General features: G+C 31.5%; 6 protein-coding genes across 8 annotated transcripts in view; 2 read left to right on the forward strand and 4 right to left on the reverse strand.

Annotated features, from left to right (window-relative positions):
• Positions 1-10,167: 10,167 nt before the first annotated feature.
• Positions 10,168-25,548, reverse strand: LOC143047975 (T-box transcription factor T homolog 1-like). The gene is made up of 7 exons (XM_076221354.1): positions 25,181-25,548; positions 23,133-23,397; positions 20,192-20,329; positions 18,335-18,396; positions 17,715-17,773; positions 14,366-14,527; positions 10,168-11,758 (listed from the first exon to the last, which is right to left on the reverse strand). Exons 1-7 carry the CDS (start codon positions 25,441-25,443, stop codon positions 11,376-11,378), a joined length of 1,332 nt encoding a protein of 443 aa, XP_076077469.1. The 5' UTR covers positions 25,444-25,548; the 3' UTR covers positions 10,168-11,375.
• Positions 25,549-39,264: 13,716 nt separating this feature from the next.
• Positions 39,265-83,231, forward strand: LOC143047976 (exportin-4-like). 3 transcript variants are annotated; one of them, XM_076221355.1, is made up of 26 exons: positions 39,265-39,321; positions 43,634-43,739; positions 44,124-44,265; positions 44,785-44,926; positions 45,544-45,660; positions 46,007-46,163; positions 46,492-46,601; positions 47,117-47,274; positions 48,540-48,714; positions 49,281-49,457; positions 53,712-53,851; positions 54,537-54,679; positions 56,155-56,335; positions 59,758-59,917; positions 61,104-61,154; positions 64,145-64,314; positions 64,872-65,046; positions 65,635-65,839; positions 66,180-66,268; positions 66,956-67,022; positions 71,144-71,266; positions 72,185-72,285; positions 73,999-74,129; positions 74,722-74,839; positions 81,753-81,845; positions 82,234-83,231. In XM_076221355.1, exons 1-26 carry the CDS (start codon positions 39,271-39,273, stop codon positions 82,429-82,431), a joined length of 3,480 nt encoding a protein of 1,159 aa, XP_076077470.1. In that variant the 5' UTR covers positions 39,265-39,270; the 3' UTR covers positions 82,432-83,231. The 3 variants fall into 3 exon arrangements, with proteins under 3 accessions (XP_076077470.1, XP_076077472.1, XP_076077471.1); XM_076221356.1 differs by lacking the exon at positions 39,265-39,321 and adding an exon at positions 39,354-39,375; XM_076221357.1 differs by lacking the exon at positions 61,104-61,154.
• Positions 83,232-91,634: 8,403 nt separating this feature from the next.
• On the reverse strand, positions 91,635-94,728 carry LOC143049258 (high-affinity lysophosphatidic acid receptor-like). Its single transcript, XM_076222956.1, has 2 exons — positions 94,591-94,728; positions 91,635-92,977 (listed from the first exon to the last, which is right to left on the reverse strand). Exons 1-2 carry the CDS (start codon positions 94,597-94,599, stop codon positions 91,784-91,786), a joined length of 1,203 nt encoding a protein of 400 aa, XP_076079071.1. The 5' UTR covers positions 94,600-94,728; the 3' UTR covers positions 91,635-91,783.
• Positions 94,729-100,780: 6,052 nt separating this feature from the next.
• LOC143047978 (T-complex protein 1 subunit theta-like) lies at positions 100,781-118,558 on the reverse strand. Its single transcript, XM_076221358.1, has 16 exons — positions 118,431-118,558; positions 115,911-116,001; positions 115,370-115,581; positions 114,664-114,733; positions 113,671-113,799; positions 113,004-113,065; positions 110,541-110,678; positions 110,220-110,291; positions 109,531-109,704; positions 108,983-109,070; positions 105,360-105,475; positions 104,748-104,819; positions 103,498-103,590; positions 102,801-102,872; positions 102,272-102,391; positions 100,781-101,446 (listed from the first exon to the last, which is right to left on the reverse strand). Exons 1-16 carry the CDS (start codon positions 118,488-118,490, stop codon positions 101,381-101,383), a joined length of 1,635 nt encoding a protein of 544 aa, XP_076077473.1. The 5' UTR covers positions 118,491-118,558; the 3' UTR covers positions 100,781-101,380.
• A 3,105-nt stretch (positions 118,559-121,663) lies between these two features.
• On the forward strand, positions 121,664-135,479 carry LOC143047979 (macoilin-like). The gene is made up of 12 exons (XM_076221359.1): positions 121,664-121,882; positions 124,309-124,450; positions 125,399-125,525; positions 126,162-126,291; positions 127,413-127,479; positions 128,648-128,750; positions 129,699-130,044; positions 131,174-131,332; positions 132,593-132,775; positions 133,458-133,578; positions 134,070-134,244; positions 135,107-135,479. Exons 1-12 carry the CDS (start codon positions 121,797-121,799, stop codon positions 135,325-135,327), a joined length of 1,860 nt encoding a protein of 619 aa, XP_076077474.1. The 5' UTR covers positions 121,664-121,796; the 3' UTR covers positions 135,328-135,479.
• Positions 135,480-143,540: 8,061 nt separating this feature from the next.
• LOC143049539 (uncharacterized) overlaps positions 143,541-144,179 on the reverse strand; it is a 942-nt gene continuing 303 nt past the window's right edge. The window contains exon 1 of the mRNA XM_076223147.1: positions 143,541-144,179. This exon is cut by the window's right edge and continues 303 nt beyond it. Coding sequence (XP_076079262.1) covers positions 143,541-144,179 — 639 coding nt within the window.

Genomic DNA, 144,179 nt, shown 5'->3' on the forward strand with positions numbered 1-144,179 from the left:
TTAAAATGAGACTTAAAATGACACTTAGGGTGTGTTTGGATTTACGCCTGAGATGGCCTATGGTTACCCTATGGTTTGATATTTTGTGTATAAAATATCAAACCATAGGTACCTATGGGTAACCATAGGCCGCCTCAGGCGTATATCCAAACACCCCCCTAATGTTCGTACTATACGTAACACGAATGTTTTGACTACAGAGGAACATTTCCTGAAACTGATTAAGATGGTAGCTGCGACCTAATTTTCAGTTCTTTTATAATTTAATTCGAATTGAAATCGATTCGAATGCGAATCGAATTCGCTAATCGCGTACACACACTCTTCTTTTTTTTTTTAAATTAGAATCGAATTCGAATTAGTTAATGCGATTCGAATTCGAATTACGTGTGAACACAGCTATAAGAATGTAAGTTGTTTATTCACAAATGAACAAACCGTGTTACCTCCTCCTGCATCCTATCTACCACCTTTGGTCATAGTTTCAGATGGAATATTTTGGTTAGTACATTTAAAAAAATATTATTCTACCAATTAAAAATCTGGATTATTACAAAAAGCATCATATAAATTTGTATCCGATAAGAACATAACTACAAATTAATGGTACTCAAATCCTATCTAAAGGAGTCATTGCAGTCAGTCCGTGAGAAATATATACTGGCTATTTGGAGCATCTAGTTAATACGTACTATAGTATCTTTGAAATTGCTAACTCAAAAAGCATATATAGATTATTTATACAATGAATGACAAGAGAAGAAAAATCTTTCATTTTCTTTATTAAAAATGAAATGGAGATGTGCTCATTTAGACTAATATATTTATAACTGTGATTAATTTTGACAGCTATTTCAATATGTGCTAAGATCAAAGTGATTTTGTACAAATTATTATCAACTTTTAATCAATTTTTCTCGATGGGAATAACAATATTTGAATAAACTTAAGCCACAGAAAGTTTTTACTTGTTATGGAAGTCGCTTCTAATTCTTGTGAAGTGGTCTTTAATCTGTCAAAATATATTTATTTCTCTTAAGAAAAGTTACTGTTTACTTATTTAGATTTTAGGAAAACAAATTTTAAGTTTTTAAAATTCTTTTGCTCTCTGAACTAACGTCACAAAATATTCTCTGCTGTTTGATTACTCAGCCGTGACTGTGCTCATATCAAAGTCAAACAACCATTTTAACTATAAAGTGCCGCTGAAGACCAAACGCTTTGTAAGAAACCACAAAACATGTAAAACATAGCATTTTCTTTTGCTAATTGAATTGTTGGCCCATTGTCATTTTGTTTAACCAATAAATAACAAGCATTCTTGTATAGGTACAATAATCCACTTACATAAACATAGATGTTTATTCACAGTGTTGATTCAAGTGTTTTATTCTACTGAAGTATCGTCGTTTTCAACACCGTAAATCGATTCATAACATTGATATACCTTCCCGATTTTTAATTCTTTAGTTTAGTATATTGAAGACCACCCCAGACACACCATAGAAAAGTTTCATAGAGTGCAATTTTCAGAATGATCTTGACCTGAATAATGTATGAAAAATGCAACATATTGAAATCTTTTTAGGGGTTTCTTTTGATCAGCCATGTTACAATTACGCCATAAACATTATAGCCTTACCACTGGCGATGTTTTTGCGTGCCCGTTTTACAAAGCTGAGGTGGTTGTAAACCCTTGCCAGAAAATGAAATACAGATTAAAACCATAAAATTAATCTCAGTATTACGATGTTGATTAGTTGAAGATTTTAAAACAGAAACTTTATCCATTATTGTCACTTCAGTGGTGCTCCATGTCAAATTGTTTGAAAGCCATAAACGTGATTCAAACGTCGAAAAGATGAAAACACGACAAGCATCCTTCCGTGGAACCTTAGGAACCCCCCCCCCCCCTTCCCCCCAGTTTTGGGTGGTGTCTTTATTTTTTTATTTTTTTATGTTGTGTTTTGTGTACTATTATTGTCTGTTCTTCTTTTTCCTTTTTAGCCATGGGGTTGTCAGTTTATTCAAGGATTTGTATACTATACAAATCCTTGGTTTATTTGTGATTTATATGTTTTAATGTCGCTCTGCTATCTTTCGCCCCTCTTTTACATAACTGAATGAGGCAGCCGCACATAATATGTCCTTTTTCTACAGGCAATAGTTTGTGTGTGTTTGGACTATGATTTATCAGATTTTCACTAATAAATTTAGCTCACCTCTTTTCCTGTTCTGTGTTCAAGACATTGATAGTTTAAACAATATTTTATTCAAATAAATTGAATTGGATTGGGCAACAGGCATAGCCTATGTAAGCCCTCTCCACAAAACAAGGTACAATATATTACATTCAAACAAAGCAACACATACACAAACATAAAGACAAAACAGAATTAATTTTTCAAAAATACCTCTTAGCTGACTGGAATGATATTTCAAATAGTTACCTCAGATCAAAAGTATGACTATTTTAAAATGCTTCAAATGTTAACTCAGAAAAATTATGAATAAATAAATTAGTATTCTAGGTTATATACTCCAACATTGATTTAGAGGTCTCACATTAAATTAAATGGTCAACAGTCAGCTATCTAAAATAATAAATTTAATAACTCATTTTTAAAACAACATGTTTGATATCATGTACTTATTTTTACTAAATTATTGCACCTGAAGAAAAACGACAACGAGTAGTAACCATATTGATACATTAAAGCATTATAATAATATAAAAAGAATTTAGAATGTTAATAATAAAAGAAGAAAAAAAAAAGAAAATAGATTTAAGAAATTAAAGATATACAAACTGAATATATGAATGATATAGAAATAAAGGTGCATTTAATAGCTTTTTAGCTTTAATAATATTAATTTCAATGTACTGTCGTTTCATTATACTTTTGTTTCAATTTTAATTATTTTTCAGCTGGTTCGGGTCTAAGAGCTTAATATAATATAAAATACAGACATACAAAGTAAAAGTTAATTTGGTTTTGGACTATAAAATACATTTCATTATACAAATCTCTCTGAATTTTTTATATATTCATGAACAGCCTTAACTATCTGCACATTGTCTTCAATACTCATAGATTGATCACCAAATAGTATCAAGTTTAAATCAATATCAACTCCATAAGCAGACAGTTTATCAAGGAGTGTGATCCTGTTAATAGTGTAAGATGGACAATCAAAAAAATAATGTTGGTTGTCTTCACATTTATATAAACATTTAGGACAGGAAGGTTCTTCTGTCAAAAAATCATGAAACAAGTGAGAATTTAAATTACTTGCATCGTTTCGTAATTGACAATGAATAATATTAAATTTTCTTATACCTGAACAAAAATATTTAGGAGGAATTTCTGGTTTATATATTTTATCAAGTACAGATTTGAACTGGTTAATCGACAAAGCATTTTTAGCATTAGTATCTAACTCATTCCAGAGTTTAACAACAGATGGTATGAAACTTTTATAATATGAAACTGTTCTGCACAATGGGATGGTATAATTCTGAGAGTCTCTCCTAAGATTGTAATCATTCGATGTGAGAAAACAAGGTTCTAATAAATCTATCATGTAACTTGGAGAAAATCCATTTTTTATTTTATAAAATCTAGTAAGTTTATGCTTCTTCCTTCTGTCTGATAATTTTTCAAGACCTATTTCAGTGTATAATTTTTTAAGAGAAGTTGTACGTCGGAGACCAGTAATAATACGAGCAGCTTCAATTTGAACACTTTCTAATAAGTTAGCTTCTTGTAAAGTACAATTATCCCATATAATGTTTGCATATTCTAGAATAGGGCGAATAAATGCTGTATAAATTGTAATAAGTACATTTCGATCCAAACTATATTTTACTTGTCTTAATAAATGTAATCTAGAACATGCTTTTTTATAAATTGCATTTATATGTAATTTCCAATTAGCCTTACTCTCAAAGTTGAGACCTAGGTGACAGTGACTTTTAACTTCTTTTATTTGGTCCCCTCCAATGCCAAAGTATAAAGGGGGAGGATTGATATTTTTTCTAGAAAATAAAAGGGTTTCTGTTTTGGAGGGATTAAAGGTTACAGCCCAGTTATCAGCCCATGTTTTAATTCTCCCAAGATCATCAGTCAAAGACATAGAAACAGTATCATAGTCATCATCAATAATGGCATATAAAGAGGTGTCATCTGCAAATAATCTAATATGATTACTCATATTTTCCACTATATCATTAATATAAGTTAAAAAAAGGAATGGACCCAGTACCGAGCCTTGGGGTACCCCAGCACTGGTACCTTTTTGAGATGAATAAAACCCATCCAAAACAACTTTCTGGCATCTGTCACCTAGGTAATCTCCAATCCAATCAATTAAATTACTATGGATACCAAAAACTTTCAATTTATATAGTAAACCATCATGCCAAACTTTGTCAAAAGCTTTGGAAATATCGCAAAAAATAAAGCGAATATCTTTTCCTTGATCAAGATTGGAAATAATAGTATTATATATTTCTGCTAGTTGATTTACTGTACTATCACCTGGTTGAAAACCAGATTGAAATTTACATAATAAATTGTGATCTTTCATGTAATTAAACAAATGCTTGAATAAAATTTTCTCCATAATTTTGGATATGATACTTGTAAGCGAAATAGGTCGGTAATTAACTGGATCATGACAACTTCCCTTTCCCTTAAAAATAGGAGTGACATGAGAAAGTTTCCATGCACATGGAACCCTTTTGAGTTTCAGTGAAAGATTGAATAACAAAGTAAGTGGTTTTACAATACCAGATTTAATTTCTTTCAAAATTCTAGGTGAAACACCATCAGGACCAGAAGGTTTATTACAATTTAAGTTTTTTAATTGATCAAGAACTTCTTCTTCTGTAATAATTATTTCCTCCATTTTAAATGGTGGGTCTGGTACATTATTTGGAAGTTCAGGCTCAATATCAATTTTAGAAATATTTGAAAAATGAGAGTTTAAGAGTTCAGCTTTATTTACTGGATGTAAAAATATTTGACCTTCAGATTTCAGAAAAGGTGTAGGTTCACGAGACTTTGATAATTTAGAAATAGATTTTACAATCCTCCACCACTTTCCTGGTGGTATATTTTTGTCAGTAATTTCTTTTGTAAGTTTTTGTTTATATTGCTCTTTTGATTGTCTAACCAAATCAATCACCTCATTACGTAATTCTCTAAATTTTTGCCAATGAATACAATTATTAGTATTTTTAGCTTTGTAATGAATTCTATTTCTTTGTCTCATTTTCCTACGGATAGTGGAATTCATGAACGGTTTGTCAGCTGGACGTATAGTAACAACTTTAGTTGGTAAGACATTGATACCAGGCATCTTCAATGTAAATTTGTAATATTCTTACTGGTTATTTATACTGACCAGTGCATTGTGTATAGTTTAGATTTTGGTTCCTTAATTTTGAGTTAGAATAATTTACATTGGCATTGTAGGCGCACATAATTTGCTTCAGGTTATATGCTCCACTTAATTTCAGGTTGGAATTTTTTTTTTCGGAATCTTTGCTGATTAAACTGTGTAATACAATTATATCAAATTCTTACAATTTCACAATTCTCATGTTTCCATTTTTTGGTGAAATTTAACAAAGGTCTTTTGTTGCATCTGGTGTTTACTCGTGTTTTAGTTTCTTGTGATTGTATATACGTGATAGAATCCGAAGAGTTATACGCCACGCCTATTCAAATATTGATAAACTGTTTTGTTCAACTTGAGACGAACTTCAAGAACGAATTTCAATGGAAGTCGCGAAAATTAAAGGACAGTCGTGAAAAATTAAAAATTGTACAAAATTCTATTGATACTTCAATTATTTGATATTTAAGTCAAAGTATTAAAGAGCCTTTACATCCAAGTCAGGCTACAAGTGCTGAGTACAAGCAAATTATAACCCTTGACATTTAATTTCGGACCTGAAAGAAGACCTCACTGAATGGGATCAAAGGAGCATAGACCTACATCGGTAATGTGTGTAAAGTAAAACAACCATATCATTATATTTCTGAAATGATAAATCGTGTTGTCATATTTGTGATTTGTTACATTGTGGTATCTGTTTTATTGTGAAAACTTTAGAAATTACTTCACAAAAAGATATTTTTCAGAGTTTAATTCTGGGTCTGGAAATACCGGTTCTTCCTCGATTAGAAATCATTAGAAATCATTCTTATTTCTTACTCGTTGGAACAAATCGGCACTTTTCAACTTTCAGCATACTTGAAACTTCACATACAAACATTAAAGCTTTAAAATGGGGATACAAAAGTAAATTCTTTTAAAGTTTGATAATATGGTAAAATTCGTGGCATCATAAAAAATATAAAAAAAGATGTCGTATGAAAGCTTATGAGACAACTCTCCACAAGAGACCAAATGACACAGAAATTAACAACTATATGTCACCGTACGGCCTTCAACAATGAGCAAAGCCCATACCGCATAGTCAGCTATAAATAAACTCATCATAGAAACTAGGATTAAATTTCGTACTTACGCCAGACGCGCGTTTCGTCTACAAAAGTCTCATCAGTGACGCTCGAATCCAAAAAAAAGTTAGAAAGGCTATAAAATAAAGTATGAAGTTGAAGAACATTGAGGACCAAAATTCCTAAAAGGCCCCGAAATGACAATTCAAACGTGAAAACTAACGGCCTAATTTATGTACAAAGAAATAAATGAAAACCAAATATGTAACACATCAACAACGACAACTACTGAACTACAGGCTCCTCAGTGACTTGGGACAGGCACTTGCATACAGAGAAGTCGATATTTTAAGCATCAAATATAATAATAATAATAATAATAATAATATCTTTATTTAAAGAGAGTGACTCATTTGGATTAAACCAATTTTCAATAAGGCTCTCTACATGCATACAATGTTAACAATATGAATAAAAAATAAAAAATAATTAATCTACTGTTACACACATGTAAACAATAGACGTATATAAAGTAATATAACAACAACAACAAAAACAACTATGGTATACATTGTGGCTTAACTTATAAATTCAACACTTTTAAAAATAAAATGACTTGTAAGAGTTTTTGAATGCAGATATACTTTTTGATTTTTTAATTTCACTGGACAGTGAATTCCACACTTTTGGACCACTAAAAGAAAAACTTGATTTGTATAATTCTGTATTTGATTTAGGGACAATAAAATTATCCGATGATGAAAGTCGAGTATTGTACGATTGTTTACTACTTGTAGGCACAATAAGATTGGATAAATATTTTGGTGCCAGTTGGTGTTTTGATTTATACATTAATAATGATTTGTGGTAAAATATTCTCTTAGTAACAGGAATGATTCCAGATTTCTTAAATAGTTCAATAGATGGTTTTCGAATATCGTGTTCGTTTAAAATAATTCTAGCTGCCCTTTTTTGCAATTTTAGTAGACTGTCAACTAAAAACTTGTTACAGTTTCCCCATACTGAACAACAGTAATCCAAATGTGGAAGAATATACGCATTGTAAAATAGAATTCGTGCATTGTGATTCAAGTTTTTCTTGATTCTTTTTAATAAAGCTAATGAAGAATTAACTTTTTTGATTATATGATTAATTTGATCATACCAAGAAAGAGTTTTGTCAACAAAAATACCCAGGACTTTTTCACAGTGACTTTCATTAATCTTTTGGCCATTAATGGATACATTTAATGTGTCATTACACATTACAGACAGTTTTTGTTTTGAACCTATACACATTGTCTTAGTTTTTGACACATTAACTAAAATTTTGTTTTCATCAACCCATTGACAAATATTTTCTAATACAACATTGAGTGTCTGACTTATATACCTTTTGTCTTTTCCAATTACAGAAATAGTGCTATCATCAGCAAAAAGATCAAGATTATGATTAGGATTACACAAAGGCAAATCATTAATAAATATTAAAAATAATATAGGACCTAAAACTAAAAATATCACGAATCTGTAACTAAAAAAAATGTATATCAATGCAAAATTTGCACAAGCGTGTTTATTGTAATTCTTTCGGGTAACATTGAGGCATTGCAATATGTGTGAGTATATCAATTTTACGAGTCTAAATGTTGACCTCAGCACTAGCGATAAAACGGACACTGGAACGGCAAGGTGCTTTTAGAACTCTCTATTTGTGAATTTTAACATTATGTCTCGAGGTATTTGTATTGTATTGTCTTTGAATAAAGCAACAAAAAAATGTAGTTTAACCCTTCTTGTATGCTTTCAATGTTGCAAGAAAGAAAAAAACATCAGTTGTTTTTTTTTGTGTCCTATTTTGTATATATGGTTGTTTTTGTGTTGCCGTCTCATTGAACTATAACCCACGTCTTCATTTGTAGAACATTTTGAGGTGCAACACACTTAATATGATTAGATCGCATTAAAGCTTTCTGATTATTCTTGTTATAAACCCCTTTTTTATGGTGGTCGGTTAAGGCCATTTCACTTTTTCGCCTTTCATATTCTATAGAGCGAAAACGCGAAGTAGAAAATGCCCTATAGAATATGAAAGGCGAAAACGCGAAATGGCTTTAACCGGTCACCATACTTTTTACATAGGAGACCAGTGTGTATTTTGGTGTCAGTTTGTCCTCTCGTTCTATCGTTTTGTTTAAATCATCTCCGAAATTAGAGACTGGATTAAAAAGTTACATACAGAAAACACTGTATTATTTTTGGGTAAAGCCAGATAGTTGTGGCAGCAAGTTATTTAGCATTGTCATTCTTTTTGTCGATGTTATATCATCGTTGTTAAAAGATATTGTAAGACCATGTATTGTGTATGCTGATATGTCTATTATATTGTATTTCCAATCACCCCATAAATCGAGCATTCCCTTTGAACACCCTCTCTTGACTAATTAAAGAAAGGACGTTCATGAAAATGCATGAGTGCGACAAAAGTGATGGAAATGTTTGCTGAACATGGAAGCGAATCGACATCTCCTGGCAGTTAGTATGTGATTATGATACTGGTACAATTTCACATATAATGTTGGTTTTCCTTCGTTTTGAATACCACGCGGAAAAGATACCAATATAATTTATGATTATTTTCAACTCCATTTAATTTTGAGTGTTGGGTTCCTGAATGTCTATCAGTGTGGGAGTACGTTCGTAATCTTCCACATGGTATTATTAGGCAAAGTTGCATAAACAGCAAAGTTTATCAGATTAAAAGTCGGAAGTCACGCAATGGTAGCTATTAATTATCAATGACCAATCGATGTTCGGAATCATTTAACTGACTCAACATACACCTACACTTTGTCCCATTGATGAACTTTCATAAAAATCAATTAAAAGGAAATAGCTTTTAAATTTTTATTGCCTTTTTGACTTTTTCAAAAATACACATGACATGTTCACTTAATTGATAATTACACATGTATACAATAACAGTAATAGCACCTTATAGCTCTCACTATTCACTCTATATATCCAGTATTTATTTTACCATATACAATATAATACATTTATCATTATATACAAACAGCACTCTTACATCAGACAAAAACAAGAAGCGTTAGTCTATTAACACCATAAAACAGTGCATTATGGTGTGTTCGCTAATCTCCTTTAAACAAATGTGGGGTGGGGTGGGGTGGAGTTTCACAGAAACGACAACAAGAAACGTGATTAATCAGAGGTGCAACCCTTTGCTTATTTTTTTCGCTCCAGTTTTTGCATTTGGAGATGCTCGAAGATACTCGAATAAGATAACTGACCCGTACCCGATTTCACATTTTTTTTATTATTTATTATCTTATTTGTGATAATGAAAATATCGATTTGAATACTAAATACGAGTCGAATGTGGGATAATTGGATTATCTCATACATTGCCTTAAATATATATAGTAATAAAAACATTAACGGTACCAATTTGTCTACACCAGATGCGCTTTTCGACAAATAATGTCTCTTCAGTGATGCTCGTGGCCAAAATATGTAAAATCCAAAGCTAATATAAAAGATGTAGAGCTATAATCCAAAAGTTCCAAAAAGTATAGCCAAATCCGTGAAAGGGAATGCATGAGGGAGATACATTCCTTAATTTATAATATTTTTTATCAATAAAGATATTAGATAGAATTGGGATCGTGTAAAATTTTCAAAGTAAATTTAAATGAAGAATTTGACAGATACAAAGTTTATGTTTCACCTCTCCATATTATACTGTCACCTCTCTATATTCTACTGTCACCAACAGACTCCCACTAAAATGAATGGAGGTTTATAGAAAAAAAAAGTCAATTGGCATAAGCCTGGTAATCTTTGATCTGCTTCTCATTTTGAATTACAGATTTAGTTAAATAATTTAAATTCAGAAATCACATAAATTATAGGTTATCTAAAAAGTTTCACCTTTTCTAACAAGGTATTGCCAGCAATGGGCAGTAATAAAGACTGTATTGACCGTTATCAAGTGATTTACTGGGTATCTGACGAGTACAAGAAATTAATAAATAGGTGTTCATTGAAAACTTGTGAAAGGATCCAAGATTTGTGTATACTGTTTTTGCCAACATCTACCTGTAGATTTCGCTGATCTATTTACTTTCAACACCTGTTCAAACGATTCTTGTCAAATTCACTCATACATTTAATTTGTTTCCTTTTAATCACTGCTAACCATAGATTATTACACTGCACTGTATCTCGATATCCTTACATTAAACTTAAGCAACTAGTAAATTCTTGTTGCATTTTGGAAGTTTTAAAATAAAGTAGGATAGACCGCTTCTGGTTCTGTTGGGCATCAATAGATTTTAGGTATCACCAGGCATTGGGGTTATAAAACACATATCTTAATGGTACCATTGATTTTGATAAGTGTATATACTGAATCATAGGAATTTCGAGACAATTGAGAAACAGGTACACTTTCTGTGTACATCTTAGTATAACAGAACCACTGCAGCAATTCTCAATTGTCATATGTATTTGAAACTTGCGTACAAAAGAGCAGTTTTTCAGTTTATTAAGGTACATCTTTTGTGAACCAAACACTCACATCATTCAGAAACTCGTATTCTTTCTCATTTTCGCAGATCTCTCATTCATTTTCAATGTTCAATACTCCAACTCATATCAATCACAAATCTTTCATTCGTAACTCTAACAAACTTCACGTCTCCTTGTCCGTTATAATGCATTTCTTAAAACATACATACATATCAGCAATATTTTCTCACCATACGTAAATCTAACAAACTTGGCATCTAATTGCCCTTATTAAACCATGCATTTCATAAAACATATAAAACATGAAGCTCTTAATATTGTAATATCACATATTAAATTGGTTCAAATATTTTACATAGGTGGCGGCGTCAGTGGACTCCATGCATTGTTCCGTAAAGAGTCTCTCATTGGTGAGGAAAAAGACAGTTCACAAGAATCGAATGGTGACAGAGGTGACTGCGAGGTTAAAGAGTTTGGTACACTACAAGATGACACAGTTACATTAGGAACACTTGGTGCTACTCCTAGTGATGGATACGACGGGTTTGATCGAATGTATGGTACAGAACAGCTCTGGTTAGTTGGAATGTTACCCATGTGACCACTCATCCACATCCCGTATTGTGACTGGGGTGAGGTGTTAGAGGACAGGACGTTGTGAGAAGATGTTGCCATATGTGGCCAGCTATCCATGTTTAACATAGGTATATTTGGACTGACATCTCTAGAAAAGGCTGAAAATAGAAGAAAAAAGTTACTAAAAGTTGTGTATAGGATCATCTTTCCATGTGTATATAGTTCTCAAAAAGTAATAAATCCTTTGGCATTATTCATCCCCTCCTTGTTTTCGATTACAATTTCGAAGTTTTTAACTATCTTCTGGTCAGTGAAGCTTTTAAAGTGGCGGTAAATGAGAAAAGTCTGCAAATGTTGTTTTGTCAGAAAATGTCTGTCTTTCGCACTGCTGCATATCCAGTACTGTTACCACACTTTCTTTTCGAGTCAACATTTGATAAATTGGTTCAACTTGCATAAAATATTAATGGATTAAATGATGTGTATCATTTCTGGGATCTAGATGTGTATATTTTAAGATTTCTTTTTTAATTTGTGGTAAGCATAATGAAAATTGGCATATTGAGTGTGTAAAAAATTTCTAAGACTCGTCTTTATCCTTCGAAGTTCTGGCAAATGAACATAAGCGTTGTATTACAGAGGTCTCTCAGTGTATCAAGTAATAAAAATAATGAATTATTTACATTTAGAGTTACAAATTTGATTAGAAAACATAACAATGGAAAATAAAGTTTTATTGTAATGAAAAGTAAAAGGTTAGATAAACATGATAAATTAACGGACTATAATGTTTTATGTTGAACATTTTAATTAATTGAGAGACAAGCATTATGTTTCCTGGTTTGTCAGAACAATTTATATGCAAATATCCGGGTATTCTTTCATATTGATAGGAATTTACATATTTATGATACCCAACTGTAATATTTGGATATAATTAATTGTTATCTTTCAAATCTTGATGTGTTTTCCTATTTAGTAAAAAATATGTGTTTTTATTTATGAATTTTATAATATTTGCATAAATTGATAATTGTTTTCATTCTTCACAGTGCAATTATTATTTTTTTCGTGGAATCAATTAATTTTTTATTTTAATATAACAAAAATGGTCCTTTTTGGAGAATAATGATACCTCTCTGCTGAAGACCGTCGAACCAAAATTTTCCGAGACATTTTCTCACATGATTGTGTTTATACTAACTAAATACCTTTATTATCTGAGTGTTTAAAATCGGATTTTAGAGGCGAAAGAATCGTTTAACTCAAGCAAATAAGGATTGAAATAATTTCCATAGACCGTGAAATGATTTAAAACTAAACAATTTATTTCTTAATAAGAAATTGTAATAAAAATCCCCAAACATATCTTAAAATATTTAACAAAGGTAGAACTAAAGTTGTAATAGTTTTTGTCTAGGCTAATTGACAAATTAATGGCGAATTAAAAATTGTTATCAAAGATACCGTCCCACACAAAACCTGTTTTGTAGTATTTTGAAAATCTTGAGGGACGACTTAATACAAATAAACTTCCACAATAGAGGGGACGAAATAACACTTAGGTGAAAACTAGAAAAGTATTTCAAAACACATAAAAATAATAAGACTTTAGATCCCATAGACATATTTAATATGAATCTTTTCATGTCTCATTTATTGGAATCTCATATACGCCAAGAAAGCAATAAAATCTATTGTTATGGCGTGTTAATTGTTTTAAATTTACCGCACGCTTAAGTCCGTTGGGGACATCTCTATTTACTACATGTTTGGTCGTTTGTTTTGCATGTTTAACTACTTTATAAGTACTAAAATGGTCAACGCGATAAGATCTAAAGTGACCAGATCAGACAGTGATACATGTCTTCATTACAAGGGGTTCCAAGAGATATGATCTACAGTGACCAGTCGAAACAGGGATTCATCTCCTTATTAGGCAATTAGCGTTAAAATAGTATTAAGTAGGCGACATAAGATGTGACTTTATTACGTTCATGACTTTAATGTCTGACAGGAGTGCCAATAAGGTTGTCATCTCTGACCACATATATTTAATGTTAAAATTAAAAAAATAAATTCATGGGAACAAAACTTCAGCGATTAAAAAAATTGTATCAGGAAGTGTTATTAATAAATAGATTTTGATTCCATTCTCTCCTCATTTCGGGGTCTCGGTGACCGAGTGGCATAAGTTGTTTATTTGCTTTTAAAAATACAGAAATCTAAACCTTTTTATTGTATAAATGCATAATTCGGATTTTGGATTTTATATCAATAAAAGCTTTGACTTTGACTTTATTACATATATTTATTATTCTGTATTTATTCTGATAGTATTGTCTTTTTATTCTGATATCATTCTCGCTCTTTACTGATACCATTCTTTCTTTTTTCTTACTATTAATTCTATTTATAGCTATATCATATTAATTCTTTTTATAACTGTATCACTATCCAAAAAAAAAAAGATGTGGTATGATTGCCAATGAGACAAAAGACACAGAAATTAACAACTGTAGGTCACAGTGGTACAGCCTTTAACAATGAGCAAAGCCCATACCGCTAAGTCAGATTAAAAACAACCCGAAATGATTTTTCCTCATATCATTGTCTATTTATTATGATATTCGTTCTCTCTTCATTGTGATATCATTATTACCTTCAATCTGATTCCGAAGTCTTTTTTCAAACGAAAAAAGTGTTTAGTTAATTCAAAACAAAGAACTTTCCTATATAATCCAAATATTAAATAAAATACATACCATGAGGTGGAGATCGTCTTTGGTAAGGATGGTATGTTCGTGTATTCCTTAGACTCAGTCTGTCACAGTGGGTATTGGACAAGTTTAGGGCATTAGTGAATTGATGAGCGGGCGGTGGAACCAAGCCATGTCCTCCTGGTGGTAAATACCAAGCTCCTGCTACTGAAAAATAAAAACAATGTTAAAAATGGAACTTTTTAAAGTCTTAAATACATCTTCAAATTTTTGAGATTTTAGAATTTTTTACTATTTCAAATGATAAAATCTTGAAATTATTGCTATAAAGAAACAAAAGCAAAATCAAAACTGGGTGTCTTCGTAGACGTCCGCGTTTAAAAGAACTGCAGCTCTATTCACAAAAATTCGAACGTTTAAAAATGATCACAAGTAATACTGAATGTTCTGAACTTGTGAGTATTTTCAATCATATTATTAAGGGACAATAGTCGCCTAATGTGTATATACATATTGGCACTCATACCACATCTTCTTATATCTATATATACCAGTATGCATGTCTGTATATAAATTAACCTGACGATTCCAAGTCTTCAAAGGTGAAGTTATGACAAAGGAATGGCATAGCTTAGCTTTCCCTTTTGTACTTTAAAGTGATAATTACTTTTTCATCAAAGCAACGTAAGTGACCTGATGAAAGGTTAAATGACTCTTTTATTAAGCAATTGAGGAGGGTGTATCATCAGATCAAGCGATATGAAAATCATCCCATTTTGTATTGAAGACGCCAAATTAAATATTTCTCCAGCAAATTAGGGATATCAATATCAAAACTGTATATCATACAAAATCATATTTTGTTACGATCATGAGTCGGGGAGTAGAATAAAATTAAGATGTGTCGATATCGACGTAGGCGGTCGCCATTGTGAATGTAGGAGAAATGAGGTGATGACAGAATTTAACGGTTATAAAGTAATTGAATATCAACCACCCGTAAAAAACTGTGGAAGGGTGGTCTCATTCAGATATAGTATACAGATATATTTATAATCATGTTGCTTTTTCTGATAAAATCTGAATTGTAATTGGACATTACACGGGCGTTGACTCTACAAATATGAAATAGAGAAAATTGCGTATTTACTTAATAAATTTTGCAGGTGTCAATTTAACTTGTTTAATCAAAGTTTATTTTATTGTAATTAGTACAAAAATAGATCGACATTTTGGTTTGACGTTTATTTGCTTCGGAGGATGATTTCTTTACAAACTATCTAATGAGATACGATTTTTTATAATGAATTATAAACGTAATTTATCCTGGCTTTTTCAAGGTAAACTTTTTTCATCAAAAAATTGTTATCAATAGAAATATGGGAATAAGGTAATGCAATAAAACGCCTTTCTTGTTTATAATGTACTTATTTGTAGTTAATATTCAATTTTTATTGGAATGTGGCTTGTTATATTTATCATTTTAATATTGGTTAATGGAATCATAGAGCGAGTATTACTCGGATCTACCAGACCTTCTATATATATTTTTTTAACAATCATTAGTTTCAAGAATATGATTTTGTCATGAATGCAATACTTGTGTTAGAAAACTTTTTTCTTTTTTGTATATTTAATATATCTTTGTATCTTCATTTTATCCATCAAATGTAAATGTGCATACAAGAACTTCTTTATCTTTTTTAATCTCAACTTTATTAATTACCAAGATTATCTTGTAAATCGTAAAACTTTATTTGTAAATTAATTTTAAAATGTTGCCAGGAGGAGAAGCGAGTGTAGTTTCGGAAACTATAATTTTGTTTGTATTTACATTATCGCCGTCTTGTTATTTTGTAGTAAACTTTAACAATACTCAATAAAGGTAGATACTATCTTTTGGGTATATCTACCGTGAAACAAACAAAACGAAGTGTTTCCGTCATAATGGGAAGCGACGGCGAATGATCACAAAATAGAATAAGTATTTATTAAAAACAAGCAAAAGATGATTTTAAATATTTAATATAAATTTGCTTAATTGTTTATTTTGTCACATATCAGTGTTTATCTGTTTGTTATAAATAGTAGTGTCAAACATTGATCGAATGTTTATCTAGAAGTCGGTACCTTTGAAGGTGAATAGTACCTAAGTGGTATTAAGGGTACTCGAACTACTTCATGGTGACATTACGGAGGACATCGTCAAGGAGAAGTATTGCAGCTCCTGATTTTAACCATTAAAGTATGTACAACCATGGAAGTAATATTTAAATATTACTTTCATGGTACAACATAAAACAACCTATACACCATATGTCTGAGGACATATTTATGCCATTAAGACTTGACGAGAGAGGGTCATGATTGGTAACATATAAAGTTATGGGATGCATCTAGTGTATTTTCATCTTTCCTTTCTCAAAATCATGTCAATTGTTTTCCTGATTTGAAATAAAAAAAAACTCAATACCCAATTATTTTTTAGCATTCCACAATACTTTAACATATCTGCCGCTTTTATCGCACAAGCAAAACTGAATGAAAATATATCGGAGTATCATTGTATACGTGTAGCTATTGTATGAAAAGTTAACGTATCTTAATTCGTAGCAAGACAAGAATGCAATGTTTTGGTATTGATGTTTTGTCTCATAATCCATTGAATTCTGTCATTTTATTTACCATTAATAATTCATTGATAATTATCTGGTTACTTATCACATGTCTTTCACAATTACGTGACAAATTCGACCAAGTTCAGATTGATTGAACGAAAACTATCACTTTAATATCCAATACTTCATTTTAAATCTTTTTAACTCAATTGATAAGTCTGTGAAAAATTATTCTTAAGACAACTTTTACTGATTATGCCTTTGAAATGTCAAGCAACGTGTATGAATGGAAATTGTAAAAGGCCTGGAAATAAAAACAATCACTAAGATTTCTCCTAGGAATACTAGTGAACACCTGTGTAAAACTTTGTGGAATTTTTATTTGATGACCTAAACTTGACGTTGGCATTTTACTTGTTTTTTTAACTATGGAATAACATAAATAATATATTTAAGAAAAAGATGGAAAGGGCAGCAGAATTACTAATTTGTCAAATTTGTCATTTTACATAGGCTCATTTAACGTCTATCATTTCCGTTGAAATACAATGCTACACATGTTTGATAAATTAATACAAAAAATGTCCAATGTGTAGTCATATTGTGTTCCTTGGTATGGGTTATATACACGCATATGTGCTCACATCAATCCGAGATCTAACTAAGCATAATCATGCTGTTATGATATTGATACTTGCTGCAACTGAAAATGGTAAAAGTAAGTGACAAAAGTGCACCTCAAATTGATAAAACCTCTGAATTTCAATTAAACTTACAGTGAGACAGAGATCTTTGACCATCTATAACATCGTCTACAAAATCTTTCTGATCGGGTCTGAAATACAAAAAAAGCAACGTAAGAAAAATGCACAAGTTAACAGGTCCGACAGTACTACATTGAATATTAAAAAAAAATAATATATTCAATAAATAATTGAAAACAAAGAATCGTCATTCTTTTTTGTCTAACCAAGTTAGAAGTTATAGAGCTCATATATTTGGCAATGAAATTCAACCGTATAAAAAATACTTTTGCATGTTCGTATGAAATAATAAATCACTTCAATATTTACTGATACGTTGACACAAGTTATCAATTCAAACACTACATAAAGACTTTATACCAATCCAGTGCACCGTTTGTACAACTTTTCAAATAAACCACACTAGAAACACTCCTACCACTTTAAAATATACCACTGTTGTTTGAAACAATATAAAAATTATCTAATTTCGAGAGAACCATATCAAATTCAAGTTGGAAAACGTTAATTTATTTTCATTTCCTTTCTTTGAAGTCTTTAACTCAAATATATAACATCTCTTACTCCTGTCTGGAACAACGGACAGTGTTTGTCATTGAGAGACAATAAGAATAATCTGGGCGCCTTCTTACCTTTCTTTAGCGTCCAGAAAAGCTTTGGCAAACGGGTTATGCTTAATTTTGAGTGCTGTGATCTGCAAAGAGAGAAAAATATTACAAATTGTAAATATTTAAACATTTAAAAATCTATTTATTTTTCACGTACGGATTTATTGCACATGATTTTAAGCTATTTGATTCATATTTCAATGGTATACAATCAATTAATACGGTGTCATTTTCATAAGTCGTAACAATATAACTGTGTTTCAACGGAAATAAATGCATACAGAGTTTTCAAGGAAAAACCATCAAAATCAAGAAAAATGACTGTAGCTTTTGAATTAATTGTATTTTACAAATATGACAATTTTTCTTTGAATTTATTTGTATTTTTCCGAAACATAATTATATTATCAATATTATTATATCACGGTATTTCTTTTTAGCATGTTTTTATTCCCATGACTTTTGACAAACCACAGAAATTAAGTGTTAAATCGAAGCGGTTCATTAATTGAAATTGTCTGTGAAATATATCTGTAGGCCCTAAACGGAAAGGACAGGCGTTAATTTTGGAACATCATTTACAGGCGGTCAAATTATAGAAATCCTTACGTAGACCAAAAAGAACCATTACGAAGGACTTTCCCACGAAAACTTACTGTTCCCGAGACGGACGTTTGATTATTAACACTGTACAAATATATTCAGAATTCATTAAAGTTTTTGTGAGACATGGTCGGGGCAATATCGACTTTCACAAAGATGTGACAAAAACTAAAGAACTGTGCAAATCTTAAATTCTTTATCTTAAATGTTTGTGTTGAAACATATAACCAATTACCTAATATAATGCTTCACAAAATTAAATTACTATCAAATTGCATATTAAATGACTATTTGATTTCTTCAAACTTTCATAAGTAGGTACAAATCTTTTCTTTGAAGAGTTCGTGTCAATTTGATGATTAGATTGGAACGCAATTTTATAAATTTTTACTCTGTTTGAGAAATAATTGGAAAAAAATGAGAAATTATCAGCTTTTTGTCCACACAGATAGTCAGAAATACAAACAGACATTGCATGTATAAGTTCAAACACTGATTTAGAAGATATGTCAGATTTGTTTTACTAAAAAATTAAGTGAATTAAAAAAGCAACTATACCGAAAGGACAATTTTACTTGAAATCCTTTTCAACACATTCAGAGAAGTATGGAATATTCAATGGCGTTATTTGTAAACTTGATAAAAAGTAGTCCCATACTGAGGGTGCAATAGAGAATATTTATTGGAAAATGAGACAACGCTTTGACCAAAAGAAAAACAGACGAATATGGATCCCCAAAAACAACGTCAAAGCACTGCATCACTTTATATACATAGAAAACTGATGTTTGATTGAGAAACAGGATTCACCATATCCCCCACTCTCAAACGGGCAAAAGTGGTACCCCGGAAGAAAATAATCACAAACTGCAATCTCAAAATTGAAAAAAATCTCTTTGTCATGGTATTGTATTTTTCTTTATAATCATAAATGAAGAAAACGAAAATAAGAATACATGTTCGAAGATGAAATAGTGGCAATATGTATAGGCTACACATCTCAAGCGATCTTTTTAAATAGGTTATCCGAATAACAATAAACTGTTCATCCATTATAGACGAATAACAGGCCATTAACTGTCCAAGGAAAAACATAATTTTTTTTATTTAGATCGGTAGTAACGACTTTGGACCGTATCAGCAAACAGCAGTCAATTTTTTAAAATTGATTGGCATTAACATATTATATTTCTGACTCAGTAAAAATGCAGTAAATCTTAAAAAGCAGTTGCAGTATATACAAATATTTTAGCAAAAAAAAGATATAATAAAACTCACCTCTTCATTTTGGTAGGCAGTGACGGCGATAAACTGTGTCTCCGGGAAGTTAAAACTACTGATCTTCTTTTTCTGATTGTTTGTAACTTTAACTATGTGAAGTCTTGGTTCGTACTTGTGTAAGGAATTCAACATTATCTGTTAATGTAAATAAATGATTTGCATATTTTATATTAATTTGATTATTGCATTATGTCGCTTCAGCTCAAAATAGCTGTATCTCAATGAAAATATTCTATTATAGTGGGTGGAAAATTTCATACAAATTTGAAGATGATCTGATGAAAACAGAAATCTTATCAAGGCGAAAGTGTTATAATGTCAATGTATATGTGTTCCCCTTACAGAACTCTGGGAACTGTTATAAACAATGCTATAATATCTGTTTCTTTTGGTAAAAATATCATTTAACCTTTATGGAGTGGTGTAGATTTGGACTGAAAAGTGTGGGATAGGGTCTAAAAGTGACTAGGAAAAAAAATATCATTCACGACGGCTCATACGACAGCCCAGAGTTCTTGAAATCTTCTTTTGCCTGGTGGTTGAAGAAACTATGCAGGTCCTAACTATCATTTCTATTGCAAATCACCAAAACTGTGTTGGTCCTTCCAAAAAGGTGGTGGTCAAATCCCTAGGACCACCACTTATCGAGAACTCTGCGACAGCGTCCCTTATTCCATACTGAAATATTTCTCCCATATACTAGAATATGTTTTGCCCATTTGGAATTATTTTTTGTAATGCTAACTTGAAGCTTTGAATTTTAATCTCAAGTTCAATTTGATAAAGTAACTGATCTTCAACGAAAATTACATTTTTCTTCCTTCAGATTTTATTTTGATAACCGGCGAAATTACTTCAAGAAGCATGCACTGTAAAGATTGCAATTTTAATACTAATATGGGATTAAATGATGATATCAGTGATTTGTATATAGTTCATAATAACCTTCTGAGATACATTATTATGATAAATCTTCTTAATATAAAGATTCAATGGACCACAAAACTTAATAATTTCCTGGGCGTAAAAAAGTAAATATAAACAACCGTGAAAAGAGATTCGTGGCAACGCTTGATTTAATTTTTAATGTCACGTTTAAACTGTGTCTGAATCTTCCTCGGCAGAACCATTTTGATAAATTTTGAATTTTCAAAATGGTCAATAACTCAAAATGGTCTAATTCCCAGATTTTACTGAGGTACAGAAATATGGTCAGCACTAAACTTTTTCTTTCCGACATTTAAAAAGTCGGGTGTCCGTTTGGTTGTGCGACCGATGCTGAAATACCGACATCCACGTTCAGTCATCCTACAGAAATTTTAGTGTAAAACAAATTGTTTTCAGGTCCCTAAATTGATTTTGTAAATGTTTTTTTATTACAAAGGGAGCTATGGGACATACGCCAGTGTCTGAGACAGTTAACCAGCAACAACAAAAACAAAACAAACGACATATTCTTGTAAACAAGTCCAACAACGTATGTGTATATTTGTAGATGTATATGTATTGGATGATTGATAGATTTTTATTGCAATTTAAGATTGAAACAAATAATTGGAGATTTGACAGAACATATAAATACGCTGGTCAGACTAAAGAAACAAAAATACAAATAACAGCAAAAAAGGAAAAAGAAAGAAGCAGCGGATAGTGGTTTACGCAATAAAATCGGACATGTTCAGAGACTTGTTTCATTATCCAAAGTTTACAATGGGAGAGAAATCTATCTTGTTTTTATTCTCTGAAGTTTTCATTCCCCTATTTAACGTAGAATTTTTATTGTGAAATCGAGAAAAAAATTGTCAAGAAATTAAATATAAACATCAAAAACAATTAAAGACATCAAAAGGGAACTTTACACACAGCTATAAAGTGTTTATATTATTATCTGGTTTTGGAGATGTTAAATATCCTCTTCAGAAACAATAAAAATTTAATGGGGGATATTTAACTTTGAATCAAATTTGAATTTTATATAATTTACTCACTGGAGGTAGAACTATAGTCAATTTTAAAAGTAGAAAACAAACTTATAAAAAAGAATCGAACTAAAAAAAAATTAATGTGCCAAAACCACATAACGATTCCTTGTTATGGGGATGTTGATAAGAAAAGAATATATATATATTGCATTTGTCCAATAAATTGTTTTTGAAACGCAATTGTATTATTAATCTGTTACCCTAAAAAGAATTTAAATCACATTTTTACAATGGAGAGTATTTGCAATATCACAAGTTTTTAGTTGGAGATAGAACTTCGTAAATAGTTAAACATAAGCTTAGAATAATATCTTGTAAAGGAAAAAGTAAGGTCCCACTAGTTATCCTTCTGGAATTTTATCGTAGAATTGCTGCGATCTCATTGACGTTATATCACCATTTCCTTTTATCTATACTTTTGAAACCATACATAGTTCGTTTCTTTTTTTGTTCTTTTAACAGTTTAATTTAGATACATTATAGATATCCCCAATGAGATGTAGCTACATAAAGAACAAACATAAAAAAAAATGGACAAAAAGCGTGAATTCCTATAAATAATGGGTACTATAAAGAATTTGCGATTTATGATATGATAAATTCGAGAAAGAGAAGTCTTCAGTATACCCGGTGATCCGACTAGCTTAACCACATATTCTTGGCTTTATACTATTTGTCAATGATGTTACCATATGCGGAAAACCATTATATATATATATATATATATGTTATAGCTTATTAAAATGTTATCTTTTTACATTATATTTTCAACTGTCCGACATAATGATTGTGATATTAAACCAATATAGGTTAATATGCTAATGGAAGATTATTAATATTTTATATCCTCAACAATTGCACTTATATATTTGAAAATAGTCGCAAAAATATGCAGAAGTCATTTCAAGACTTTCATTTAAATATTAGTTTAACACAAAAAAAAAGTATCTTCTTACCTGTCCGCCTCCATTTAATTTGTTTGTCAGTTTCACTTTGCTGAAAGAAACTGGTTCCTTCATCCAATGTGCTCCAAAGTTAGGGGAATCAGGGTGTATATAGACACAGTTAGGGGCAGCAGGTTCTGCCTTACCCCCGGCTACCCAGTCTCCATTGATGTACTTCCATCTGTGAGTATCTACTTGTGCAAAGTCCAGTAAGACTGTGTACATGGCATTAGGGTCTAGTCCAGAAATATTAACTTTGAACACGGGGAACATTCGCCTGCAAATAAATGTATGCATGTGTCAAAAAGAAGCTTTGGGTAATTATACAGCACTTATATAAAAACTTAAGCATATATATATGAAAATTCATGTATTTATGCCAAGAAAAATTAGGAATTCGACATATTGTATCTATCAAATTTTTAGAAACTTCTTATTAGTAATAAATGTACACCTTATTATCTTACTTTATCGCCTTATAGTAGGTCATCATGTGAATTGTTTTCTGAAGCTTGTACAAAATATCTGTTAATCTTTCACTAAATTGTTGTTTTATTTGTGTACTCCATCAGGAGCTCATTTCTATTAAACTAAGCATTTTTCAGATAATCTTATATTTCTAAAATATTCTTAGTAGGATAATGATAAGCTTTGTAACTAAATAAACTACAATAGTTCAGACCAGTGGGTTCTGGTTGGGAGAAAATATTTACATCATTGTATCAGATATAGAACTGAAAATTGAAATTACTTTCATAGAGTAAATCGTGACCTGTTGATTTTTTAAATTAATGTCGTTGGTTTTTTTTACATTAATACATATAATGCCAATTTATTTATCTTGCACGATGGTCTTTAACTTGGGAACTTAGGGTTTAACTCAAACCGCAAGCATGCAGGTTCGTGGATACTTTGAATGCATGCAACTATCTTTATCTAAATTTATTCCAATTATATATGCCTTTCAAATTTTCTTAAATGAGAGTATTGGTTCTTTTTTTCTGTTTAGATACTTTTAAAATAAATATTAATTATACACCAAATACAGTAAATTTAATTGAGTATATATAATTTATTCAGGGGAACTGGCCTGAAAACCTTGCAAAAAAATCAAGTAAGCGTAATCTGTCTGAATAAGTTAGTATAAGTGTTGACAAGAAAATTGTTGTGTATCAGATGAAATTTTGACAAGTCTTACTAAAGAAACTTGACACATACGTGTAGGAAGCCTAACACGTTCTCGACGATCCTTTAACACCATAAGAGGTTATTTACTTTTCCAAAATATTTACTAAAACGATCATTAAATATTGCATGGAATAATTTTTAAAAATAATCATAAATAATTTTATTTACACAAAAATATTAGAAGCGAAACAAAGTACCTTTAGACGTAAATGATTTATACACTCATATGAAATTAAATTTTTATTTTCTTCATTCATTTACAGAAACTAATGGCAGTATAAATAAAATAAATCGACCAATAAATATTCATCTGTGAATAGAAGAAATACGTTATGCAACGTCAAATTTAACTTTTAGAAAAGTTTTGGATTGTTTAGGACACCATAAATATAAAAACACTGGGAGAAATGAATAGGACGAGTAAAGTGCACGCAGTTCCCTACCTGAATTATTATATTTATATTCCTAACTGTCGAACACGTGCGAAATAAAATTTATTATTTCAATTTAAATAATATTCTGTAAATTTTGATTTGAATCAACAAAATTTAATGACGATATATATTTATGATAAAGATACGAAGATGTTTGTCAAACAGTTGGATTTTTCTGCTTAGTATTTGAAAAATAATCTTATTTTCTAAATCTTGGAATATTATACTAGTTTGTTTAATAGTCCCAGTCAAAAATTTACAAATAATCAAAAGTTAACAAAATCTCCATTCTATGACTGTGTTATGTTTTTATTTATTAAGCATATACTTGTTAGAAAACTAAGTTTCGTATCAGCATGAAACATAGTAGCATAACAAATTAACAACGACGGTATATTCAGTATCATAAAAGTGTAAATAAACTGTTCAAATATTTACCTTCCATTTTTTGTCACTATCATTTCGTTAGTATATTCTTTGAATTTGCTCCATAGTTCCTTCTCTTCAAGTTTAACATTTAACTGTCTTTCAGTTGGGTCTCCTTTTTCACTCCCGATGGTCATCTCACTATCCACGGCATTTAAAAGATGGGTCAAGTTAACCTGGTTGGATTTCATTTCAGCGGAATTGTCTAAATCCAAAATCTTGTTTTCGAGTTTCGGCTCAACTTTAAATTCACACATAGGCATCGAATCTAGCATTGGATAGATATTTGTCAATTTTATCGAAGTCCGTTTCTATTCAACGTGTTAGTAAATGTTTCACTCGGAAATGTAAAGTGTTTCGAAGAATGAATTACACATGTTTACGAACTAACACTTAAGGTATATATTTATCATTTGGTCTTTTGATCTTGCCGATTTCCACCACGGGTTTAAACCAATCACAATCACCGGTTTCCTACAAGGGGCGTGGCTGAAGTTAAACGATTGGTTGTTGTCAAATGCTTTTTTATTTCTCATAATTAAATTTTCAAAGAAATATCATTAGTTAATTGATATTTAATTATCTATTTTAACTAAGAAACAACAATTATTATATTGCTGATAAAATAAATAATAGATCTTAAAAAATCATAAACTAATGTTCGTATCTTCTTTCATTGTTTATTTTTCAATTTTATTTTATATTTTAATTCAAATGATATTGGTGACAGCGGTTTTGATATATACCTGCGTTTGTTGTCATATGGATATTAAACATAAGTAGCCCCGCATATATTTTCGTGCAAGGACATACCTACAACTTTATATTTATTTATTTTAATGGTAGGAAAATTCATTTATATAAACGGTTTTATTTATCCGCCATAAAATGTTCCATTCATTCTTTCTTTAAAAAAAAAGTTTTCATAAAAGGGCTTCGTTTATCCTAAAGTAGCTTCTTCAGCGAGAAGATATATTGATTCAAATATAATATCAATATATAAAAACAGATAATAAAGATTCGTTTTATTTTATGATTATCTAAATATCAAAATAGTTCATGTAGCTGAAAAGATTATGTTATGGTCCACAAAAGTAAAAGGAATGATACTTTTTTATTTTTGTTTGCATGCACATTTGGGAAATTTGCTCAACTGAAAATATTCACGTTGCTTCAATCTTAACAGTTATATTTTGTTTCCTTATAACGATGTTTTCTTTAGAAAACTGTAAATTACTTGACCGGTATGTAAGCTAAAATGGGAATAGTGTTGTTTACAACTTATTTCCATGTACGGCAATGGAAAGCTTTGTATTTATTAGTAAGGAGTTGCAAAGCAAAAATCCTTTTTATCAGCAATATTTATTGTTACACTGCAAAAATATAACTTTTTTTATTTATTAATTACAAAAGCTTAACTGAAATATGCCAATGGAACACAAAAGAAACGAAAAGCTGCTATTGTTATCAGTTTTAAGTGATAACAAAAATATATTTTTGCCTAGGTAAGCAAAATAACTTTTAAAAAAATCGTAAAATATAAAAAGTGCATACAATGTCATGTTATATCCTTTTTCTACTATATTTATTGTCAAACATTATTTTAGATTTTTATTTTTAGATTCCATATGGCATTTCTATATATATATTCTCAGATCACTTACAATTCAATATGTACATCGTAAGCTAAGATTTTTTTTTTATTTTTTAGACAAATGTTATTGATGCAATAATTTTAAAAGATATATATATATATATATAAGTACCAAAAAATTTATTTGAAACTAAAAGAAATTGAAAGCTCATATTATTTGGTATATTTTTCCATTTTTTGTGTGTGTAATGTCGATGTTTATTAGTTAATCACATATAAGTCGGTAATCTCATCATTATTGTAAGAATTATGACATATGGTTATCAAATATTGTGTTTATTTAATGATTTTGTCCATTCTTCAATAATTAGATTAATCATAATAGATTTTCTATGGTCAGACCAAGCTGACAAATCACTCATTCCATCTGGACTAGACAACTTTGAACTTCAACCGTAGAAATTTAAATAAAATGTTTTTACTACAATTATTGTCGAAAAAGAGTGAAATCAGACATTTTACTTAATGCATTGACAGTGTTGAAATTTAAATGATTGGCTATAAAACTTTGGCATTTCTGTGGGAAAATGTAGAATAGCCTAAGTGTGTCGTTGTCTAATACAAATAGAAGGGGACGGAATTCTATTTGCTCATTTAGCTAATCTTTTGATTCTCATTTCAACAGTTTGGTGACAAATACTTTGTCTGTATTATCAAATATACGTAAAAATTGGAAATTAATGGAATTAGATGTTTCCTATAGAATCATGTACAACAAAGCCAAAGATCCCTTTCTAACTACCAAAGTTTGATTCTAAATTTTAAATGTATGTGTCATCATATCTGTCAAAATAAAGTAGTAATGTTGTTTTAAATTACATTTTTTTCAATGGTACATCTACTCTGAGACTACTATAGCTCTGCTGGTTTTTTTTTAATGAATTGTTATATGCCCCCCAATGTACGTAATCCTACTATGTTAATTTTTTGGCAGTGTCATCCGTATTCGTTTGAATATACAATTTTTTAATGGCAATGAAAGTTTGAAATATGTTGCTTTTTTTTGGTGAGTTTAGTTTGAATTTCTACTGAAACGAGTATCAGTAAAGATTAAAGTATACATAATAAGATGAAAGCTAGAACAGATTCATTTTTAATCATCTGTACAAATTGTTTAAATTGCAGTCTAATGGTTTTATTTTCTTGAGGTTTATAATGTTTTGTACATTAATTTCAGACAAACAGTACCGTGAAAGTGTCCACTTTGTCATGAGTAACTGATTAGCCACGGTACCTAATAAAAGAGATTTATTTATTATCTCAAAACTTTGCTATCTCATTCACTCTATAGGAACTTTATTGGATTTCAAAAACTCCAATAATTTATTGACTCAATTACGACGGCTTGTTAAGAATATATTTAATAATGTCCACGAAATTGGACGTTTACAACTTTTATATAGTCGCTAATAATACTAGTAAAGAAGTGTGAAATTGATTAATTACATCACAGGAAATGGTGCGATTCTTCTTCAGCACAGCATCACGTAGGGTCTGGTGCTTCTAGTTTACGACGGCACACCTTGACATCTAGAGACCGAAACGGAAGTTGATAACAAGCATGACCTCCCATAAGAATATCATTGCTCACTTTGTCCTTTTGAAGATTAATAAATACATGTAATAAAAAGTCTAAAAGATGCAGGTTGAAGCCTTTGATGCCGTCATGATTGAAAATGATTAAAGAGTATGTGCCAAGATTAGGCGTTACACCTGAAAATTGAAACCAAAAACCTTAAAATCCCGTGTGGTCACTCGTAAAACTTTTATTTTGTGTGTTTTAGTAATTCAAACACAACTTGAAAAGATTTTACATCGAAGAATGTGACAATTTTTCTAAATTTGTTTTATCCCAAAATAATAATGTACAACTTAAGTTTCTTGTTAAATGAAATCAAAGCCGAAAATGTCTTATTTTTGTTTATAGTCAGACGATGAATGTTTCAATGAACAGTTTCTTAAAAAAAATTATTTTGGTTTGCGGTCATAAAAGTTTTACTATTCGTGTGACTAATATAATATTTTACTTCAGATATATTATATATAAAAGGATGTAAATTTGAACAGAAAAAAAATCAAGCATTTAATTTCTAAACTACAAATTTGTGCAATAGCATCTTCGCTAGCCAAGGGTTACGATCCACTCCCGTTCTCTTCACGGGAGTGGATCGTAACCCTTGGCTAGCGAAGATGGTGCAATAGGTACATATGTACTTACTATATATTGGTATAATTTTAGAGAAATTGAATAGCCTGTAATAGTATTGTATGTTTTCACGATCAAGTGTAAATATAAGAGTAAAGAAAAAGAAAAAGATGACACTTTTTTTTATAAAATAGTAAAACAAGATCAACAAATTTCAGGGGGGGAGAAGAAATAAAGATAGAAAGCATTCAAATTGCATTAGTCGAGTTAGACTTACAGCGACATGCAATAGAAAGACAACGAAAAGACAAACACGTTCTCATTACATTGAACAAATAAAAATTGAGCGAAATGAACCCCACTATTAACCAGGGGAGATCTCTATATAAAGAAAGTACCATTTTAAGTTTCTCGAACCGACCGTGCAAGGGCTGTATAGCCAGTCAAGGTCGTTAAAAACTTCCATTTGTAGTTTCTCGATACTACATGCATCACGCACTACGAGTTTGCCTATAAACACCAACACAAATCTGACTGATGGGAATTCCGCGCTTACATAAATACTTGGACGCATGTGTCCTTACAGGATCGCACACTATTTAGTAAAAAAAATGCTGTGTACTAAAATGAAAAAGGTGAAAAAAAATCCCATATTAGAAATATCAAAAGAAATATTTAGTAAAAGAAGAAACACATTTAGTTTTCATATACATCCATGTCTCTTTCAAAATACATTTTCCATGTTTTCGAAATACATATAGATACACTCAACTATTTATCCCCTGCCTAAAATCTTCCCGTACATCATTTAACAATGTATGTGATTTTACCCTCTGGTCCAGAAGTTCCGTTACTTTGACTTGTTACTTTGATTTTTTATTTACATCAAGGATTTGTATAGTAAGACTTACTATACAAATCCTTGTTTACATTTAATTTTTCTTTTAAAATGTGATAAATAATAAAAAGGAAAAAAGAAATGCATGGATGAATATACATGAGAAGACAATTTATTTCATTTTAATATCTTTTTTATCATTGTTGTTTATTTTCAACTTAAAGAGTAAACAAAAATAAATGCCTGAAATGGTCGTTGATGTGTTCGAAAGAAAAAAGACACACGAAACCATTCACAAAATTCAAGAAAATAAATTCGATTCCTTTTCCAATGTTACAGAATTATTTAATTCTTTGAACTATTCGAAGGAGTAATCTGATAGGGCAAAAAACAACTAGGAATAAAATGACTCAGTTATATTTTGATTATATTGCTATATATAAGAACGTTAGTTTAAAAAAAAAAATGCTAAATATCTCGGTACGCTGTACATTGTGCATGTATTGTAAATAACTACTTAGGGGACGACCATTTGATATTCTGGGGGTGTGGGGGGGGGGAGGAGGATTTGTTTTGGATAAGTTATTTATTTTTGTAAACTAAGAGGACAGGTTATCTATTTTCTGCACTATTGAAGCAAGATTTTTCATTTTCATTAAAGCAAGGGACTGATTATTTATTTTCACAACTACTAGTATATTTATAATATTCGAAGACGTACAATTTTTAAATAATTTGTTTATTATAAATAATACATGTATAGCCAAGTCATTATGTACCATTTATTCAGAATTAATCCTCCTCCTCTGCAGAAATGAATCTTCTTTATTCCGAACTGCATATACATGAATTGCATACACACACAGTATTAAAGTTTTGGCAAATATGTTTCGCCGAGCGGAGCGAGGCAAATTTTTTTTTTAATGTGTTTTGGGGCTACTGAACCCCAAGAAGCTATAGAACAAATGATGCAAAATCATGCTTTTTGGGTGTTCCCCCAAACCCTTTTTTAATCTGAAAATGCAAGTTCTGCTTTAATAATTTTTTGACGATCTTTTGGTCTCAAAGCAAAATGAATAGATTCAGTGTAAGACTTAAGTTTCTAGGGACAACACCAAAAGATCAATATGCATGATAAAGCAAAAATGTAATTCACATAGTTTAGTCTGTGGCTTCTGTTTTCCTTTTTTGAACTCATGATCAAGTTAATAACAAAATTACTAAATTACAAAAGGAATGCCACACTAACAGAATATACAGAAGGGCAATCAATGAACAAAAGACAAATACATAAGAAACATTGATCCCGAAACACCAGGGGTAGGTCTGAGGGACAACAGAACTTGCTTCTTGCAAGGCACTCGACGTGAACACAATTTGATATGGAGACAAGCGTTAGGTTTTGAAATTTCCTACATGAGGCATTTGCCTCAATGAAGTTATGGCCCTGTAATAAAAGTGAGATAAGTGTTACTGAGAAAATATACCTCATGTTAAATGAAACCAATTTTCAGTCATTTCAAGTATATTTAAATAATAGTTTAATATACTTTTATAAAAGATTTGGAAAGTGTTTGCCGGAAAAAAAATGAATTTATGAAGAATCTGGTGCCATCTCATACTTTCGATTAGATCTGTTGAGATTTATTTACAATACATTGCAAGTCAGGAAATTTATTTTCCAACTACCACAGAACATACCCCCCCTCCCCAAGAATATCAAATGGTCGTCCCCTTATGCTTATGCTTATAAATATGATCTCAAAGTCAAATTTAAACACTCACGAATTAAACCAAAATGTATACTTCTAAACTTCTTATATTCGCCGAATGAATCTTTTAACCGAAATGTACATGCTATATGTGCAAATACAACGGATGTCACAACTATTCACCCTGGTATTTGTTGGGGTTCGTGTTGTCATGGAAGTAATATGGTGTTGTTTAGTCCATATTTTAAATGAAACAATTGGTATTTTCGTCCAAAATTCTATTTTTTCATGATATTTTAATTTTCTAATACGCGATTTTTAATTGTCCTTTTGTTTTACTGAGTGCATTATTTTGATAGTATTAAGTTATTTTTTAAACTTCTTTCCACAATATTTACTTCTGTGGGGGATAAAAACAAAATGACACATTATGATAAAACAGAGTTAATACATTGATATACTGAAAACCCTCTTAATGAAAATAAGCTACAAGGCATTATGTTGTATTATAATATATAATTTTTAAATTTGGTCGTTGTTTGACTGGAATTCCCTTAACTCAGATAACATAGCGTAGCATGTACAACAGCTACCGAAGAAAAAATCGTCGAAAGAAGAACATGCTTCTACTAACAGCACTAGGTTCCCGTTATGTACAGACATTAGACATTATTTTAAGTTTGCCAATCATGGGCCCTTGTCGGGCAAGATACATAAAGATATAAGATCTAACAAACACAAAAAACATATAGCCTGTGGCAGCTAGAAGCTTAGTTTTCTTCATAAAAAAATATAAAAAAAATAAATGTTTTCTCTAATTCAATGTCGAATCACTAACCAATGAGCTGATGCTTTCCGGGCTCGAAGACTATCAACACAACAGCTTCGATATCAAGATAGTTTTTGGTCGCTTCTCTGAAAGAAAAGGTGTACATATAAATTTGGACATATGAGGACCAATTTAATTTATATGTGGCCATGTAGTGGATTACAATATAGGACGAAACTTCACGAAGACCAAACGAAATACAACTCTTGATATATATTAATATTAACTGGGAAAATATTGACGATAAACTTAATATCTGTAAAAAACACAGATATTTCAACCGAATTTGTATATGCTATGTGCAATGCGACGGGTGCCACGAGTAAATAGGATTTTCTCACCCTTCCGGAGCACTTAAGATCATCATAATTTTGGTGGGTTGCGTGTTGCTCTGTCCGTGTTTTTAATGAAGCATTTTGTGAACTGTTGTTGGTCTTTTCTTTTGCATTCTATTTTTGTCATGATATTGCTGATTTTTCTCCGACGTGATTCTTATCTCACCGGTCCTGTTGATGTCTTCTGTACCATACATATAAACACATGTAATATGATTCACCAAAAATAATTCTTACTTAACCCGGGGCCTTTTATAGCTGGCTATGCGGTATTTACTTTGCTCGGTGACATATTGTTGTTCATTTCTGTGTCATTTTGGTCTCTTGTGGAGGGTTGTCTCATTGGCAATCATGTCACATCTTCTTTTTTAATTGCACGACTTTTTCTTTCCTGTTGTTAATGTTTCTTTTCTCAATTGTAGTTTTCCGTAGTCCATCCCTTTTTTCCGTAGTCCACTCCTTTTGTGTGATAATCAGTTGTCATTTGCTTTGATATGAACGTGTTTGATTTTACCTCTTTAAGTATGTCAAAATAAGTCTTGATTTTGTCAACGTATCTTGTATGTCTAATGTTTCCATGCGGTCAACTACTGTTTGCCTATTGTTGAAAATATAGACTGACCAACAATTTTTTTCAAGCTAACAGGATTTAAATATATGAATATAAAACCTAAAACAAACAAACAAACAAACAAAAAACAGAAGCTAGATTTTTAAATTTACCCCAGTTACGTCAGACTTCATATGGACAATATGTACGCTTCGTTAATAAAGCTTATCGAAATGTTGTAGGTAATCAGATGGGCACAAATTGCACCCCTAAAAATAGCGAACCTAGTAAATACCAATCTAAATTCAATTGGATAAAAAAAAAGAGCTTGAAGATGTTTTCGCTTGAAATAATCACAAATCTTTCCTGCTTAACAATTATTATTCGGCTAAAATTTACTCCATAGAAACTTACTTTAAAATGATAAATCCAAAATGAACGGCTATAATTATTAAGTCTTCATATGCGAAACTCTTATATTCAAGTTAACGACAAAAGAGACATTTTTTTGTTATTATTGTTGATTTTCCGTTTTCGTAATTCCCAACTCGTTCGCTATGTCCGTTTATGCAGTGGCTTTTCGTGAACGGATATTACAGTTACTTTGTTATCGCACCTATATGTCTTCGTTTATCTGACGTTATTTTCAATTTTGTATCGATTGAAATATTTAAAAAAAAATGTATACTTTGTTCGGCATAGTTTGTTTTCCATTGTTTATTTGTAATAATTTCTTCCGATACTTTTACTTTTTAAGCATAAAAAACTCAGTTTTGAAAAAGAAGACCGCGTCAAATTTGCAATCTAGATGATGATATTCGACATTCTATTATTCTTTTTTCTTCGTTTGTTTTGATAAATATTATCCTATATATCTACTTTGTAGAAAGAGTTTCTAACATTTTATCTCCTTTTTGCCCTCAAACTGTAATAAATGAGTTATCGTCAGTGGTGGTGCCATTAAATATGGTTACGTATTATTTGTATCTTTTCTCTTTTTTTTATATGATTATATTTACTTGTTTATTTAATTTCTTACGTATTTGATTCTTTATTTCCATTTTCAACATTACCTTTTATATCAAACATGGATAGATCGGTTATACGCAATGAGATACAACGACACAAACAAAAATAGAAAGACATTTGTCAACTGTCTATCCAAAATCGATACATGTCTAAAAAGATATGAATATAAAACAGAAACATCAGAGATCTGCCATCAACTCAAAATTCCTTAAAGGACAAAAAAACGTGGAAAACAAATTATACAGACAACCACTGACAGATCCATGACAGTATATATTTAGTTAAACGGGTACTTTCGAGTTATATTTCATATCTTTACATACTAAAAATAGTACACTGTCTTCGTGTTTTAATTGAAATACCCAGATGACAGGTAAAACAACTACCCTGTTAGTCGCCAACGAAGTATTAAAGTCAGAAATAATATATATGCATTAATTTAAAATGTTTCTTATTTCGATATTTGTTTAAAAAACAGTTTACAAATGTCATATCTAATTAGAATATTCTGTAACATTTCATTTGCATATTTATGATTTTAGATTATCAGTACGAGTCATTCGTGGTTTTAGTTAAAATAGGTTTATTCTTGTCAATTATATTAAATGATAAGATCGGACGTTGCAGCTCCTGAACCAAGAAATTTAATGAAATTATTTAATCCAATTTAGAGGTCAACGACTTCATCAAAAGTCATGTGAGTATTGACTTATCGTGCAGGGGTGATATATTTGTACTCGAAGACTTTCTTTTTGAAAACTATCTACATGTGTGACACCCTGTAAAATATGGCATCACACATTACAACAAGCTTGATTTTTTTGAATACGTATAGAATGAAATTCAAAACAGTGTGGCTGTGGCCATTGATTGACACATTAAATTCATCCATTGACTGGGACAATTTAGGTGAATGTTTGTATGTAACGACCATTGCTCACTGTGTATTTTTTAAAGACACTTAAACTATGGGGTCACCAAAGGTTCTCAACACCTTAATAAAGTAATTCGAAAAAATTAATCAGAAATAACACGATGTTTTGATTTATATCAATTATATAAATCAAAACATAAAGGTTATTTCTGATTATTTTTTCGAATTATTTTTTAATTAAAGGCGTTAAGAAACCTTTGGTGACCCCACAGTTTAAATGTCTATCGTAGGTACGTCGTGAACAGTGGTCGTTACAGACAAACGTTCACGTAAATTGTCCCAGTCAATGGATGAATTTAATGTGTAAATCAATGGCCACAGCCACACTGTTTTGAATTTCATTCTATATGGTTGTCAAAAGTCTATGAAAACAATACAATGATGTTATAGAAAAACGGCAAAAAAAAGAAAGAATAGCAAATAAAAAATGTATTAATAAAATACCCATCATGGTAAATTACTGTCAGTCGCATCATTACTTTATTACGACCGTTACTATACAAGAAGAAATAAGAAAGTACATTGATTTTGTCACAGTAGGGTTTTACATATTTTCTGATTGTTGTTGGTTGCTTGACGTCCAGTGGCAAATAGTTCATGCATGGTCAGGACGAGAATCATGAACGAGACATAACAACGTTGGACTGAATTTTACAAAAATTTGGCCATTTTATCAAAGAAAAGTAATACATATATACAATCTACTGTTTTATGATAAAGTATATGGTGTTATAGAAGTGTTTGGACCCCTATATGTAAGTTAAATATAGAATTTTGATATGTCGATATCTTTTTTTTTTTAATTTTTTGTTTTAATTTTGCTTTGTTATGTTTTGTTATGTTTTGTTATGTTTTGTTATGTTTTTCCTTCATTGCAATTGCATGCGTTTGTTCCATATACCCTTGATAGTGAGCGTGCAGTGACAGATGTTACATAGTTTAAACTGGCTAATATGAATGATACAAAGTAAATGCCTGGCAAATCCTTGAATATTTTGAATTTGTCTAGTTGATATAAAAAGCTATTCATCAGTTTTAAAACAATCGAGAAGATATTAAGGGAGGCAATAATAACAAGTCGGAGACTGTCAGACAACACCATTCCAAAAGATTGATTGATTGTTGGTTGCTTAACGTCCAGTGGCAAATATTTCATGCACGGTCAGGACGATCATTATACCAAAAGATGAACGACGGATAGAAAGACACCAGTCCCAAAATTACAACACACCACTCAATAAAACGAAAGTTCCAAGAGTTTACTGTAATAATGACATATACCATTAAAGAAAAAAATATAGACAGACAACATTTTGCAATAGGTTAGTTTTTGAAAGTAACACGATATACGTGTCTGTAAATCCATTTACTAAGAGAGATAGAAAGCAGTGGAGCTCTTTTCAATTTCTTGCTTTCCGATTTATTTACCGTTTTGTTTGGGACTTTCAAAGAATATATTTTATATAGTTCAGTGCGCAATGTAAAAAAACAACCCATACACAATTGTAAATCTGGAATGAAATGAATATCGGCATATGGGTGGTCGCACATCTTGTTGAAGTTTATGGACAATTACGTATAAATGAACTGAAAGAATATGTTTTTATATACATAAAAGTTGTCAAATATGCGATAACGACTCAACGACTGTTTTATTGCCCTTCAAATAATAGTCGAGAATCAAATTTTAATTTGATTTGATTGAATAACTCACTGAGACTATGTTTTAAAGTATCTTTAACTAAAGTTGAAGTATGAAAGTATATTAAGCACGCCAATGAAGATCAGAAAAAGATTGCAGGCCTATCAGCCAGGACAAAAGAACTTAATTTCCTTTCATTTTTTTTATATGTTTTACAAAACATTAAAAGACGAGATTTGCATTTAAAAATGAAAATCTTGCAAATTATGAGGAATCACCTCTTGATAAGATGTCTAAAGCAATAAAGGCCCATGTTAATCTATATTAATATATCCGAGGGTCTGATATTTTTTGGTGGGGGACGGGTGTTCTTTATCTTTTTAGACTGTTTTTTATATTCTTTATATTTGAGCACCCCAATATTCTCCACGTTTCATTGCCCATCCTCATTTTTCACTATTCCTTACTTTTGTACCCACTTTTCCCTAAACTGTTTAGCCCATCCCGACCCCCATGCATCTATAGTATAATCGGGTGTAGTTATAGTGAATTTACTAATATTTAATATAGATGCAGCATTATCTATATAAAATTAATGATTAGCTTAAACTTTATATTGACTGAATACCTGATGTGATGTGGGTGTCAATTTCATATAGGTCCTATTTTTATCAGATTTATTAGGGACTAAAGTGCATATATATTGGTCATATGTGTTTACGTAAAAGTTTGGGCGTTTTCAGCGTTGGTCATCAAGGGGTAGCTAGAGTGGGTGTATTTTGGAGTTATAGTTCAATTGTGTTAATATATTTGTGTACACATGAATAACGCTGACTAACTCAAAACTAAAACTTAAAAAGACACATGTACTTTAGTACGAAAAAAACCTTTCGTCAACTTTCTATTTTTTTTACTGGAATTCCAAAACGTCTTGACTTAGCATTAAGAAATCGTTTTTGAGTTGTATAACCACCAGCTTATCTTCATTCTTATATTCCAGTCCGAATTGCAGCTTTGTTAGAATTTAACCCGTCTTTTCCTTGATATAGTCTTTGTCTTATGTTTCGCCTCTTGCAGATGACAATCGGCGGCACTAATCAACAGTTAAGACCAATCTGCTATCTGTTCCAAGTTACACTAGGATATCAATTTAAAGTTTCACTTGGTGATATTGTATTATACTCCTCCTTCTTTTCTCCGCCACGGCAATGACAGTACATTCATCTGGTGCCTCTACCATAAATACAAAGGTGCTAAGCATTCTTTTAGCTGAATATTTTAGTTTATATCGAACTCTTGAGATATCGAATTTGGTTGCTTATTACTGAATTTTCTGTTTCTTCGATGCGAATTCTTCTGCATACGCAAAATTGTTGTTGACTCGAGTGTTTCCACTTTCTGCCGACTGTGATGGCATAGGCAATTAAATCAAGTATCTACAGGATTCACATTAAACTTTGCAAGATTATATTTTGATCAATCAGAGAGACTGCAATGTCCTGCATATTTTTCAATGAGCAACTGCGTCTTCTGCATGCATGAAGCGCCAAACTTACCGAGAGTTCTCAGAAAAACATGACGCCGGCTATACATGATTAGCACTACCATACATATACAATAATGAAAGAAGAAAATCACGCGAAAGAAACCATTTAATTATGAATAAAAAGCCAAAGTTAATCCGAACTGTTGTTTTTTTGTAAAATCGAAAAGAAAAAACAATTTAAAAACGTTAGAATCACCGAGCGCCAAAACTTGAAATTTGATCTCATAATCTGTTTGTTCTTCTTCTACAAATTCACATAATGAATCAAAGATTGTTGATTTATGGTGAATCAAGGATTTAAGGACTATAAACATCTTAGTCGTACTGTAAAAATCCTTGGCCTGAGATTCAACTGGCCTTCAGCCATTGTTCGTTGCCTAACCATTACAATTGAACAAAAATCAGTACGTTTGCGCGTAGCTTTTGACCTCCCCCTAAAAAAAACCCACTAGCACTATAATTATCTATGCTCAGTGGAGCTGTGAAATTGGGGTCAAAACTTTCTTATCACTTCTTCTTCTTCTTCTTCTTCTTCTTCTTCTTCTTCTTCTTCTTCTTCTTCTTCTTCTTCTTCTTCTTCTTCTTCTTCTTCTTTCCTTCTTCTTCTTCTTCTTCTTCTTCTTCTTCTTCTTCTTCTTCTTCTTCTTCTTCTTTTTCTTTTATTTTACATTCAAATATTTTAATCTGTTTACCTTTCAATCAAATTGAGGCTTCTCCTTTTCTTACCCAGTCTTAATTTTTCGAACTTTACACAGTAAATAGTCAGTTTCAATTTATGTAAATAGGTAAATTTGACCTACTTAAAAAATGTCATATTTTCCGGAATTTATCCCATCTTAAACCGTTTGGGAAAAATATTATGTTGTTAATTCCGTTTCCGTTTCAGCATGGCGGAAAAAATCACTCAAGAATTGGAACATGCTAGTCAAATTGTTTTGGTACTCTTACTGAGGAATATTTCCTCTTAAAATTTTGACTATATATTCAAAATGGTATCATATATCAATCTTCTCGTTTTACTGCAAAGCCCTACGGTCCAAGCCAGTAAAAATGCCTTCAGTGTAGGGCCGTAAACTTTCACGAACATAGAAAACTGACAAATTCATGAAATTGTTACAAAACTATGGAACCAAATATTTTTTTTATGGAAGGCTATTTTTCTAGATTGTAGTGTCTAAAGGTTTTGCGAAGATTGAATTATTTTTATTGAAGATTGAAAAAAAAGCCCCTAAATTTGAATGATTATCATAAATATGAGGCAGGCATAACCTGTGAATGGGGATGAAGTCTGTATGTATTATTTTTTTACTTCAAACATGTTAATAAAGGATACGGAAATACCGTAACGTTCCCGATTTTGGTTCTGTTGTTAGGGATTTAGCTGTGACGTTCTTTAAGTTATGACGTCATATTCAATGTAAACAAAAGAAACGCTTCCATCAGGTAACGTTTTTTTCAAATCAAACAATTATTAAAAATGAAACTATTGAGTTCCAATCTTATATTTTACTAGACTGATAAATATAATTTTTTTTCAAAGTCTCATGCAAACAAGACAGATTTCTGCGCAAATGCGGGGAAAACCGGAACAGGAACTAGATCTGAAAAAAAAAGTTAACGATTTTGAGTTCATTAGTAGAATGAAAAATTCGGGAAATTTTCCCGATTTTTTTTTTTTTTTTTTTTTTTTTAAAATTGATTTTTCTACCGTAATTGGGGACTTTGTCCCCATATTAATTCCGCAAAAAAAAAGCTACATGTATATTATATTTGTAACCGGAGAGCATGTATCTTCTCTACAAATTTATATCGTCACCACTGGGATTCGAACCCCGGTCGCCTGCGTGACAGTCAGTGCGTTAACCCACTTAGCCAAAGGATCGATACCCTAGCTCAGTTGATTAAGACTGGCTTTATATGTTCTACCTGTACTAAGGAGGGGAAGCAACCTTGCTACACTATTCCCCAACCACAAGAGTCATCATATCTTTATATATGACTCTTAACAACACAAACCCTGGCTATACTCCAGAAAACCATCGTGGATTTTTTAGTCGGGCGCCAAATGTAACGGGAGAGCATGTATCTTCTCTACAAATTTATATCGTCACCAACGGGATTCGAACCCCAGTCGCCTGCGTGACAGTCAGTGCGTTAACCCACTGAGCCAAAGGATCGATTCCCTAGCTCAGTTGATTAAGACTGGCTTTATATGTTCTACCTGTACTAAGGAGGGGAAGCAACCTTGCTACACAATTCCCCTAACCATACCTGCCAAGTTTTGAAAGTGTCCATGGGGGTTTTAGTGCGCGACAACAATTTCAAAGGTTACAATTCTTTGCGACGACTTTTTTGCGTGTGCTGTTTTGTGGTCAAGAAAAAGTGTCATATTTGTAAGATGAGCTTACATGCCTTTTTCTTAAGTTTATTTGCATGATTCTAGTTATTATATATCAGTAGAAAAGATGAACATGTAGCTGCAAGACCAGGAATTAATTTCATGTGTAAGGATATTAAATAATTGTTGACTTTTCCAATTTAAACTTATATTCACAAAGAAAGACCTTTATCAGGTTGGGAACAACACCTAGGGGTATCCCCTCAATGTAAGGACATTAAAAACCACTATTTCAGTAAAAATTAGCACATATTCATATTATTTGAAGAAACTTTTCCCAAAGAATTATACATCTTATGATCTATCTGGTATAATATGGTCAACACATGTCCAAGAATTTTGTTATGTTCTTGGCCTAATATATCATGTATATCTTCTTTATTTTTCAAAATAATTAGACCCTACATTTAGAAAAGTAGTTCTAAATATAATGTCAGAATTTCCCATTTTTAACTGTTTAAGTTAAATAAAAATCTACATTTTTCATTTTTATTTTTCACAGAAGTAAAATGACCCCTTGACTAAGGGAAGTCCCTCATTTAAGGGATTCCTCATGTGGGTTTTTTTGTTTTGTCCATGTGAAAAATAAAGAATAGTACATTAAATGATTTGGTATTTTAATTAAATACATAAATAACATTTGTTACAGCAAGTGTAATATCAATAAATTAGTGAATAAACTACTATTTATTATCTTTATGGTAGTACTGCATCATTGAAGTTTGTCAATCAGCCAAGCTTTCAATCTCATTCTGTGTAAGATCCTCCTTGCAGGTGAAAAACCATTTGCCATGTTCACGATTTTAAAAAACAGAGAAATTCAACACAAGTTCAAAATCTAGGATGTTAGAATTATTTTGAGAGAAAACGTTTTTGATTGGCTGATTAATTTGATCATGAGAAACATAGAATTTGATTGGCTGAACACGAATGTCTTCCTTGGACACAGTTCAAAATCTGGAACCATCATATTTTTCGTGTAGATTTTCACAAAATCGTGTTTTAGAGGGTTTTTCACGATCACGATCGTGCAATCGTGACAAAGGGTCAAAATCGTGTAATACACGCCTAAATCGTGAAAGTTGGCAGGTATGCCTAACCACAAGAGTCATCATATCTTTATATATGACTCTTAACAACACAAACCCTGGCTATATGCCAGATAACCATCGTGGATTTTTTAGTCGGGTGCCAAATGGAACCGGAGAGCATGTATCTTCTCTACAAATTTATATCGTCACCAACGGGATTCGAACCCCAGTCGCCTGCATGACAGTCAGTGCGTTAACCCACTGAGCCAAAGGATCGATTCCCTAGCTCAGTTGATTAAGACTGGCTTTATATGTTCTACCTGTACTAAGGAGGGGAAGCAACCTTGCTACACTATTCCCCTAACCACAAGAGTCATCATATCTTTATATATGACTCTTAACAACACAAACCCTGGCTATACTCCAGATAACCATCGTGGATTTTTTAGTCGGGCGCCAAATGTAACGGGAGAGCATGTATCTTCTCTACAAATTTATATCGTCACCAACGGGATTCCAACCCCGGTCGCCTGCATGACAGTCAGTGCGTTAACCCACTGAGCCAAAGGATCGATTCCCTAGCTCAGTTGATTAAGACTGGCTTTATATGTTCTACCTGTACTAAGGAGGGGAAGCAACCTTGCTACACTATTCCCCTAACCACAAGAGTCATCATATCTTTATATATGACTCTTAACAACACAAACCCTGGCTATACTCCAGATAACCATCGTGGATTTTTTAGTCGGGCGCCAAATGTAACGGGAGAGCATGTATCTTCTCTACAAATTTATATCGTCACCAACGGGATTCCAACCCCGGTCGCCTGCGTGACAGTCAGTGCGTTAACCCACTGAGCCAAAGGATCAATTCCCTAGCTCAGTTGATTAAGACTGGCTTTATATGTTTTACCTGTACTAAGGAGGGGAAGCAACCCCGCTACATATGCATTGCAGATTTGCCCATACCTACATGTAGTCCTAGACTATTCTGATTTCCAATTGCTTTTTTTGCCAGACAAGCTGGGACCTTGGGATGTCTGAGCTCATTCCAAATGAAAAAAGTGGATTATTGTCCACCCAAAAATGGATGCGCTGCTTTGTTGCTTCTCTTCTTCCTTTTTCTTCTTCTTTTGGTATACAATATTCCATTGACATCCAATGATTACATACTATTCACATACCTGGACTATTTACAAAATGTTTACCCCAATTTAAACAAAATGAAATTAAAGTGCAATGAAAATATCAAATTTGTTATTAAAATTTGTACAATTTAAATTAATGCTTTTAGTTAGTAGAACAGAGAACAACTGAAGTGAGCTGCTTCCTGAATATGGGCTAGATCTATATAAATCTGGCCTTGATTTGTTCATTTTTCATTTATCTCTTCATTCCTGTAAGTTTGATCTACTGGCAAACAGAAAACTATAAACTTTAAGAAAAGACAGGAAAGATGGTATACAGCAAACATGAGGTGCCAACATTTGTACAGCATATCCTGATTTTGATAATTAATGTCTTCAGTGATGTTAGGAATTGAAACAATATTTGAAAGGCCATAAAATTTACCTCAATTTAGGATAGATTTTTGAATTTTGAAAGAGTCGAAATGTGATGAACAAATCATATAAACCCGAAGGCAAATATAATACAAGTTCTAACAAAAAATATAAACAAGTCTAAATTGAAACCTATAATTGCTTTCGATAAAAACTGTAATATTTATATGTGTGCGTGGAAAACAAATTTCTTGGTATATTTGTAATTTGATATTTTGATATGGAATCTATATTAATTACAGACATGATTTATTTTTAAGGCAGCACCAAATATTGTAACACCAGAACAGAGAATTGCAGCCGAGCATGTAATACTGGAATTCAGGAAAACTAAGTTGCCATACAATATATGCAAGTATATTTTAGGTAAGTCATGTTATAAGATATGTACAGATGCAATCCAAATTTCTAGTTTCGATTGCTGTCTGTCTGCATATACAACTGATAAAGCATGTGTCTTAAAGTGTTATTGACTTGACTGTCTATACATACAAACAAACATATTTCAATCTGATATTTTTTACAATGGCATTTATTAAAACTCTGTCTGATTTATTTGAACAAGAGTAATACAAAGTTTAGATATCTGAATGCACTAATGTTTTGTTAATTTTCCATTATTTTATTTTTAGAAATCAGTTAATCCGATTATGTCCTCTTCCAACTATTTTGCATAGACAGAGTACTATGGAGAACCAATATCTGAATCTCAAGTTGTGTTTTGTTAATATTCTGTAATTTGTTTTATAGAAAACAGTAAATGTGACTATGTCCTGTTCCAAGCAGCAACAACAATAAAGGAGAGTGTGATAAGAGAATGGGCTTTACTGGAAGCTACTGATATTGAGGCTCTTCGTTCATTTCTGTTACATTTTATTACACAGCATATTTCGTAAGTCTTATGAAAGAACTTTTTGCAGAAAGTTCTGTTTTTTTCATACACAAAATTTAACTTCTGGGTTACATAGTCAAAATGACACTAACATTTAAATGAATAATATGTTAACTGGTTTTAAGTGCAATATAATAGAAAATTATAAGCATCATCAAAGTTTACACTACATATTTATTTCAGAATTTTTTGTAAAACCTTATCTAACACATTTATACCTGAATCATAACACATAAACTTGAAAAATGATATGTATAAAATCAAGGAGCATCATCACAAGGCAATTAATCTTTATAAACAATGTTACAAAGTAAGAAATTAAAGCAAAAAGTCTAATAAAATAAAATATTTTGTTGTAACTGCATTTTTGCATTACAATGTCTTTATGAGCATAATATAATGTTTTTAAATTAATATATCATTGAAGAACAGTCTCATTTGATTATAAAGTGTCCATGCTAATATCAAATGTCAAAAGAATGTAGAAACCAAGTATTGATGAATAGCATTTGATTACAGATTACAGAGTTATGCTAGAGAACAGATTTTACAGACAGTGGCTGTCATACTAAAGAGAGGAACTATAGACATTAAAGGAGCTAGCTGCGACAGTCTCTTTCAAGATGTCACTAATCTAGTGGCTAGTGGTAATGTTACTATGGTGAGTAATGTGACTTGAGGTCACCACTCTGGTGTCATGGGGTAATGTTACCATAGTGAGTTATGTGTCTAAAGGTTACCGATCTGGTCACTAGAGGTAATATAACCATGCATATGGTGAGTCATGTGACTGAAGGTCACCAATCAGTTGGTTTGTGGTAATGTTACTATTGCGTGTCATGTGACTAGAGGTCACTTTTTTTTACTATGGTAATGTTACCATGGTGAGTCCTGTGGTTAGGGGCCACCACCTTGGTGACAAGGGGTAATGTTACTATAATGAACCAGATGATTTAAGGTCACTAACCTGGTGGTTTATGGTAATGATACTTTTATAAGAGTCATTTACCAATGTTATTCAGGTGACAATGTGTAAATTTAATCAGTGACTTGTTGTTCAAAGCTTTAACATAGTGGATATGATTCATTTAAATAAACCAAAATAACAAATATTAACCTTATTAAATCGTTGTATCTCTTGAAAAAACTAAAACCTGATGGAAAGCAAAACTGATATAATTCCAGGATCAGTCATTTATTTGTATTTTGCACATGATTTTACTAAGTAAATAAGCTGTATTGAAGTATTATTTTTATTTAAATATGATTTGTTTTCAGCAACTAGTTGCCTGTTCTATGCTGACAGCTCTACTAAATGAGTACTCTAGTTCCAGTAGGACCAGTAGTGTGGGTTTCACATGGGAATTTCATGCCAAGTGCAAAAGAGCCTTTGAGGTAATAATAATTACCGGTATATGAAATCCTACCAATAATATGCTTCCGTTTCAGTTTATATTTTTTTAATGGGGGACATTTTTATGTTTTGCAATATTTAAAATGACCAAAAAAAAAAGACATAGTAAGGGATAACAGGAAATGACCAAAATACAACACAGTACAACAGACCTGTGATCTTAATTCATTATGCCTCCAAATTATTTTTTCTTTGTATCAGATATCATCAGTATATTTTTTTTTATTCAATTTAAAGAAATATCTACATATTTACCCAAAGTAACCTTAATAAAATTTCATTTAAGAATATTAGTTGTGAAAAATAAATTATTCTTCTTAATTTCAGGAGAAAGACTTAAAAAGAGTATTCCAGTTTACTTTACAAGTCATGAATGAACTTGAGAGACAACCAGAACCAATAACAAGGGAGGCAACTGCAGTACTAAACAGACTATTGTCAATATCAGAACATGTATTGTGTTGGGAATTCACTCCCAAAGTCTGTATCCTTTGATTTGATGAAAAGAACAGAAGATATGTGTATTTGTGATATTGCTTACATTCTTTTGCAAAAATATGCCAAACACTACAATGGTTAAGTCTAAAGGGTACTGGTTATAGGAAAATGTTCATTTTTCAATCTGGAAAATGATTCACATGTTATATTATTAAGTCTATAAATTAAAATAAGTTTTTGTTGTGAGATTATTTTTGTTAGCAGAGCCATGGCTTTCTATATTTTCATAGATGAAGGAATTTTCTAATTAATTTTTACATATGTAATTATGTAGACATGTCTAAACTTTAATTTCTTTAACTGAATTTCAATAGTCCGAAGGCATATTGGTTCTTTTGAAATGAACCAGAATGTACCCCTGAAACCCAATGAGAATTGGAGGGATACTCTGTTGGATAAATCTGTTGTAGAATTGTTCTTTAAGGTAAGTAATTTTATATCCCAATGTAATCTGATTGGCTAATAATAACATTTCTTAACTTTTTCTTGTGAAATCAAAGATTGCCTTTCTAGATAAATATAACGATTGTGTGTCTAGGTCAAATATCTTCTAAGACAGTATGTTATTAAACCACCAAAAATTTTACTGGGTACATTAGTATTCTATAATTGGATAACATTGTTCTGTTAGGAAAAAATGAAATACTAGCATTCCTATGAAATTTCTATGGATTTTTCATTGCATAAATCCTGAGGAGTAAAATTAATTAAGTATATTGATGATTCAGATATTTCTGAATTTTAAAGTAATTCTGTAATTTTTGACAAAAGTACATTGTGGTCTAATGAAAAGATAATTTGTATATTCAGATGTTTGGAACTGGTAGAATTATAAATTCAGTGATTGTTTTCTACTAAGTGATAAATTTTAAAAAGGCACTCTGATTTCAAGACTTGATGTTCACCAAATTATCAATGAAATTTAAACTTTTGTTTCAGATATATAAGAGAGTTCGTTACAATTCAGATATGGCCAATCATTGTTTACAATGTATATCTCAATTAGCTTCACTGAATGGACCAGTATTTCCTGATGACAAATCTAAGTGCCAGTATTTGGCTTTTCTTCTTGGAGCATTTCTCCCAATGTTAGCCAGGTAAGATTAAAGGAGTAGGTTTGGTAAGACCCCTTTTTGGCCCCAAAAAATAGCAGTATTACAAAATTGTGAAAATGATATCTTTTAGCTATTTATTGGAAAGAAGAATGCTTCTGCTACACAAGTATGGGCTGTGTTTGACAATACAATGCACATATATCAGGTACTAACATCATTAAGTCATGCTAAATAACTGAAATCTTCACAATTTTAGCATTTTAGTTAAATTTTAGACGGTTTCCATCTTAAATGAATGTGGCCTCATTCGTGTTCATTCAAAATATTGAAATATTATATGTATTTGATGATAATACAAAACAAAAATAAAGGTTGAGGATGAACACGCATTGTTGACAAAAACAATCTGAAAAGTGACGATTTTTTGCATATTTGATAGATATTTCATATTTAAGCTTGAATCATAGTGTTTTTAATGACTTAATCAGTTAAAATCTTTCCCATAAACTAATTGAATCAATTGTAAAAGACACTTAAGTGTTTAAAAAATGTTCAAAATCTTTCTTTAGATGAAACTGAAATTTGAGGCCAAAATTGGCCCTTACCGGACCTACTCCTTTCATAAAGGGTTTTAAAAAAATAACTAAATCAAAATGAAACAAAAACAAATGAAGATTCCTTATAGAGGGAGATATTTGGTATAGAGCAATGAGAAAACAGTCCAAAAACACCAATGACCATAAGACATCTTAGAAATTCTAATGCAATTATTTTGTAACAATATTTCTGATTGGATGACAGCAAGCGTAAAATTCTCTTTCTCCTTGTCTGTAACTAAGGAAGCCGACATTTTGAATTTTGGAACGTATTGACATGTTATTTCTACAATAATAAACAAAAAACTCACTTGTTGCGCCTAAAAATCTTCTTTTTATCAAATTTTATTACATTCTGAAGCGGCACAGAAGCCAGAAAACGCCCAGTGTTTATGTTTGACGCCGGAAGCATACCTATGACGTCACCTAGTGTAGGGACCATAGAAGATAACATCTTTTTTCGCAGAATTTTCTTTAATGAAGATTTTACACTGAAAAAATGATTGAAATTTAATTATGAACTTGTTTTGCATTAGAATAGAGATAACTGTATTGTCTTAAAGCTTCAAATACAATACAGTTATCTCTTAATTCAACATACAATTGTCAACAATACTGTGTCAAGATCTAATGGTCATGAGTCTATTCAAGTTGTGAATAAATTGAACAGAAATAATAAAAAAATATTTCATGTGTATTGTTGTATTTCAGTATTGAACTACAGGATTTTGAGAACCTAGGTATAGCCAACACATTTAAGAATGTGGTCAATACTTTCTCTGCTGCAACTTTTATGAGTATACCATCTGAAATGATGGAAAGTTTTTTACACAATCTTACACACCAGACTTGTACAATGGGAAGATCGGCTACAATGGAGGAGGCAGTAAGTTTAAATAGCACTTTTTGATACCATTTTAACCAATTTATAGATTTTATATGTCGATTTAAATTAGAAATTTTCAATTCATATTTGTTATAATCTTCAAATACAGGAAGATGATATGTTGTTTTATTTATTTTCATTGTTAAAAGTGTTCTGTATATTGCGGAAAACATGTATTTTCATAAATATTTGCACTTAGTTGAAAAATTTAATTCCTTGTTCACCATATTTATAAACTTCATGAAAATTGGTGGCCAACAAAAAAAGAAATCCACAGTATATGAAATTGAAATGATACACAAGTTTATGTTACATGTAACAAAACACACAAAATACTGAAAAACTTACCACAACTCAAAGAATCAGGCATTAATGATGGTATTCTATTTAAAGTTTTTGCTTGGTCTCCAACATTGATTAGGCATTTTTATTCCACATAAAATATGTACAGCAAGTTTTCTATTTTATTGTGTTTGAAATTTTCTTCCATCTACATGAAGAAATACTTACTAAACAACAGTATATCAAAATAATCATTGGAACAAAAGGTTTATTTTATTTTTTAGTTACACAAGGATGACACTGTTTATATGGAAGCTTATGAATACATGCTGGAATCCTGGATGGAGTTAGTCAACAAAATGAAGGATATAAGTGTTGATTCTCTGAAACCCAAGGCTATAGAAGTGTTTAACACATACATACAGTGTCATATCAGTGGTCCAGAGGGAACTAGGACTCAGGTACATATATGTGACAAAGCCAGAGTGTGGAAATTATACAAAGGCTAAAGATATCATTAAAGGGAAACTTCGCAAAAAAATCAAAAATTGATATTATGTCCATTCTGTATAAAAATTCTCAAATTTATAGATATTAAAGTTTTATTCCGCTAGATAAGAGATCACCATCGATTTTAAATTTTGAGTATCAATTCTCTGCGTTCCGCCATTTTGTCATCTTCTACGATCAAAAATCACGATATGTCTATAAACCACAAAGGACCAAAACTACAGTAACCGATGTAGTCGTAATTGCGTGTCGATATCTTGTCAATCGTACGGTTGTTTTATCTGACTAACTAACTTGATACGGAAAATGTTCTTATTTTTTTTTAAATAACCATAGTCTGTTATTTTTAAACTGTTAATATTGGAATTAATTAAAAAGTCAAAGTTCAAATCATAAATAAGTGTTCCGTGAAAATTGTTTTCGAAATTGTAATTCGTTCATAATTCTTTAAAGTAATAAACTTTATTCAAATAAATTCGGATCTTCCCTCATCTGATCACCAGCATGGCTTAAGGTATTACTCCCAAAGGTATTGTGAGGGGTGTGGGGTGACACGTCCAGGTATTCAAGCGATTTCCTGTCGGGCTTGCAAGTTCATGGATCGTTTCACTTCTGTAGGTATTGATCGGTGTACACGGCCGATAACTTATAACTTTCCATTTTGAACTATCAGGTTTATAATATACATCTGTCTTGCGTGTCCGAAAGTGATATAATATACTAGTCATTACTTACATTAACTCATACGCTTGTTTATAAATAACATTTCTGGTGTAAAGAATATTATTTATAAAAATATAAATAATACATAAAAAAAAGATTTGAAGAAATAAAAATCTATTTACATATTTTTTCCAAGGGTTAATTTAGGAAAATGTAATATAAACTCTTTGTCAATAGTAAAGGACAGATTGGAACATACCAGAAATATTGATTTTAAAAAATGTACGCATTTGCCGAGGATTTGTTTATACGCCTGGATAGAAAGTTACGGAACTATAGCGCAATTTAAATTATATACATGTATACATTGAACATAAGAAAGAAACATACATTTTGTGTAAATTGGGATAAAAGTTTTGTAAATAGACTAGTCCACGTATGCCAACAGTATGTAATCAACGAATTCGATAGACTATTGTATACCAACAGAAGAAGAAGAAGAACGAACTATACAAATCAGTTGAAAAAGGCTTTAGTTAACTCATCAGATGGATAAAAATACAAATACTATAAATACAATTGGAAGTTTTCGTTTTTGCAATTTGAGAGTAAATGATGTATCAAACGTTCAAGAATACGCATGTAATATGTGTCACTGGATAAAAAAAAAATCATCCTCAACACCTACTTCCGTATGGGACTTCCCCTTTCAGTGACCTGCTAATTTAACAGATGATACACTTTCTAAGATTTATATGTCCAACAACGACCCACTGCTCTACATGTGTTACTAACAGCCTAAGATAGCAATTCTTTTGTTAGGTCAATTCTCTTTCGTACAATACCAGAAAACATGGAAAATAAGTTCTTTAAATTTTGACTCTGGAATGAATACCATTTTTTCGTGCGACAAACTTTATTTCTGGCGATGAGCAGACATGGGCGGAAAACAATAAAAAGATAGGTTTAATATTAATTTTGTTCATTCATTTAACATGTATAATATGAATATCATTTAGTACACTTCGGTCTATACAAATGCAGAATATACCATGATGGTTTGATTTCGTCAAAAGATATAAGAGATCTGACAAATAGATTATCACTTCGATATTGCAAGACACCCATTTATAACTTTGCACTTTTGCATACCAAACTTTCGCAAAAAGATAAGTCATTTGATTAAATAAGAAGTTGTGGTTTGTTTACTTGGGGGACACTTACCCAAATGAAGTGGACTTAAGCAGCTATATAAGTCACGGTATGGCCTTCAACAGTGAACAAAATTAAAAGTATATTGTATAATTCAACTAAATGTGAACATGGCTGTGAGTTAGTACGTCTGGATCTCTCCCTCTATGGCGCTTGTACCTCGGAAAACTTATACAGCTTGTTTCAAGAACAACCGGGTTCAGACAAACTGGTCTGAAATCGATATTGTCACTAATGCATTCACCCAATTCAATATTACCATCAAAGAGAGTAAATTCGGGGCAACAAAGACATTCTGTCAATAAGGGCATAACTATGCATTTAGAACACGAACACCAATCCGGCTGTGTTAAACTGGCGAGGGTTGCTAAGGATATCTTGATTTCGGGAACTTTCTGCAGCTTCCATTTTATGGAGCTCTTCTTCGGTATACTCTGGCTCTAGTGCGTACCCAAATTGACCATACTCGTCAAAATCTGCCTCTCTTGACCGGACTGGAACCACTGTTAGTACTATCAACCTTTTTTTTTTTTTACTATCAACCTCCGAACAAGACATTTTTAGTTACGATTTTATGATTAATTTTGGGACAATATATACACTGTCCTATAGAAACAAGCACGCACAAATCATGAGAGAAATGTATGTGAGTAAAAGTTAATTGAATTAGCAAAGTTAATATTCTTTGGTCTCGAATGTATGTTAACTAATTAATGTGTTTTTATAGGCTAGCTCAAATCCTCATCCAAATAATATAATCTATATGTAATAATCCCTTCCTACCACACCAAGATTTAATGCCGAGCGGTAGACATATTTAAGGTACTAATTAAGTATAATTGAATGAACAATAGATAACAATAATTAATCATAAATGTGCAAAGATTTAAAAACATTTTTTTTTCTTTATTCGTACAATTATATTCCGCTTCGGTAGAGTTATCTTCAGATAGTTTCAGATATTAATTAATACATGGGTTTCAAAAGTCTAAATGTAAGTGTTCTCGTACATTTTTTTGCCTAATAAAGACAATCAAAATGATTTGGTAAAGCTATTTCTAATTTCTAAGTGCCCCTTTTTTATGAGACTTAAATCAAGGACAAGAGGTGTATATCATTTTATTCTGACACATGAATTAAGTTTCCCGTCTTTAACCGAAAACTGTTTATTTCTTAGTAAATTAATTTATTTGAATTCAAATAAATAATAGCACCAAATATAATTAAATAATTCCACAGCGATCTATTTTTATTTGTCACCTGTATTTGTAATGTGTGTATTAAATGCTCCCTTATTTTATAATCCACTGATCCAAATAGACAGTCACACCTGGCAAGGTGTGCCCTAGGGGCGTGGTTAAATACCGAAGTGCAAATAACAATTTACATTTAAACAAGCCATCTACGAGTATTGCCACAGAACCGTGAATACACACATCGTATAAACCTAGTCATAGCAGAGATAGTAAAAGGTCAATAAGAGTACACCAACATATTGTCTTTAATTTGTTCACCTTATCAGACCGAAAATGCATTAATTAAAAATAATTTTATAACTTTTTGTGTTGTCTAAAAAAATAATTCGAATGTATACGTTTAACATAGAAAATTTATCTCATGAATGTGTACAATTGCACGTCTGTGCGTTTTATCTTCTTATTATCGGCTGGTTATTAGATAAAGCATAAGTCATCGGCGCGCTTACGATTACGTTAAAATATGATTAAAAACCAAGACTTTTAATGATTGTATTTTAAATCCCGGCATGCAAAAACCAGGAGAAAACGTCACGACCTACAGGAAGTAGTTAATATTTTTTCATTAATTATTGAATTTCTCCTTTATTACTGCACATTTAGCGATAAAACTTTGCGAATATATATATTATGTCATTATGAACATATTTAAACCATAAGAAAAAAATCGCGAATTTTCCCTTTAATCAATAGGGTAACGCCATTTCCAGAATCAAGACAAAGAAAAGACAAAAAAATTGATGTTTGAGAAATATTTCTTGATTAAATTTTATATGCAAAGCTTAGAACCAAAGTGAGATAGCTATAAGAGGACACAACATTATGTATTGCTATTTTATCAAATTTTCCTTTGATTTTTTTCTGTGATAGTTTTTCATATCATGCTAATTGAGTAAAAGGAGAATATACAACATCATAAACTTGTGTCATTGACATTGCCTAGGAAATAGGGATAAACAGATTATCATTGTCTTTCAAGCTCAGTGATGTTTCTCTGCAACATCTCATCTCAGGGCTATCACCCTTAGCTAGTTTGAAGAATCATCATTAATCTTTAAATGGCTGCGTTTTCAGGATGGAATGGATGCTGCCCTGGAGGATAGTGATGTGGATGAGATTGAAGAGGACGACAGAGAAAGATTTGGTGATGTGTTGTGTTGTATTGGTACCTTGGCTAGAATGGTACCATACCACAGTATACCACTATTGTCAAAGTAAGTCACTATTTTATTGGACGACACTTATTTTTGTTTGCCCAAACCCTTCCCAAAGGTAGAGACAGTGCCTGTGGGTAGGTAGGCATTTTTAAAAAAATGTTTCAGAACAGAAATTGATTTGTCAGATGTCATTGAGTCTGCATGCCTAAAGAAAAACTTTTTCATATCAGAAAAATAATAGATTTTGAGTAGTCATCTATTTTTTGGGTAGATATGGTTAGAGCATACAAACATTCTTTTTTAAAGCCTTGGTACCACTAAACCATACAAAAACTAATGATTGTAATTGATTATGTAACAAGTTAATAGATGGTAGCTAATTTTACTTATTGGAATATATATATTTTCTGATTGTATAGCAATAGCAATAAACAAACATGTCATTTCTGTGAATTCAGAAATTATTGCATTTATTATTGTGATTTTGTCCTCTTAGACTAAAATAAGATTTTAATTTTTGAGATATTGAGAAAAATCCTTTTTAATTGATATAATAGATTTCAAAATGCATGTTTAAATTATTGGGATTATAACCTTGTCACATTTTCCCTAATAATAAATACATTGTAATAATTTCTGAATTTGCAGTATTACAGAATATTTAACAATGTTTGTGTGGTAGAAAATAGAACTTTTGGTTTACCTGTTATCATAAACAATTACAAACCTTATTTAATTACAGGATATTAGAAGATAGAATTTCCCGATTACATGGCCAGTTACAACGATTACAACAATTTGCTGCTGAAGGCCATGACGTATCTATGGATACATCTTATCTTACAGTTTTATATGAAGATCTTCACTGGATTATTCTTGTTGCTAGTATGTCTCTTTTACCAATAATTTTAATTATTAATTAACTACACTGTTATTGGACTTAATATGATGAAAACTGCCTATGCAATATAATGTGTAAACTAGGCCAATACAGAATAACTCGGCCAATACAGATTTTTTTCTGTATTGGCCGAGTTATTCTATATTGGCCGAGTTGACACAAGTGCAGGATTTCGGAACGTCTCTAGATTTTACATCGAAAGTCACGATAAACACAAACTGAAAGTAAACAGTTGTTTTGAAGACGCAGTTGTCATTTAGTGATCTTAAACATGCTGAAAATGTCAGTATGGCATACATTTCAGGCGAAAGACGGTCACATTCATTTAAAAGGTATTTTGAAAGCAGACGATAGAACTATTTCAGGTTTGGGGAACGAGTAGATTATCACAAAAGTTCATTTCTTGACGACCTCATAATTTCACGATTGTACACATCGATTTTAAATTAGTTTCTGCATAACACATGCAATGGCAGTACCTTTCCAATTACTATTTATGTGTTGCGTCTAAATTTAAGTTGTAACACTTTATAGTGACTGAAAAGGGTAGAAAAATTCATCAGATGAGAAAATGCTGAAGACACCTGGAAACAGCACCAGATCATTATGTATTGCATCTAATACAAAGAAACAAACTGAGATTTGGATAGTTCCACTTCAAGGTAAAAATATTTATCTCTTGAAATGATATTAAAAAAATATTGTAACACTGTAGTTAATTAATAAAGATATTATTACGTGTATTTCTGTATAGGCCTTGTTATTGGTCCTCGGCCAGCTGTATTGGCCTTCGGCTTCGCCTCAGGCCAATACAGCAAGCCTCGGACCAATAACAAGGCCAATACAGAAATACTTACGTAATAATATCATAACAAAATGGGTATGGGGATATAAAACCATGGAACGATTCCAAGGAAACAAGATATTATTGCTGTTTTTCATCTTGAACATGTTGAAAGATGATGATAAAACATGAAAATCTGCAGGAAGTTAAATATTGTGTTTTTAAAGCAGTAAGTTGTGCAACAGAAATCATGAAAATTCAGTAGTCTTTCAAACATATCAAATGAGAAGACAATAGCCTGTGACCTCCATTGGGCCATTCCATTTTAAAATGGATATAGTTTGTAGGTATGTCCTTCCAGTATCTCTCCATAACCAAAATACTTAGAGAAATTTTACATACATCAAATAGTCATACAACCATATTGTTAGATTAAAGCACTGACACATTTATATTGACTTTTGTTTTATAGACCATTCATTTCTGTATATATACTGCCAGTCATGTTTAAATCAAAGGCCAATCTTATAGACTGACACATACTTAGCCTAAAACATATTATGGCTAGAAAGCTTAATAGAACTTTCTGATTTAGATATATAGAAAATATCCAATCTTCATTACAAGGATGATCATCTTCAAATAGTATAACGGTTTTATTATTTCTTTTTACAGCTAATGTACTAACAATAGAATCTGAAGGAGAAACTCCCATGATTCCTCCAGATATTATGGAGTTCACCATCTCAACGTCAAAGGATGTGAACATAGATACCACGCTTAAAGTTCTGTCATCTCCTAATGAAAGAATAGATTCCATACCAGGAGCAGAACAGCATACAGATGGTGTAGTTAGGTAAGTTCCTATAGATTCTATACCTGGAGCAGAACAACATACAGATAGTGTAGTTAGGTAAGTTCCTATAGAGTCTATAACTGGAGCAGAACAACATACAGATAGTGTAGTTAGGTAAGTTCCTATAGAGTCTATACCTGGAGCAGAACAACATACAGATAGTGTAGTTAGGTAAGTTCCTATAGATTCTATACCTGGAGCAGAACAACATACAGATAGTGTAGTTAGGTAAGTTCCTATAGATTCTATACCTGGAGCAGAACAACATACAGATAGTGTAGTTAGGTAAGTTCCTATAGATTCTATACCTGGAGCAGAACAACATACAGATGGTGTAGTTGGGTAAGTTCCTATAGATTCTATACCTGGAGCAGAACAACATACAGATAGTGTAGTTAGGTAAGTTCCTATAGATTCTATACCTGGAGCAGAACAACATACAGATAGTGTAGTTAGGTAAGTTCCTATAGAGTCCATACCTGGAGCAGAACAACATACAGATAGTGTAGTTAGGTAAGTTCCTATAGAGTCCATACCTGGAGCAGAACAACATACAGATGGTGTAGTTAGGTAAGTTCCTATAGATTCTATACCTGGAGCAGAACAAAAATACAGATGGTGTAGTTGGTAAGTTCCTATAGATTTTATACCTGGAGCAGAACAACATACAGATAGCAGTGTTCTCCCCAGGCCGATATGACATTGCGGTGCCACAGCGCCTTCATAATATTTTCGTAGATCCCGCAGCGTCTTAATTGGCCGCTGTCCCTTAATACTTGATCCTGCAGCATGTTAATTTTCACATTTTCATTATAAATGTTGGTTAAAATTGTCAAGTTGCTGATCACCGCTGAGAGGTCGGTCAGTGTTACGCAATAACTGATAATTGGTTTTACCTGAGCCACACTTATCTCAGCCTTATCGGACTATGTTATCATGTAATAGCGTAAATGATCATCAAGAAAATCGGTATTTTCAGAAGAGAATTAAAAAAATTAAAAACTTCAGTGCAGAAATTGAAGAAATAGATCGCAAATACATTGTATTTACACATCGTGTGTGTGATTACTTGACCATTTAAATAACGAATTTTTTCATTGGTCGAGAAGAAGAATCTATTTATACATGACCAATGAACGTATTGAATACACGTGATAAATTTGAATACACATTGCTAAAGATATTTACGATGAAAATTATGAATGAGAGTATTTGTAGTTGAAAAAATTAAAATAAACGTTGAATAAAGATAACGAGGAGTGATTTAAATTAATAGAAAGTGAAAAAATGTTGATTGCAAGCTCAAATCGTCTCAAACTGTCATGTTTTAGAACATAGGTAGAATCGCCGCAGCTTCTGTTTAATGTCATAAGTTAATAATTTCAATGGTCTTAACTTTAACGAATTTGTAAAGTTTCGTTTATATCTACCTGTCAAAGATAGGTTTTAACAATAATACACACGGAAGCGTAATGTCAAACTACGGAAACTGTTCAGCTGTTCAATAAAATAATTTAATAAAGACTTTTATTTAAAAAGTTGTATACCACATATCTAAACCATATTCGATTTAATAATTCTGAATAAACATGTTCTCTGCAAATAACAAAGGGTGACTTCTAAGCAAAAGGCAGATCGTGGAAGTAAAAGTTTTGTTTTTCAGACCAATGACTTCTAATGAAAAGGGGAATACGTATACAGCTGCGTCAGTATTATAAGCAGATGGCATTGCTTCTCCCAATCCCAACCGAGCTTAAGTTATGGCAAGTGATAACAGCAAGCACCATGTTTCTGGTTTCAGTGACAAGTGGCTCACTGAGTTTTCATGGCTTAGAAATGTTAAAGGGGGTATAAGCAAAAGTTATTATGAGAGGGGGTTTTCAACCCTAAAGAGGATAAGGACAATGTTGAGGAACGATTGTCCAACAAAAAAACACTATCTTGAACCAATAACCCTAGAAGGAGCAGAGAGTACAGAGATGAATATTTATATTTTGACTTCTTTAATTGACTGAATATAAATAACTTTTGTGTTTAAAATCAATTTATTTCATATATTCTTGTTAATCATTAGTACTCTGCATTATTAAACACATAACACAATGCATTAAAATTTATATTGCATGTCATGATTTATGACTAATCACTTAAGATCACCAAAGTTCATTCTAAAAAAAGAGTTACTTGCCCTTGAATTTTGCGCCTTAAAAAAATCCTGGGGAGAACAACATACAGATGGTGTAGTTAGGTAAGTTCCTATAGAGTCTATACCTGGGGCAGACCAGCATACAGATGGTGTAGTTAGGTAAGTTCCTATAGATTCTATACCTGGAGCAGAACAACATACAGATGGTGTAGTTAGGTAAGTTCCTATAGAGTCCATACCTGGGGCAGACCAGCATACAGATGGTGTAGTTAGGTAAGTTCCTATAGATTCAATACCAGGAGCAGAACAACATACAGATGGTGTAGTTAGGTAAGTTCCTATAGAGTCCATATCTGGGGCAGACCAGCATACAGATGGTGTAGTTAGGTAAGTTCCTTTAGAATACATCCCTGGAGCAGAACAACATACAGATGGTGTAGTTAGGTAAGTTCCTATAGATTCTATACCTGGAGCAGAACAACATACAGATGGTGTAGTTAGGTAAGTTCCTATAGAATTCACAACTGGAGCAGAACAACATACAGATGGTGTAGTTAGGTAAGTTCCTATAGATTCTATACCTGGAGCAGAACAACATACAGATGGTGTAGTTAGGTAAGTTCCTATAGAATTCAAACCTTCGGCAGACCAGCATACAGATGGTATAGTTAGGTAAGTTCCTATAGATTCTATACCTGGAGCACAACAACATACAGATAGTGTAGTTAGGTAAGTTCCTATAGAATTCAAACCTTCGGCAGACCAGCATACAGATGGTATAGTTAGGTAAGCCGTTAGTTCCTATAGAGTGCACAACTGAAGCAGAACAACATACAGATGGTGTAGTTAGGTAAGTTCATCAAATCAATGTCCAATGTGACATCATAATAGAAAAATTAACAAATTGATGAATGATTTTAAGGGCCTTTTTAAAAAAATATGTTTCTAACAAATGAAAAGAGAAAAATAATAAATTTAATTTATAACATTAGGTCTCTAACTAAAGTCTATTCCACAAATCCACGTCCGATATGATAAAATCATTGTCTCCAGTTTAATTTTTTTTTCAATTTTTTATGAAGTGATTGATAAATTTTCAAGAGATTTCAAAAATTTGAAATTTAATTAACTTTTTTCAGTAGATTTAACTAACATTTAATCAGTAGGTAAGTAGTATATAGTTGTTTTATTTAGATTTATATATTTCATCAGAGATGGACATTCTTTGTTTTAACAATGTTTATTTTTTTGAAAATATTGACCGTAATCTTTCCAGGTTAGTGTCGGGTGTATTCCGTTTATGTGAAGTAGAAAGACGCGCTGTGGATGTAAAACTGACAGGATATATTAGTCCACAGCTAATCAGTACAACCATGTGGTTCTTACATAGATGGTCAAGGTCATATCTACTTCCAGATGAAAATTACTATGCACATGTAAGAATAATACAAACTTAAAATCTACAAAACTATTTGCTCAGAATAGAATGAGAAACTTTATAAGGGATTTTTTTTTTTTTTTTTTTTTAACATTCTCCTAAGCAACTGAAAGGGGCACTAGCTGTCAAATTCATGGTAATCGATTTTAATCAAATTCTCACATTTAATTTATAACAATGTAAAACATTTATCCAAACTATTAAAAGTCTAAAATAAACAATAAACAGGGCACTGGCATGAAAATACGTAGCTTCGTTTTGTTTCGTGTGTATTTCAGTCTAGACGCCATCTAATTAACCATCGAGTTGACTGTATAAGCGATGTAAACATTAATATAGATATAAATAGATTGAACAAACCTGTGCTGTTGGATTTTTTTAGGTCTATTTAATTTTATATTATAGATGAAAAATAAGTGTTTATCAACGGTTTTTACCTTATAAGAATGAATTTTTGTGGATCGAATCAGTCAATCAAATGATATCCTTTGTTTCACTATCAATGATGACATTCATTTCCTTTAAATATCTTTACACATTCATGTGTTATCCATCTCAAGCTAAGGGGTTAAATTGAAGTTAACATGAATACAGATTCAATTAGGTCAAATTATTTACTTGCAAGTGAATAATTCATCATCAATGTTTTTTAGCTTATTTTGACAAAATTGAACCATACTGGCTACTAAAAGGGAAAAATTATTTCACTATTTGCATTTCATAAATGATTGAGCAAAAAAAATAATATATTAGATTTTTTTATATATCTCGTAGCTAGTGCCCCTTTAATACTCTTAGTTTGACGGAATTAGAAAAATAAAAAGAGGAAAGAATACCTGTTGTAGAATTAGATGGTATTAGATAATCTTGATTTATTTCCTGAAAGTATTTTTTTCCCCCTAAATCATCAAGGGTCTCTTAAAAATAAATGCCAAGATATGAATTTTTATAAATTCCTTTTGAAAAAATTGAAGTTGCAAAAAGTAATAATCTTATCAAATTAGCTGTTCAAAAAGTTTTTTGAAAAAGTATTATTTTTTTTTGTGATATCTAGCTCTTAATACATGAAATGCTTGTGTTTTTTTTTCAATTTCTGCTGAACTTTTAGAGAGTAGTTTTTGTGATTGACAAATAAATCTGAGTGATTTGATAGTATATATATTTTAATTTTGATTAAATACCAGGTTCCCTCTAATTTATCAAGTAAATCAATGTCAGATAGTCAAGAGCAGTGGGTAAGATGGCATGTAGATTGTTGGATTCCTTGCATGCAAAACTTAATATGGTTGGTTGAAGTGAATCACATGTTAATATAACTTGCACAAAAAGTTCTGAATCATACCCTTAACAGACAAATGAGGCAAACTGTTGTCTAATTGTCTCCCTTGTAAGTACCTCTCCTACAATGTATTCTTTTTTGGTTTTACTGAAAATTGATGTAATTTTATGAAACATATAAAGATGAGCACTAAAGAAAATCATTAGTTGGTGTTAGGTCTATTCAATACACGTTTCCATTCATTGGTCATTGAGCAAAGTTTTAAATTAAGCATGACTGCTATGAGCGATAAGTATGTTATGCCTGTTACTAGTAAGTTTCTTTAATTATAAAAAACCGACCGTGCGAGGGCTGTATAGCCAGTCAAGGTCGTTAAACACCACCACATATATATATATTATAAAAACTAAGGTGGTATAGTTGCTAAATTTTTTGTCATTTGATCTCTGGTGAAAAGTAGTCATTGGCAATCATACCACATCTTCTTATATTTATATTTATAAGTTTAAATGCTAGAATATCATGTAAATGTTAAACAAATGCTGTAAATGCTGTGATAAGTATGTTTTGGTGTGACCAGTGAATGATATCAAAATAATTACTATCTTTATATAAACACAACATGTGTGTACATTGTTATTGTTGATATAAATAATATAAAAAGTTCTTTGAGCCTTATTTTTGGTAGAAATTGAATTATAATAAATGGCAATAATATATTTTGAATTTTTTTAACCATGCTTGAACCATGAGCTTATTATTAAGTATATACGCTTCACAGATTATTCAATGTGAAGGGTCAAAAATCAGTTTTATGGTTCAATAAATTCAAAACAAATAATAGCCATTCATTAAATATATACCTTACATATCAAGTAATAACTGCAAATGCTCAGACAGGATGAAAAATAGCAAGACTAGTTATCTTTTGGTAGTTAGTTTGATGAATGATTATTGGTCTGTCTATATAACAAAACAAAACCCAAGATTTAAGTAGATAAATATATATAAGTTGTAGCCAAACTTTCTTATTTAAACAACAACTTGATTTTTTGCAAATTATAGTTAAATAGATTAAAAAACATTTCTCACACTCTAAATACCCAATGTTTAAACATTTCTTAGAATTTGTGTTTAACCTAACCTATAAACATATTTAAGGAATGACTATAATTTTTTTCTGTCTATGAAGAAATAACATGAAAAATTTGGTACACACTGAATAACGCGCGTAGCGGGTTATTTAACAGTTTGCAACACATTTTTTATGTTATTTCGAATAGACAGAAAAAATATTACAGTCATTTCTTATAATTTAATTCTAAATTCCATTTTCAACCATAGAAAACCATGAATAAACATTGATGACATCACGGTCACATGACTAAATTATGTCTATGGGCTGATAACAAAATAAATGTAACGTCAGCCAATCGGGAAAAAGCTTTACATCCAAAATTAAATCATTAGGGTATGGAATTTTATTAATCTGAAGCAAATTGTATTATTTCAAAAATACATAAGTAAATGTGCCAGACATGATAAGCATGCAATCATCATGAATGAATCATGCATATATATCACACTGAACATGTGACAATCAACCTACATCCAGTATACATCATGTGTAATTATATTTATCTTACCTCCTATACATTTCTAGGAATATTATTGGTTAAAAGCGTCCTCCTGGAAACCGTGTATATTTAATATTAGGTTAGTTGGTATGTGGGCCTATTTCATACACGGTTAGTAGTGCTGTTATGTCCCTTTAGAAAAACAAAACAGAACTGAGAAAAAATCTTAAAGGTTTCGACAGACGAAGAAAGTGAAATAAAGGGAAATAAATTCATAAAACACATTTAAATCTAACAAGTTGTCATTGTTGGCATCTGTTTTGTAGGATCAAAGGAAGTAGTTTCTAAATCATATTATGCTAACTGTATTGAAGACTTGCTCATTTTGATATGCCACTAGTTTAAATTTTACAGGTTAGGATAGTAGGTAAGATAAATTCGTTACATAGTGTACTAGTGACGTAATACGGTATATATGGGGTCAGTAAATTCCATATGGGGATTCGAGCTTCGCTCTCACCCCATATGGAATTTACTGACCCCATAGATTCGCTTGAATCCCCATATGGAATTTACTGACCCCATATATACCGTGTCAGGTCACTAAGCACACTATGTAACTAATAATATATGTATTCAAACTTCTTATTAAGTACATGTATTGGTATTGTTCAAAGTACATGTATAATAAATATAAAACATTGTTATTATTGATAATGTTTTAACATATGAATACATGCATTTGATTATGTCTGTAAAAATGTTGCAGTTCTGCCACAGTTATTAATAGCATAAAATATTAATGTTGCTTTGAATGAAACAATGATAATATATATAATGAATATTAGATGTGTGACTTTTGTCAATTATAAAGTAATCAAACAACGGAATAGAGCTACAAATGATGTGATAATTTATATGATAGCATTACAGATATGGAAACTGATACTGTGAAAATTATAAATTATACATTCTGCCTGGTGTCTTTTTAAAAATCAGCAATTAATTAAGCAACACATATCAAATCAAACCACAATGTTAGAATTATAGCTGTTATATGGATTGTCAGTAACTTTTGACAAATTGAAAGCTGTCATATTCATATTTTTTTAAAGTTTTGATATTTTTTCCTTATAATTATTGTAATACCTGTTAATTTCTATTTCATAAAAAATTTGTTCAGCTATTTTTGTACATGATATAATCCTTTTTCCAAATTCTAGGTTCAAACTGTGTTTGATTTATTGAAGTGCATATAATGTTTGTTCAATTGCAGTGCACTCACTCAATCACATTATTTGCATTAATAAAAAACTTGCAATAATTTCTGAATTGACAGTAAGTAAATTAAATTCTATTCTATTTTTAGGTCAGTCATGCCCTGTTGTCTTCCTTTGGTCGTGATGCTGATGGTGCCCAGTGGGTGATATCATTTCTTTTTAATTGTATTATGTGTAATTTAAATGCCTGGACATCAGAAGACAATGTTTTAAAGGATTCCCTTGATCTGCTGGTTTCTCTGGTGGAAAATAAATCAAAGTAAGTCTATTGTGTAAAGCAGATAAGGGTAATTGATAGTAAGACACTTCCTTACATTAAGACAAAAAAAAATACATCATTACTACAAGGTTCTAATTTGCCAAAAAAATATTTTAAACTTCACATTAAGAACAAGTCAGATAACTGTATAACTGTAAGGAAAAGAAACCATCAAGTTATGAAAAATAAAAAGTTAACTACTTTAAACAAACTTATTTTCGTGAGCGATTTATTTTTGCATTTAGAAAAATAACGTGAAAATAAATTGCAACGATTATTTTAGACTTGTAGCTATCCTTATTAAAGTACATCAAGTAAATTAGAAAATTGCAACAATATATAGCTGCAAAACGGACTAGAAAGGATAAAACGCGAAATAAAGTATCCGTGAAAATAAGTTAGTTTACAGTATTTTAATTGAATTTTCAGTTATTCTAATTTCTATTTTTGTTTGGGTGAAATTTGTTATTAAGTTGAGTTAAATAATTGATATATTTGTTGAATGTTCTGAAGGGAAACGAGATGTTTGTTACTATATACTCCAGTTTATTTTACAGAGCTGAATATGTAACAAAGTGTGAACATCTATGGACATTAGCTAAAGAAGAAGCCAATCACCAGCCTCCTTACAACTGTCTTCCATCTCAAAGCCGTAGATGTTTGTTAAGAGCTTTAGTATTGGCTGGATCTGGTGTCAAAGATGAAACATGGAAAGAACAATATTGGAATTGTGTAAGTTATTAAATTGATGACAAAAAAGGTTAAAAGTAATTTAAAAGAACAAGATATTAAAGACAAACAGGTGGTCTAAGTAGTGCAACTTGTCTATCACTAGCCTATCAAAACTGAGGAGTTTGAACCCAATATGTGGCAGTTACAATAGACTAAAATCTTAATTAACTACAACTCTCAGTTTTTCTCCAGAAGCTTGGTGGTTTTCTCTGGCAACTCCAGCTTCTGCCACCAAAGAAACAAAACCAGCCAATATTGTTGAAAGTGTTATCAATCGCATGCACCCACCAACTAAAAATCTAATCTGTCAATCAAAACAAAATATGATTTTATATATTAAGGAACCGCCTCAGGTCCTTATGTGCTAGAGGTTGTGAGTTCAATCCCCACTTATGTGAAAGGAAAGACTTGCATTTGCTGTTTCTCTGCTAAGTATGTGTATTTTAGATTTAAGAGCAAAGTCTGGTTGGCTCAGAGTCATAAAAAGTATCAAAATAGGTGAACTGCATACTTTTGCTAAGTAAAATGATTGTATGTTGCTTAATATTTGAAACATATGCTTTGTGTTATGTTATATATATATTTTAGATATTGGGATCATTACATGACAGATTTTATAAAATAGTATGTCAGGAGAACTTTTCAAAACTGTACTGTACAGGAGGAGTCAAAACACAAGTGATAGACTTATTAGAATCTGTACGTGGTGTAGCATTAGGAACAAGGGTAGATAATCTAAACAGAATATTTGATTTCCTACATCCGTTATTACAAGAATGTGTTAAAATTTTAGGTAAGATTATAGTTTTACAGACAAACTAAGCAAATGGTCATTTAATGTAGAATATTATTTTTACCTGTGACAACTTCACTGAAGTACAAAATTTCTATAGGCTTGTATGCAGACTATAGCAAAACTGTTAAAGGGAATAGCAATGAAAAAAAATAAGAGTTTTTCCACAATCAAAGAAAATTTGTTCCACAGTAACAACATGGTGAGATTAGAACGAAAAAAACCCAGAAAATATCCAACCTTCCTTATCATTCCCTTTCAGATATAACACTAATGTTTAAATTTATAAAGATTAGATATGTGATTAAATTATGGTGTCAATGTTACCTTTATATTACAGATGTATATCATAATTATGAAGATGTAGTGCCATTAGTGTTAGAACTTTATTCTGAAGTTATACAGAAACAGTTATGTTTCTTGGGAGAGGTTTGTATTATATCATGTCAGCAATCTACCACCTTCTAATTAATTGTAAGCAGTTGGTTAAACCATTAGTATTGGACAAAGTTGCCAGCAAAGTTCTGCAATGCATGTAAAATTTTAGAAATTAGCTGAACTTCAAAAAGTTCTATATTTATATTTACAGATATATTTTAATTTTAGTTTATCCAGAAATTTGGAGATATGTTACATGGCAAAGTTTGCCATATTTTGATACCCCTGCTTGTATATAAAACTTTTTTTTGACAATTTCCACCTTCACTGTTAACAACATTACTTATAAAACTGAAAACACATTAACAGCAAACATTCAGGAGTCGATTTCACAAAAAAATCTTAGACTAAGATTAGTCTTAAGTAATGAACAAATCAGTATACTTACGATCAATCTTAGTCATAAGTTTTTTTTGTGAAATTGACTCCAGGATAAGATTTGAACATCCAGCTGTGACCATGTGAAATTGTCCTACAAATATATGGCTTCCATGAATTATTTCTTAAATTTTATTGAGATTTATTGAAATTTTGTTTTTGAAAGATTTTTGAAAGTGCAATGTTAATTATCCAAACAATCCTTTAATTTTTTGTATGCTATAGCAAATATTTTCTGGAAATATATCTTACTTTCAATCCCTAGCCATTTTAAGATTTTTAATTATTACCTATTTTCAGGCCAAGTCAAGGAAGTTATATGAGCTAAGTTTATCTGTGATAGAAACATATTCCAATAATATTAAAGGTATGTATCTTACTTCCTTCAAGCATTTTATTTTGTGAAAAGAGCCACCTATAACTTCTACATTACTTGTATATATTAATACATTATACAGCAGTTGTAATGGTTGATTGAATATATTATTTCTAAGGGTTTTTGGGATACGATTGCTTTCAAGCAATCTGTAGACTTATACCAGTGGCTCAGGACAATGCCCTCACGTCAACCGTTTTATTCTAAACATTAAGGACCATCTCAGATTCTTATGATTGTCTTGGTTTAAAAGGTAAAAACAAACAAAGGGATTGAACTTAAACAACTTTCCTATAATGTTCTTTTCATAATCTTCATGTTTGATATTTCCCTTGACTTATATGCATGTTTTTAACAACACTGAAAATCAGAATGAAGCAGTATTTATATTTAGTGTTTTTATAAATTTAGAAACACGTCAGAGGGAATTCCCCAGTTGTGATAAAAATGCGAGAGTTCTCTGAATTCTGATAAATCTATTTCTGTCATATAAGAACTGAAGTGGAGTTTTACTTGTATGTCACCGTTATTAAACTGATATTTGATATTGTACCTCCATAAAGAAATAGAGAACCATCTAGGTTTAATATACGTTCTTACTACAGGGTTTGTTTAGGTAAATTGATTATGCGCATGCATATTGTTTTCTTGACTTCAAGGGGTATTAGATTAAATATTTTCGTTTCGAGTTGTCTCCCTTCCGGAAGTCACTTCTGTGAATTCTGAATCAACACGTTGAGAACTCGTTCTGTCGATAAACGTCGTATTATATTAAAAACAATCGCAATTTGAACCGAGAAATATGTACGGAAAGGAGTCATGATCACTGACCCAAAGGAAATTAAATATTTAAAGAGTTAGGAATGGGGTGATAGGTGATAAGATACAAAGTGAAATACTTCTCCCACTCTGAGTCTCAGTGACTGCTGTGGAAAGTAAACTTGGAATTGATAGAACAAAAATAAAACACAATAGGCTTAAGAACATTGTTCATACACTTTTAACCGGGATTGTCTATATTTTATAACTATTCAGATTACGTCAGTGATTTTGCTAGCGCTCGTCACTTTCGTATTTTACGAAAGGGTTTTCTCATTGACGAAAGTATTTCAAATCAATTTCGTCACTTTAATTTTGAAAATGTAAAAAACAAATCGCAATAAAAACTATAAATCTACCTGTTTTCATGTTTTTGACAAGTTTATGACCTCCAGGTAATTAACATTTTCAACAGGTGTTACAAGTTGTGATTACAACTAATCCGCTTATCGCCATCAGATGGGTCACTAATCCGTTGATTATTATTAAACCCCATAATTGAATGACCATCATAATTATTTCCCCAGGAAGACCAGTCAGTCGGCATTTGAACAACCAGGAGTATAGTTTCGTCATCTAATAAAAAATGTAGGGTAACAACCCTCGTTTGTCGTAGATTCGTCATTCGAAGGCATTTTCGTCATATTTGATTTAAATTTTCATCAAAAACTTTCGGCAATTTCCATTAAAAATAAAGAACTTTAATGTGTTTATTCAAAACTTTCACGAGTTAAACAAGTGCTTCCTGTATTGTGTTCTACGCATGCGTGAAAGTATTCCTTTGACTATTTATAGACATTAAAAATGTAAAATACGAGATCATTTAGAATCAATTTAACGAGAGAGACAAATATATATCTCTTACGAAAGGAATTTAAATCGAAAAATGATAATTTTCTGATGAATCCGGGCTCGTTTTGAATTTATTATCCACCTGTCACTTCCAGTTTTCGTTTCATTTTAAAACCAAAAGTAGTAAACGTCATCTATTGTTGATTTGTTTACAACCTCCTTTCAGTCATTATAATAGTTCCAAAAAGGATTTTACACATTTCCAACTTGATAGAAATGATTTCCAAATATCGATTTAGACCTTTTATAAGGATAATGATTATGGAGTGAAATAATCATTGCAAATTAGTTTCTGCTGTGATTCCTTGTTTAAAAAAAATAGAATCCAACTTTTGTTGATCAGGAATGACCCCTGGAACAAACTGAAGAGAAATTGTGAACTAAATTTCTGGATTCCATGTCAGAATCTTTCATAATAATGGCCAATACAGTCATATCATACAATAACTGCCAATCATGCTGGTGCCTCAATCCCAAAGTCAAAAGATGAAGCTAGTAATATACATGTACATCATTGGTCCCTTGCTTTTACACAAAATAAGGTTGATTTTAATAGCGCGCAAAAGTGACTAAAGCCCTCAAAATCCTAGCTTAAACCCTGTTACGTAAATTACATTTTACATGTGCAGTTGAATTAGTTTTGAAAATAATATTATCCAGCTACATGTATACATGTGTCAATGAAAACAATGGCAATCGTATCCCTAAGAGCAAGCTACTCTTTGATTTGTGTCTCCTGTGACCAAAGTTGCAGTATGCAAGTCAAAATTACTAAGTTGGGCAGTGATCAGGCAGGACGTGCGCCAATTGCGCTTATCGACCAGAAATGGCACATAGAGTGAAAAATGTAAACGCCCACGTGGCGCAGGATATTTTTCACTTCTTTTCAAAACATTAAGATATCGTCAAATGGATTTCCAATTGTGTTTCGTGCCATCATGTGGGTACACAACTGTGTAATGATCCTCCAATGATAAGAGCACCTATATATTTTTGGGATGTCTCAGGTGTTTTTCTATGGTAATAATTGTAACATGCGGTGTAACTGATTAACCAAAAATCGTAATTAACTATCACTAATGATATAATTTTTTATAAACAACTTTAAATTTGTGAAATTTGGCTAGTACAGACGAAATTTTTTCTCTAATTATAATCTTTTAAGTTAGCTTGCTATTATTTCAATCGAAAAACCCCAAGCCTTTGATGAATATAGTATTTGTCTCCATAAAAGGCGCTTAAATGTCCTTGTCAATTTTTTTGGTCTTTGGCTCATTTTGACATTTTGTAAACATGTCTTTAGCGAATTGTTGTGTCCTATCAATTAATGTTACTCTCTTCTTGTCATCGTGATGAAGTAATAATAATACAAGAAGTGCAGAGGAAATGCCAGATTCATCCTCTAATACGGATTGTCTGGAATAAGTATGGTATCAAGGAAGACCCAAATTTAATGTAAAAATAACATGAACATGAACAAGGCAACAGTACCAGTTTTAACATTGTAAATAAAGGTTATCTTAAATATTGCCTGGTTTGGAAGAAGTTATTGACTATTCATTGAAATTGAAATTACAAAATCACAGGAACAATATCCATGCTATTAATTAGAATCATACAGGTAAGTACCACCACCTCTTTGCTGAAATTGTACACTTTTTTTACTTTTTTTTTTGCTGTAATTAAATGGCCCACTCATTTGACAACATCACCCATTATTTTTAAAAATGTCCCATTGAATTTATTTTTGGGGGGCCCTGGGCCCATAGAGAAAAAATCCTTTCAGATCACTGCTTGGCTGGTAGCATGAACTATTTGTATAAAACTTTATATTTCAGGAGGAAGAAGACCTTGATGCTTCATATCTGGTATGCAGATAAATACCTTATGATACGAACTTTCCATCAACCATATGTTCATTGTCCTTGACCTCATTTTTTGGTTCAGCGACTGCTTTTCATTTTAATTTCTAATATATTATGAGTGATAGAATAACTGTATTTGGTATATGGGTTGTTTGCAACGTCTACATGTCTGTCAGACAGAGTTCACTTCACTTAAACCTCATTTCATGGATCAGTGCTAAAGGTTCAGCTTACATGATGAGGTCCATTTCTAAATATAAGCAGTAACTATATTACCTAATACTAAAATAACTTTAGTGTATTGAATGATTTTAATGGGTTCATAACTTCATGTCATTCTGGCAGGTTTCATCTGACCATGACCTCATTTTTGTGGTTGTTTGGTCGCGTAAAGTTTTTGTGTTTTTCAAGTACTATAAGCAATGGGTCAACACTATTCGGTTTATGGAATGATTGTAAGTTGTACATGTCTGTCTGGCAGGTACTGTTTTCTAAACAAGTAAATTTGTTATTTTTCTATGAAAAACAACCAAGCTTTTCAATTGAATTTCATGAGCATTTTTTTTTTATTTCTAGGTAAACATGTGCTGAGCAATAGATATGACGAAGACCAGGAAGATAAATATAACGACATACTCATTGTGATGGAATTACTCACTAATCTCTTGTCCAAGGATTTTATTGATTTTGGAGAAGATAGTATGTATAGTTTATATATAGCAATACTGTAAATTCAGAAATTATTGTGTGCATATATTATTGTGCTTTTGTCATTTTAAACTGAAATGCAATTTTAAATTTTGCAATATTGAATAAAAATCTTGTTTAATTCAGAAAAAAAATTTCAAAATGCGAATTCATATTATTGTGATTATAACCCTGTCGCATTTTTCGCGATAATGAGAACATCGCAAAAGTTTATGAATTTTACAGTTTAAAAATTTACATTCAGAATAGTAGACATGATAATTTAATTTCACAACTCGTGAATCCTACCTGCATTACTAGAAAGGACATTTAAAAGGATGATCTGTTGTATTATTCACAGATTATTGAAAGATGATATATATATATGTATATTATATGGTGGGGCCTCGGTGGCTGAGTAGTGTAACTACTGTATCACTAGTCTGTCAATGCTGATGTAGGTGCTCTCAACTCTCAATCTTAATTGACTACAATTGTCAGTTTTTCAACCAAAGTAGTTGTTCTGTTGGGGCATCTTGGCTTCACCCACCAATAAGAATATGAAAAAACTGATCACCTTGGTATAGCATAAAAGTGCTGAAAGATACAGAAAACACACAAGAAATTTATTGGTGACGTCACAAATGTATTGTCAATAAGATATAGGACTTTTCAATTTTACAAAGTGAATACCGGTACTGTGGATTCATGAATATTCGTTGGATACCAATTTTCATGGGATCAAGGGAACCACAAATTTAAATGTTCAACAAAATTACAAATCTACTACAGGAATGTATGCAGACTGTGCCAAAACCATGAAATTTGATATCCATGAAAATGCAAGTTTTCCTCATTCCACCTAAGTTGGTACCCACTAAAAAAAATGATCAACAGTTGTTTTATAAAAGTGTATGTTTCCATTTACAGATGAGAACATAAACCCAGAAGGAGGCCATGTGAAAGCTGCTGATGTAGCATTATATGGTCTACATACTATCATTCCATTGATGAATGCTGATCTCTTAAAGGTAAGAAAGGAATTGAGTTTAAGTCTATTTTATATTGAATGCATAAAATAAGTTGTCAATGTTTATTTTATGCCCTATTTATGGGCATTATATTTTCTGGACTTCATTCATATGTCCATCTGTCCTGCTTCAGGTTAAAGTTTTAGTTAAGGTAGTTTTTTATGAAGGTGAAGTCCTATCAACTTGAAACTTAGTACACATGCTCCATATGATATGATCTTTTTTATTTTAATGTTAAATAAGAGTTTTGACCCCAATTTCACGGTCCACTGAACATAGAAAATTGTAGTGTGATTGGGGATGCCATGTACTATGGACACATTCTTGTTTCATTCTAGATAAAGCAGGTACATAGACTTGGAAACAAGATAATAAAAATTTCAACCTGATGAATTAATATATGTTTTCCAAAAGATGTAAAATTTCTGATTCCTTGTCCTGATTTTTGTCGAGCCTGCAACTTTTGTTGCAGAAAACTCGATATAGAGATAGCGATCCGGCGGCGGCCATGGCGGCGGCGTTAGCTAACTTCCTAAAAGGTTTATATTTTAGAAGGTGAAAGACCAGGATGCTTCATACTTTATATATAGATGCCTCATGTTACGAAGTTTCCGTCAGTCACATGTCCAATGTCCTTGACCTCATTTTCATGGTTCAGTGACCACTTGAAAAAAAAGTTCAGAATTTTTGTAATGTTGAATTCTCTCTTATTATAAGTAATAGGATAACTATATTTGGTATGTGTGTACCTTCCAAGGTCCTCATGCCCGTCAGACAGTTTTCACTTTACCTCGACCTCATTTCATGAAGGTTAAGTTTTGGTGGTCAAGTCCATATCTCAGATACTATAAGCAATAGGGCTAGTATATTTGCTTTATGGAAGGACTGGAAGGTGTACATGTCCAACTGGCAGGTGTCATCTGACCTTGACCTCATTTTCATGGTTCATTGGTTATAGTTAAGTTTTTGTGTTTTGGTCGGTTTTTCTCATACTTTATGCAATAGGTCTACTATATTTGTTGTATGGAATGATTGTAAGGTGTACATGTTTAGCGGGGAGATGTCATCTGACCTTGACCTCATTTTCATGGTTCAGTGGTCAAAGTTAAGTTTTTAAGTTTTGGTCTTTTTATCTAATATTATATGCCAAAGGTCAACTATATTTGGTGTATGGAAATATATTATGATCTATATGTCAGTCCCGCAGGTTTTATTTGACCATGACCTCAATTGCACGGTTCATTGCACAGTGTTAAGTTTTTGTGTTTTGGTGTATTTTTCTTAAACTATAAGTAGTAGGTCAACTATATTTGTTGTATGGAAACTTTGTTAGCTGTACATGTCTGCCTGGCATGGTTCATCTGACCTTGACCTCATTTTCATGGTTCATTGGTCTTTGTTTAGCTATCTTGGTTAATGTTAAGTTTATGTGACAGTTGTAATAAAGCTTTATACTTAGGACTATCAACATAATATCAATGATTAGTAAAGAAGGCGAGACATTTCAGTGTGTGCACTCTTGTTACTTTAGGTCCCTTTTGGTTTCATTAGGTCTTTTAGGTTTTGTTTTTGGCCTCAAGTATCACTGAAGAGACAGTGAAGACAAATCTGCATCTAGTAAACTTAATTTGGATGTTAATGTTATTGTATTGAATATTCTTGTATGATACTCAAAATAACAAAACTTATTACATTGTATTTCTTACATTACAGTTTCCAAACCTGTGTACACAGTATTTTAAATTAGTATCATTGCTAGCAGAAAGTGATGCAGAAAAGTTTGTACATTTACCAGACGATTTACTCAAGTCATTGACATCATCAGTAGAATTAGGATTGTCATCGTATCCTCTTGTTAAACATCAGTTTGTTATATTGTCTTGTATAATTTCTGTCTTTTGAGATGGAACTCTGTGGAAGCCATCTTGAGATGTCAATAATTTCAATTCTTTATTTTATGAGAAATTTTGATAACAGCTATCTTTTGATTTTTTACCTTAAAAATCCTTCATCCATTTTTCTTTTTTTTTGACAACCTCAATGTGTATACCCTTTTTTAACCCCTATAACATTTAGCTGGAATGCACATTCAATATAACATACATTTTATTGAAACTTTGAAATGACATTTTTTAACTTCATTTTTGCAAAGTATTAAAAATAGTACTTTTGTATGTGTTTCAAGTCCTGTTAACCCATACTATGTTAAGATTATAACCAAAAAGAATATAACAATTTTTAACACCCATGCTACCTTTAGTTCCTGTTATTTTGTAAACAAGATACATGTAGGAAGAAACATTTTCTGCTCAGACAGACTTTCGTCAGGTAGCATCTTACATAAGGGAGTTCTGACCTTCTAAACATAGCAATCTCTAAACCATCGTTTGACAAGCTGTCTTGTTTTTTATTTGGATAAGTCCTTAACCTATACAGATATGGTAGTGATACCACATCTTTATGCCTGGAGATCCTCTCATCTTTAACCATGCATATATGTCAAAATAATCTACAGGGATCAAAGATGTACCAGTCTATTTGTCCTTTTATGAAGGTAAGAAAAATATCATTGTTCTACATGAACGCTTCAATATAATTCAGTAACGAGTATGGTCTTGAGGAAACAATGATAGTCCATCAGAAGGAGACGATAAATGGCTGATCCGTGTTAAGAGAGAGCCATATCTCTTGCACGTTAAAGACACCCTTGTAGATTTTGAAAAAGAGTAGGCTAATGCCGCTTCAAGGCAGCACTCGCACCCACAAAGTGAAGAGGGATTAATATAAGTTGTAAAACTTGTTTCCCAATCCACTGTAAATAAATATGTTTAAACTAATTCAGTAACAAATGTATTTTTTAGATTTGCTCAAGATATGGTCTATCTGGTGGAAATATCATTTGATTTTTTTTTAAATAGTAGTTTTTACTTGTAAAAAAATACATTTTACTATAAAAGAAAAAAGTTTTATAAATATAAATAAATGGACATGTGGGGTATACATCATTAAGAAAGTAACCCAGTGTTACGGCCAGAAATCGCCTTTAAATTGTAGCCAACAAAAGACACAAATCAATACTAAAATTTAACAATATTTATTATACAAAAGTTTACAAGAAGTATTTTACAAATATTACTGATAACTTAACTGTCAAAATATGAGTCCACTCTTTTATCTTTATCTGTATCCGGAAATCTTTCGGAATCCAATCTGAATATTATGTTCACTACTAAGGTCACAATCCAGTATGATGTTGTTTGTAGAATAAAAGTGTCAATCCAAATGCCGTGAATACTAATGTCTATCAATGTCTAAGTCCAAGTTTAATTATGAGAGTTTAACTTTAGTGTCTGTATATATAGTGTTGTCATGGAAAATTCTAGAACACTCTATAATGGAACATTGTGGAAAATCCTGGAAAGTTACAACGGAAGTTTCTGGAATGACGTAGAAGTTTAAATTACGCATCTTTTATAAGGATCATTCTAGAAAGTTCCAATCATTCTGTGATTGTTCCAGTGATTCCTAAACTGCACAGTTATAAGATTATTTGGTAAACAACTATCAGGCCATACAACACAAATTAGGCCAACATAAATAAACATAATAATTACAATATCATAACACCTCCCCCCTTAAAAGAAGTTTTAGTGTAACAAAAACTTATCATGAATAATATGAACAAAAATACATAATATATACAAAGTGATTTAATAAGCTCTAGATAAAGCATCAGCTATTACATTATCTTTACCCTTAATATGTTTTACAATTACATCATATTCCTGTAACAATAAACTCCACCTAGTCAACCTCTGATTCTTGTTTCTCATTTTATGCATGAAGGTGAGAGGATTATGATCAGTATAAACAAGAATAGGATATACAGTGGGATTCAAATATACATCAAAATGTTGAAGTGCTGACAACATTGCAAAACACTCTTTTTCAATAGTTGAATAATTTTTCTGATGTTTATCTAATTTCTTAGAAAAATATGATATAGGTTTTTCAACATTATCATCTGTCTCTTGATATAAAACAGCTCCTATTCCTACATCGCTTGCATCAACGGCAAGTTTAAATTGTTTTTCAAAGTCTGGAGTAATCAGAACTGGACTATTAATTAAAAGTGATTTGCTATTTTCAAAAGCTTTTTGACAATTTCCGCTCCAGATAAATTTAGAATCTTTCCGTAAAAGATGAGTCAATGGTTGAACAACAGTAGCAAAATTTGAACAAAATTTTCTGTAAAATCCAATCATGCCTAAATATCTCATAAGTTGTTTTCTATTTGTAGGAGGTGGGAATTTGGAAATAGCTTCCACTTTAGCCATAATAGGTTTTACTTGACCTTGGCCAACTGTATGCCCTAAATAATCAACAGTGGCCTGACAAAATTCACTTTACCAAGATTAACAGTCAAATTTGATTTTGACAATCTATCAAAAGTATCATATAAATGTGTTAAATGCTGTTCTCAGCTATCACTACATACAATAAGATCATCAATATATTCATAACAACAGTCTAAATCTTTTATAACATTATTGATCATTCTTTGAAATGTAGCTGGAGCACTTTTCATGCCAAATGGCATTACAGTATATTGAAATAAGCCATCTGGTGTAACAAAAGCTGATATTTCACGAGCTCTCTGTGTCAATGGAACTTGCCAATAACCTTTCAATAAATCAAATTTGCTCACAAATTTTGCTTGACCAATATTGTCAATACAATCGTCTATCCTTGGAATCGGATAGGAATCAGATTTTGAGACTGAATTTACTTTTCTGAAATCAGTCACGAAACGAAAAGTTTTATCTGGTTTTGGCACAAGGAGACAAGGAGAGTTCCATTCACTGTTACTCGGCTCAATAATATCATTGTCAAGCATATATTTAATTTCTTTTCTCATAACTTCAAGTTTGAGTGGATTGAGCCTGTAAGGATGTTGCTTAATTGGAGAAGCATCTCCTACATCAACATCATGACAAACAGCAGTGGTTTTGTTTGGCACATCTGGAAAAAGATTTTTAAAAGAAAATACCAAAGTTTTTATTTCTTCTCTACGATCAAAAGACAGATGTGCAAGTTTTGAATCTAAATTTGACAAAATTTCTGAATTTTTCAATCTAACTGTCTCTTCCATAGTTTTACAACTAAAAGTTGGTTCAATTACATCTGGTTTGTCATGATTGTTCTCAAATTTAACCATGCCTAAAGTGGCAACTGGTTTACTATCACATAGTACATTAGTACGCTCAAAATATGGTTTTAACATATTAATATGACACACTCTATTTTGTTTGCGCCGACCTGGAGTTTTTACAATATAATTCAAATCATTAATTTTACTCTCTATTGTATAAGGACCACAATATTTAGCCTGTAAAGGATGTCCAGGGACAGGCAGAAATACAAGTACCTTATCACCAGGCTCAAAAACTCTGTCCCTGGCATCTTTATCATACCATATTTTCATCTTGTTCTGTACATTTTTTAAGTTTTTCTGAGCAATTTGACAAGCAGTATACAATTTTTCTTTAAATCTAGATACATAGTCTAAAAGATTCAAGTCAGTATGTTCAGTAAGCCACTTTTCCTTAATCAATTTTAACGGTCCCCTTACAGTATGGCCAAATACCAACTCAAAGGGACTAAATCCGAGGGATTCTTGAACAGTCTCTCGGACTGCAAAAAGTAGAAAGTGAACTCCATCATCCCAGTCTCTGTCAAATTGAAGACAAAAATTCTAATCATGTTCTTCAATGTTTGATGAAAACGTTCAAAGGCACCTTGAGATTCTGGATGGTACGCACTTGATCTATACTGAGCAATCCCTAACTGGTACACGACTTGCTGAAATAATCCTGACATGAAATTTGATCCCTGGTCGGACTGTATAGACTTAGGAAGTCCTACTAATGTGAAAAATTTGATCAAAGCTTTGACGATAGTAGGTGTCTTGATATTTCTGAGCGGAATAGCTTCAGGAAAGCGGGTAGATGTACACATGATTGTCAATAAATATGCATTTCCAGTCTTGGTCTTTGGTAAAGGTCCAACACAGTCAATTAGAACTCTGCTGAAAGGTTCGTCAAAGGCTGGAATAGGCAGAAGTGGTGCTGGTGGTATTTTCTGGTTAGGTTTACCAACAACCTGGCATGTATGACATGATTTGCAGTATTCTGCAACATCATTTCTAAGTTTAGGCCAGTAAAAATGCTGCAAGATCTTAAGGCAAGTCTTCCTTATACCTAAGTGTCCAGACAAGGGGGTGTCATGGGCAAGACCAATAATTTCTTGTCTATAAACTTTAAGCACCACCACTTGGTACACCACTCTCCATTCCTCCTCTGGGGTAGCATCAGGAGGCCTCCACTTCCTCATTAAAATGCCGTCCTGATGGTAATAGCATTCGGCCACTTTGTCTGCTTCCTCCTGTGGTTGAGCTCTCTGGCTGAGCTGAAGAACCTCAGGGTCTTTATGTTGTTCTTCAGATAAATTCTTTCGGTCTAATGAATGGCTGTTTACATCTGGCCATGGCATAATAACATTTTTGTTAACACTAGGTGGTTTTATAATTGCCTTTTCTGAGTTACCAGGACCTTCAATGTCAGCTATGAAAGTGTCAGAAAGGTCCATGTAATCAAACTTGTCTGTTTGCAAATTCTCATCTTGTTGTTTTCTAGCCATCGCCCTAGTAACAACACAAGCTGGATATAATTCAGCATCATCTTCAGGTGATTTTACATCCACCACCGGTTCACTGGTAACAATTGGTTCAGCAACCACTTTGTTCCTAGCTAGATCATTTCCTAGCAATAAGGTAACACCCTCAACAGGGAGATTAGGACGAACACCTACAACAACTGGTCCAGTTATTAAATCTGACTTCAGATAAATACGATGGAGAGGAACATCTATACAACCCAACTCTACACCTTGTAACAAAACGGAGGCACCAACAGAAGTCTTCTCGGACAAAGGCAACACACCTTCTAACAATAAAGACTGAGAAGCTCCAGTGTCCCGTAAAATTTTAATAGGCTGAAGAGTGGTATCATCAACAATAGCAACAAACCCATCAGACATAAAGGGTTTATATTCCTCCATATAATCACAAAAACTGGACTTAAAAGCCTGACTCGCAGGACATTCCAATGTACTGGTAATATAAGTTGTCGTACAAGCACTGGTCTTCGGCTTATTATCTCGTTCATTCTTCTTCTGGAGTCTAAAACAATCAGCCATCAGGTGACCAATCTTCTTACAATAAGCACAAGTCAGTGACTTCTTCTCAAAAGTATCAAATTTTGGACTAGACATATTATAACTGGACTGACTCTTATTCTGTGGAACAGGCTTACTATCAGTACGCTCAGTGCTTTGATTTTTGTAATTTCCACTGGAAGTATTAACATTTTGACTCTTGAAACTTCTTTTATGTGAAAGAGTATAATTATCTGAAATTACAGCCGCATCATGTATTGACTCAACAGTTTTGTCGTCTAAATGTGTTTTTAATTCTGAATGAACACATTGTTTAAACTCTTCTAATAACATCAATTGTCTTAGTTGATCAAAATTGTTTTTTGTTTTCTTTGAAGTAAGCCATTTATCAAATAGATCTTCTTTTTCCCGAGCAAATTCCACATAGGTTTGCGAATCAAACTTTTTATAAGATCTAAATTTCTGTCTATATGCTTCTGGTACTAGCTCATAGGCTTTCAAAATTTCCTGTTTCACAGTGTCATAATCAGAACTTTTTTCTGATGGAAGTGCGGAGTATATTTCAGCTGCCTTACCCTCAAAAACACTTTGCAGCATCGTAGTCCAATACGGCATTGGCCATTTCAAATTATTAGCAATTTTCTCAAACTGTGGAAAATATTTATCAACTGTTTTTTCACAAAATTTCGGAACCAAACGTATATTTTTTGCTGCATCAAAATAATCTGATTTCGACTGGACTTTAGTGTTGCTTTCTTCTTTGACCATTTCAATTTTCAGTTTTTCCATCTCTAGCCTTTCTCTCATTTCAAGTTCTTTTAATTTAAATTCATCTTCTTTTTCTTTTTTCTCCATTTCTAACCTTTCCTTCATTTCCAGTTCTGCCTGTTTTAATTTAAATTCATCTTCTTTTCTTTTCTCCATCTCCTTCAAATTCATTTCCAGTTCTTTTAGTTTGAGTTCATGTTCTAATTCAAGCTGTTTTAATTTAAAGGCGTCAATATTTTCGACCTTAAGTTCAAGAGCCTCTTCACCTAAAATTTCTGCGTCAACTAATTTGTCTATAACCAAATTTTTTATAATTTGTTTTCTCATAGATACTTTAAAAACTAATTTCAGTTCTTTAGCAAGCAACACTAATTCCTCTTTCTTTAAATTATCAAAACTCTCCAGGTCTGGCGTTTTCAAAAATTTACCAGCATCAAATGCCATTTTGTAGAATTTTGTTGGCTAGTAATAACAAAAATACTAAACAAATTTTGAATATAATATTTTAAGATCCCGGACGAGCCCCCAATTTCTGTTACGGCCAGAAATCGCCTTTAAATTGTAGCCAACAAAAGACACAAATCAATACTAAAATTTAACAATATTTATTATACAAAAGTTTACAAGAAGTATTTTACAAATATTACTGATAACTTAACTGTCAAAATATGAGTCCACTCTTTTATCTTTATCTGTATCCGGAAATCTTTCGGAATCCAATCTGAATATTATGTTCACTACTAAGGTCACAATCCAGTATGATGTTGTTTGTAGAATAAAAGTGTCAATCCAAATGCCGTGAATACTAATGTCTATCAATGTCTAAGTCCAAGTTTAATTATGAGAGTTTAACTTTAGTGTCTGTATATATATAGTGTTGTCATGGAAAATTCTAGAACACTCTATAATGGAACATTGTGGAAAATCCTGGAAAGTTACAACGGAAGTTTCTGAAATGACGTAGAAGTTTAAATTACGCATCTTTTATAAGGATCATTCTAGAAAGTTCCAATCATTCTGTGATTGTTCCAGTGATTCCTAAACTGCACAGTTATAAGATTATTTGGTAAACAACTATCAGGCCATACAACACAAATTAGGCCAACATAAATAAACATAATAATTACAATATCATAACACCCAGCAACACAACCAAAAGACATTTAGAGGTTATTATATACAGTAGTATTCAAAAATAAACAGGTATCCTGAACAATATGTCAAGATCTTAATTGACCCGAGTTTGAAAAAGGATTTCAATGAAATAAAAAGAAACTATCAAAAATTGTAAAAATGTATAAACAAAGATATTTGCTAATTCTGTCATTAATGATTTGTGAAAGCCATATATTGAGATGATTTGTTTTCTAACTTCTATAAATTAACCTGTTTATTTATGAATACATTTTATACATTTTATACATTCATCTTTATTATTGTATTTTTAATATATTATTTTTCAGTTTGTGTTCAGCATGTTACTGATAGAAACATTTAACATGGAGTTGTTAGATTCTGCCAGTTCTTGTTTGTTTTGTTTAATTTGTTGTTATCAGGTGGGTATATTATAATTGAAATAAATTTAGAATGATGCCCCTGTTTGCATTTAACATTATAAAGAGTCATAACTCAAGAACTGTAAGATTGACGCTACCCAAATTTGTACTTCATCTGAGTTAGAGAACGAAAAAGAAAAATTCAGCATTTTTTTTCCATTTGTAAAGGGGCATAACTCTAGAATGGTTAAAGTGACGCCACCAAATTTTAAATTTTGATCTATGTTTTGTGGTAATACACATTGTGTATAAGTTTTATAACATTATGTTGAGGTAAACTAAAATTAGAGAAGGCAAACCAATTTTGGGATGTACTAATGCACAACCGTAGAGACAGACAGGAGTAATACATATTAAATGTATATATTGTTTTATTTTTATTTTTTAGAATGAATACAGAGAGTATGTAAACCATTTGTTAGAAGGTCAGAGGGAACCAGCATACAAACAACGCATGTTAGAGGCCTTTAACAAACTGACTCCTCCCACTTTGAATATGACAGTTAACAGAGAAAGTAGAATCAAATTCATGGAAAGTTTTAATGAATTCATGATCAACGTTCGAGGGTTTTTATGTGTCAAGTAAAAATTTCCAACCCTTTCTCAAAAGTCATTAGGAGTTAATGATCAATGCACAACTGTATCTGTGGGTGAATTAGACTATCTTATACTATATGTAAGAGGATGGTAACAGCAGAATAAAAAATCAGAAGCTTTTAATAATTGTTTACCGTATTCTTTGATAGAATAGTTCTACTGATATGTGTCCTTAAACACAATTGTCAGGGTCTTGGAGAATGTTTGATGGAGTCATAATTGCATTTCTAGACTTTGTATCTGTAAAAAAAAGTCACCCGGTTCATCTTTGATCCTGCTTGCCAGAAAGAAATGCAAAAGTAATTTCACACATATTTCATATGTTACAATGAAGATATAAATGACAAATTATACACACAAAGTAATAATTCTTCCCAACACTGAAGATGTTAAATTTTTTCACTATAGATTGAATACTGCTGTTTTCATGATTAAATACAATATCACTCATTGCTAGCTATAAAAAGAATGATATGTCCTTATCTGTCTAGTATTGCCGTTTTAAATTGCAAGTAATTCATTGCCATTAAATTTTTGAAGTGCTTGAAAAACAGGCATGTATTGATTCTTTTCAAGCAGTTTAAGCTTTTATGCTGGAATTATCTTTTGTTTTAAAACCATTTTGTACAGCAATTTGAGTCTTCATTTCTTTTTTATTTATATAAAACAAGTTCAAAGAATTGTTGACTTTATACATTGTTGTTATTTGTTGTATGCTATTAATTTTATCAAATTAGTAGAAATATGCTGATTTATGCACTATGAAATAAAAGATACTACAAAAATCAATTTGGCTTGCCTATTAGCTCTTCTCGCCAAAGGCCATTTGTGCTTTGATATTCATTTATCATTTATTGCCTGTCTGTTAACTTATCACAACTTAATCTTCTCTTTGAGAACCACTGAACAGAATGCAACCAAACCTTGCAAGTATGCTCCCTTTGATTCTTCAACAAATATGGCTCCCAAAGCCTTTTGTAATTTTAGATTGGCTGATCTTGTGAAAATTACATTCTCAAGAAAAGCTGAAACAATTGAACCAAAACTTGACATATATTTCAGTGTAGTTTTATGTTAGTGCCAATTGGTAATTGGAAAGGACAAAGTTATAATGAGACACTTGGAATAACCTTTTATTTACTTTAAAGGGGGGGTTACCAACAAGATACTGTGGATCATTTATGTTCATGGGTACCAAATTTCTTGGATTAAAGAAAACTTACATTTTTGTGGATATATAATTTTGTAGTTTAGCAGAAGTCTGCATACAAGCCTATGGAAAATTTGTTATTCGTTAAACATTTAAATTCCTGGTTCACCTATACCCACGAAATCCACGAAAATTGGTATCCAATGAATAATAATGAATCCAAAGAATAAAGAAATTAAGATATGATTCTTTTTCTTCAATCTCTACCATGTCTGAAAGTGAAATAGTCAAAAAAAAATTGTTTTTAAAAGACAGTTTGGTTCAATTTTGTCAAAATAAGCTAAGAAACATCACTGATGAATTATTTACTTACAAGAAAATAATTTGACCATATGGCATCTGTATTCATGTGAACTTCAATTTAACCCTTTAGAGATGGATTATGCATGAATTTGGGGTGTTCAGTTTTTAAAAGGAAAAGAATATCAACATTGAAAGTGAAACAAGGATAAACCATTTTATATACCGTACTGATTCGATTCACAAAAACACATTCTTATACAAGTAAAAACAAGGATTAACATAAAATTTGTAACCTATAATATGAAATCAAACAAACCTAGAAAAAGCCAATAGCATGTGTTTTCTATTTATTTATATCTAGGTTCAGATTCAGATTCAATATTTTATTAAGTCTCACCACATACAATTACATATATTTACACAATAAAATATTCATACAGGTACGTAAAACATACATGTATAACAACAAACTTTAAATTCACATTGTATATGCCAATCTTAAAAGATTTATGAGAGACTGTATAACCAATATTATTTAAAAAACAATAAAATATTGTACATTTTATATATATAATATATATTTGCTTATGAATACCATTAAAATACAGCATAATCAATTATATAAAAAACCATTCCTTCTGATTAAAATACTATAGCAGGTTCTGGCGACACTGTCAAAAACTTTATCATTATTGAATAAAAAAAATTAATTTTTCATTATCTGATAAAATGTTAAAATCCACATTAAAATTTGAAACTTCATAAAACAATATATGTCTAAGATCTTCATATAGTGGACATTTCAATAAAACATGTAGTTCATCTTCAATACTATCATTACAATAAAAACATGTTCTTTCGTGTATTTCTTTTCTTTCATATCTACCCGTTTCTATTCTAAGGGGAGCAACTCCGCATCTAAACTTAGCAAAAGAACTTCTAAATTTAAGTGGCATTTTATACTTTAAGTAAGGTTCAGTACAATAATCAAGTTTAAATAACTTATAAGTTCTTAATTTATTACCTTGAGCATACGCAGATACTCTATTACTCCATTCTATTTTATATTTATCAAACATTATTGTTTCTAATTGTACAATAATACTCTTATTTAATACATTAGTTTCTATGTTTATGTTTATATGGGGTTATATGACGGTCAGTTTTGGAGGTCACCACAGTGGTTAATTAGATGGCGTCTAGACTAAATACACATGGAATGTTGATAAATATTATCAAACCTTTGCATTGTAAATTGTTTATTTTAGACATAAATTAGATACATATTTGAATATGTTATAAATCAAATATGAGAATTTGAGTCAATTCGGTGAACATGAATTTGACAACTAGTGCCTTTTTTAAAGAACAGAGGAAGTGTAATGGGAAAATACATATATAAATGTTCCTTAGAAGGCACTTACCAAATGTTATTACTAAATTTCAATATGTTGATGTGCCAAAAAGGGTGTCTATTTGGTCTGATTTTCAAAGCTATCATTCTTAAGAACTAATGAATGCACTTACCGTATCAAGTGTTATTACTAAAGTCCAAAATGCCTTCATGTGCCAAGGACACGTCAAATTGGTCTGATTTTCAAAGAGATAATTTCTTTAAGAACCACTGAAGCAATTGCACCAAATTGCCAGAAATGTTCCTGAGAAGGGCAATAGCGATTGTTTTCTCCAGAAAATAAAAAAAAACTGCTAGCAGCTTAGATGGTGCAAAATGATATGAGAAAGTTGGTTCAATTTTCAAAAGTCTTCTTTTGAAGACTAGAACCACTGAACCATTGAATTTCAATAATGTCTTTCTTGATAATTATGAATAACAATAATTGTACATTTTCCCCTGCTGCAGCAGAGCAGGAATAACCATACCAATATATGTGTCAGGAGTTGAAAGGTTACAAGCATTAGCAATACATTATGTTGAAAATTGTCTTCTACAATTCCATACCTCCATTTTTCTGCAGATTTTGGCTTTTTTTTTTTGTTTAACATGGACTTAAGCAATTCCACATAATAGGGTGTTTATTAAAAACAAACCGGGATAACTTGCAGTTGACGAATTTGAATGATTATAGCATGAACAAACGATTAACTTAACTCTGAGTTCATTACCGTTCTTATTTAACTGAAGTGTGCCCCATGATATCTTCTACTATATAGTCATGGGTCATATGAGATACTTTCATCACAAGCACTTTACAGTCATTGAAATTACTAGAACAATTTCAACCAAAGTGACATAGATTATTCAACTGAGGGATTCTGGCTCCTCCTGTGTTTGTGCATGCTGGATGAATTTATTTGGAGTGATTTCCATTATAATAAAGAAAGATATAGAATGTAGAAAAACAACTATAAAGTCTCAAATTTATTAGCTTTCTTTATGCACATCTGTTTAGTTTCCCTGTTCTAAATATTCCAGCTCTTAGTAATGTGTAATCTGTAAACATTGTTTCAACTCATTTTTTAAAGTTTCTTTGAACATAAGTAATGTAAAAGTTATGTTCTGAATCATCCGAAGCATATATTTTTGCTGTGAAGAAATTTATTTTCACTTTTTGTACATACATTTGTAACCTGATCTATCTTTGCATTTTGTGATGCAGAATATTCATGTTCAGCCTGCCTTGTGCAAAGTTATTTATTTTCAGGTCTTACAAGAATAGTTTTTTTTTTCTTCTCATAATCCTCTTGTCCCTTCCCACTCCCCCCCCCCCCCCCCCACACACACAAAAATAAAATGGTGCCCTTAGAAAAAGAAAAGGCAAGGGAAAACACTTCTGCTTACAAACTGTAATTCAGTGATTTGATCTTATTGATAATACCATTTCACAATGATGCTGACATATCTATATCCCCTTAGACCTTTGTAGAATACCCCCCTTCACATTCATTCTCCTGACTTGTGTGAACTTCACTTGTTATATCAGTGATAAAAATCTTCTCACAATCTTGATTACTTGTAGTTTTTTGTAGAAATAATGTTCAAAAAAGAAGATAGTAGTACGGTCGAATAAAAGGAGATAAAGAGCTTTCCAGCTAATTTAAGACTATCATTTGACATTAGTTCTATCCATATAATATAATTTAGCTGTAATGTATCTAGAGATATATTTTTTCAACTCTGAGACTAAATTTTAATAGTAGAACTGTACTGAATTAAAGTCAATCTTTTATAGATAATGCATATTTTAAGGTTTTTCTTGTCGTACGACAAGAAAAACCTTAAAATATGCATTATCTGACTTATATACCGTCAAAAAATATTAATTTTATAAAGTTTTGTAAAATTTAGTATCCTATTTTACCGACAACACTAAAGTGGGATATTCCTTTCTAATGCGTTCAGGTTTTAAATACGCCCTGCGGCTCACTTAGAATGTGAAATAAAACAAATTACAGCAAAAGAAGCCGAGACACTGGGTTCCGCGGACCCCTTACGAATTTGACTATATATTATCTAAAGTTCCGCCAAAAAAATGCTCGTTTCAACACAGTGAAATTCTATGAATAGCTCTGGCATTTTCTGAATAATATGATAACAAATGCATTGTTTTTGGCCGTTAAAAATGATTGACTCTGATATAAATCCACATTCTTCGTTGAGTTCTTTCAATCTCCCAACACATGGAAGTTTTTAACGACCTTGGCTAGCCATACAGCCCTTGCACGGTCAGTTCAGTCTCCCATCGACCCATTGATAATACTTTTTTATTTAGTAACATTGGAATGCTGGGCTTCAAAAAAATATCAAGGGAAAATAACTGCAAGTTACTAATGAATTGGAATTATTTGAAATTATAATTCGTTTTTGCAATACTTGATCAAAAACCCATAATAAGATTGGCTGCATTTTGTATTCCGTTTTGATTTTTTCTGATTTTTGTTTTAGATTGAAAAAAGATCTTAGCTTTTTGTAATCAGAAATTGAATGTAGTTCACTCTGCTTAGATCAAGACAATGACCACCATGTTTTTAACGAAAAAATCTCAGAAGGATGGCTCCAGCTTTGATGTAATTTTAGTAAATTCACATATAGAGCAGCTTGGTGTGAAGTTATTCCAAAATGATGCATATGGCATGTTGCACTGTATGGTAGCCATTCCTCCATTTTTCAGTTGTTTGGTAGGTGACCAGTTGGTAGTATATTTTGAGCTCGCCTGGACCCTAGGTCAAAGTGAGTTATTGTCATCATTTACATGTGCCATGCATCTATTGTATGTTTACTAGTGGCAAATATCGTGGCATTATAGACATGTTTGATTATAATAAATAATAACAGATAGGCTTTATCTAGAGTGGGCAAAGAATACAAACAAAGACAAAATAAGCTCTAATGAGCTTTAAGTTTTAACCGACATGTTAGCCAATTTTAACCAATCTTCGGAAGAATCTTACATGGTAGGTTGAAGGTGAGCGATTTAGTCTCCAGTGAGCCTCTAGTTTAATCTGTAATCATGTACATATATTGATATCACTAAAAGATGCAATCAGTGTTTGCTAGAATCTACTGATTACAGTTTAAATGAGAATGAAAACAGCTGTTAAATGAGCATTGATAAAAAAAATAATAACAACTCAGCAGATCACAGAGTAAAGTCTATTTATAGAGATTAGGGCGCTCATATTCGCCGTGGACACAATTTCGCCGTTTTATGATTTTGAGGTGTAAAAACTTCAAAGGATGGTTGAAAAGGAAGAAAATGCCGTTAAGTTATATTTTTATGCCCCACATACGATAGTAGAGGGGCATTATGTTTTCTGGTCTGTGCGTCCGTCCGTTCGTCCGTCTGTCCCGCTTCAGGTTAAAGTTTTTGGTCAAGGTAGTTTTTGATGAAGTTGAAGTCCAATCGACATCAAACTTGGTACACATGTTCCCTATGATATGATCTTTCTAATTTTAATGCCAAATTAGAGATTTTACACCAATTTCACGGTCAACTTAACATAGAAAATGATAGTGCGAGTGGGGCATTCGTGTACTGAGGACACATTCTTGTTATAACAAATATGATTATTTTTAAAAATGAGACTAAATTTCGGCACTTACGGCAAAGGACCGAAAAATGGTCAACGATTTTCAGCCAATTTCCTGAATGAAAAAAAGAAGCATTCCTTAGTAATTCTTTGACTGATTGCCCTAAATTTCAGTTTTTTACACCTATCAAATGTCTGCTATTCGTCTATAATGAAATTTATTTGATCAATATTGTTTAAAGCTGCTGTTATTTGGTTTTATATAGATATGTAAAAACGGCGAATATGTGTCCCCCGTTGACAAAAAATTAGGAAATTTCAAACACCCTTTAATCAAACTTTTCAGATGATTTTACTCTAAACAAACACGTTTTCAAGCTAAGAATATTTTGCATTTGAAGTTATCTTCATATAGAAATATCAGTATACTTCAAAAACATACAGACCTGAACATAAACTGAAGAAAACATGGAAAGATATGGCGAAAATGATCACCCCACTCTATTGGATGTATTATTTGTGTAAAATAATGGTAGAAAACAATTTTTCGAAGAAAAAATATTTTCTTAAATTTTCTGTTGGTTTTCAATTTCCAGAAAGAAAATAGTGTGCCTGTATGTTAAACAAATTTTCGTTGGTACAGTAACTCTATTAGATCAAAATGTTGACGCCAAAGCAACGCTGATTTCATTAAACTAAGCAAGTCTAGAACAACATACAAATTCACTCATTGTATCAGCTCCAATGTATTGTATCTAGTTGCAATGATTTTCAAAAAAATGTCTGACAGTAACAGGAGAAGTGCTTATCTTATTCCTAGATATTCATAGACGTGAGACAAGGTTTTAAGTGTTACACGGTTTTTTCTTTATCTCTTGAGGTAATCACAAATTTTGGATTTATACAAAGTAATGTTTTGACCATTTATAACGCACATTTACTTTAAAAATAGAATCTGATCTGCAGTTTCTCGTTGCGCTATTTGGTTTGTTATTGTTATTGTTAGTGATATTGGTGAAAAGTTTTGTTTAAGGAGGCTCGAGGGTATAAAAATTTCAGAAAAAAATTAAACATTTGTTTTTCATTACAAATTTTATTTATTACCTTTTGTAGTTGTTATTTTATCATATGGTACAAAAATCATTTAATGCAATCAATTCGTGTTGGCCCCAGATGACTTTTAAAATGTATACATCATTGAAAAAGTTCCAAATTATCTCCCTTTGGTGGAAAAATGCAATTTTTTGGCTTTAAAATTAAAATATCTTTTTTAATTCATCGGTGACCTATATTTTTTGATATATTTTCCATTTAAGCTGTACTTAAACTAAATTATTGTAAAATTTGAGCGATTTCTGTAATAAATTTCCTTTTTTTATTTCGATATTACCTTTATTTCTCCTATTGCTTCAACAGAAAAATAAACAGCTGCGCCATGAGCGCATGATACGCCCGACGTCTTATATGGAAGTTTTATGCAATAATCATAAATAGTTTCTGAGAAAGTTTTAAGCAATAACCATATATTGTTTTTGAGACACGGCGGGACATGTGAAACCCCTAACCCTGTTTTCTTTCTCGAAAAACTAAATATAACTAAAATAAAATTTTGAATCAAAACCAAAAAGTATACAGATCTTTAGATTAATATAACAAAGAAGTGTGTAAAGTTTTAAGCAATAATCATAAATTATTTTTGAGATACGGCGCGACATGTAAAAATAAACCTCCCCTGTTTAACAAAATACTCAATAACTCCAAAATAAAGTTTTGAATCATCAACAAAAAGTATACAGATCTTTAGATTAATATAACAAAGAAGTGTGTAAAGTTTTAAGCAATAATCATAAATTGTTTTTGAGATACGGCACAACATGTAAAAAAAAAACTCCCCCTTTTTTACAAAATACTCAATAACTCAAAAATGAAATTTTGAATCATCACCAAAAAGTATACAGATCTTTAGATTAATTAAACAAAGACATGTGTAAAGTTTTAAGCAATAATCATAAATCGTTTATGAGATATGGTGCGACATGTAAAAAAACCCTCCCCCTTTTTTACAAAATACTCAATAACTCAAAAATGAAATTTTGAATCATCACCAAAAAGTATACAGATATTAAGATTAATATAACTAAGAAGTGTTTAAAGTTATAAGCCATAATCAAGAATCGTTTTTGAGATACGGTGCGACATGTGAAAAAAACACACCCCTGTCTTAGTTACAAAGTGCCGTAACTCAAAAAGTTTTAATCTTATTTTCACCAAAAAGTATACAGATCATTTGACCATCATAAGAAACAACTATATTAAGTTTCATGAAATTTGGATAAGTCGTTCTCAAGTAACGGTGCGACATGTTTACGCCGGACAGACAGACACCGGACATTTGTATACCATAATGCGTCCCCGTCCCGTCAAAATTTTGACGGGCGTTGACGGGAGTATAAAAACACCTTTACAAAAATGTATGCTTCTTTCGAAGGCAGATTGTGAGCGCAAATGAACGGTTACTCCACTTTTTTATTTAATTTTTCTATTAACTATAAGATAAAGTTCATTTATAGAAAAATATAAAGAAATCCTATATAAATGATTTAGACCCGCGATCCCCCTTAAATGATTATTATTGCCATCAAACTTTTTACCCAAATTTACTTTGACACTATACAAGTGTGGACACAGATCAGTGTGGATAGTATGAATGGATGGTTTTTTTTACACTTTTTAAAATAGTTATTATGTCATAAATAGTCATTAGTGGCCATTTGCTTCTTCTTATAAATAGACAATTTACTTAAGGCACAAAATTACAATGTAATACCACAACTTTCTATTATATTGTATAAAGCCGACATTGGTTTTCCGCATATCTCCCGCATCTATGCTTGATAAACTATATCGTAGAACTGATAGATGCAATGGATTGATCACCATTAACCTGGTAAAGGGAGCTTGGATTGACACGTCTTCTGGATAAAACATTGATGTTGACACTCCGACAACATATTGGCACGAATTCTTCACATGTTTCTTTAAACTTCTTAACCCGGAAGAAGTATATCACGGGGTTTATGGAACTTTTACTAAAAGCTATCCACAGAAAAATTGTGTCTCGATTCATCTGGAACAGACCGGTAGTGTTGGACACAATTTGATTGATAGAATAAGGCGAAATACATAGAATCACTAAAACATATAACAACATGATTGTTTTAAAAGTCCGAGTTTTGAATTTGACGTCAACATCAAGTTTTGTTTTCATCGGAATAAGTATAAATCCCAAGGTAGCACTCATTTGAGCTATGTTTAGAGATACCTCCGTGTCGGGATGATTGTGAATACGAAATGAATTTGTTCTAACAGTATTTGTTATAGCACTAAAAGCATATCCGGTTAACAAGATGGGAAAAACAAAGCTTAGTGTAAATTTAATAGCTAGAAAGCTGATATCATATGTTTTGTTCGTTACTGCAAGTGAACATTGAGTATGGTCACTGAATAGCTTGTAGTCACTTAAACCAACAGCAGGTGGTAGTGACGTAACCAACGGAATAGTCCAAACCAATAGTATTAATATTTTGGCAAATTTTGCTGTCAGCTTGTCTCGTCGTTTAACAATTATCATATATCTGTCTCCGCTCATAATAAATAAAATCAAGATGGCAACTGAAGTCAAATACTCCACTAGGAAAGCTTGTATTTTACAAACGACATCACCAAAAATCCACCTTCCATGGATTATTGTGATTAGAGGCAATGGAACGCATACTACCGACATAACAATATCACTAAGAGCCATGCTCGCAAGCAACAGATTAATAGCAGAACGCATCTGGGGTTTTCTGTAAACAATGAAGCACACAACAGCATTCCCCAAAAATCCTGTTAATACTAAAAAGGAGGATATTGTTCCAATTGATATTTTGCTGAATGTCGACAGTATTGGTATTCCAGGTGTGTGATGACTGTCGGGTGATAAGCAGAGTGATAACGAAGCAGTCGTCTGGTTTCCATATGTAGTGTTAATACATTCTTGCATTTGAGTAGTATATTTTTGGTAATCCAAGAAATGTGCAAAAGTAATCAACTGAAGAAAAAAAACACAAAATAAAATAGTTATTGTTTGAAAAAAAAAATTAATACTTGCATTGAATTCTATTGTAAAAATATGAAATCATTTCTAAATCCTGTAACAAAAAAATATTTTGTTTGATATTACAGAAGCAGCAAATTGGAATAATAAAAACATGATCTGACATAAGACGCAGAAATTATTATCTCTAAGCCGGAGAATAGAATTGATAAACGAAGTCAACATGATACCTGTTCAGTAATTGCTATAGCTACGATAAGTAGGCAAATTAATTACATTCCCGTCGGTTATCTGAGATTCTCCGTTTCAAGTATGACAGTGTCCTTATAGGGATAATTTCAGATGTTAATCATGAAAATAAAGAAGTTAAGGTGGTATGGGAGTCTAAAATAAAAATGATAGAATTTGTTCATACTTTGCCAAAACGTTGTATCTATTGATACATGTTGAAAAATATAATAAAAATGATAGGTCACCGCGCATTTTCTCAAGCTACAGGACGGGACAAAATGACACATTTTGTATGGATTATACAGGAAAAAACACTATTTTGTGATTAGAAACTAAACAAAATGATAGAATTGTTAAATACTTCAGGGAAAGATAGCTTTCAGACACTGCTTTGAGAATATCAAAAGAAAAGATAGGGTCACCGTACGTTTTTTCCGGCTAAAATACAAAATAGGGAAATTCCATACAGAATCCTTCAGAAAATGCACTTTTTTAGAGTTACCTCCCCTTAAAATGCCAATTTTAAAAAAAGATAAAAACAACCAAAAATAATTAACATTTGCAAAAATATCAATATTTAGAAGTTATATTCTTATAAATTGGTACTTTTAAATGAAAATGTACATTAAACATCTGCATTCCTGCATCAAATTTTGCTAACTTGGTGGAAAATCTGGACCTTTGATTCTCTGTTTTTTTACAATCAAAGATGGAGGAAGACACCCATACCACCTTAAGTAGGAATTAATTACCCCTCCGGAGCACATGAGTTCACTCCCGTGTTTTTGTTGGTTCGTGGTGACCGTGCTCTATCTTTCGTGTATGCTTGGTATAATCAGGGACTTTCGATACTTATAGTTAGTATAGACTGTCCCTGGTATAATGTTGTATGATTTATGGTTTGTCTTTGTACCTTTTGGTCGTGTATGGGTTTGTCAGATTTACTTCGACTTGTGGTTTCTGCTCGCCCCTTGGTATCTCCTCATTTAATTTTTAACTATTCTACAGTATACAACACACACTACGACAAATTCTACTAGAGCTCAACATCTTCACTTTTTCTGTAAATGCTAGCACAAGCCTTGGTACGCGAAATAAGTCATCTTACATACCACATAATCATTACAATAACGCCAAAAAAATCAACGTCGAACCGTTTGAAACACGCGAGACTTAATTTAATTTTTAAGCGTTTATTTTTTCTCCACCGTATCAAAATGTAAAACTCTTTCATGCAATGGTCAGCATCTTGGTCTCATGTACCTTCATAATTTACCATAAAGTTAATAAAACATTATGTTTGTGATGTAAAATGAAAGACAAAGAAAAAAGCTCTATGAAATGAAATAAAATTTGTCAGAAATGTTAGTATTTACCTTAACCATCCCATCGTGTTCTCGAACGAGATAAGAGAAATACAAACTCGACCTGGAATAATAAATACCATAAACGTACAGATGGTTTATAATTCAGGCAATTAGAACTATGATTACACCTGTATGATAACCTTTACAAGATATTGATTGACAATCTCCACAGATTTTCCAGATTAAATAAATCGTAATGATTATGACAGTGATATGATGCGCTTCCTTTGTACAATTCTCATTAAGCAGTCGTGTGTTAATAAAGATTGTGACGTTAGTACATTGGTCACGATTCTGCTATTCCTGTTCTAAAATGTATATAATAATAGATGGAAGGTACCAAGATAAAAACACGAAACGAAGTAGAGGTTCGTGGGCAAACAAGAAAAGGCAACAGCGAACAATAAAACGTCACGATGTTTACCATATTTCCAGTTTTCAGCAATTTTTAATCAAAATCCAAGGTTTTCACCCAAAATTTTCAACTTCCTGTACTTTGAAATTCATCAAAGTTTAAAAAAAAAATCATTGTTGTAATAAGATCTGTTGACTTGATTAAAAATTATGTGGGTTGCTATTTTTATTTTTTAGTCACAGCAAATTTCCAGTTTTCAGCGATTTTTCAACAAAAAATCCAAGGTTTTTACCCAAAATAAAGAATTCGATTCGTCCAAACATTCTCGATTTTTTTTTATGTTCAACAGATCACCAGAACCAGCGAGGAAAACTAGAAGAACATTATGATGTTAGTTAGAGGTTTTGTCATATTTTGGCTAGAATGACTGGACTAATAAGAACTCCAATCGTAACGGAGAGAATCGGATGCACCGGAAGGGTAATACTATACTGGTTCTCTTTTGATAGCTGTTGTTTTGCACAATAATAAAAAAAAGAAAAACGCAACGAATAGTTTGTGTCGAGCATGCGACATTTGTATCAGAAAGCTCGACATAAGGATAATGATTCGGCGGCAGCGGCGTTTTTACATACCTCTCGAAAGCTTTAAAAAATTTCAGAAGGTAGACGACCTGGATCCTTCATACTTTATTTACAGATGCCTAATGGTATCAATCTTTCGTCTGTCATATGACCATTGTCCTTGTCCTCATTTTCATGGTTTAGTGACTACTTGAAAAAAACGGTAAAGATTTTTAGTATTCTCAATGTCTCTCTTATTTTGAGTAATAGGATAACTGTGTTTGGTATGTTCAAACCTTCAGTGCCCGTCAGACAGATTTCACTTGAACTCGTCCTCATTCATGAATCAGTGAACAAGGTTAAATGTTCGTCGTCAAGTCCTTACCTCAGATGCTGTAAGCAAGATGCCTACTACATTTGGTGTTCAGAATAATTCCAAGGTGTTCATGTCCGACTGGCAGGTAGCATGGTCTGGTATTCTAATAATATAGGCAACTATATTTGGTGTATGGAATGGTTTTAAGGTATATATATGTTTATCTAGAATTATCATCTGACCATGACCTCATTTTTCTTGTTCATTGGACAATCTTGAGTTTTCCTGGTTAAGTTTGTGTCTTGATACTTAAGCAATAGGTCAACTATATTTTAAGCCTGTTGAAATGATTATATCAATACATTGTAAAAACTGACTTGTCTACTATGCAGATCAGAAACGTTTCAAAAATGGTTTAATTACTTCATAAACTAATTTCTTCTTATATGTTGATTATGTATTAATATGCAGCGACACACATCAATCTCTGAATTACATGCTATTGACTAAAGACCCCCCCACACACACACACACACACACACACACACACACACACACACACACACACACACACACACACACACACACACACACACACACACACACACACACACACACACACACACACACACACACACACACACACACACACACACACACACACACACACACACACACACACACACACACACACACACACACACACACACACACACACACACACACACACACACACACACACACACACACACACACACACACACACACACACACACACACACACACACACACACACACACACACACACACACACACACACACACACACACACACACACACACACACACACACACACACACACACACACACACACACACACACACACACACACACACACACACACACACACACACACACACACGGGACAGTGGTGTAACAGCACAACATACGAACATGCTATAAAATGTGTTCACAAGGGTTTAAACTCGTCAGTTCAATACAAACCACAAAAACACCTAGCAAAAACACTTAAGAAAATACTTCAGTTACTGGGAACTAGTTCAAAGTCAATAAAATCTAACAAAAATCACGTCTCTAAGACAAACATAGCAATCTATATATCCAACATCCAATGGACTTAAGGTCGAACCAATTTGCAGTCAGAGAAGAACAAGATATTCCGCAAATGCCAAAACAAACGGTATCACTAGTATTCAAGACCGTGAATGATGTGCAGCAATCTATCAGTGTCATCTTGTTAGGTTTAGTTAATTGATACTAAAACCCATTATTTATTTTAAAAATCTAATTACAGTGTTGAATTGGTTATATTTAAGAAAAATTTAGCACGGATCATGTCTAATTTTACAGGCTCGATAAACAACATATCAATTGAAATTATGAAGTAATTTCCCATAAAGTTAAAATGTGTAAGGGTTTGACAACGAAATAAGTAGTTGATCTATTCCCATCCATCATATTGAATGTTGAAAAGTTTACAGAAAAGTTTACCCATATTTGTTGGTCAATGTAAAATCCGATTGTCATAATGTATTATCACTTAACTCTTAGATCTATATTCATTTAGATGAAACCCTTTCATTGAAAGAGTTAATTGTTAACTCGATGCCGTAAAGCTTGCAAGCTAGTAAAATCTTTACCGAAGAGTACAATTTATTACAATTTATTATACAAGCACGCAACTCTTTGTTAGTTTGAACTGCATTATTGTTTGATAAACAGTACTGGTGTTCAAATTGTACTAAATGACCACTTTAAGTAGAAACAGTACTATGATTTACTATGGTATTATAAATATACAATGTCATTAAACGCGAAAAAGACAAAAAAATTTATAAGGGTTCCGCGGAACCCAGTGTCTCGCCTACTTTTGCTGTTAATCACACACTCATCAAAAATGATGAAAAAAATCAATAAAATTATTCCTCTCGATACTATCTTTTGATTGTCAGAAGCTTCTGTCCAAGTTTAGTAAAATCCAGGCTAGTTTAAGAATCTTAAAAATGTTTTAAATACTTTAACTGCAGACTGTATGTAATGTTAACTGGAAGAAAAACTAAGTCCATTTATAAGTAAAATACGGGAAAAATGGAATTTTATTTTTACAAAATTTACATCTGGATACTATCTTCTGATCATAAACAAGCTTCTGGCCAAGTGTCTTACAATTCCAGGATAGTTTAAGAAAGTTATTAAAATTTTAAAAACTTTAACCACAGAGTGAATGTCATGTTTCCTGGCAGAAAAAAACTAAGTCCATTTATAAGTAAAATACGGAAAAAATGGAATTTTATTTTTACAAAATTTTACTTCTGGATACTATCTCCTGATCATAAACAAGCTTCTGTCAAAGTTTCGTACAATTCTAGGATAGTTTAAGAAAGTTATTAAAATTTCAAAAACTTTAACCACAGAGTGAATATTTGTGGACGCCGCCGACGACGACGCCGACGACGACGGAATGTAGGATCGCTATGTCTCGCTTTTTCGACTAAAGTCGAAGGCTCGACAATGAAACAAAGACCTATATAAGAGGGTCATTTAATGGTCAGAATGAAATCTGAAGGTAGAAGGATTCTCATCAATGTCTACAATCCTATACCATTTCTGTAACCAGAGGTGTAAATGTCCCAACAATGTCTGCAATCCTATACCATTTCTGTAACCAGAGGTGCATACTTCCCATCAATGTCTACAATCCTATACCACTTCTGTAACCAGGGGTGCATACTTTCCATCAATGTCTACAATCCCATACCACTTCTGTAACCAGAGGTGCATACTTCCCATCAATGTCTACAATCCTATATCACTTCTGTAACCAGAGGTGCATACTTCCCATCAATGTCTACAATCCTATATCACTTCTGTAACCAGGGTTGCATACTTCCCATCAATGTCTACAATCCTATATCACTTCTGTAACCAGGGTTGCATACTTCCCACCAATGTCTACAATCCTATACCACTTCTGTAACCAGAGGTGCATACTTCCCATCAATGTCTACAATCCTATACCACTTCTGTAACCAGGGGTGCATACTTCCCATCAATGTCTACAATCCTATACCACTTCTGTTACCAGGGGTGCATACTTCCCATCAATGTCTACAATCCTATACCACTTCTGTAACCAGAGGTGTATACTTCCCATCAATGTCTACAATCCTATACCATTTCTGTAACCAGAGGTGCATACTTCCAATATGTGTAAGACTTTCAGCGAAGAAGATCTTGGATGAAAACTGTTGTAACAGACCTCATTTTCAATGTGCAATGTCTTCTTATGTTCAGATTTTTTGTAATGTTTATTTTTCTCTTATAATGAAACTTTATTTAGTATGTGCCTACCTTGCAAGGTCGTCATGCTTGTCTGACAGTTTTCACCTGACCTCGACCTCATTACATGATTAGTGAACAAGTTTAAGTTTTCATGTTTTCGACAGAAAATGAAACCTCTTTGCAAGAAAAATATAAAGCTGTGACAATGCAACTGTTGGAAATTGATAAAAATCCAACCAGTAATTACTTCCCATCATTTCTTTGAGAAAAAGTGAAATATATATCTTATCATTGTAAGTGTGAAATTTTATTGCAAAACACAATACATTGTACTTCAATCATGTGTGTCACAAATGCTATTTTAATCAAATTAGACACATTGAATACCTTGCTTGTGTCACTTGTGTAATAATTAGTTTTTTATGCATTTGTTTTCTCAAATATGTCCTTTGCATGATTGTTATCATAAAGCTAAAAGATGTATACCAAACAAAAATGTTCACTCAGTTTACTGCATTATAAAATGTTCTGATGGACACAACTTGATACGACCATACAGGTTTCTGACACAGAATAAATGTGGTCCAATACTTAAAAGTTTATGATTAGATATGATCTTTTTATTGGTCCAGTATCCAAAATATCAACACATGGTTAGAATCAGCATAACAAAGAACCCCAAGAATTCAATTTTGATGAAACCCAGTTTCAAAGTCAATAAGACCACGACTGAGGGGCCAAAACATGGAAATGAAATCTGTCAATGCTAATACAACTGGATACCAAATATCAATGATCTACCACTAGTGGTTCCCTATTAACTGACCTAATCACAGACTTATACATTGTTGACACCACTGCAGCTGGAAACTTTCCTTTTTGCCAAGGTGAGACCAAAAAGGGATTTAAAAGGGGGGAAGATGAGTCTGAAATTTTTGTTTGAAAACCATGTGTTCCATTAAAAAAGATAAAACCTATTCAAAAGGGGAAACTATTGGATAATTTTGTTTCAATCAGCCAAAAATTCTCATTCTTGGTAAAGCAATGGCAATACTACTAGTAATTTTCACAAGACACATGCCAACTGGACAAAAGCAATTATCATGCCCTAGGAGTGTCTCTCCTCTTCAATTGTTCATAAGTTTTTGAAACAAAATATCTTCTTAGGTACATAAAACTGAGAATTGAAATGGGGAATGTGTCAAAGAGACATCAACCCCGACCATGTACAACAATACAAAGACTTCACATTTGGTCAGCAGCTTATCAGTGAGAATAACTAATGTGTAAACACTTTAAGGATCTTTAGTACACCTAATTCCTGTTTGCCAATACTTTAAATTGAATGTTGAATTTAAACAAACATGTTCGTCACACTTGCATCAGAAACTACTGAACAGAATGACATATTAATTAGTCAGCAGCTAGATAGCCACAATATGGTAAAGTGTGACCTGACCAACACTTGCATTATTTTTTCCACACTTTTTAGTATTTGCATTATTTTTTCCACACTTTTAAGTATGAGCATATGCTTTAGTGAGACAACAAGTCCACATTCTGGAATTTAGATAGATTTGACATTTGGAAACATCTCATCTTTATGAAAATACATGACTGAATATGATAACTTAAACTTAAAAAGAATACAAACTATACATACTAATGTGTATAATTTTTATTTTTGTTATAAATAATTTACAAAATGACACTTTAGACATAAAAAAAAGGGATTTATGAAATCATTCAAAACAAAACAAATATGCAGATGTTAAACAGAACATTGCTCTTAATGAATCATGTAAGTACTATTGAACCTGAAAAAAAAATCATTTAAAGTGGAAATGCATAAGGTACGAGTACAGTATTACCAATTATTCTCATATATTTTCTTGCTTTGATTAGATCATTCTTGATAAATTCTACTTTAATCAACTGCTAGAAAAGATATTTCCACCCATTCAAAGATATTTTTTTCACAATAGACTAAAACATGAAAAACAAAAATGAGCAGAAGATAAATGCCCTCATAGAGAAATATTTAAGCATGTAATATTCAACAAATAATGAATAATTACATGATATTCAGACAAAATGAAATAATTTCATGGTAATGTCAAAATTGAAATAGTTTTTACAGATCTGATGATTTGAAATGAAAACTGAACACATCTGCTATTCCCTTCCGTCTATGAATAATTTAAATTTGTTCTGAAAGCGAGACACATAATTAGGAACACCACGCTAAATCTTCTTGTCAGATTAATCCTCATCCCAATCCTTGTTCTCCTTTGGTTTAGGTCCTCCAGCAGCTTTAGCCATTATAATCTAAAATAAACAATGCATACGTTTCATTATTCAAATTTAATCAACTTTCATTGTTTATAATCTCCAGATTGATAACACATCTAAGAATACAAAACTTATTTAAAAATATAATTTCTACAACACAGTAAAATTTTAACTTTAACTTGCAATATAGAATTTCAAAGTTCTGAATAAAAGTGAGTTCTGTAAAATCTGTTCTTTATTATTGTAAAAAACAAGATAATTAAAAGTTAATTAAACTTTGGCTGCTCCATTAAAACATAAATGGTACATAGAGAAAGCACTTTTAAACAGTGACCACCTGTCCCGTAGAAATGATTTCAGAGTCCTGCATACATTTCAAACTAGCACACCACAATTGATAATAATTTTACATGATCAACGGTTAGGATAGTACCTGCTGCTTGTATAAGGGAGATAATAATTTTACATGATCAATGGTTAGGATAGTGAATGCTGCTTGTGTAAGGGAGATAATAATTTTACATGATCAATGGTTAGGATAGTACATGCTGCTTGTATAAGGGAGATAATAATTTTACATGATCTACTGAGAGGATAGTACATGCTGCTTGTATAAGGGAGATAATAATTTTACATGATCTACTGAGAGGATAGTACACTCTACTTGTGTAAGGGAGATAATAAATGAACCTAATCTACTGTTTAATAGGATAGTATATGCTGGTTGTGTAAGGGAGATGATTATTTTACTTGATCTACTGTTAGGATAGTACATGCTGCTTGTGTAAGGGAGATAATAATTTTACTGATCTACTGTAAGAATAGTAAATGCTACTTGTGTAAGGGAGATAATAATTTTACCTGATCTACTGTTAGGATAGTACATGCTGCTTGTGTGGCAAACTTTAATCCCCAGTATTTACTGAGGTATAAATCTACCAGTTTCATTTCTGTAGAGTCCTTGATACCAACACCTTGTGTCTGAAATAACAACAGAAAATATCAAGACTCAAAGGCTTTCATTCAATAATAACATCTTTTACAGTTTTGTGTATTATTGATGTCCTGCTTTTTGATATTTCACATCTAGTTTTTCACAAAGCAGAATAAAGACATCCTTGCCAATATTAAATTTTTTTCAAGTTGTTATGGAAAATCTAAATATCAACATTTTAATTTTATCTCTGTGTTAAAGACCCATTGGTGACCTTATGTTGGTTTTTTTACTCTTTGGTCAGCGTGTCGTCTCTTGGACACATTCCCAGTTTTCATTCTCAATTTTATTACAATAAAAGGAATTTGATACATTTCTTGATCTCAATAATTCATGGATTTTAATATCCTGTTAAAAAATATTACAATAAATTTCCTTAGTTATAACTTTCTTTACCTCAATATCAAGACCAGCATTTTTCTTTCCTTCATGGTGAGCAGCATATAATCTAGATAATACTTCTGTTGCCTAAAATAAATGAAACAAAGATTTAAAACCATTACTCTTTTGTTTCTGTGAGAAATATTTTTCTTCCAATACAAAGTAAGCAGTAACTTACATCATTATTAACCAATGTTTCCTGTGCTCAAATTTCACTATATATTGGGGCAATATCTAATCTTACAATAGGTTTTAATAAAAATCTTTTAGATTATTTCTTCACACTTTTTTAGTACTAGTTCATTTTCATGCTCCATATTGGCATTGGATACACAATTTTTGATCAATGTTGAGATTTAAATTTGACATTGTGGACACATTTAAATTCTATTAGCAGAGTACTTACATCTTTATTAAGTTTCATTTATAATAAAATGAAATGTGATTCAGGTCAAGTATTTTTATGTTGCTTTCATGGCTTTGCCTTTCTTTCTAAATCCTGTGATAGGCTTATATTTCATATTTTTAACTCTCTTGTAATGATTTGTTCTCTCTCTCTATTGATAAAAAGCCAAAGTTGTAATAGCAGCTAATGATACCAAATTCAAATCATATCATCAGGGATCCATTCATGCATATATCTCATATCAAATCCTATATATCAAAACATTGGATTAGAATACTGCATAGTGAATATTATCTAAGTACTGACCTTAGCTCCTGCATTTTCAGCAATAGCTCTTGGTAAATTTTCTAAAGATTCAGCAAACTTCTTAATAGCATACTGTTCTAATCCTGGTTCACCCTGAAATAAAACATCAATATGAAAAAGCAGTGCAAAACAAATTATTGAGAATAAAAACAGAACAGATACTGTTCTAATCCTGGTTCACCCTGAAATTGTATCATTTTTGTGCAATTACCACTCTAAATAGTGTCACATATTAATATCAACAGACAATCTGTCCTGTTGGAGCAACTTTTATAGAAGCTGTGAGAAAACTAAAAAAGACATTCTTTCCACCCATTTAAGACTTTTTTCATTATCCTGGGCCTTTCATAGATGGTATCAATTATTCTCAGTATTGAAGGCAGTATGGTTGGCTATAATTGCTTAAGGATGTACTTAGGTGAGGTTTTGGAATTCGTGTCAAATGTTCGTACTCCTTGGTGTTTTTCCATTCAATACCAGGTAAAATATTTTGCCCGTTACACCCATTTATTTTTTCATATAAGACTTAATAGCTCATGAAAGGTCATTTACCAAAATTTTAGAAGATTCTTGATTTTCTTTGTTTAGTTTTGAGACCCAAATAATACCCAAGGCAAATATAAGGTAAAAGTCCCAGTCAGCCTTTTCCACCCATATTTTAAATCTCAAATATCTGGAAAAGGAGGTCCATCACCTATCAATATTTTTAGCTAATTTTTATCCTTTGCGAATGCTCTACCAGCTTTTAAAGTATCAATTTTAATTTCTTAATTTCTTCATTTTCACCTAACCTCACCTAAGTACATCCTTAAATCCATTTAAACTCTGACGAATACTTGTAGATGTCACATTGGCAATCATACTACACATCCTTATTTTGTTTGTGGCATAACATCGTGGCCACAAGTTAATTTTTTTTCTTTCTATTTAGTATTAAATTTATATTAAGATCCATTTTGTTACATCTTGTGATCAATTTTATTTGGCAATCGCCAATGGCAGTCAGCAGGGTTAAAGAACATCAATTGTTCGACCTGTTAGTCAAATGCGTTTTGTTTAAATATACTTTTTCACTTTTTTGGTCTTTTGGAAAATGTTGTTTGTGCTGTTTTTAGACCCTTCTACAACGAAATTTGTTTTACATGCACACGTATAAAAATTGCGGTTTTTATCCAACGCAATCATAGGTTTGAACGTAGTTTTCAATTTAGACTCGTCCTTATTTTTATATATATATTCAATTATCCTACCTCTCCATATGTTGTTATTTGTTTTGCCAGTTCTATTTCTGTTGCTCCAGCTCCTGGTAAAAGTTTTCCATTCTGTAAAAGAACAATTTGTTAAATATTACTTGCACATGTGTACATTGCAGTCTTTGATAAATCAATGATTAAGAGTCTGACATATGGTATTTATAAATATGTTTATTGTAAACATCATATCAGCCATATAGAAGTATTTTTCTGCTGATAAGTTGACTAATTGATGTGTACCCCAAAATACTTTTTATTCATTCAACTATAAGATACTGTAAATGAGTTTTGCCTCTAATTGCCAATCATGTGAAAGCAAGAAAAATACCCACCCCCTCCTTGTATTGTTTCAAACAATTTGCACATATAAATGAATTTTATGCATTGGAATTGTGAAAATACCAACCAGGGAAAATATTCAAAAATACGGTCTCCTCACAAACCTTAGAGAGAGGTGTAAATGTATTTTAGTCTTCGATGACTAACCAATAATTAACTTCAAAATAATAAGGTATGTTCACCAAAAAAAAAAAGGATTATTATTTAAGTGTAGTGCCATCAACTACTATATACCCATTATTATTTTTCGAGATAATCTAGTATATTTACCTTAGTAAGAGCTTTGAATGTATTAATGCCGTCATCTACTGCTCTTTCTACATCATCTATAATATTATCTGTAGAACCTCTAATTACTATGGTAGCTATAGCACTTTCTTCCTTATCTATAATTCAAATAAGATGATGATGAAACACTGATTACTAGAGTATTGCTGTTTATCTGAGTATAAAATATGAAAATGATCATCAAACAATTTGTTATTGAAAACATACATTTACAGTTTGTTATTGTTGGTTTTTCAAATCTTATCCATTTTTCCCCAATAGCAAATATAACATCAGTGTTCTCCCCATGCCGTTTTAGCGCCGCGATTTTCAGCGCTATTTCAATTTCCCGCTGTCCTATTGCACTGACCGCGTCGCTATCCCGTTCAACCGCGTCGCTATATTTTTTTCGTATTTTTTTTAATTTCCCGCTTATTTTTCTTTTCGGATCACGTGATTGACTGGTTAACGATTTTTGAAAGAATTATTTCCGTTGTATTAAAGTAACTCCGCGGGACCAGTCTAATAAATTTTACAAAATGGCGTCGTTGAGAGATCAAAATAAACAAAGATTTCAACATTGACATCTATTTAATGAATATATAGAGGCATATATGAATGAAATGAGAAGAAATAAATTGACCGCATTTCCCAACGACATTCACAAACTTGTTTAACGAACTTTGAACAAACAGATTTTAACAACGATCAAATTGGCTTCAATGAGCTAGTCTTTGAAGTATTAATTATCACCCAATCGAACTAATACCTGTTTAATCAGCAATTCTACAGTAATGAATTTTACCCTTTGAAAACAATTAAGAGGATATGATTAGAAAAACAAACCGCAAGCTGATACTAGACTTGAGAAATTCACTTTCTCGATGTCCAGCTTGGGTGAAGCCAAGTTAAACGTCGTAAGGTTAACAGAACACTGCTACATTTTTTCGCTTTATGAAGATGCCGAAACGTTTGAAAGGAATGGACAGTGCTAACAGAGACATATAATACATGTCTCGGGTGCTGAAAAGTTCATTTCTAAATTATATAAGGGAAGTTTTACCCCCTTCTCTGACAACGTTGTCTCGACCATTTTTTGAACCATCTACGATTATATCATTACTTTTTTTGCGTTTACAACCGAACTGTCGAACCTGTATTGCTTGAAAGAAGCACCCCTGTTATCAAGGGATTCATTATAAGCCCGTATTTTACGATTACTTGACCATGCATGGCTCTTTTTCAAATGGATAAGGGAATAAAACAAAACGAAAATTTTGTATAAATATATATAAAATATCGATATTTGTCAACCAATCATCAATATATCTTAATTAAATATTGCTTTAAATTTAATGTAAACAGAGGATGGCTTGGATAAGGAATAGTATTTAATGCTAAAAAATTTGTAAGGGTTCCGCGGAACCCAGTGTCTCGCCTATTTTTGCTGTAAATTGCAGGCTCAACAATAATGAGGAAAAAAATCAATAAAAATATTCCTCTTGTTACTATTTTATGATTGTAAGAAAATCTAAGTCCATTTAAAAGTAAATTACAGAAAAAACGGAGTAATCTTTTTACAAACTTTACTTCTGGATACAATCTAATATGATCATAAATAAGCTTCTGTCCAAGTTTGGTACAAACCCAGTATAGTTTAATTAAGAAAGTTATTAAAATTTTAAAAACTTTAACCACAGAGTGAATGTAATGGTTCCCCGCAGAAAAACTAAGTCCATTTAAAAGTAAAATATGGAAAAAATGGATTTATTTATTTACAAACTTTACTTCTGGATACAATCTTATGATCATAAATAAGCTTCGTCCAAGTTTGGTACAAACCCAGGATAGTTTAAGAAAGTTATTAAAATTTTAAAAACTTTAACCACAGAGTGAATGTAATGATTCCCCGCAGAAAAACTAAGTCCATTTAAAAGTAAAATATGGAAAAAATGGATTTATTTATTTACAAAATTTACTTCTGGATACTATCTTATGATCATAAACAACCTTCTGTCCAAGTTTGGTACAAACCCAGGATAGTTTAAGAAAGTTATTAAAATTCTAAAAACTTTAACCACAGAGTGAATGTAATGGTTCCCCGCAGAAAAAAACTAAGTCCATTTGTAAGTAAAATACGGAAAAAATGGAATTTTATTTTTACAAAATTTACTTCTGGATATTATCTTATGATCATAAACAAGCTTCTGTCCAAGTTTGGTACAAACCCAGGATAGTTTGAGAAAGTTATTAAAATTCAAAAAACTTTAACCACAGAGTGAATGTTTTGTTTCCCCGCAGAAAAAACTAAGTCCAATTATAGTAAAATATGGAAAAAATGGAATTTTATTTTTACAAAATTTACTTCTGGATATTATCTTATGATCATAAACAAGCTTCTGTCAAACTTTGGTAGAAATCCAGTATAGTTTAAGAAAGTTATTAAAATTTCAAAAACTTTAACCACAGAGTGAATATTTGTTGACGCCGCCGACGACGACGGAATGTAAGATCGCTTAGTCTCGCTTTTTCGACTAAAGTCGAAGGCTCGACAAAAAAGACACAGGTATAAACAGGAAATTATGTCAGCCAGTAAGGGAGATAATTTGGGAGGGAAAGACCTAAAAGAAGTATTGTCAAATCTTGACAAACTTATCTGGTGGCATGTATTCAAATGTTTATAAAATTATCAAACAAAACCTTTAAAGGTGGTAGTTGTTTCAATTGGCATACATAATGTTTTTGATTGGTAATTCACCTTTGAAATAAAAAAATCTCTTTAAAATATTTTTAAAGGATTTCTTTCATATTCATAATTGGAATATTTTAGCCTTTTTTTTAAGCAAGTCTTTGATAAGATTTGAATATTATTAAAAGGGCAATTTCATTTCTTCCTTTGAAATACTATACTCATTTTTATTGAAAAGTTGTACTTTGCTAGAAATGTTAACAAAAGTAAATTTAAAAAATACCAATCTTGTCATTGAAAACTTTCTCACAGAAGCTGACAATGACTTTATTGTTGGTCCTACATGTTCTGCAACATCACCTGTTAGCGATAAGAAATCTTCACATCTAGGCAGTCTGGTATAGACCCACCATGGAAAAGACTTCTCCTTGGGTTTTATAGACAGATGATATGAGGATTATATGTATTTACAATGGAGACAAAAAGACTTTTCTTCTATCATGTCTATATCCAGACAATAACATTAGCAAACAAAGGGGTAACTTCCATGAGCATGATGAGGACATCATTACAAGAGAAAACATCAATAGCATTATATAAGAAAAACACATAACAAATCAATTACAAACCAACCGCGCGCCGCGACAAAGTTACTGAGAATTGTCGAAAATCACGCGCTTACCACAGCGCTATCCAAAAATCCTGGGGAGAACACTGAACATTGATTTTTGTCTGGTAAATGTTCAGTGGCAAATAACTCAAAAATATTTAGGGCATGTATGTGTAAATCCATTAAAGTTATCTATTTTCCTTATTGGTTAAGCATATGAATAATGATGATCCCTATTGAAATTGTAAGCACACATGACGATTTCTTTCAGAACATTCCTTTTGCATAATTATGCAATTGCAATTAATGTCATACACATATTCTTACCTTGTTTAAAGATAATTACAGATGTGTCACCTATTTCATCTACATATACACGATCACAGTGACCAGCCTCAGTTGCTGTTGGTGCTGTCTGAAAATATGTCACACATGATTAAACATATGATATCAATTTTATATCAACCAGCCCTTGTTGGTATGGTATCTAGTAGAGATCATTTAAATTATACGTTGTCACAGAATTCTGTTTAAGTATGTGGTTTAAACTATTTTCCTTAATTCTTTGACAACTTATCCCTTTCTAGTTTGTTCACCCATTTAAAAAAAACATGTGGTTGTCAGTGATCTCAGAAGATGATTGGATGAGTTTAAGGGTCACATCCCTTTTTTTTTGTTATTACAGAACAATCATAGATTAATTATTAGCTGTAATAATTGGATAGCTGCAAAGATTATAACCAACTTTAAAAAGCCTCAATTATAATAAAATGTGAAACTAACTAAGGAGGTAAACCCAATAGACTAATGCAATCTTCTGCAATACTACAAACATAACCAAACAGTATCAAATGAAATGTAAAAGAGTAACTTACTATTCTAGGTAAAGGTGTTGCTCCTAAAGATCTACAGAGCCTCCTGAGATCCCACTTGGACATGAGTCGTACAACCATTATTTTATATTTATTACAGTAATGTTGACATAATTCTCCTACTTTTCCTCCAGACACAATTACAGAGCAACCAGCATCTGAGATGGATTTTATTTGCTGAAAAAAAGTAAATCAAGATAATAAAAGATGAACCATTATTTGTTTGAAAAATATCAATAAAGGGTGTATTAATATTGGTTTTTTGCAAGAAAAATAGTAATTAACACATAGGAGCATAAGGTCTAATGGCAAGCATTACATGTATAATCAAGACAATGATATATGATTATACCCTTCTTACTCAATCATAACTAGACTGTCACAGATTTCTAAAATGCTACCCATCAAGGTAACAGCTCTAAGGTAGAAATGTCGCACTTGTCTAAATCAACGCAAAACAGTCTTTGTTGTTACTCCAAATACATCGTGTATGGTAAGGAAGCAGCTTATGCAATATTTCAAAGTCTCTCCCAGGGATCAAACTAACGACGTCACAAAACCAGAAAGTATAATAATATAAAGAGAATTCATTAAGGAATCTTAAGAATATATTGTCAAACATCCAGTAGCGAATACTAAGACCAAGTTTAACTATAAAATATTGAGGATGATAAGAGAATAACCATACTTACTGTCTCTATTTGATTTTCTTCACCTTTACTGTAGTTCATTAATTCATCAGCAGATTTGATGATTACTGTTCCCTACAAAAATATAAATTTATTACAACTATTTTGTTACGTTTTTGTAAAGTCTCAATATAAAAGTTATAAAAAAAACCCATTGCAACAAACTGTGAAAACATCTCACTATTGAGATTAAAAACCATTGAAGATTTTTTTGGTTCAATTGAAATGTACAAGATAATTAGGCAAATTGTCAGCCATGCAGTAAACTCTATGACTATAATCAACAGTTATAAAGGTAAGTTGTTGAACAGGTAGAACACTTACCTTTGTTTCTGTTTGTAGGGAGTCTAATGGACATGAATACACAGCCACTTTACAGTTGGTTGCCTTGGTAACATCACCTTCAACGTAACGTTTAAACACCATACCTTGGACCACCTCAGACTGATTGATACCACAGCCCTAAAATTCAAATACAGAAACTCATAAATATACGTATCTTAAAATTCAAATACAGAAATTCAGGAAACCATAATTTATATATGATATTTTTCAATCAGTTTTCTTTATCCTTCACTGTTGTATGTTTAAATGGAAAGGCCAAAATCAGATATGTGATTGTATGATTTGGTTTAACTCTTTATCTACCACTGACAGATATATACGCGGTAATTAACACCGTTTAGTTCGTAGTGACTGATAAATCCGCTTGCCAGATCACCTGTGTATTCGCAGTGACTGATCTATCCGCTGTAAACAATGCATGCGCAGTCGTGTTGACGGATATTCCCGTAAAATATACCACTGTTAAAACTCTTTAGATTGGACAATACCTAGGGGGAACCCGAAATGAACCAATCAAATTTCGGTTACTGTATAAACATTAATTTTCGTGGGGTTAAAATTTCGTGGTTTTGTATGCAAAAGTAAGTTCGTGGGGATTAATTTTCGTGGTTTTTAAGTTTAGAAAAAAATTATACAAATTTCACTTTATAATTAACAGTACTCAATATAAAAACTGATGTAAACTTTTGCTGTTGGGAAAAATCAATAATTGCATTTCATAGTAACAGTGAGCACTAATCAAGTGTTGTAACCGGCACACACTAATTGGCTGTTACACACCTTTGATGTTTTATCCAAGGACAATGATTGTGTAATAAATGTATTACAACTTGAGGGCATTACAGACGCATTAGACTGTTAAATGACATTGATTGACAGTTCTTGGTGATTATTAATTACTGTACAAACAAAGGATTAGGATTATCATCTGATTTAAAGAAAACCTTTGAATATCGATGTCTAATCAATTAACCTATTTATTTCATTGTCTGCATTTATGTTCATCAATTAGATAATGTCAATAAGATTTAGTCAGATCATAAAATAATGTAAATCTACAGTTAAATTTTCGTTGGGGTTTAATTTCGTGGATAATTCTTATCCACGAAATAAACGAAATTAAATCCCCCACGAAAATTTGTGCTTCTACAGTATACAAATGAATAAACTTTCAACTTGTGTATTCCTTTCCATTGAAAGCTAATATGTTTACATTAAAATACATTGTTTTTAACACGTGTTTTTGTTTGCGAAATGCGATTGAAACAATGCAGTGAAGTTAGAAGGCTACTTCTAAATTGGCAGTGATATCAGTTAATCGGAAATAGTAAGCGAGGAACCGGAGTTAGATAACGACATTTGGACAAATAATTTTGTTTTTCAACATATTTATTGACTTAATTAGTGTACATAATTGAATCAAAATCAGAAATATAAAAATTCAAACAATTGTGAATTAAATGCATTTTTTATTTTTAATTTCTATACAGTATTGCTTAATAATTTCATATTTAATTGCACCGCCGTAAAAATTATCACACTGCAAAATATCTCTGGTAGTTAACCTACAAATCAGCTGCAGTAGCTAACTAATAAGCTGTATGTAGTAGTGAACTGTATGATCGCCTGTGGTAGATAAGAAGTTAAAGAAAAATACGGAGTGGCCTCCCACAATCAATGGATATGCAAGAATAATTAAAACTATAAGTTGATTAGACCATACTAACTTTTAGTAATAACACCAAAATTGTGTATTTTGAAGGTCAGAATTAACCAAATATACATTAAAATTATGTACAATTAAATAAAATAGAATAATTCAGTTTATGTTTTATCTATACATTAAATATCGTAACAAAAAAAATCACTATTGCAAACTCTATTCATCTTCATATACAGTAATTTTACTAGTAAAGTAGTGAAATAAGGTTTACCATATCTCACTATTTACATTTCTTTTTAACATGGTATACATGCAGAATTCTTTTTCTCCTGGTGGTACTTGATGGAAATATGCTTTTATTCACTATCATTTCTATTGCAAAATACTGAAATTGTGACGGTCTTTTGGAAATTTTGGTGTTCAAAACCTTAGGACCACAAACTTTCCAGAACTCAATACATGCAGTTTATCACTTCTGAATGTTTGAATACACTGTTTAAGTAAGCAACATTGTGAGTGTTGATTGTTTTGCTACATAAAAACAGATATTAACTTGAATTGGAACATGAACTATGTTATATTTGGTTTATTTTGTCTTATTTGATGTGAATGTTTACCACATTGTTTATAGGATGTTTATTATTTACCACATTGTTTATAGGATGTTTATTACTTACAACATTTTATAGTTCTCTCATGTTCTTTATGCAAACACTACAAGCTATTTTAATTGTAGATCCAAGAAAATGCAATTGTAATGTCCTTTCCATTATACTTACCAAAATCTTACTAACTCGGATGTTATCTACATTAAATGTCGCTTTTCCTGAGAGTATTGATACTGAAATACAAAACAATATATTTTATAATCTTTTCCAGTATTCTCTCAAAATAATTAAAACATTGCAAATATTTCTGAAATATCAGTATATGAAGCAGCTTGATTTGAAAAAAAATAGTAATGTATCTGTATTTTCCTTTTTTGAGACAAATACTGGTTGAGAATACAAATAGTAATGTATCTGTATTTTCCTTTTTTGAGCCAAATACTGGTTGAGTATACAAATAGTAATGTATCTGTATTTTCCTTTTTTGAGCCAAATACTGGTTGAGTATACAAATAGTAATGTATCTGTATTTTCCTTTTTTGAGCCAAATACTGGTTGAGTATACAAATCACAAGAAGAAAAATAATCATGTTTGTCCAATCAAAAGTATATTTGAAATACTGAGAGGTATAAACATCAATATGTAGATTAAAACAATTTCTTTTTTACTCAAATTTTGCTCCATACATGCATCCATTAAGAAACTTCTCATCAGTTTTCAGAAAATACAAATTTAAACAAAAACGGTTATTTGCAAGCTTCGATATAAATTGAATGCCACAAAATATAACCTTGAACATTTTGTTCTTTTCCATTTTCTGCTGAATTGATTACTTACTACAAGCATCTGTTATAAGATTAGCTAGAAAATCTTCATTTCCATACTGTTTACTCATAACTGATGTTCGTATAGTCTTTAATACATCTTCTTTCTTTCGTAGATTCTTCAGTTCATCACAGACTAAACCTATAAATTAAATAATTAACATCATATAAACTTGTTAACTACTAATATATACATCAATATCATCAAAAGTATATAAACTGAAAAAAGTCCTTCTCTAAGTGATTTGACATGAGGATTGTAGACTCTGAAATTATTACTGGATAATTATGATTGTGTGACTCTTCATTTCTTTGTAAACTCTTTTTGTATTAATACTTACTTGGACTTGATAAACTGTGAAAATGGTTTAAATTATACAATAAAGCTTTTTTCATTAAAGGGGCACTAGCTACAAGATATACAAAACCCATGTACGGTTATTTAAAGGAAAAGAATGTCAACATTGAATGTGAAACAAAGGTAAATAATTTGATTAACTGATTCGATCCACACAAAATCATTCTTATAAAGGTAAAAACGACGATAAACATAAAATTTTTATCTATTATACAAAATTTAACAGACTTCTATGTTTATGTTTACATCGCTTATATGGTCATAGAAGGTCAAATCCATAGTTAATTAGATGGTGTCTTGGCTAAAATTCACATGAAATGAAGCTACATTTTATTGAGACCATGTCATGTAAATTGTTTTTTTATACTTTTGATAGTTTGGGAAAATGTTTTACATTGTTATAAATAAAATATGAGAATTTGAGTCAAATCGGTGAACAGGAATTTGGCAGCTAGTGCCCCTTTAAAGAAAAATGAAAAAGTTCAGGAAAATGTCTTGCAGATGGCAGCAACTTATAAGGTCATATATTTTACTCTGAATGAGACTCATATTTATCAATAATCAGAGGTAAAAAGTATACAAATACAAAACAAAGGGTCATTGTTTATTTTTTAAATGGCTGTGTTGACAATTTGTTAACAAACTTACTAGGAAGAACGTCTAAAGCTTTCTTACAGGCTAACTCATAACCTTCTGTGACTTCAGTAACAGATAAACCCTGCAAAGATAACAAACATTGATATATCATAAATTACATACTTTTTTATAATTTTAGGAATGACTGTAATATTTTTTGCTATCTATGGAGAAATAACATCATAAATGGGGATGCTCACTAAATAACCCTTGAAGCATGTTCTTTAAAAGTGTGCACCACATTTTATAGGATATTTCGAACAGACAGAAAAAAGATAACACTCATTCCTTATAATTTACTTATAAATTCCATTTTTGAGGTTAAATCATGAAAATACATGACAAAATTATGTCTATGACTTGATAGACAAACACTTTCCGCCAATCATTCAGAAGACTTGTTACATCCAAAATTAAATTATTTGATGATTACTAATGTTAGAATTTACATAATGAATAGAAAATATCTGTATTGAGAAAGATTTTTTTCTGAATGGCTGGTCAATAATGGCAAGAATGAGAGGAACATCTCCAGTGAGATGACCCTAAGGAAGAAACTCTCATAAGTGCATGAATCTGGTGAAATGAACAAATACTTTTTGGTAAATTTTTGAACATTTTGTTTGAAAGTCAGTCAGCCATCATGAAAAAAAGTTGCAATTAACTTAACATAATCACTTTTAAGAAGTCTAGAATTCATTGAAATTACACAATTTACCATTCTGAGTAAGGATTCAGCATGTTCTAATAAAGCCCCAGTGAAAACCATGACAAAATTGGTTCCATCTCCAACTTCCTGTTCTTGCTGTTGGCATGCCAACACAATCATCTTTGCAGCAGGATGCTGGACTTCCAGTTCACGTAAGATAGTGGCAGCATCATTTGTAACAAACAGCTTCTCTATGTGGTTGATGACCATTTTATTCTGACCTGAAAAACAGAATTGAAAAATGATCATGTAAATTTAGTTTGTAATCTTTGTGTAATTTCAGTGTTCTAGAAGCAATCATTCCACACACCAAATAAAGTTGACCTATTGCTTATAGTATCTGATAAACATGCCTGACCATAAACATTTAATTTCAACAAATAACCATCATATTAAAGGTCATGTAAGAAAAATAAATTGTCATTCTAAGGTATTAAAAGGTCAACATCAAACAATCATTTATCCATACAAGAACATATATGTGCTTCAGAGAAACTTAGATCAATTAATAGGCCAAGGAGCTCATAGACAACCTGCTTTTGACACTTACCAAGTGGTCCATAAGCTGATGCAGTAGTTGCCGCTAGTTCCTTGCAGGCATCAATATTTCTGTAAACAGCTTCATCTAGCCCACTGTAGTGCTGCAAAAAGTACATCAAAAATAAATAAACAGACTGCTTCTCTTCTTCAACAGCATGGAAATTTTAAAATGGTGTAATTATTGAAGAAATGGAGTTTTACATACTGTACAAGTTCATGTAATACAAAGGCAAAACATAACAGGTAATACATATCTGAACAAAGAATTACCAATGGGAAATAAATTAACTCCAGTTTCAGCCTTGTCACAAGAATTTACATGATACTTTTAAGCATATTCATATGGTATAGTCTAAGAACACTTTGGACATGTTTATACATGTATGTTTGAAAGAGTTTTAGTATTAGGTTAGAACACTGATACATGTACCTAGAGAACTCTTCCAAGTTTCTTTTTTTTTGTATTTTTAATTGAAATGTAATTTCAATTGGCCATCTGTCCTGTAAGTTGATAATTCCAAGTTTAAATTTCATTTTCTGAAGTAGTTGAAAGACAGGGCTTCTGTTTTAGAATTCAATATTTTAAATATTGTGAAATTAACATACTATAAGTATGAACAACTTAGTTGTCTGACTGTTAATGTGTTTCCCAATAGTTTCTCTGTCTTATTTTTAAGACAGGATTTTCTGCACTATATTTTAGCAAGGTCATTTACTTTTAGTAACATTATGTTTGTCACACTTGGTCATGCGACTAGGTGAATACAATTAGCAGTATTACAGAAAACAAAGTCAACATTATTATCTCTGTATTTTCTTAGGGTACTTATACTATTCTTATTTTGAATAGTAATGCGAGAACAATAAGAATAACAAATAAGATAGAAAAAAAACATTGTCTTTTATTTTTCATCTTTTGTTGTATTTTCAAAATGTATACTGTATAAAGTGGGTGTAAAATTTCATGATTTAAAGGCAACAAAGTAAATGAAAAATTTTGGCGGGTTCTGAAATGGTTGCAGTTAAGAGTTGTAAAAATTGACAGGAAGAAAACTGTGAAACAAAGATAATCATCCAAGGTGCCACTAAAACATGTTTCACAGTATCCACTAAGGACGATATCTTTATTGACAACTTTTATATTGACAACATTCTGATTCATGTACTCAATAGAATTTTGTTATTTAACTCAGATATTTGTCACAGGTGCACAAACTTCTTGTAAATGTTACGCTGGATTAGTTACGAAATTGACCACACTTTTGATAAACTATATTTTTATAAAAAAAATCAAAATGAAAAAAAAAATGTTCTTTCTTGAGATTGGAAAGTTTCAGTATGTTTTCCTATTAATATAAAGGACATATACGTGATAACCATGTTTATGACTTGGACATGATGTCCTTGGAAAATTAATCTGGAACATTAAATTAACTAAAATATTGATACACAACTGTAAAAAAATGTTAAAATTTACCATTTAAAATAAAAGACATTTTTACCTAGGAATATTAATGACATGGACATGATTTCCTAGGAAAGTTAGTCTTGGGACATGAATTCTATTAAATGGTAATGAATAACTCTTTAATAATATTAAAACATAAATATTGAGTTTCTATTGTTTATGAAATTTGCCTTTTAAAATATAGGACAAGGACACTTTTACCTAGGAATATTAATGACATCGACATGATTCCCTAGGAAAATTAGTCTGGGGACATAAATTTTATCAAAAAAATTGATTCACAACTTTTTAACAATATTAAACATAACATTTAAATTTCCATTGTATATTATGTAATTGAATTTATCATAGGATTTTATAGGACATGATTTCCTAGGAAAATTAGTCTAGGGACATAGATAATGATTACTAAATATACTAGTAAATTCTGTAACCATGGACTTTTTATACTAGTAATATTTGTTCGCCCAGACATATTTCACCAGGACCAAGTTCTTATAGTGAAAGCATATTAAATCATTCAACAAATGTTCCTGAATAGTGTTAAAGCACCTTGTCCGGAGATGTTTTAATTTAAGGGGTCCCTCCTTTCGGCTTTTGTTGGAAAATTTTATATTATGTAGGGAATGACTGGCCCTCCTTATGTGGCAATAAATGTGAGAATTGCCCTCTAACCTTTTCATTAGATTATAACCTAAAATTTATTACATGGATGTCAATGATTTCGTTGCCATACACTACACACAATTCTCTCCCTCCCCCTTTTTTTTAAAATTTTGCAACTTGTATATTTGACTTCCGATTTAGACAAAGAACTTTGATGGCAACTTTTAAATTTAGTTATTATTGTAGGGCCTTGCGGTAGATGTTAAAATCATTTCTTTTTTCGATTAATCATGAGAACATTCCAGATCATTCTAAATAAAAGAAGCATGGAAACCACATGGGTTTGCCTACAGTAATCATTACTGTTAGTGTGGGTTACGTTTGAAAGTCAAGCGCGGAGTATCAGATAGAATTATATGTAATATGCATTTAATTTCATGTCAAACTTAAATTCACCTTAGCACCTTCTTTTAACATTTGGGCAAAGCCCGGTGCCTTAGGAACGTGCATCGCCATGTTTCAATCTGTTGAGTGTTGTCTTCCCAGAGTGCTTTAGTTACTTTATAGGGAAGTGTTAATTTCATTCTTTCTAAGTCATCTGGTGCGATAATTCTAGCCGAGTTGTCAATATGAGTAATAATGTGTGACCATTCCATCTCATCATTCCGATATCCGGAAATATTCTTTGAAGTTGCAAATCATATAGTCCGTTACCGTTTAAAAATTCATTTTATTGTAAGAGAATTCAAACTTAATCTATAACTTGTCATTCGTCTATATTCAAATAACAAGAATCTATATAATCTATATTCAAGCATGACGAAAAAAAAGTGCTAAAAACTAATTATTTATTTAAAAGTGAATTTTATAAGTCTAAGGATCATAACTCAGACAGACAGACAGACAGACAGACAGACAGACAGACAGACAGACAGACAGACAGACAGACAGACAGACAGACAGACAGACAGACAGACAGACAGACAGACAGACAGACAGACAGACAGACAGACAGACAGACAGACAGACAGACAGACAGACAGACAGACAGACAGACAGACAGACAGACAGACAGACAGACAGACAGACAGACAGACAGACAGACAGACAGACAGACAGACAGACAGACAGACAGACAGACAGACAGACAGACAGACAGACAGACAGACAGACAGACAGACAGACAGACAGACAGACAGACAGACAGACAGACAGACAGACAGACAGACAGACAGACAGACAGACAGACAGACAGACAGACAGACAGACAGACAGACAGACAGACAGACAGACAGACAGACAGACAGACAGACAGACATTTTGCAGTTTCTGTTTAATTTATTAATTCACGCTTCTCTTGATTTGGATAGATTTGAAATATGCTTTAGCCTATATTGTAATACTAGGTATATACAACTTATCTATTGTTAAAGAGCTTATATATTTATGCAAGCTTCTATGGAGGTTTGTCATTTGACAATTATTTATGTTAATATGGTGTTTTGATGAGAAAATAACCCTCTGTAAAAATTATCCCAATAGGTAAATATTTAACCTCCGCCCGGTGCAGGTGTATCCAATTTCATCATATATGGAAAATACACTGCCTTGTATCGTTTTGTTTACTAGTATATATCTTGACTATAGAGAGAAGGGAAGTATAGTGGCGCTCGTCTTGACATAGTACATGTAGCTTCATCAATAGATTCTCGATTCATTTAGATCGGTTGGTTAAGAGGTGTTTCACAATATGCCAGTCGTCCCAATTTCGGCAACCATTTGTCACATAATTTGTCGCATGGTATTGTAGAACATAATTTAGAAAAATCATGTTCTACATTACTATGTTACATTACAATAAAATAGGCGAAGACTAGCTTTTTGAACGATCTAGTCTTCTGTGCAGATCTAGAAGGTCAATGTAATAATAATAGTAATATAATAATATAATAATAAATTCTTTATTTAAAGAGGGTAACTCAATTAGAACTAGTCTAATTTTCATTGAGGCCCTCAAACAAAATACATGCACACAGTTAACGTCCGTCTGTCCCACTTCAGATTACTTGCATGTTTTGGTCGAGGTAGTTTTTGATGAAGTTGAAGTCCAATCTACTTGAAACCGTTAGTACTCATGTTCCCTCTGATATTAATATTCTTAATTGCAAATGGTAGGTTCAGATTTTGGACTAATCCTCATCCGATTTTATTATGCAGCACAATATATTTTTAATAGTCGGGACTCTTCGTTCAATAAAGACTTTGAAAGGTTTTATCGTTTGGCAAGAAAAATTAAAGAAATATATTTGATTAATTATTTTTCTAATCAAAACTTTGCTGTATAACTACACTCTTTCGAGAGAGAACCCAAAAATAGATTTATAAAAGAAAGTAAAGTAAATATGCCACGGATTGTTTTATTGTAACAAGTGAACCAATGCCATAAATTCACCATTCTCCCAAATTAGGTATGGGACTCGAGTATGGGATATCCTTTCATATCTGATCATATTTTATCCCGTTAAATTTCTTTTTACTCGCAAAGTGTTACTCAGTCTTTAGTTTAAACAGTATTTATTAATGAAAAATGTCAAGACAAATATTACAATGTTACATAAAGTTCAAATATGGGATTCGGAAACAAGTTTGGAAAAACTTTTATAAATCCGTCTCCCTGTCTATTTTTGTGTTCTCAGTCTTTGCTTACATATAGTTATTTATCATATATTTTTAATAGAATCAGATTCATATGAAATACGTTTTTATCAAATCATCTGAAAATATAACCAAAAAAAGAACATGCATTTTTCCAGCTGATTTTTTATTCATAGACTTCCTTATTTTCTTAATATCCACATCGTAATGTCCCCTACAACCTTATTACATGCTCAAAATAGAGCTATATGAAACTGGCAAATAAAATAAAAAGATTACTTAACAGACAAGTAGGGGATTCCTATATATACATAATCATTGGACTAAAGTAACATGAGTAAGTTCCCACAAAAAGACTGATTTTATCTATTTTATAAAAATCGCTCATAAAGTACTAATGGGTAATATTTTTTTGAAAAATATCGATTTCAGTTGAAATGACATATCTGAGTGCACAGTTTTTTTCCTATGCCAGAAAATACAGCAACTGGACGTCATGGGTCAAATGTTGACGTCATTTGATTTATGACCGTCACGCCAGGTATGCGATACGGATTATGCAATACAGAGTAGGTGTTACAAACTGGAAAAAATAACCTTTATTAGATATACAAAATTGCTGTATTTAGTACTAAATATATGATAAACAGACATAATACATGACAAAATCCGTAACTTATACTGTATCATCACGAGAGATCAATATCAGTCCCGAGGGGGGCCGAAAGGTTTTGTCATATACAAGTTATTATATATCATACTTTCAAAATATATATGGCCGTTTCCACAAACTGCTGTTAAAAACCAAAAAAACAACATTTTTTCATACTTATATTTTTTTTAAACAGCAAAATTTTAACTAAATTTAATTAAGAAAAAAAATCTATTGTTTAAATCGACTTAATTGTTAGTTATACGTCCTTGTTAGTTTGAATAAAAAATAATGATCTGTATTATGGTTGTTGAAAATATAAGTAAATCAACACTTCATTCAAGTAAACAGACACCTGCCGGAAAGAGACGAGACATTACGGAGTCACACGGAAAATAAGGATCTAAGCGCATGCGAAGATTGAGTTGACAGAGCAGAAGACAATACACAAATATTTGTTATTGTTTTGGACATATTCAGTTTAAGAGTTGTGAAAATTGACAATTAGTTAGCGGATGATTATGAAGAGACGGAATGTCGATTGCGGCAAAATTAGACGGATCCCCAAAAGAACAAAAATAACGGACGGTTTCTACGGAAGGTGATTTTCCATTTCCAATATGGCAGCAAAAATGTTTCAGAGGATAAATATGTATAATCCAATATTGATGTTGTTTCCAAAATACCTTATTATGTTGTCTTAGTTTCCATTTAACACATCATAATGTCCAATGCTAACTATTAATGGACAGGATGATAACATGGCGACACCAGATTCTTTGTTCGCAGTCTTTATTTTCATGTTAATTAGGTTACCTGGACAGGATTATTTCCCCTGTTCAGTCTGCATTATTTTTGTTTGTGTTATTTATATAGCTTATTAACTCATATTTTTAATTTAAGAATGAAATCATTCATAAAAATAACAGATAGATCTAGGGTTTTTTATTTAATATTTCCTGGTCAGTGACTGTCAGTGTCCTTAATTATATGTTATTGTATAATTGAAATTTGAAAATGCATTTTATTGAGCAATACAATTTATTTTTACAGTTCTAAAAGTTCTGGATTGAACCAAATTCAATATGTAAATTCCCATATTAACGAAGATAATCAACATTATCAATAGTGTACACCTGTCAAAATGCCATATTCTCACTCACACTTTAATTAAAGTTTCCTAGGTAACAATTGATTTTTAACACTATGTCCTAAATGTGTAATAATTTCATTATGTTTGATATTAAAACTTTATGACTTATTAGGATTTACTGTGAACGTACTGCATGTACTCTGATCAGATCATTTGTGGAGAGCAAATGTGCATTTTAATTTATGCTATTTATTTTAAATGATGGTTACAGTTCATATTTGATTTATCGTCATACATTTCACATGTTTAAGTACGGCTACAAACTAGGTGATTTTTGTTTTAGCAGTGATAATTTACTTGTTTAATTTTATAATTTAAGTTTTTAAAGCATTGATCTTGCCTAGGACAGTAGGACATTCATTTTTCGTACATGTACACTAAAAAATAAAAAAAATGAGAAAATTGCTAAAAGAAGCAGGATGAAGTCAATTAGAACTGCCAGGCCTACTATAACATCCAAGTCAGACCATACCAAACTCAGCATAACATTATTTATACAGATACAATGAACAAACTCTGCATAAGTTTCGTAGATTTTAGGGGGACATAGAATGACTCTCAGGGGTTCAAATCTTACCATTTTTTACATCAAACTTATACATGTTATATATTATATGATTAAATCAGCAATGTCCTGGACAAGTTTGAAAATCATATTTTATAATGCCTAATAATGGCCTATAATTTATTTTTAATAGAGTTATGCCCCTGGATACATAATTTATCTGGAAAATCACATTGTTAACCCCCCTCATTTGTAAAATTCATGCCAGAAAATTTTATGGTAAATGGTAATCACAATACATAACATTGTAGCTCTAAAGCCTTCATTTCTGTAAGATATAAATCAAAAGTTTTATAGAAAAGAAAAAAAAAAGTGTTTCTTTAGTTAATGACCTTGAACCTTGGATAAATAAAATATGTGCAATGCAAAGGACATTGAAACTTTGTTCTTTTATTTATTTGCCCCAACTGGCATGACTGGTGCTGAAGGGACATTTTGTTTTACCCTCGTCTGTCCCAACCTCCCATACTAGTTTCTGATCTTCGACAAAATTTGCCTCAATTAAATGTTAAGAAACTTGTACAGAATGCTTATTACCACCAAATTCAGATCATATTTGAATTTGGTGGACTTTGGAGTCACTTTTATAGTGTTTGAGTTATGTCCCTGTATAAATGGATAAATTGAAAACTTTGCCATTCCACCCTTTAACTTTAGGTTTGCTTGAACCAAATTTTATAAAGCGGCTTGACAATGCTTATTACCACTAAGCACAGATCAAATTTGAATTTAGGCCTTAGGGGGTATCACTTTTGCTGTTCTTGAGTTACATGTACATTGTACAATGTTTGTCCCTTTGTAAATCTGTATCCATGGGACACACTTTCCATTCTTCCTCTATACATTGTACCTTATACATGTTATACAAAATTATACTAGTGGCTTATGCTGACATGACAAGTAATATATTTGAGTTCTTACAATGTCCATACTTTTCATAAATGTTATTGCACAGCTTAAACATGTTAATTGTAAATTTAAAACATAAAACCAAGTACAAATGTATCTTCAATTCTTTAGATAATGATGCAGTCTGCACAAGTAAAGTAATTGAGTTTTTATAGTGTCTATAGTACTGTAAATTCAGATGTTAATAGGTGCATTTATTATTGCGATTTTGTCATTTTAGAATAAAAATGCCATTTCATTTTTTGCAATATTGAAAAATTCTGTTGAATTCATATAAAAAAAATTTAAAATACGAGTTTACATTATTGCGATTATAACCCTATTCAGAAATGTAATTGCCCAGCTTAAATTAAAAATTTTAAAACAAAATATTTTGAATTGTTTAATTGTTTTCTTTCAGTACCTTTTTGTACCTGAAGTTTTTGATGGTTTGGGCTCTTGTCCTAATGGCAGATTTTATACTAGAGTTCCGGTTTGAGTATCTGTGGCCATTCTGGTTATTGGTTAGAAGTGTCTATGATTCATTCAAATATCAAGGATTGGTAAGTTAAGCATTCAATTATTAATCATAATATGTAAATAAAAAATATTTTGTGTTCATTTACATTTGTTGTTTGTCTCTTTAAGAAATATTGTACAATTATTTTAAAACAAAAATTTTGAGTGTACAAATAAATTAAGAGAAAAAAAACCAGTTATATTATGTAAGTCATGAACATTTCAGTATAACTACATGTAACAATCCTTGTTACTTGTTAGTCATATATAACATGTATTTAAGAGCTATTGGGGAGCAAAATATACATGCAACATTGATGCTGCAGTTATAGAAGCAAACATGAATTACTGACAAATCATACATATGTAGTCCCTCTTTGCCTGGTTTGGTCTCTCCATACAAGGAATGCTGCTGGTTGTGAGAGATTCAATTGTGGATATCCTCTGTCATAGATATAAGATGTGGTATGAGTGCCAGTGAGACAACTCTCCATCCAAGGCACAATTTGTAAATGTAAACCATGAGAGGTCAACATACGGTCTTAAACACTGAGCCTTAGCTAATACCTAACAGCAAGCTATAAACATTGATAAAAGGCCCCCAAAATGACTAGTGTAAAACCATTCAATTGGGAAAATGTCTGCCTAAATAATACATAATTCCATTAGACAGTAATATCTAGATTTCATAGAACAAGAGTGTCACTAGAAATCATTCTTTTCCACAGTGAATCACTTAATACAAGCTAAGTTTTGATAGCAAGAACGATTTTTGACTAAATTACCTGAAGGCTTACATGAATGTGTACTGTAACTTTTACCAAATAGCAGTACCTATGGCTCCAAACCATTATTGTACATTTAATGTACTATTTATGCCTATTTAAGATCAAGTATATCTAGTGATAAAAAGTTTGTTTTAAAAGAGAGAAAATTGTAGCTTTTGACTCCAAACCATTTCTTTTACATGTTTCTGTATGCAATATTTTCAGGCATTTTCCGTGTTTTTCGTGTGCATTGCTGTCACCTCAGATGTGGTGTGCTATCTGTTTATACCTGTACAATGGTTATTTTTTGCTGCCAGTACTTATGTCTGGGTCCAGTATGTATGGCATACAGGTAGGTCAAAGGTTACATATATATAATTTATAATAAAGGTTTCATTTAAACATCAGCCCTGAAGAGATACATACATTTTTTGTTTTTGTACATTGAGATAGCAAAAGTAAAAACGTTACTTTTTCTTAGTAGCTTTATATTCATAAGTATACACTTTTTGGGGCAGAAATCACTACCAACTCCTGTCAAAAAATGAAAAGGAGAGAAATAACAGTATAAATTAAGATGTTGAAATATCTTGATATTCTGAACTAACTTTTTACAATATTTGAATGTAAATTCCATAAGAATTTATAGTGAAATGTATCACTTGAAATTCTTAACCAAGTTAAATTAATATTTCACAAATTTATATATAGTGTCCTGTTACCTGTATTTATTTGATAATATTGTAATAAAATATAAGTATAAGTAGTGTTCCCCAATTGACATTTTTTTTTTTTTAAATACTTGTAAACCACTTCAAACTTCCTATTTATTTTCCTGTAATTATATTTAATCAAAAACAACAATGGATTAAGTTCTGATCTGTCCTGAATTGTAAGTTAGTAATGTATCAAGTTTTTTGTTGATAATGTAGATGTAAAAAAATATATACAAAAAAAAAAAACTTTTGAAAATTTGAACTTTTTGCAGAAAGAGGAATATGTCTTCCTACAGTTTCTCTATGGTTGCTGTTTGTCTACATAGAAGCTTCAGTCAGACTCAGAGAATTGAAAGCTTTACCATTTAATCTTGATCTCTGTAGACCATTTGCAGCTCACTGGTAAGAATTTGAGTTTAGTATGAGTATTCGTGTGCTCTGGACATGTAAAAAGAAATGGTGTAAATGTTAGCGAGACAGAAACCCATGAATACAAGTTCTTCATTAAAATAGACCTCCTGTTTAGCCATGCAATTACACTTTATTTTCTACACTTCCTCCAAGAAAATAGACCAACACAATTGCTTTGGTCAATTATATATACTAGATTTTATTTAAGTTTCATCATGCTTCCCAGGATTGCTGATTTCATAATTTGTAACTCCTTACTGTATTCATTTAGTCGGGCAGGGATCTCCATGGATGAAAATTGAACGACGGAGGAACTTACCATCACAAACGGTGTCTACGCCGTACAGTGTAGCGCGATCAAAAATATTTCATCCCTCATAAGGATTGGGCCCCGATTGGTGAAAATGCTAATTTATTGCTTATTTAAATTATATTTATTTGAATTTACATTTTAAATAGAAGTATAAACATGATAAATATTTTCAATATAAATTGCTGTTTATAACCATTCAAAGGCCAAGCAGTACTCAAGCTTTTTGAATAATTACTGTTTTACGTCTTATTTTGTACTTCTTATAAAAAGGGGATGCTGATTACGTAAGTCAAAGTAAAAGCATGTGTTCGAGTTGTTAAACTTCTTTCTTTGTAACTGGATTATTAATTTATTTATTGAATCTAAATTATCATAAGCATTTGCAGAAACTTAGTTGAATAATTCGACAAATGAATCAAGCTTTAAAATTAAACGATAAGTTTTGACGATGGCGGAAGATAATTTAACGATGGCGCAGGTCATTTGACAATTGAGCAAGATATTTGAACGATGGCGTCCAGGCTATGGAGATCCCTGAGTCGGGTAAAAAAAATTATAAGCTGTTCGTCCAAGTCGATAAAGAAAAAAGAGCAAATGGACATGATATTCACACTGCATAAATCATACAAATATTCTTCTTTTATGCTCCTGCCATAGCTAGGCTCTATAATGCAAAAAATTTATATTGTTTCAATTGGCCCTAGATCTTATCCAATGTAGCCTCATCAAATAATAACACTTTACAGAACTTAATGTTTTAAAATTGTACATTGTTTAAGGTTTTATATTGTTGTTTCAGTATTGGTTATCCTGTTGTTACACTAGGTTTTGGTTTTAAAAGTTATGTGTCTTACAAGTTTAGATTGGTAAGTTATTGTATAACAAATAAGATGTACACAACATAAAGATGAGGGGGGATTGAAGATATACAGTATTATACATGAAACTATAAGATAAGCTAAGTTGATCACATTTATATGAGAAATTCTCTCAAAAGTGAGCTAAAATAACACTGTGTATGACCCTGATTACAAATTTAGGACAAATTTTATCAAAGTATAGACATATACAGCAATAATGAAAGAACTGCTAAACAACTTTGTAGAACAATGATATGATTTTAATATAAAAGTGGGTATTCATTTCATTTAGTGTAAAAAAAAAATGAAGTGTCAGTATCATTGACAGTGTCTCATTATCAACATGGTTTTTTTTAATTGATCCTTTATAAATCTCAAAACTTAAGAATTATTGACATCACTTTCATACCTAGGGTAGGTCATATTTCCTTGTATCTATAAACAAGTTTAAAAAAATATATCTTTCAACACAACTGGCTTAAATGAACCAAGCTTGGCAGAAAATATTCATTTTGTTAAAGGTTTGTCCCCTGATGTGCAGGGCTTTTGAAAATATGTTATTAAGTATGTGTCTTTCCAAAACTCACCAATACTGAGAACCTGATAATATAAAGCTTTTATACTTGGAAGAATTATTTCTCATCATTTTTTTCTTGATTGTGCTTTATCATCAATTTAATTTGTAACCATTGATATCATCTACCATCACACATAAAAGATACACTTGGTTTCCTACTTGGTTTATTAAACGAATTATATTTAATTCAATGACCTGCACATTTGATTATTATTTGGCTGAAATCACACCAAATGTTGGTTTGCTAGTTTCATATTTAGTTTTGTATAAAATATGAGCTCAAGTTGATCCTTTTTACTGGACTTTTATCCTTAGCACATGCAACCTTTCCAATTATAAAGGTCATGAGGAGCAATTACTGTAAAAAAAAGTGTAATTAAATCCCCTTCACCTTATAATCATAACTATCAATGTCTGCTCAGATTAGTTGACTTCTTAACATGATGGTGAACTATAACAGAAACGTCTCTGATTGACAGATGATCTATGAAATGAAATGTATATTTGATTCCTTTTATCTTAACTGATGAAATGACAATTATTTTGATTTTGTTGTCATAGTATTAAACATTCTTCAATGTTTGTATTTTTCTTTAGCGCAAACAGAAAGATGTTCAGAAAGAAAATGAATTTTATTATAATTTAATAAACCAAGCACTGCCCACAGAATTACAAAATCAGTATATAGAAAAACAGAAAGGTAGGAACTTGTAAGCTTGATACAAGCATCAAATATTTGTTTCAGGCATACCAAGAAGGGAATAATAGTGTTGTGGGAATTATATAATTTGGTTAAGCACAGGACTTTAATGAAGTGTTTGAAATATTTATAATATTCTTTTGGTTTGTTGATTTCCATATAAACTGTTTATAGGGTAAGGAACTGGGAATTAAATTATTTCATAACACTGTGCATTAACATCAATAGACTTATGCAGCAATCTACTACATCTTGCAAAAGAAATATCTCTTGGCACCTTGGTTGGTATCCTAAGTATTGGATCACGCCAAAATGTTTTGTTACTCAACTGTGACCTATGGAAGGTTGGCGAGTAGAGGTGCCACATACTGCATTTTCTTTTCTCAAAAGAATGACGAAACTAAAGTACCGGTATTACAGTAATCAGCTTTAGGCAACAGAAAAAACATTAAATCAATTCTGAAAGGAATATTCTAACAGGAGAAACATTATTCTTGAATTTTTTTTTTGGAAAGGTTAAGCTTAACCCTTTCCTCCATAATGAAGCTTTTTGACACCACTGCATTACTCCATAATGACGCCTGTGTAATGCCTCAGTTAAAACATCTGATCTACGAAGAATCTGTATCAGACCTAATAAAATTTGTATCTAATATAAAAAGGATATTCAAGAAAATATCTGACCAGAATTTCATTGATGAAATATTCCTTTTTGCAATGCATTGATACTTTAAACCTGATGATTTTTTTTTATTGAAAATAATCCTATGCGAATCAAGTATGAACAAAAAAAATGTCAATGGAGGAAAGGGTTAACTGGTTTGGTACACAGTGAAAAACATACACAAAATCAGAATCAAAATGGAATAGTTACATTTTGTGACAATATCAAAATATTTATGCATTGTAGTTTTTCATAAAAATAATTTAATTTTACTGCTTTTACAGCTTTACCAGCTAAGTCAGAAGAGGAAGTAATCTCAAATGGAGTTATAGGAAAGAAAACAGAAGATACAAAGAAATTAAAAGATATAGAAGAAGATGAAGAAATAGAATTTATAGAGCAACCAAAGTCTAAAAATGATGTCAATAATTTTAATGAAAGTGCTGAGAATATTAAAAATGAACAGCAATCTAAGTCATTTAAATCAAACAGTGTCTCAACAAAATCCTCCTCTTCATCATCTAAACTCAACAGTGCTAAAGACAATAGAAAAGGAAAGAAAGACGTCAATAAGGATGTGCCACCCACACCTGTTACATTAATTAATAATAAAGACGAATTTATAGTTAGGTAAGTGGCACATTAATTTATAATTAAGATGAATTTATAGTTCGGTAAGTGTCACATTATTTAATGACTAAAGATGAATTTATAGTAAACTCAAGTTAGCTTAGAACAAATATCTACGCTGTATGTCAGAGGATGAATTTGGCTTCTTTAATGACAAGCATCATTTTCTCTTGCTTGTGTTTATATAACATGGATATTGCTTTTACTTGATAGACTTTACAGTGTACATATAAAAAAGAAGATGTGGTATGATTGCCAATGAGACAACTATCCACAAAAGACCAAAATGTCACAGACATTAACATCTATAGGTCACCGTACGGCCTTCAACAATGAGCAAAGCCCATACCGCATAGTCAGCTATAATAGGCCCCGATAAGACAATGTAAAACAATTCAAAAGAGAAAACTAATGGCCCTATTTATGTAAAAAAAAAAATGAACGAAAAACAAATATATAACACATAAACAAACGACAACCACTGAATTACAGGCTCCTGACTTGGGACAGGCACATACATAAATAATGTGGCGGGGTTAAACATGTTAGCGGGATCCCAACCCTCCCCCTAACCTGGGACAGTGGTATAACAGTAAAACATAAGAGTGTACATGTTTGTCTGTAATTAATGAACTATCACATGGACCTTTATTGAGCATTGACAATGTGTAAAGGTTATCACATGATAATACATGTAATACTAATATTTTAAGGCAGGATAAAGTAGTCATATGTACTTGGCTTTTTGGAGAGAAAAAAAACAGTTACTAAAATTTTTAGTGGGCAGCCAACATTTTCTATGCAATAACTTATGAACAGTTGGTCCATTATGTCCAATGCTTTAAAATTTTAATATGTTGGTACTGTGTACAAGACTAGTACAAGTACATTTATATTAAAAGTATGAGAATTTACAAAAAAAGGTGGATCACAGAAAGAATTACCAAATACAAAAAAACACTGAATAAATAAAAAGAGTGAAAATACTTAAAACTTAAAAAAACAAGAAAAATTATGGTAGATCATGTTTTTTTTTAACACATCAAATTCTATTCAAACCAACAAATAAATAAGTCAAGACTATGAAGTTTGATATGGTATGTGATATTTTATTTTGTGAACATTTTAGGTTAGAAACAGATGTAAAGAAATTAAAGACAGACCTACAATCCAGTAGGAATTGTGAACAGGAATTAAAATCACAGATAACTACATATCTTTTAGAAGACAAAAGTCTTAGATCAGAATATTATCAGCTACAGATAGATAACGAAAATCTTCAAAATAAGTAAGCAAATATATGTATATTGATGTCAACACTAATTCCAGAAAAAAAATCCAGCCTTTCTTTTGCTAATCCTGAAAAATTATTTACTTATTTATAAGTTCTGTGAAGCCATACATCCTGAAATAGGTTCTTCTGCCCTTCATATATAGATACATATCAATTATGATTTGCAAAAAATCCAAGAAAATGCAACAACTTTTTGTTCACAACAGGTCCCAACAGCTATTCTTGCTTTTGATGTTTTTATACTGAAAATACAATATACAAATGTGTTAATTAGTGACTTTAAAAGAAAAAGGAATGGACCAATGATTACCAATTGGAATAATTTACATGGAATACGGAAGTAAAAAAATTCTTGAATGATTAATGAAGAGTAATTAGCTAGAACTTTTTAACTAATTTTGTGATGTCAAACTTCTCTTACAGTTTAAAGGTAGAACCTTTTTATATGGTAGACATTTGTATATATACTGAGATGTTCGACTTGAATTTCTGCAATTTCTCACAAAACTACAAGTTGTTAAACTATTTTAGAACATTATAAAAGTAAAGTAGAGGTGGTATGATTCCCAATGAGGTAACTATCTACCAAAGTTCAAATGAGGTGGATTTTAGCAATTATAGGAAAACATACAGCCTTGAAGAATGAGAAAAACCCATACCAATTGGATGGCTATAAAAGGCCCAGACATGAAAAATATTAAACATTCTTTTGAGAAAACCAACATTTTTATTTATTTAACAAAACAATTTACCAAAAAAACCAAACAAATATGATAGACATGAATGTATGAAAACCATTGAACTACAGGCTCTTGACTTGGGACAGGTACATACAGAATGTGGCGAGGTTATCATTGTTGGTAAACCTCCACAAAATACATAAGTCCAAAGATGCATCGATCATCAGAGTCTAAAATTGTTATAGTTATCTTAATTTGAATTTGAGTTTTCACATTAAGTTATGTTTTTAGTCTGAATGAAAACATAACTGTTGTTTTCCTCAACATGCAGAGTTTGCCTTTGCCAAAAATGATGAGTCCCTGGACTTTACTGAAAAGTTCCTTGATGAGAGCCATGTTATAACTTCTTATTACTTACAATACAAATATTACAAAGCAAACATTCAGCACATGAGAACAAAACCATTGATACTGGCATGATGATGTGTTAACTTGTCTGATTGAGATATAAATTCATATATATGGTCTGATTAAAGAACTCATTTAATTGATTTTTCTATTTGTTAAATTTCAGACTTCACAATCTTGTTACAAGTAGGCAGCAAGACAAACAGAATATCTCACTTTTAGAAAAGAAAATGAATGAAGAAAGAAAGATAAGAGGGGGTATAGAACTACAGTTGAACACAGAGCGTAAAGCTAAAAAGGCAGAAGAAGCTGCAGCAGCCCGGGCTATTGCAGTGGCTTCTACACAGAGGTAATAATATATACCTTATCTAAGAATTCTTGTTTTAGTCTCTTTCTCATAAAAAAAGATACTGAATAAGCAGCTAACTTCATGTATCGTAAACCTTTGAAACTGTATAGATAAAATAGCAATGTCCATGTATATAAAAGGCAGTCTGCCGTCTGGCAGGGTTATCTGACCTTCCTGACGTTTGTATGGATCATTGATAATTTTAACTTTATGTGATATTTGAATTTAACCCTTAAAGTCTTTCAATATAATATCATTCATGCTCAGTAAACTTACTAAACCAGGAAAGGTATTTCAGCTTGTTTACACTTGTGTAAAAATATTTTTTCAAAATAATATATTAAATTTGTTTACATGGTGCTGAAAAATAAATGATATACATATATGTCAATATATGATAACATGAATAGTGTTATTGGTATCTAGAGCTGGTGATTTAAAAAAAAAAATCAAAAGAGACTGCTCATACATTTGAGTTTGTAGAATTGAACAGCAAAGGTAAACTAAAAACAGAGGCAGAATCACCTAGTATGAAATAATGGAAATGAAGTTCAGTTCAGTGTTGATCTGAAATTATATATTCTTTAAATGTTTTGCACTTTAACCTAATTTCAAAAATAAGTTCACAAAGTAAGTTATTTAAGATTCTTAACTTAATAAACTTTTGACTTTTCTCTGACAGAATTGAATGTTCAGAACAGTGTAAATCTAAACAGAGAAATATAGAAACAGAAATAAAACAGTATCAACGAGATCTCAAAATGAAGGAAGAACAATACAGACAGTTAGAATATGAAAATCAGGTAATTAAAATAAAATTGGAGGAGACTCAATATTCATTGAATTATAATGATATTTAAGCTTTAGTTCAGATTAAAGTACATCCAAAAAACATAATATTTTCTAAGTTTTTTAATGGTTTAGTGAATTTGAATATTAATTCTTGTGATAGATTGCCATAATTCCTTTCCATGACATGAGATGAATGAAATAAATCCTATCTAAAGGAAAAATACTTTGAAAAAGCAAATATTTGTTTGCTAGTCATTTCTGTTCAACATGCATCTCAAATTTTAAATGTATGACTGAATATTTATGTTTTCAAGGAAAAATTTGGTTGTCAGTTTAACAAGGATGTCTTCTTCATCAGCTATTTATTAATTTGAAGTAATTGCTTAAAAATTTAGAGATTATGAATTAAATTCAAGTTAGAAATTTAGGTGTCAGAGAAGTTAAGTCTGTGAAATGATGGCACATTTCCTAAGTTGTTAAATATTACTATTGATATTTGCAGAAACTTCGACAGTTAAAAGATCAACAAAATGAAACAGAGGTGTTGATGTCAGCTTTGTCAGCAATGCAGGATAAAAATTCTCATCTAGAAAACAGTCTTAGTGAAGAAACACGTATCAAACTAGATTTGTTTTCAGCATTAGGTGAAGCCAAAAGACAGATTGAAATACTCAAAGGTGTGTAGTGATTAGGAAAAGATACTAAGCTGCTTGAAATTCACTGTTAAGTGAAACAAACATTTCTCTTTTCATAATGATACAATGTATTTACTTCACAGTTTAACAAGCGAACTGTATATGTACATTTCATAACAAAATTCACCCACTGAGGTAGAAACACAATGCTGTGGTGAAATGAAATAAACATTAATAGAGGTAAAAAAAATAAAGATGACACAGGCCCATAAGGTCCTTATATTTTAAAGACTTCAGATGTAGAGGTTTCAATGAATTGTCATTACACATATTCCTCAATCACATAAGTTATTTTGCCCTCTCTAATTATAATGCAGATTCATATAATGGCATTTATGCAGAATTTTGTTGTTATTTTAAAAATGTTTAATTTGATATTTATTGGTAAAGTTGAAAATTCACAGTTATAACAAGTCTTAAAATTTAGAATGGAAATGAGGAATGTGTCAAAGAAACAACCACCTGAACAAAGAGCAGAAAACAGCTGTAGGCCACCGATGGTTAACAATGCCTACATTTTCTTCCTATAAGCTGTAATTTATAGATCAGTTTATTTCTCATGAACTAAGATCAACAAACACATTATTAGACTCAAAATTATGACAGTTCTTTAGTAGTTATCTTTAGTTATTAATAAAAGGAGATGTGGTTACCTTGTCAATGAGACAACAACCCATCAAGATATCTAGAGTTATCAATTTCCTTCATTAAGTTTTGTGTATTGCTGAAGTAATATTCTATTATAGTATTATACTGCGAAGCAAAAATTGTATTTGCATACTTTAAAATATGTCATGATAAATGGTACAAAAAATAACAATATCATTAATAATCTTCATTTCAGGTTATCTTATAGAAAAAGACAGAGAACTTGCTGATATCAAGTCTAAAATTGCTGAAGCAATGGCCTTACACATGATTCCCACTTCATCAGCCTGTATGAATGGTACAGATACTATCATGACCTCACCATTGTATTCAAGCAAACAACAGAAAGATGACGGCATCGTTAAATCTAATCTGAACCCACATGCATCAGATTACACTCCCAAAACTACCACATAAATTGCGATGGAACATTATTAACAACCTTTTAGCTTCTGGACATTTGTCTATAGATGTTTTCCTCAGTGTAGTATGACTCTGGCATCCCTCAAATGCATATGGTTAAAAGTTTTATAGACACCATTATTAAGAAATTTTAAAGATTTTATTTAAAAATTAAGTTTGGATATTTAGATACTCGAAATATTTGGATGTCAAAAATGATATGGAAATATTTATTGTATCTTTGTTAAAGGACCCTAAAATTATGAAATATATTGGCATAATCAGTTTGAACAAAAGTTAAAATGAATGAATGGGTCATAAATTTGAAATTTTAATTATGTTTTATCTATAAAGTAAACCAATGCTATAAATCCATATTTATACTTTCTTTAATCGAAAACTTTTTTCTATATTTTGCATTTGAGGACGTTATTTTATTTTGTGTAACTTGTATGCCAGTGTTTATTTACTGAGAGTTATCAGAAGCACTTTAATTGCAACTAATCTTGATGAAGGAGAAGTTTTTCAGAACGTGCATTTTCACAAAACTATATTGTTATATCTATTTGAGCTTCTGCTTTTCAGAAGAATAATTATGTTTGCAAGTTGTTATATAAATATCAAAAAGAAATTGAAAATTAATGGGTCATTGTAAAGTGCCATACAGCTAAATACAGTTAATGCATGATCTTTATTGGTATATATAGATATATTGCCTGTTCCATGTCAAAATATGTGTTTAATATAGAAGCACATTAAAATTTTGTGAAAGGTCGTGAGAAAATTTATTCCTCAAGAGTCGGAAAAACTTTGAAATTTTCATATCGCTCAAATTGTTTTTATTCTGTGGAAAATCTTGGCACTATAGAGAAATAAAATTAAATTCAAATGGAAAGAAAAATTGTACGATATACAGAGTAAAAATTTCAGCTCTATGTAACATATAGTTAACTGTCAAAAGTACACTCAGAAAAATCTATGCTTCATCAAGATAGTTGTAATTAACAAGATAAAATCCATGACAGGGAATGCTTTGGAAAGAATATTGGCTCTTTCTATTTACTTAAATGGCAATGTTGCTGTGTTAACCCTGCTGAAAGAACTGTTTGTGTTTGAAATAGGGAAAGCAGCGATAATTGAAATATGAAAGAAATGCTTATTAAGATTTTCCTGAGTATCCATTGCCACTCATCTGCTGAAAGTATACTGCTATTAAAAATATTAAAAATAATGCAAAAAGTATTCTATTTATTTGCAATAACTTAAATGCGAGGAAACAAATTTTGTATATTTTTGACTCGCTTAAAAGTATTATATTCAATGTACTAAAACTAATATTTGGCAGGTCATTGGCTGTGAATATTTATGAAAATTTTAAGAAAGTTATTGTATCTCCCAAAGACTGTTCTATTTTAAGGGAGATAGTATAAAATATTGTTATTCTTGCCAAATATGAACGAATGAAAAAGTGCTTTGAAATAGGAAAGTTGCATCATTCTTTGTATGAATATAAATTGCATTTTACTTAAGACCGTATATTTAGACATTTATTTTCCAATTTATGATAAGCTTGAAAAATTTTCAGCCAACACGTTTACAATATTTATATTGATACATGCATTTTTCCCCCCACAAACTTCTGAATGCTCACTAATTCAATTTTTGTGTTTGGTAATTAACTGCATTTATCTCGTGGTTGACCTCACTGGACATATTTCCATACTATCGTGGCTGTTAATTTTGATGATCAAAATCAAAATGTAAAAATACTGACTATTTGTAAGAAATATTACAATTTTTTTAATTTAGATTTGACTGTTTTCCGTATCCATTCAGCATTTTAAATATTTAAAAATTTTTAAACACAAAAGGACAGGATACATATGTCCCCATGCTTTAACCACAAATTAATTGGTTAAAAACAAATCTTATAGAGGTTTCAATTAAAGTTTATTATGGCTATCATAAGGTGTCCATAGAATTTATTTTATCAATGATATTTCAATATTTTCCACACTGAATTATCATGTCATGTCAGTTTATTCTCACTATATTGTTAAAAAGGCATTCTTAAGCTAGTCTCAATGAATTGGTTATCTACAGAAAAAGATTTTGACATTCAATTATTTTATATTGATTAATCTGAAATTACTAAATTCTGAAAACTATATTATAAAAAAAAGCTAGATAAAGTATAATTTTGTCTCAAACAAAGAAAATAAACTCTTTAAGTACAGATATATCAATATATCTCGATTCCTTTAACAACATAAAAACATTGTTCAAATAATACAAGACAGGGGAGACAAAAAGGAGACATATTTTTAATATTCTTGATTGAAACTTTTAATATTGCATAATAAAGTATAGAGAATGATGCAGCTATATTGTTAAAGAAGATACCATCAAAGTTGATATTGTTTTTGTGGTAAATGTAAAGCTTATATGTTATAGTTTTGTGTGGTATAGTTTTATTTCTGGGTATCAAAGCCACATACTGTAATTTGTTGTTGAAAGAGAAACAGGAGAAGCCAGAAATAAACAAAGCATTTTTGTTACATCTTTGTCTTTTATTTTGTAAAGATTGGTTGAAAGATTCTCTCATGAAAGGGAGTACAGTGATTATGATCATGTTTCAGGGCTTTTTGGATCTGTCAGATACCCATGTCCTGTAATTTCTTATACTTAAAAAATTATAATTCTTTTTTATTGCTGTGAATGTTGCTTCAAAGAAGATGTGGTATGAGTGCCAATGAGACAACTCTCAATCCAAATCACAATTTATCAAAGTATGCATTAGATTTCACTGAAGTGATTATGCTAATAGTTGTCAAAAGTACCGGGATTATAATTTAGTACACCAGACGCGCGTTTGTAAATTATAAAGCCAAACAAGTACAAAGTTGAAGAACATTGAGGATCCAAAATTCCAAAAGGTTGTGCCAAATACGGCTAAGGTAATCTATTCCTGGGACATGAAAATCCTTAGTTTTTCGAAAAATTCAAAGTTTTGTAAACAGAAAATTTATTAAAATGACCACATAATTGATATTCATGTCAACACTGAAGTGCTGACTACTGGGCTGGTGATACCCTTGGGGACGAAACGTCCACCAGCAGTGGCATCGACCCAGTGGTGTAAATAGTTATCAAAAGGACCAGGATTATAATTTAGTACACCAGACGCGCGTTGCATCTACACAAGACTCCTCAGTGACGCTCATATCAAAAAAGTTATAAAGCCAAACAAGTACATAGTTGAAGAGCATTGAGGATCCAAAATTCCAAAAAGTTGTGCCAAATACGGTTAAGGTAATCTATTCCTGGGACAAGAAAATCCTTTGTTTTTCGAAAAATTCTAAGTTTTGTAAACAGAAAATTTAAAATGACCACATAATTGATATTCATGTCAACACCGAAGTGCTGACTACTGTGATGGTTAAACCCTCGGGGACGAAACGTCCACCAGCAATGGCATCAACCCAGTGATACAAATAGTTATCAAAGGTACCAGGATTATAATTAAGTACGCCAGACGCATGTTTCGTCTACACAAGACTCCTCAGTGACGCTCATATCAAAAAATTTATAAAGCCAAACAAGTACAAAGTTGATGAGCATTGAGGATCCAAAATTCCAAAAAGTTGTGCCAAATAATGCGAAGGTTATCTATGTGTGGGATAAGAAAATCCTTAGTTTTTCCAAAAATTCAAAGTTTAATAAACAGGAAATTTATAAAAATGACAGAATTATTGATATTCATGTCAACACCGAAGTGTTGACTACTGGGCTGGTGATACCCTCGTGAACGAAACCTCCACCAGCAGTGGCATCGACCCAGTGGTGTTGACCTATTTCTGTATAGTGGGTTATTTTCGCTGGTGAGAAATTTCTCCATTTTCATTGAATTGGTTATGTGAAATATTTTGGCGGATTAAAAAAAAATATCAATACCTTTGCATCCACACTTTAAAATTGGCAGAATTTATTTTGGCGATTTTTTTCTATTTGTGAAAATAATCGAAAATAACCCACTGTACGGTATGTGTATTGACCAAGGAACAGACCACATTTTGAAAACTTTACGATTTGAGCATGAGATCAAAAGCAAGTGACAATGACTGACTGAGAAGGTCTCCGCTTTGATAACATCCATATACACTTCTTAATAAAATTGAGAATGGAAATGGGGAATGTGCCAAAGAGACAACAACCCGACCATAGAAAAAAAAACAACAATCTAGATGAAAGAATTGATAGCTATTTAATAGTCAGTTCGAATTTTGTGATGTGCTGCAATAAGTGAAATGTGTTAAAATGGTAAAACCAGTGTGATAACATTTTATAACCACCTATTCAAAATATGATGGAGCCATTCAATTGCTTCTTAAAGTATGTCCATGAGTGTTTGACAAAAAAGTAAAATCACAAAAATACTGAACTCCGAGGAAAATTCAAACAGAAAGGCCCGAAACAAACGGCAAAATAAAAAGAAAAAACAATGTTCTCAATGATGTGCTACAATTTATAAAAAAACAACCTTGATTTGCAGTAGTGTTTTATATACAGTTAAAAATTTGTGCCTTTAGGAATGTCACTTTCAAGGCTTCTGTAAGATGGAAAGAAAACTATACAGGGGCCAAATGAAGGACGCCTCCGGGTGCGGGAATTTCTCGCTGCATTGAAGACCTATTGGTGACCTTCTGCTGTCTGTTCTGTGGTCGGGTTGTTGTCTCTTTGACACATTCCCCATTTCCATTCTCAATTGTATTCGATAGGATGAGATGAGACAAATATATTTAAAAATCCAAAAATATTACAAATAACATCCATTAGATGTTCAACTGAAATTAGTCTTCACATTTGTATTTATTTTTGAAAGTTTTATTCAATATTTCCAAAAGAGCTTAAAAACTTCTCTAATTAGTGTAAAACTACATACACAGCGAAAATAGCTATTTAATGTACAAATTTTCAGAATAGTTTGTATATGGAATATTTATTTTTTACTCAATGAGTGCTTGGAAATGTTTGTTATATAATTAAGCTATATAAACTAGGGTTTCATTTCATTGAATATCCAGTAAATTTTAACATAACTCTGTTAAAAGTCTCCCATTCCAGAAGCACTGACACTATATTAGTTTCATGTGTTTGAGCTTTTGATTTTGCCACTTGATTAGGAACTTTCCTTTTTGAATTTTCCTCAGAGTTCAGTAATTTTGCGATTTTACTCTTTTCAAAGACACACAATCTAATCACAGATCTCAGGATTATCATTTTACACCATACAGGAACATCACCTATTTCAAAAGATTCATAAATGTACACTTTGAGAATTCTTCAGTGCTTCATCGATATTTTGATCGGAATCACAGTAACAAAACTTAGAGATTTTGATTTCAATATGAGTAATAGTTCTAGAGGAGAAATGTTTTGAAAATTAGACCTATCGACTCCTTTTATGCCCTTCGATGCCTTACTGAACTTTTATCAAGACTAAAGTAACAACAATTGACAAGTATATTATAAGGAATTTCAGCATGGTTTGATTTGATTTCACTTTTAGTTTATCTGTTCTTTAATACAAAAGTCAAAACTTATTTCTAATAGTTTTTCAATGTTTTTGGCCTCCGCTGGCAGTAATTCTAAATTTGGATCAACAACATTTAAAACAATCTTCCACAGAAACATATCTATCATGTTAGGTTGCAATTGTTTCAGTGGTATTTGAGAAGTGCTTTGGAAATCAGACCAATTGAAGAATTTTGAAACCCCTTGTAGATATATTTGACTTTCATTAAGACTAACGTTACAACACGTGGTAAATACTATCTAAGCATCTTTGCAAAATTTAAAAATATCTAAGAAGTTTTGCGTCACATCCAGGCAATATTTTGTTTTAACAGAACCAAAGCAACAATACTTGGTCAATACCTTCTAAGGAACGTACCTTCTAGATTTGCTTCAATCTCAATTCATCTGTTCTATTTAATAAAACATACACGATTCCCATTAGGTATGAATATAAGCTGTGACTTTCACTGCTGGCAGTTTTGAATACCAGTATCTGATCAGGATCCAGTTACAATTTTGCTAAGGACCTGTACAGAAACATGTCTCTCAATATTGGTTCAGCATTATTTATGAAGTTTGTTCAGCCGATCAGAAATTAAAAAAGGTCATGGTGACCATGGTTTTAACAAAATGAAATTATAATGAATGCACCAGTGGTCCTTATGAAAAATTAATTAATTGATTTTTTTTGTGTTAAACGCAAGTTTCAACACTTTTTACTATTTCATAGCTACCCTTTGTGTTGGTGGAGGTAGCCACAATTCCCAGCGATTTCTCTAACCTCACCAGGAAAACGTGTATTCCACTAAATATATATAAATTGGAGTCTGCCACGTGCTATATACGGGGTTTCAATGTCAATTGTTATGTAGTTGACCGTTAAGTAGCAGACACATGTGCAACATGTGGTGCAGGATCTGCCTACCTTTTCGGAGCACCTATGATATCCCCAGTTTTCGGTGGGATCCGTGTTGCGATTCTTTAGTTTTCTATGTTATAGAAATGTCATGTACCTAGTCAGGAATATGGCAGCTGTTATCAAAAAGTTCGTTTCTATGTATGTAAATAAACTCATCATAGATACCAGGACTGAAATTTTATATTTACGTCAGACGCGCGTTTCGTTTACAAAAGACTCATCAGTGACGCTTGAATCAAAAAATGTTAAAAAGGCCAAATAGAGTACGAAGTGAAGAGCATTGAGGACCAAACATTTCTAAAGGTTTTGCCAAATACAGCTAAGGTAATCTATTCCTGAGGTAGAAAAGCCTTAGTATTTCAAATATTGAAAGTTTTGTTAACATAAATTTATAATTATAAACATATCGATGATAATTCATTTCAGCACAGAAGAGCTGACTACTGGGCTGGTGATACCCTCGGGGAATTAAAACACCGCCAGCAGTGGCATCGACCAAGTGGTTGTAAATAATCTCATCATAGATACCAGGGCTGACATTTTATATCTACGCCAGACGCGCGTTTCGTCTACAAAAGACTCATCAGTGACGCTTGAATCAAAAAATGTTAAAAAGGCCAAATAGAGTACGAAGTTAAGGAGCATTGAGGACCAAAAATTCGTAAACGTTTTGCCAAATACAGCTAAGGTAATCTATTTCTGAGGTTGCGAATTTTTATTGTAATTCTGATCGGATATTTTTTTGTGTCTTCAGTTTGTGGTAATGATTCTCTTTTTTCTTTTCTATTCGACGTATGTAAAGGTATAAATAATCAATCACCAAGTTTATTTGTATGATTTTAGTTTAAAGCACCTATATGTGCACAGGATTTATTTGTTTGATTTGGAAGAAAGGCCGACATACTTAGTTGCACATGTACTAACACAATTATATATATCAATATTATTTATGTAGCGTTGATACATTCGTGGGCAGACACACAGTTCGAATTACTATAATTAAGCTTTTTTTTTGTACTGTCCTAAATTAATTTTAGTTATTCGTTGTTATTCAATCTGTAGTTAATGTGTCGAAATGTACTATTATATTATTTATATATGAATTTCTCATTTAGGGAGTTCTTTCATTTATTTGTACTATATTCCCTTCATGTACATTTATTTGTACTATATTCCCTTCATGTACATTTTTTTGTACTATATTCCCTTCATGTAATGTTGTCATTTTAGCGGTGTACTTAACCTTGCCATAAAGCGCAAGGTTTGGCTAGCCACAAAACAATGTTCAGCCTTCCATTTTTCTTAAAATGTCCTGTACCAAAGTCAGCAATATGACAGTTGTTATCTAATAGTTCGTTTCTATGTATATTGCATTATCGTTTGTTTTTTTGTTGCACTTTGGTGTTCTGTTCCGTTGTTCTCCTCTTAAAGATGATGTGTTTCCCTCGATTTTAGTTTGTAACCCAGATTTATTTTCTCTCAATCGATTTATGACTTTTGAACAGCGGTATACCGCTGTTGCTTTAATCTACAGATATTGACAACAACAATGAGATAGATCCAGAAACTTAAATTATAACAAATGATTAAACTTGATTTTCCCATTGTGAACATTTATTGCCTCATCTTAAGTGTTCTGTGTGATGCTTTTTGACAAATTCCAGCTTACTCTGTATATGATCACTGATAATTATTGTATCAAGTCATTATAATATATACATAGGTAGTAACTTCATTTTGCAGATTCCAAACTGAGTTGAAATTTATATATTCGGGCTTTTGTATTTGAGTCATCAAAGAAGTCACCATTTCCCATATAAAGAATATGATGCTGTTCTGTTGTGGTTATAGCAAGAGTAGTAGGGTATGATATACCTATCATGATCGTGTCCAAATATGTCAATAGTTGACCGCTCTTATTCAGCAAATGCAGGGCATGTCCATGGAAATCTGAAACAATAACACTCTCAGAAGCTGTAGATGCTATATGATAAGGCGTAAAGAGCAACTTACTGATATCTGGATTGCCAGTGTATTTGGCTTTTACACTTTTATCAGAATCAAGTATAACAACTCTTCCTCCAACTGCTTTACACAACAAATCTGCACAAAAAATGGTATCATTGCAGGTAGTAATATGACGAGGATAAATGAACAATGGTTTATTGACATCATCGCTTTCTATAACATCTAGGTGATTTCCATCAATATCCATAATAAATATTGCTCTCCTTCCAATAAAACTGGAAAGATCTGGTACGCTCATATTATAAAAATCAATAATCACATCTTCAACAGCACCTATCAGAACTTTGTTGTCAGTTGTAAAATGGACGCAGAGTGGCATCAGAGGTTCAACACAGTATTTTGA

This window comes from Mytilus galloprovincialis, chromosome 10, assembly GCF_965363235.1.
Source record: "Mytilus galloprovincialis chromosome 10, xbMytGall1.hap1.1, whole genome shotgun sequence".
NCBI lineage: Eukaryota > Metazoa > Mollusca > Bivalvia > Mytilida > Mytilidae > Mytilus > Mytilus galloprovincialis.

Excerpts from the sequence above, each read along its gene's own strand:
- LOC143047975 (XM_076221354.1), bottom strand. The coding sequence starts at position 25,443 with ATGCTAGATTCGATGCCTATGTGTGAATTTAAAGTTGAGCCGAAACTC. Across the intron at positions 14,528-17,714 it reads TCAAAGATCTCTGTCTCACT|TAGCAGGAGCTTGGTATTTA; the intron begins GTAAGTTTAATT and ends TTTATTTTTCAG. Across the intron at positions 11,759-14,365 it reads AAGACGATCTCCACCTCATG|CCTTTTCTAGAGATGTCAGT; the intron begins GTATGTATTTTA and ends TTCTATTTTCAG.
- LOC143047976 (XM_076221355.1), top strand. The coding sequence starts at position 39,271 with ATGGCGGAAAAAATCACTCAAGAATTGGAACATGCTAGTCAAATTGTT. Across the intron at positions 49,458-53,711 it reads CAGAGGGAACTAGGACTCAG|GATGGAATGGATGCTGCCCT; the intron begins GTACATATATGT and ends CTGCGTTTTCAG. Across the intron at positions 54,680-56,154 it reads CTGGATTATTCTTGTTGCTA|CTAATGTACTAACAATAGAA; the intron begins GTATGTCTCTTT and ends TTCTTTTTACAG.
- LOC143047978 (XM_076221358.1), bottom strand. The coding sequence starts at position 118,490 with ATGGCGATGCACGTTCCTAAGGCACCGGGCTTTGCCCAAATGTTAAAA. Across the intron at positions 113,800-114,663 it reads AGCTTTAGACGTTCTTCCTA|GTTTAGTCTGTGATGAACTG; the intron begins GTAAGTTTGTTA and ends TTTAATTTATAG. Across the intron at positions 110,679-113,003 it reads TCCGAGTTAGTAAGATTTTG|GGCTGTGGTATCAATCAGTC; the intron begins GTAAGTATAATG and ends TTTGAATTTTAG.
- LOC143047979 (XM_076221359.1), top strand. The coding sequence starts at position 121,797 with ATGATTATGAAGAGACGGAATGTCGATTGCGGCAAAATTAGACGGATC. Across the intron at positions 126,292-127,412 it reads AGACCATTTGCAGCTCACTG|TATTGGTTATCCTGTTGTTA; the intron begins GTAAGAATTTGA and ends TTGTTGTTTCAG. Across the intron at positions 133,579-134,069 it reads AGTTAGAATATGAAAATCAG|AAACTTCGACAGTTAAAAGA; the intron begins GTAATTAAAATA and ends TGATATTTGCAG.